Source organism: Fusarium subglutinans (assembly GCF_013396075.1).
Source record: "Fusarium subglutinans strain NRRL 66333 chromosome Unknown NRRL66333_c0000054, whole genome shotgun sequence".
Lineage (NCBI taxonomy): Eukaryota > Fungi > Ascomycota > Sordariomycetes > Hypocreales > Nectriaceae > Fusarium > Fusarium subglutinans.
The window spans coordinates 2,476-134,774 of record NW_023502117.1 but is presented as its reverse complement, the minus strand read 5'-3'; the positions used below and the strand labels follow the sequence as shown (position 1 = coordinate 134,774).

Below are 132,299 nucleotides of genomic sequence, written 5' to 3'. Positions count from 1 at the left end.
GCCTGGATCCGACGTTGCCGGGGGCTGTTTGGCTGACACGATTTATGAATGATGAAAATGGCATTAACTTATAAGCTTATCAGGATCCTTGTAATCTCATATCTACATATAATTCATGCTGACCAATTCTGAGCATCTGAATTGAGACTTGTTGGACTTCCTTTCTGCCAAGGCTATTGGCTGCTGAAGATACCTCTGTAGTCAAAAGTCGGGCTTGGGCCTAGAGCTAGCACAATCGAAGCAAAAAGCCTCAATCTTTCCCGTCTTCGACACTTCCGCCAACCCCGCGATTGGTTCTTTTACTCATTACTCCGTAGTTATTCTCCGATTCGTTTACTCTCACAATCAAACAATTTCGATCACCATGAAGATTCATTTGTTCTTACTCATTTACACATGCTGATGACAGCCCAAAACTGTTGCTACTCTCGGTTATATCCCTGCCTTATCCACGCCAACGTCTGTCGATATCTTCGGTTTGACGAATCTGAAGATGTGAAATAATGGGACACCTGATCCTACGCCGCTTCATGGCATCCACGCGGGCCGGAGTTTAGACTAATTTAGTCTAAAGTCAATTCCCTTGCTCTTGGTCTTAGTCGATCTAGGCAGATCGAGACTGCTAAGTCACAGGTCACATATCATCTACTCGACTTGCTCGCACTTGTCAGTATTCACACCTACAACACACCTTACAACGGTCAATTGATCTGTAACCATGGGATTTCTGACAGATCAATCGCTAACCCATATCTGTCTGCAGGTGACCCTTGTATTACTTATCGCTCGACTCGTTCGTCTTGTTCGTCGCTGGTCTCGTCTACGCCATATTCCTGGCCCAGCCAGCGCAGGATGGACTTCTTGGTATCAGAGTCGAGGGGTTTTTAGCGGTCGCTATCATGAGCATTTAAAGAACGCAGCAGATCAATTTGGTACGGCATGCTCATCAAGACACTACCCAAAATCACTAACAATCAATAGGCCCTCTTGTTCGTATTGGTCCCAATGAGGTGCTCTCAACAGACCCCCTTGTGCTGCGCAACATGTCCGCTGTGCGAAGCACTTATACGAAAGGGGACTTTTATAGCAGCGGCAGGATAGTTCCTGGTGTTGACAATGTCGTTTCTGAGAGAGATGAGGCTAAGCATAAGTTTATGAGAGCAAAGATGGCACCTGGTGTAAGTCAGTCCTACCATCGCAACGCTCTTATGATACTAATAGCTTCTCAAGTATTCTTACAAGGAGAATGAAGGTTTCGGCTTCGAAGCAGGTATAGATCGTCAACTCCTCAACTTCATCTCGCTCATAGACCAAAAGTACCTCTCAACCACAAGCGAATCACGACCTCTTGACCTTGCCGAAAAGACACAGTTCTTTGCCCTGGATGTCATCGGCGATGTATCCTTTGGCGAGCCATTCGGCTACTTGGCCAAGGACGAACATCTCTTCCAGTACAATGAAATAAACGCTAGTTCGCTGCCGGTCATGAATATGGTATCCGTCTACCCCTGGCTAGGAAGGGTTGTTCATCAGTGGCCACTAAGTCTGTTGCTGCCGCGGGAAGAAGACCAGGTTGGCTTCGGGCGACTGATGGGGTGAGTTACATACCACTTAACGGTAACCCTAGCTGACTTTTGTAGCTTCGCGAGGCACTTTGTTCGCAAAAGGCTGGCAGAGGGGGTCACGATGAGGAAGGATATGATGCAGATGCATATCAGCAACGGAATGAATGAGGAGGAACTTATCCAACAAGCCTTCATCTCCATGTGTGTGCCCTCTAACCACTCCAGCGACCTCCAGTTGACCAATCTCAGTATCGCTGGTTCTAACACAACCGCACATGCACTTCGAATGACCATACTCTCCTTAATCACAAACCCAAATGCCTACCGCTCCCTCACCGCCGAGATTCGAAAGGTCGCCTCGTCAGTAAGCAGTCCCATCTCCTGGGCCCAGACGCAAACACTACCATATCTTCAAGCCGTCATTCGCGAAGGTCTGCGCATGTGGCCGCCAGTAGCTGGTCTCGGTTTCAAGCAAGTCCCTCCAGAGGGCGATACCATCAACGGCTTCTTCGTCCCCGGCGGAACGCAAGTCGGTCAGGGGTTCTACGCTGTTGGCCGATCACATCTTGTTTGGGGCCATGATGTTGATGTTTTTCGGCCTGAGCGATGGCTGCTCGCTGATGAAGACAGGCTAAGGGACATGATAGCGGCGTTGGACACACATTTTGGACATGGGAAATATTCGTGCTTAGGAAAGCCGATTGCTCTCATGGAGATTCACAAGGCTGTTTTTGAGGTCGGTGAGCCTATGCAATGCACCGCACACAGTTATGCTAACAGATGCTAGTTGTTTAAACGCTACGACTTTGCTATATTGAACGCTGAAAGACCTATCAAAACTCAGACTTCAGTCTTTCTCTTTGCTTCGGACTTTTGGGTCACGATCACCAGGCGCGATGACGAAGAGGACTGACTTTGAAAGTCGAGTATTTAGTTGTGATGTGTATATATTTCATATTCTAGATGTACCATTTAAGTTATATGAATTTGACATATTCATAGATCTAAAAGCCGGCATCGAATCATATAATGTGTCACACAAAGATCACATTTGCAACACCTCATAAGGCCAACTGGGTATTCATGTATTCAACACATACGACAAGCAACTCCGCTTGTCCTCTATCAAAGGAGTTGAATTAGAAAGGCTTCTGTACTCTATGCTCAAATCTCCTCTTCCTCGGGTTTCCTCGATGGCGTACCAAGTGTCTCAAGCCCTCTGGCTCCCACCATTTCCACAGGCGCGTTTGCTGGAATTTCCACGCCCTTCCCTTCAACGACCTTTCCTTGTCCCATAGCCTCTTGGTATTTCTTGCCCGTCTCATCCAACAAAGCTTGTACCTCCCCTTCTCTCTTCACAATATCCTCGCGTTCCTTCTTAAGCTTCTCAACACGGTTCTGCTTCCCCTTCATTTCCTCCTCCATACCCTTTAGTGTGGTCTGTAGACGAGCCAGACATTCTGTCAAGCTTGGTAGAGGTGATATCTTGGGCGGCGCTTGTAATTGGTCCTGGCTGGGATCTTTCCGAGGCTTCTTCAGGCCGTCCATACCTGCACGTGTCTGTGCAGCTTCGTAGGCGATTCGTCTCTCTGCATCGCTGTCGGACGAGGAATCTGAAGTGTGCCCTTCGGCAGCTGTGATGAGCTCTTCCATCATCTTGCGATCTTGTTTCCGCCTCTCCTTTTCGGCACGTCTGCCCAAGGAAAGTCCACCGTCCTCAACGTAATTATCGAACCCTTCACCGAGATCCTCGTCCTCGGCTATTAATCTTGTATCGTCCTTCTTTTTGCGACCAAATGGATCTTCATCATCTTCAACCGATAGAAAGTCCTTCTCCAAAGCTAATCGTTTACGCCGTTCCTTCTTTTCTAGAATTTCCGCTTCTGTTAAAATAGTCGTTGGTTGTGGTTGGTTGAGCTCTGACGAATCAACAACAACCGCGCCTTCAAGTTCAGAAGCATCCAAGTCCATAAGATCGGTGTCATCGGGCGGCAGTGTTGACGGCCTTTGTGGAGTATTTGGTGTTGATGATTGTAGCTCTTCCAGGTATTCTTTGCTGTATTTGGGTCGGTCGTCATCATCCCCAGCAGTCCTCATGGGAAGGCCTTTCGTACCCAGTCCTCTTTTGATAGCGCTGTTTTCCAATGCTCGCCCCAATGGCAACTTCTTTGGAGTGAATACCTCGGTGGGCTCATCATCTCCTGCAGCGCTATCGTCTCCGCCAAAGGACAACCGTGATGATTTGTTCGTTTTTTTCTTTCCTTTCAGGGATCCTGATCGACTAATCGCTGGTCGAACCACCACTGGTCCATCATCGTCGTCGTCGTTTGTGGCTGGTGCGTCTCCCAGGCCCTCACCATCAGCAGGATTGAAGCTCTTCCTAAGGCCCGACTGTCGGAATGGTTTACGGCCAGCTTTTGCGCCAAATACTGGTTTAACAGGTTCTGTATTCGCAAGGGTCAGCCTTGATCCCATCAGCAAGAGTCGCATTTTGAAGTTGTGGAAATACTCACCATCGCTACTAGCACTGTCGCCACCAGCTACTGAAGGGACATTTTCGCTGGAGTCCTCATCGGCGATCTTGATGACCTTGGCCTTTCGTTTGGCAGAAAAACTCATGATGCGATTGTCTTTAATGCCGGCGCATTAACTGAGAGGCAGAAAGTTCGCGACGTGGATGCAAGTGACGTGCATTTTGGCTCAGTATCTTATCAGCACGTGATGTTGGATTTCCGCCCAGAGAAATGGAGATAGCTCTAGGCCGCGATCGCGTCGCATGAAACAGCATCCAACTATTCAACCATTTATTGCTCAAGATGGCGCCCGCACAACCTGAGCTGAAGAAGGCAAGTCTTGGTCTTTTCCGTGTCGCATGCTCTTCAGCTTCGCCTTTAGCACTTCTCCCGGGCCGAAGCATTGCGATCTATTACTGCTGACCCATAGCTAACTTTTCTACACAGTACCTCGACAAGAGACTGTTTGTCCAGTTGAACGGCAGCCGAAAGGTCATCGGTATCCTCCGAGGCTACGATGTGAGCAATATTCGTGCGATTACATAAACAGAACTAATGGAACCAGGTCTTCCTAAACATTGTCCTCGACGAAGCGGTGGAGGAAAAGGATGGCGGAGAGAAGGAGAGAATTGGCATGGTTGTACGTTTTCCTGACGCACTCTCGGAGCATAAAAGACAAGATACTAACATTCTGACAGGTCATCCGTGGTAACTCGGTAGTAATGCTCGAGGCTCTCGAAAGAATTGGCGGCGATGACCGACGTGGAGACCGATAATCCTGAAGAATGGTGGAAACACTGAAAGAGACGACGGAAATTATGTGATCTTTATTGGCGTTGAGGTCGAAAATGATACAAGTCCTTGAGGGCAGTTTGTTTGGGTCACATCTTACTAGATATCAAGAGAGGAAGGATATCCTTGAATTGTTACACCATGTCCAGCCAAACACTGCACTGCACTGCACTACACTACCTTACTCCTTCTTCTCCCAGGCCTTCTCGTCATAGGAGTCCATCAACTGGCCAGCATAGGCCTTCTGCCAACCCTTGATACCTCCAATCAGAATTTCAGCCTTGATCTCTGTCTCTTCAACTTCATCGAGGTAGTCCTGCATCCAACCAGCACATCGTGGGCCTCGACCATTGCTGCTTCCTGGGTAATGATGAGTACTAGACCGATTCAGCTAATTAGGCGATGACTTACCGCAATAAAAGATGATTCTCTTGATGCCTGCCTGTTTGACAAGTTGGTAGATCTGAGGACGGGTCTGGTATAACGTATGAGCAGGGAGATTAATGGATGTAGCGACAGTGCCGCCCTCCCAGTCTGTCCTTCGAACATCAACTAGCAAGAAGTCCCTGTGGGCATTCTTTCCAGAAGCTGCGTTCACCTCGATAAGCTTTGCCACAATTGAAGGGTCTGTTCGAGGGCATTCGGCCTTAGGCTCAGGGAACTCCTCCCACCATTGCTTCTGCGGGGTGTCCTGCGGGGCGTCTTCTCCCATGATGTGACTTTTTGAAGAGAAGAGAGTAAAGTTTCGTAAATAAGTTTTGAGATGTCTATAGCAATTATATTGAACCAGGACTCGGGAATGATTGTGTACCTAGTGGAGGTTGGGGGTCAGGAGGACTTGAACTTTATATCGTGGCAAGGCGATGATGACGGGATGCAAGCAAACCCGGAACTTTTACCCCGGATTAAGGTTGTACGACAACATCACGGGTCAGATTACAAACCCTTTCCACACACTCAACAGTAATTCTGAAGAAATGGTTATTGATTCCGTAGATAGACTATAAAACTTTGGTCTTGATACGATGACATATACTTTCGAAAAGGGCGATTCTTTCGTTTAAGGCTATGCAGAAGCAATACCTTTGGCAAAGCGGATACCTACTCATCAAATATCCACAGCATGATTCATACATCTTTGACATGAAGAGATGATGGATGATAGAAATTTACAAATGGGCGCTCCTTGTATACATAGAAATGTGTATTTAATTTTCCAGAACATTGGTATCTAATTGTGTACATTTGTCAATTATATTATTCTTTAGGGTAAGCCCTGTAGCTCACCAAACTTCACACCAGTGCTGCCTTGGGGTGAAAGGGGAGGCAGCATTCAGTGATTGATGTTAAATGAATTCAATTTAATAACGCTATGCATGCTTTTAAATATCTGTAATCATGGGTCGAATGACTTCTCCTCCACAGCAATCTTTGACTCTAGAGCAATATCACCAGCAGATCTTCCAATCATAAACTTGTAATCACCGCCCTTAACCACCCACTTCTTTGCCGACTCATCAAAGAAAGCAAAGTCACGAGCACGAACTGGTATCTCAACCTTTGTGCTCTCGCCAGGCTTCAGTGTCACCTTCTCAAAGGCAGCCAGTTGCTTCAGAGGATCACCCTTAACAGTCTCAGCGGCTCCTACGTAGACTTGCACGGCGATGGCGCCGACGACCTTGCCCGTGTTGGAAACCTTCACGCTGACAGCGTAGTCACCGCTAGACTCCCAAACCTCCAGATCGGAGTAGTCGAATGAAGTGTACGAGAGACCGAAACCGAATGGGAAGTTGACCTTGTCGGCGGAAAGGCAATCGAAGTAGCGGTAGCCGATGAAGACACCCTCGCCGTATGTCACCCTCAGTCTGCCGTCAACGTGCTTTCCGGGGAAGTTGCCATATGCAGGGCAGTCCTCGAGCTTCTTGGGGAATGTGCAGGTAAGGTGGCCTTCAGGGGTTTGGGCACCTGTCAGCACATCTGCGATGGAATTACCAGCTTCCTGACCAGGGAACCACGTCTGAACAAGACCCTGGATCTTTTCCAACCAGGGCATAGCAATGGCGACACCAGTCGAGTTGACGACGATGGTGTTTGAGTTAGCCTCAGCGACCTTGGCGATCAAGCGGTCCTGGCTACCATCCTTGGGCAGGTTAAAGCTGACTTGGTCCTGGCCCTCAGTCTCCCAGAACGGCTCGTGACCAGTGAAGATAATGGCATAGTCGGCGTCCTTGGCAACGTCGACAGCTTCCGAGAGGAGATCACGGTCATGCTCCGCCTCAGACATGTATCCTACTCGCAGACCACATCGTCCCTCCAAGATACCAAGGTCAAGATCCTCTCCATCCTTAGCAGCAGGGGGTGAAGTGTGCATGGCGAGTTTGTATTTGCGTCCCGCCTCCAAGGAGACCTTAAACTCGGGAGGGTTATCACCACCGAATAGGAAACCCATCGCATCCTTGGAGTTCTCCTTCTGCTCGAAGACGACCTTGCCATCGATGATAAACTTGCTGGGTCCTAGACCAGAGGCGGTAAAGTAGTACTTGGCGGTTTCCTGGGCTGTGAAGGTACCCTCGAGGGTGACATCCTTGTTGCTGAAACCAAAGCTGCTCAGAACGGACACTTCAGAGTCGGGGTGAGCAGGTCGGACTTCGACAGGCTCAGGGTTGCCAGGCTCGAAGATCTTGAAAGTAAAACCGGGGTTGCCGTCCAGGTCGACAACGTTCTTGGCGATAGGGGGAAGCATACGGAATGTGTGAGCTCCTATTGCACTGTCAGTTATCGTTCCCTAAAATATCGCTTCTGGATAAGCTTACCCTTAGCATAGGAGAACTCTGCACTGTCACCGAGAGCTTCGTGAAGAGCATCCCAAGGGGTGACCTTGTAGTGAGTGTTGACAGACGCACTGCCGCCACCATGAGCAAGGCCGATTTTGGCGTGGCCTAGTAAGGCAATCTTTTTGCCCTTGACCTTGTCCTTCGACAAAGGAAGGACATTGTCTTGGTTCTTCAGCAGAACGATACCCTTGGAACCAGCTTCTCGAATAAGAGCTTGGTGCTTGGGGTTATTGATGGCCTTCTCGTCAGGAATGCTGGGGTCTTTGAAGCAGTTGAGACGCTCGAGGAACTTGAGCACACGCTTTGCACGCTCGTTTATGGTCTCCTCAGAAGTCTTGCCAGCCTTGATAGCCGCGATGACATCCTCGGTCTTCCTCCAACGGGTAGGACCAGGCATTTCGAGATCCAGACCAGCTTCGAGAGACTCGGCGGTAGAGTTGACACCACCCCAGTCGCTCATAACGAGACCATCCCACCCCCAGTCGCCTCGGAGGACTTTCTTGAGCAAGAACTCGTTGGAGTCAGCATGGTGTCCGTTGACCTGGTTGTAAGAAGTCATGACGGCCCAGGGGTTGGCCTCCTTGATTGTGATCTCAAATGGTCGGAGGTAAAGTTCTCGCAAGGCCCTCTCGCTGATGGTTTCATCGACAGTCAAGCGCTCAGTCTCCTGCTCGTTAGCAGCAAAGTGCTTAATGGTAGCTGAGACACCCTTGTCCTGGAGACCCTCCACAACTCTGGCGGCCATCTTGCCAGTCAGGAAAGGATCCTCTGAGAACGACTCAAAGTTGCGACCGCCGAGGGGATGACGGTGAAGGCACATGGTAGGTGCAAGGAGACACCGGGCACCTTTGGAGTGTGTTTCCTCGGCGAGGGCGGTGCCGATCCTCTTGGCAAGGTTGACATCGAAGGTTGATGCCATCAAACAAGCGGCAGGGAAGCAAGCAGCTGATGTACCACCAGCAAAGGCAGCTCCTCGAGCGCCATTGGGACCATCTGAGACCTTGACATTAGGAACGCCCTTGGAGGAAATGGGGACTGTCTCCCAAAGGTCCTTTCCAGCGAGGAGTGAGATCTGTGAGTGAAGTGATTAGTTGGTTGAATGAGGATATGTGAATGATGGGATGTAAGTAAAACATACCTTCTCCTCAAGAGTGAGGGAAGAGAGGATGGACTGGATATCAACAGAGGCCATGCTGATAATGAGAAGTCAATTGACTGAAGAGGAGTGAAGGAGAGTCACATCTTGTGAAACGAGGACAAGGCAGCTCTTTAATAGCACAACAGCCAACCCCTCAACGCCATGACGACTTCCCCAGGATAGTGAACTCGCAAGTACTTGACCCGAGTGATCCGTTATTCAACCGAAGGATGGCACTCATGTGGCCATTGAGTACCCGCTTTACGTGCATCTACGTAGGACGCGGTGTTGTGCCATTGGATCTCGGACAAGGTGGTTCCTTGGTTTAGTGGTGAGTCTATCGATGCTAGTGGCACCGATCCGAGGCTCTTCCGATGTTCAGACGGGGCTTTCCCAGTGAATAGCCTTGAAAGTCTCGGGATGGTTTAGTGGAGGATGTCCTTTTCTCGTAGTTATGTAAATTGAGTTCTGGAGCCGGTTGATTAGCCGTTAGCTGTTTGTCTAAGCTGGAAATGACTTTGGGCTGCACTCTAAAGTTGTGTCTTGCGCACAGAAGTACAATACAAGGTGAGGCCAGTGAGTGTCACGCATCGGCTAAATAGAAGTGTCCCGTCCTTCCAGAGCTTCAGTGGAGAACGTCGGCTCCTCGCTCCTAAGTTCCGGGGAGGGTCACTTATGATTAATAAGAACAGAAGAACACTTGCATGTAACGTTATCATATGGTTAGGTATGGAAACAAACATCTCAGAGTCTGTCAAAACTTAGTATAAACCTCGGAAAATTACCGTAGTTAAGTTTAGTTACGTATTTCAGTCTGTGGTCGTGTTACAAGGCCTCAACCTGGCCTGTGTCTTGTTGGACTCCCCCCAACTGGAGTATCACCTGGGGCCCCTGAACGATCGCCATTGACAGCTGCAAAGTTTGAGCACTAAAGGAATAGCGCCATTAGATGTACATCGCAGCACTATGAAGCAACAAGAGACTCAAATTGTCCGGTATGTAAAGACACCAACAAGTCCCTTATTCATACCTGAAGAGGAAACAAAGGAGGCTATTGACGTTTCTTATTCACAACCCTTGCTTCATCCCTTGGTAAAACAAACAAATATGCCCCTTGAAACCTTGAGCCGAGGATTATGCGCCTCAGAGAAAAGAACAGGTCAAACAAACTCAAAACATGTGAGTCTGCGTCTAGTTACTCCAACTCAACTTAACTTACCTAACTAGAACAGTGACGCAAACAAAAATAGCACACGCCAAAGACACAACCACACACACATTGACCTCCATGTAATCGTGTCCTCTCCCGCGATGCCATTGTCGACAAAACAGCAATTATAGGGAAACCAGGTAGTTACGGTCTGAACATGAGCGCCCATTCAGAGGTGCTCCGAGGTATTACACATCATGATTTTCAGTTGAGCCCCCTTTACTGACAATTTTAGGGGAGTCGTGGGCTTCAATTCCAACAGATCTGATTCTCGCCGAGTTGGAGCGTCGCAAAGATGATGGCGAGAAACCAGAATGCGGTTCGAGAACAAAGGGCTCTTATGATACTTCGGCGCATGTATTTGCACTGATACTTATCTTGACACTCAGCACGTTAGGTTGGTCTGGCCAATTGGGAGCTTTGACACGGTATTGATATCTTTCCAGCATGCGCATTTCCTCTTTTCTCGCGACGAACGATGCGCGGCCGAGGCCAAAAAACCGTGATATTCTACTGCCAGCACATTGGAACCGGTGTCCTTCTGGCAACGGCCTTCGTCCACCTCCTTCCGACCGCTTTCGAGTCCATGACCGACCCATGCCTCCCCGATTTCTTTAGCAAAGGATATACGCCGTTTCCAGGTTTTGTGGCTATGATTTCTGCTATCATTGTTGTCGGCATCGAATCGTACCTTACGGCCCGAGGAGCTGGTCACTCTCACTCTCATAATCATGGATACTTTGACTCGGACGACGAACATGAGAGTGAGCTGCCCATGATGGACGCAGCTGGACTGTCTGAAAGGAGGCACGGACCGCGACCCCCGGATATTCATCTTGAGAACATGGAGACTCAGGGGCTAGTTGCTGGCGTATCGCCTCTCCCTGGATCTTCACCTCTGGTGGGACAGGAGGGTAAGAAGCTTAACGATGATTTCAACGATGACGACTCGGATCTTGATTTGGACATGGAGGAGCTCGAACCAGCTGGATCAAGTAGTACGAGACACCGACATGGACCTTATGCGTCGCTCAAGCCTGAGGGAGTTGGGGCTGAGGAGGAGCCTATGACACCCATGACCCCGATGTCTCCCGGACCACAGAACCCCGAGGAGCAACAAAGGAAGCTACTGCAGTGCCTTTTGCTTGAGGCCGGAATTCTCTTTCACAGTGTCTTCATCGGTATGGCCATCTCCGTCGCTACTGGCCCTGCCTTTGTGGTCTTCCTTGTCGCTATCAGCTTCCACCAAACCTTCGAAGGCCTCGCCCTTGGCAGTCGTATCGCCGCAATCCAGTTCCCCCGCAAATCTCTCCGTCCATGGCTCATGGTTCTCGCCTACGGAACCACAACACCAATCGGCCAAGCAATTGGTCTTATCGTGCATCGCATGTACGACCCCAAGAGCGCAGGAGGTCTGCTCGTGGTTGGCTTCATGAACGCCGTGTCATCAGGGCTACTGCTGTATGCTGGTCTTGTGCAACTGTTGGCGGAGGACTTTTTGACGGAGAAGAGTTACAAGATTTTGAAGGGTAAGAGGAGGTTACAGGCCTATATGGCTGTTTGTGCCGGTGCGCTCTTGATGGCCGCCGTTGGAGCATTTGCCTAAGGGGGAGTTACGGGACAATCTAAAAGAACTGATGTACATAGAATGTAAAATTGGCGGCATCTTGTCAATGGCGTCTTTCAGGGTCGGCAATGGAGTTTTGAATGTAACGCGAAGCGATACAGTTATTGATAATGTTAGTCGTATTTCGTATGCCGACTTGTACTATTCAGAGTGATACTACTTCGTACAAATACTACACGGTAAGGTATGTATAGCTACACACTCACGTTCATTGACGCCATGATATCTTCTTTCCGAGGACTTGCATCATGAACAACCCCAGCCGGCCCCACATCAAAAGTCCGAACTCCCGGGGTCCGGCCTTCGAAATGGTCCGTCTGCTACCCCCTTGTCCCCTTTGCTCCAGGGTCTTGCGTGTTTCACCCAGTTATAAATCTCCTTTTAATCAGCTCCTACCCACACCCGCATGAGCTCCCATGACATGACGAGCTATCGAACCATCAAGAAGTGAGCCCAGAAGCTGAATCTTGAGTGGCTGTCTCACTCTCAAGTCGGACAAACGTGTCCCTCGTTGTACCTGTTCTGACGCATTTATCTCCCCTCCCTCTCCTCTCTTCTTGTGTCCATCATGCCTGGCCAACGTTTCGTCCTCTTTATTGTAGCTCAGGCTTTTTTTGCTGGACTTGCTGTGTTTCTCGCTTATTCGCCGTATCTTAATATGTCCGTCTCACCGACTGGTAGCCAGCCATGGGCTGATGGACCTATGAAGCTGGTGACAACACCACAGTATGAGACTAAGAAGGTTAGTCAATTGAACTCGGGTGTTTTGAGGTGTAATTGGCAATACTGACTTGTTCAATCTGGTAGACCGATCTCTTCACAACTGGCGCAACCCACATGGCGCTTTTGCACAATGCCATCATTCGTGGCTTCAATTCCATCTACCTCCAAGCTCCTCATGTGAAGGACGCCGACAAGGCCGACTTCATTGGATATTCTCAGACTTGGTTCAAGTTCGTCAAATCGCACCACGATGATGAAGAGGACAACCTCTTTCCCAAGGTCCAAGAGCTTCTCGGCGACGAGCCAGTTTGGGACGAGACCCATCATGAGCACGGTAAGAACTGTAATCTTCAATTTGTACTTTGTCACTAACACCGAGACCTCAGAGTCATTTCTTGCACCCCTCGCCGAGTTCAACACATACCTCTCTAACCTCGCTTCAGCCAATGATCTCGACGGCGCTCAAGTCATCAAGCTCATGGATGCCTTCAAGGAGCCCTTCGAGCATCACTTCCACAGCGAAATCTCCACCATCGCCGCTCTCTCGAACCACCCCAAGGCTCCCAAGGAAGACACCCCTGAAGGTGCTGCCGCCGGCCTGACCTTCAAGACATGGGGCAAGAAGACAGTCACAAAGGCCGGCGTGCTCGATGTCGTGCCTTTCTTCCTCCTGAACTTGGATCGAACCGCCGAGGAGGGTATGTGGGCTAACTGGCCCCCAATGCCTGCGCCTATCTCTTGGGGTCTGACAAATATCGCGGGTTCGTGGTACGGAAAGTGGTGGAAGTTTTCGAGCTGTGATTCGCAGGGCAAGCCGCAGGAGCTCTATGCTCTTCGGGGTCTGAAGCAGTGATTGGGAAGTCGGGTTCTTTCAGTCGGACTTGGATGAAAGGTTGCGTGCGTTCTTCTTTGGCGTTGTTTGGTAAGTGAAAGGATGAAAACTGTAGCTTTGTTAGTCGAAGAAATTCAACGGATCAGTGTGCCAATAGTCTTCACTGTTACCCTTGTCCCGACGGTGAATTCCTTCCGCATTTCAGATTTGTTTTTTTTGGTATAGGTCCGTAGAAAGGGGCAAACGGCGTTTTCTTTGAAGTTGTGAATTCATATTGTAACGTCGTGGTCACACTACATCGGGTAGCAGAATGAGTAAAGACTTGACTCGCAAACATGTCAGTGTCTCATAAGTCATATTGCAGAAACGACTTTTGAAAGAAACTATACATGACTCCGAGCCTTCTGATGAGTTGTAGAATGGCGATAAAGTCTCGGTTTCAACATAGCGACAATTCTTGTTCCTCGTCTCATCACTCTTGTAGACATCAACCAGAATCTTGAGGACGATATCAGCGAAGAATCAGACTCATAGACCACATCAAATCAGCGAACCTCGTCACCACCATCACATCACCAACATGGCTTGTTCCATTTCTTCGCTTCGAAGCCAGAAGGACAGCGGCAGTAAAGGTCCAAGCACGAGCTCGGATTCAAAAGTCTCCTCGACCTGTGGCAGGGACTCAGGCACGAGGTCCGCGAACTCTGACACCGTCGAGCTTCAAGACAACAAGTTCGACGTATGCTGGCAGTAGTACCGATAGTACCACGGTCCAAGTCGACTTTGACCATGCGGTGAGGCCTCACCTCCCCAATCGCCCTTTTCTCCACGAATGGTCGAAGAGCATCAACGCCGACCCGAGGACGATGAGTTGTCGAGCTGCACTCATGGACTCCGCAATCCACGTGCTCTCTACATGGAGTAAGTCGCGGAGACTGGCCCTGGTTTGTTTCTTGTTGCTGACTCCTTTAAGCTCACTCCATAGAATCCCTTCGATGGATGTGAAACAAAGAGGTGTAAGTGAAACTATTCAGCGGTTGAAACTCTTCCATTGGCAGAGCTTGTTGGACTTACATGAAGTACTGACAATCTCCAGTCTAGTGTAGACTCCATCCGCGCTGTCTGGGGTAGTCCAAAACGCCATTCGGAGCGTTTCCTAGAATTCCAGTCCAGCCGCGAAAGCGAAGAAGCCCCCGAGACTCGTTCTTCCAACTGTCCCAACGCCTTTAAGCGGTACACAGCCCAGAGTAGCACCCGTTCACCGAATTCGGATCGTGACTGAAGATCGTAGTGACGCTACCTCAAGTCCTCGACCGGCGGTACCAGACCTACTACAGCCTAATTCTGATTCAGGCGCGCTGCTCCGAGAGACGAGAGAGGGCTCAGGGACTGGCCCCTGGCTGGAAGCGCAGAACTTGACATGGGGTCGGCGTTCTGTATGGGACGAGCTTTGATTTCTTTGGACGATTATTCGACGCATACGGTTCGGGAGAAGGGCTTTTGGATTCCGTTAAGCTTAGGGATATATCGCGGGTATTGTGTCGACTGTTTAATTCTTGCTTAGGTAGGAGTTTTTGATTTCTGCGATAGATGGAGTTAGCAAGATTTCCAATTTCAGTATTGTGGGAGTCAACACAAGGTCCACGATCAAGACTATGTCTTCCTACATAGCTCTTGGGTCATAAATAGGTCGTGTGGATGTATCTGAGCCCGCGAGTAATAAGGTAATTCTGTCTTGTTATTGTAGGCCTGAACCTCAGTTGTCATGATTACCCCTGCGGTAGTATTCAGAATCCAAAATACTTGAAGGCCCACTGTGCACAGTGAGAGGTCTGGGTCTTCAGTGCTTTCAGGTTTCGAAGCCCCTGAAGGGGTTTGCAACTTAAAATAGCCGCTAGGCCGTGGCAGATCATAACCTTGGTCTAATAGTAACGCTTCTCATGACAGTGTATCTGAATATTCGATTGTTAACATTCAATCTTGGCGGTTATGCAACACTGAGTCAAAGAACAAGCGTCTATTTATAAGAATAGTGATCCGGTGGTTGTATTTGAACAGCTGTTGGCTGTTTATATGAGCTACCGCGGAAGAGAGTATAAAGTCCTTAGCCAAGGGACGCAAAACTTGATTCTTTCCAAGTCCAGATTCCTTATCGACTCTACACTTGCGTTCCAGCCGACGAAACAGATACCAACGTCTCTCTCAACTAGACCCCCCCCTCGGTCAGCCATCATGGGATGTTGCTTTAGCCACCCGGAACCGCCACTGCGAAGGCGGTCGAAATCGAAATCGAAATCGAAACCGAAGGGATATGTTGTACTTCCCAATGGGGCTCGTGTAAGACCCCGTCCTGACGGCTGCGAGCATAGTGATGGACATCGGCATCGGCATCGACACAGACATTGTCATGGACACAGGCATGGTCATCGTCATGGCCATAAACGTAGTCATCGTCGCCATCATCACAGGGAAGCAAGTCCATCTGGGACAACTCTTGTGCCGGACCAACGAGAGCCGGAAGCTAGCAATGAGCAATGATCAACGAACAACGAAAATGGTGTTTTATTATAGTTCCTAGCCGCTAATTGAAGCTATTGGCTCTCCCATGCTCATATCTCGTGATGTGGTATTTTCTCGTGCAGGTTCGACGGTTGGACCTTCCTTGTAAGCGATGTCCCGTTAAGACAAATAGTGGAGCTGCTCGCGTCATGGACAAGTCCGAAGTCCGTAGTCTGTGTCGTGGTTGGTCAGTAGAGGGGGGAGAAGTGCCAGGGTCTTGAACTTAGCTGATAGATACATGTTGTGTTGTCCCTTTGCGTGTTTTATACAAACTTCCAACTTCCAAACACAATCGTGATACTCGCAACCAACACAATGGCTTCCAACCGTCACGTCCTTGTGCTCGGAGGCAACGGAAAGATCAGCAGGCTTCTCACGGTCATCCTGCTGAAGAAGTCCTGGACTGTGACGAGTCTGATCCGTAACCCTGACCAGATCGATGACCTGAAGAAGATCTCGGAGGGCTTGCCAGGAGACCACAAGATCCTGGTTCATGATCTCATCAAAGTTGATAGTCAGGAGAAGGCCGCCGCCATTCTTGACGATGTGAAGCCGGACTCTGTTGTCTTCAGCGCCGGTGGGTTGGATCTTCACCCGGTAGCTGTGGGAAGTGTACGCTGATCACTAAACAGGCCCTGGAAGGGGAACTGATCAAGACACGGTAGAAGCGCTCTTACTGATCTTGAGTTGCTGTGTGTAACTGATGTGTTTCTAGATCATCCGCATCGATCGTGATGCTGCAATCTTCTTCATCAAGGCCTCGGTCGCCAACAAGTCCGTCAGTCATCATGTCCAGGTCTCGTACTTGGGCGCTCGACGCGAGCAAGCTCCCTGGTGGACTGCTGAGGACTGGGAAGGCTGGAAGAAGGTCAACTCAACTTTCCTGGGTCCCTACTATGAGCCCAAGACCGCCGCCGATGAAGCTCTCGTTACTGAAGCCAGGAAGAGAGACGGCTTGACCGCTGTATCTGTCCGCCCCGGTGGTCTCACCGACAAAGACGAAGGAGGAGTGCTCTTGGGCCAGACGAAGCAGGCCAGAGGCATGACCACTCGAGCGTCAACAGCCAGAGTCATGGCCTTGGTGTTGGAGAAGGAGGGTGTGAAGGGGCATTGGTTGGATGTTCTCGACGGCGAGGAAGATGCAGCGACTGCAGTCGATCGTTACGTCCAAGATGAGACGGAGTGTGCTGAAGGAGAGCCAGTCCTGAAGAACTAATCCTGTAATCGAGGATTATCGGTTATCACGACCTCCCAAGGCCAAGACGGCACTTGGTGGCATTCCTGTGCCCACCCCTACCCACCATGGCACGCGAGTCCCCCGTCCCTAAGGGGCCTAGTCAGGTACCCGGCCTCCCACGCTCCAGAGTCCCACTGTTTGTGCGGGCGGGTAGGGAATCACCTAGCAGTACGTGCGCTAGAATTCCCAAAAAGGGGAAAATAGCTTCATGGAACTACAGCATGGTTTTTTGATATTCACAACTCTGATATAAAAGATAGAACCATGAAACTCGATGCGAAGTTTGGCATTATAGGGATGCAACCTATCCAATTTTTTCAAAACGTGCATCGCAAAGTTGGGCTCAGGATCAGTGAGTGCGTAGTCGAGCTTCCCATACTCTCCCCTTTGATATCAGAAATAGAACTGCGGAACTGCTGCACCAGAAACTGATGGCCCTGAAGCTCGAAAGAGCCCGCTGAACTTGCAATCACTCGCTAAATCTTTTGGCTATAAAAACCCACCCTTTCTCCCCCGTAGACCTCTTTTCTCTTCTCCAGGTCAACATCGCATTCCGATTCGCGACACAAAAACGAAAACCTTCCGTTCCCAAACGTGAACCAAATTTGCTATTACAACTATACTTGCTACTCCCTAAGGTATGTCGCACTTCTCTTTGTGTTGTTACCCTTCGGGTCACTTCACTTCACGCTCCTTTGTCTCCCCTTCCAGCATCTCACATTTGCCCTCAGCATACCCTGTGTATCCCACCACTATCTTCACTATGGGAAAATTCGAGAAGCTCAAGTTCAAGCTTCGCAAGTTTAAAGCGAAGTTTAAGGTCCGCCGCCTCTTGGCGAAGAATGCCAAGGAGGACAAGAAGCACGAGAACCGATTGGCTCAGGTTCACCGTGTGTAAGTCCATCTCCAACTCTCTTCGACGTCTATCTACGACGAAACTAATCCATGTTTGCATAGTGAAGGGACTGAGCACCGGATCGAACGAGCTGTCGATGTCATGGTCGCCGCCAGACGTAGTGTCTACGGAGCTGAGATGCTCCCTCGCACCATGGACTTTGGTGTCACTCCCGAGGAGGCTAAGGCTCTCCACCAGAAGCAGAAAGCTTCTCAGAGCGCTGGTGGCATTTGGGATGGCAATGTTTCGAAGGACGACCCAACTGGCAAGGACGACGCCAACGTTGTCTAACTTAGCCTAACCCTACGACGACGACCACGATCTTACGAACTTTACGATAGTCACGACGATGAGCGGGTTTGAGGGTTATGATGGATCTCTATGGCTTTGAACAGGCACCGGTATTACAGTTGAAGCAGGTTTAACGAGGCTGTCTTTTCGAGACACACACAATATATCAACTGTATCCAATCTTGATCTTCTCTGACGTGAATGTCTTCATTTCTATATCTCTACACTCCCTAAAATCCTTTGAATCTGGCTCCTACTCTTGGGTCATAGTCTAGCGCGCTCGAAATCCAAAAGTGAGCAGTGTTGCCAGTCCTTTTCCCGTGGACACCCCAGTGCAGGAAGCCCACTCTAGGCGCGTTTTACTGGGAAAATCCATTCCTGTGCACTCTCCCTCCCATACTCTCGCCAAGTTCACTCCAAGGCACTCAAGAACAAACGCGTTGATCCCATAGTCACTGTTTATTTCACTAGTGGGCTCGTTTGGTGGAAGCTTAGGGCAGGGCAAACACTCGAGCATTGTGCAACCACGAATCGATATTTCACAAACCCGTCATGCACAGTAGACAGATAATATTCTATTGTTTACCACTAGTCCGTCTCCCAGGGTTACGAGCACTATGTAGAATCTGGTGGAAGAGTGTTGATGCCTCAGGGGGCGGGGCAATGGGATGGGAGTTGAATCGGCCGGCACGGAGTGTCAGGCTGCAGTGTCAAATGACGCCATCATTTACCACATGGTATACCTGACTACCTTACCGCGGCCACTAATGACGAGACATTGGTTGACGTTGTTGCGCGAAGCTCCAAGACGGTCTTGTGAGCCTGTGGTTACGAAATTATGTGGTGTTGAGGATGTTTGATCATATTCCTGCCCATCCTTCACAAGAGGAGCATGGACGGTCTTTACTGCATATATATCACACCATCTTAATACTGATTTATGTCTCTCGTTATGGATCTCAAGTTAATGGTGCAAATATCTAATCGTGCAACGACGACCATTCACAATTTCACCTGTCTCTCCACATCCACGAAAACGACAACGGACGTTGGAACAAAGTTACCTAACTGGCCTGCCCTTGTAACCATCTTTGACCCTAGCCTGATTTCATAAGAGTGTTATGTGAGTTGATAGACCCCGCAGCTGATGCTCAGATCACGCGCCTCACACGACCCTAGAGCAAGAAAGCATCAGACTTCAATATAGGTTATCAAAATAAACTCATCAAAATGCATCCTAAGCTTATCCTAAGCTTCCTGAGTTCATCCTAAGCTTTCATAAAGTTACCTAAGTCTTTTTATCACTTAGGATCGAGGTATCGTGTTTTCAATCCGCACTACTCACAAGCACAAATACAATCAAAATCTGAACCTCTTATTATATATACTATCAGCCCTTGAGCTAACCCGCAACACACATCCAAATAACCCCGTCTCCGACTCTCCTCTACCAGCTTGAAGCCAAGCAATTAGTGAGCCTCCTCCACCACCTTGTTGCCCAAATATTCACCTTATCATACGTTTCCCAGACATTACAGCAAGCGATACGACGCTGGAAAGCGCGCTGATAAGCATTTGGCTTGTCAGACCTGGTGTCTGGATTCCGCCCAAAGAGGAAAAAACCCAAGTAATGCCCGATGAAGATACAAATGATGATGTAGCCGTTGAAGGATACAGCCATTAGTATTATCAAGTAGTTAATGGCAAGCATGAGCGTGCGCAATAAAGTCGTGATCAAGGCATGTTCAACGCGGCGGGGAAAAAGGGGGAGAACGCGGTTGGCGGCGTTGATGCCGTTATTGACGCTGCCGTTATTGACACCGCCGTTGTTGACGCCGTCGTTGTTGCCAGCGTTGATACCAGCGCCTGCATCTTGTACATTGCTGGGGCCACTAGCGGAAGCAGGCCGAGAGGCCATGGGTTGAGCATGGGCAGATTGAGCACCAACGGATTGAGCACCAACGGATTGAGCATGGGCAGATTGAGCACCAACGGATTGACCATCAGCAGATTGAGCGGGACCGGGTTCAGCGGGACCGGGTTCAGCGGCAACAGGTTGAGCAGGATCGGGTTGAGCAGGATCGGGTTGAGCGGCAGCGGGTTGAAGGAGCGCAAGTTCAATACCAGCAAGGGGAACAAAGGATTCTTGAGGATTGCCGGCGTCTCTAGCCTGTTTGTGATGCTCCCATTCTGCGAAGACACGAGTTAGGAATTCAAATAGTATGGTCACCAAAACGACGCCGACGCAGGTGATGATGAATTTGACCGTGGAACCTATATACCACGCCTCGAAAATAAGGCAGGTACCAATATCGTTCCAGTTCCAAAGCATCTGGGAGGGGTGTCAGCTGTGTAATAATGAGAAGGGGACGGAATAACTTACGGTGTTGATCGAGCAGGATCTAAACTCCATATCGCTGGAGCTAGCGAGGGTGGTTGCGAAAGTTGGATCGTGATTCATGATTGTAATCATGTTACAAAGCTATAGCAAAGTGATGAAGTTTGTTTGATGATGTCTTTGTTGATCTTTTGATGAAAGTTTGATTGCTGAAGCAAGTGGGTGATGATGATGAAAGAAGAAGAAGAAGAAGAAGAAGAAGAAGAAGAAGAAGAAGAAGAAGAAGAAGAAGAAGAAGAAGAAGAAGAAGAAGAAGAAGAAGAAGAAGAAGAAGAAGAAGAAGAAGAAGAAGAAGAAGAAGAAGAAGAAGAAGAAGAAGAAGAAGAAGAAGAAGAAGAAGAAGAAGAAGAAGAAGAAGAAGAAGAAGAAGAAGAAGAAGAAGAAGAAGAAGAAGAAGAAGAAGAAGAAGAAGAAGAAGAAGAAGAAGAAGAAGAAGAAGAAGAAGAAGAAGAAGAAGAAGAAGAAGAAGAAGAAGAAGAAGAAGAAGAAGAAGAAGAAGAAGAAGAAGAAGAAGAAGAAGAAGAAGAAGAAGAAGAAGAAGAAGAAGAAGAAGAAGAAGAAGAAGAAGAAGAAGAAGAAGAAGAAGAAGAAGAAGAAGAAGAAGAAGAAGAAGAAGAAGAAGAAGAAGAAGAAGAAGAAGAAGAAGAAGAAGAAGAAGAAGAAGAAGAAGAAGAAGAAGAAGAAGAAGAAGAAGAAGAAGAAGAAGAAGAAGAAGAAGAAGAAGAAGAAGAAGAAGAAGAAGAAGAAGAAGAAGAAAGTCAAGGTCAAGATTCAAAAGGACGGTAACCGAGCTTCTTCAGGCCACTGCCTGGTAGGTACCTACCACAGTCATCGCTTCGCGCCTTCTACAAAACATGAACGAAGTGTTTTGGGGAGATGACGACGGGAGTCAGGAGAGAGGCAGCTTGGCATACCTACCTTAGTACCTTCCATGTAGAACTAAGGTAGGGTCAAGGATGGCCTCAGGAAGCAAGAAAATATAGGATCTTGATACAGGATGAACTTGCTAAAAGCCTAAAAGGTATCCTAAACTTACCTACCTACCTACTAAGGTATATGAAGTTACCTAAACTTATATAAAGTTACCTTACCTAAGCTTATATGAAGTTACCTAAAGTATTCTATCATTAGACTAGCCCCGGGTCTCTGTACTTTGGCTAGAGCTTTAGCCTTTGACTGTATGTCGACAATTGTGGCCGGCCAAGAGGCTGTCCTGGCTTCGACCACCGGTTTCTTTTTGATGGTATCTTCCAAATCTAAGACCAAGCGGGACTTCACGTCTCCTGTTTCTTCTAGCGGAGGCAAGAAAACTCAGGACCTTGCCCTTTAACAAAAATATCTAGGTAATTTAGTTAACTTAGCATGAGTCTAAGGGACTCTTTGCTAAGTTCATTTTGACGCATTGCATCTTGAGTCTTGAGTTTGCTTGCTCCCTGAGGTTCTTGTCCGTTCTTGTCTATCAGTTACTATCAAAGATGCAAGTAAGTCAAGATTGGAAATAGAATTGGCTGACAAATTATCTTGGCAAGGAAGTGGATGTCCCCCAATTTCGATTGGCGTTAACCCGTCGATCCTCAACATGGGGTTATCATACTAACCCAATTGAGACGCCCCCGTTCGAGTCTCGACCCAACTCGCAACTTTGATCAAATGCAACAGCTTTATTAATCACACTCCCATCTCCATCTCCATCCCCATCTCAATCTCCAGCAGCATCACGACTCACTGATACTGGACTGACTGCTCTTTCATCAAATCTCTACTACAGAGGCTCAGGGGTTCATCTCCACTCGCCATCATGTTTCGCCATCTCATGTCCTCAAAGGTGCGCTCCAACGCAGGCTGCTGGACCTGTCGTCTCCGTCGCAAGAAATGCGATGAGAAGCGTCCTGTCTGTGATGCGTGTGGCGCTCTCGAGATCAGTTGTTTCTTTGATGAGGAAAAGCCAGAATGGATGGACGGTGGACCAAAGCAGAAGGCCATGGCTGAGAAGATCAAGGCTCAGGTCAAGAAGCAGGCCAGCCAGCGTCGTGATCGCAAGTATATGGAGATGCTTGAAGCCGGTACTCGCAATGTCACACTACAGAATAAGGGCCAAAGCCAACAGCAGCCTCATGACGCTGCCATGTCCGCTGCATCCGACACGGATCCTCCTTCGGGCCATGAGTTTGGATCGACGCCTGCTTCTAGCAACACCAGCGGTGCCTCGCCCCCTGATATGCCATGGCACAGTCACTTCTCTGTCCCGACTGAAGATTCCAGCAGCTCAACTGGCGCCAGTACCGAGATTCACTTCATCATGATCTACCTCGACTACGTCTTCCCCTATCTCTTCCCCTTCTACCGTCCTCCCATCTTGGCAGGCGGTCGTGGCTGGGTACTCGACGTGCTACAAAGCAACAAGTCCGTTTGGCATACAGCTGTGTCCCTTACTTCGTACTTCTTCAGCATAGTCATGGCCAACGGCGCAGTCGAGCATCAGGAGTGCACAAACCGCATGGTTCATCAACTACAGTCTCAACTTGAGATGGGTTTGAGGGAACTGCAGCGTGAGATGACCGCCGTAAACCACAAGGTCTCCTGCGCTGGCGTCAGAGATCGCCTCCTTGTTCTACAAGCTATCCTACAAATGCTCATCTTTGAGGTTTCGACGAGTAACAAGGACCACTGGAAGATGCACCTCGATGCCGCTATTACCATGTTTCAACAGATCCTCCCGCAATCAGAGAAATGGGGCGAGACATTGGAGGCTCTCTACAGCTTCCGCTGGCCACCGCCAGAGATGGGTCTTCGAAGGCCCTTCAGCACTAATCAAGCTGCCCTTCGCTTCTTTACAGCTAATGTCCTCTACATCGATGTCATATCCAGCATTACACTCGAGCAGGCACCACGCCTTCAGAAGTACCAAGATAATATTATGCCCAGTTGCAAAACTTACACCAACCCCCGCGAAGTTCGGATCTCGGGCTCACTCTTCATGGAAGATTATGTTGGTCTCAACAACTGGGTCGTGCAGATCATTGGTGACATTGCGGCACTGGATGCTTGGAAGAAGGACCAGAAGAAAAAGAACTCGTTATCAATAAACGAATTGGTCCAGCGAGGCAAAATCATGGAAGACGCCATCAAGGGGGGGCTCAGTGTCATCGAAGCGCAGATTCAAGCATCGGGCCCCTTCTTCGATCCTGTGATAAGCGTTGTGGCAAACCCTACTCAAAATTACGGCTACGGTGTTGATACTAAACAAGCGCCTGGCCTCGCGGTCAATAACATGATCTGGCTCCAAGCAGCGCTCACATACCTTCACGTCGTTATATCCGGCTGGCAACCGTCTTGCCCAGAGATCCAAGCCTCCGTTTCCCGCATGACAGAACTCCTTACGACCCTTCCAACCGAGGTCTGCCTCCGAACTCTGGTGTGGCCCTTTTGTATTGCAGGTTGCCTTTCACCCCCTGAAGACGAGGATAAATACCGCGCAATGGTGGCGCGTCTGGGCCCGGTCAGTGTGTTCGGCACAATCAGAGAGGCACTTGAAATTATGGAGAAGGTGTGGTCGAGGCGAGATCAGATTGATGAGACTTGGGATGTGGCCAAGTGCCTTCGGATTCTGGGACATGAAGTTTTGCTGATTTGATACCCTTGGGAGGGAGTTTGTTGATTGTTTCAAGATATGAATATTGCTTTACCTCACTTTCTACTGTGAAAAGGATTTCTGTTGTTTCTGGAGGAACACATATGAATTGGCATTTCGTGTCTTCTTCCCAAGTGCAACCCCCTTACTACAATTCAAGAATACTTCATCTGAAGCGGCACCTAGCTTTTATACACAGTCTTGTCTTCAAACATTTTAGGTCTATCTGTCTCTTGTTCTTTCAGCAACAGTTATTCTGGCCAGGCCCCATAAACACAAGGTACGTTGGCACAGTGGTTCATGGAAACAATCCATGTGAACCCAAATCCCGATTTTATTCATTTTCTGATGATGAAGCCGATCTAACCAGTAGACATTACCCAGGTGTTCCAAACACTCATTTCCAATAATCGACAAGCAAAGCAAAGCGTCCAATCTATTATATTCCAAAAGCACGATTATCCCTGAACTCTTTTACCGCCGAAGAGTGTCTGTCTCTTCTCGAGCAGATCAAGATCCCACCAACCTTCTACTCGCTCTAGTAGAGTCTTGCGCTTCGACCAGACCCTCTCGAGAGGACTCTTCGGTCCACTATCGTTCATACGTCCCGGTGATACCGGAACTGGAGGCAAAGGAGGAAGATGTTGCAGAGGCTGTGGCACTTCCTTTCTCTTTACTCGGACAGGCGCCGTGGGGGGCGGGGGACACCACGGCTGGCGTGCGCTCTCAGCATCAGAAGAGTCGCTGTCGAACCGCTTCGCCATGGCCATGGTCCCCAGACTTCGCTCATGAGCCATCACATGCGGTCCTAGACTGATGCCCAGGGCGTTTACCTGCCCCTCACGGCCGCACCCTCAACCCTCGATATCCTTGGGAGCAGGGCGAGATGCGCCCTTTGTTCGCTTCCAGAGGCATCCGGAGGTGATGGCGGAGAAGGCGAACAGCACGCAGAGGGCAATGCTGAGGCCCCAGATGGACTTGATCTGGTAGCACGAAGCCTTATCAGGGTCGACCCAGGCGAAAGTGTTGCCACGGGAGTGGTATACGTTGTGGAAGAGGGAGTTGACAAAGTTGGCCGTGTTGCCGTCCGAGGGAAATTTGGGGCATGAGAGGTAGCTGACGGGCTTGCCAACAGTGCAGGCGACCACGATGCATGCAACGAGAAGCATGATATCGGCACCAGTCGAGAGGAGGAGAGGAAGCATGCCATCCCAGTAGAGGATGTAAGAGATGGCGATGTAAAGGGTCGAGATGCAGGCCTGTATCATATCGGTCAGTCACTCTTCGATCACAGACATATCCAAGCCAACTTACAACAACCAGTGTTCCAATCAAGGCAGAAGGCGCCGCATAATCAGCGTTGACCATCTCACCAATGAAATTGGCAGTCAATCCGATGATCGTGATCAGAGAGATAAACTCCATGGCTCGCATGGCAGTCCAGGTGTGCCCGAGGGCTCCGAGAGCAGGCTGCATCTTGGGCTTGAGGGTTCCAACAGATTCTGTGTCTAGAGAGAGACGAGGGCGCGACGAGCCAGCTGTGCGCAAAGGGAAGTTTTTGGCGTAGAAAGGGATGGAGGGGGGTGAGGAAGTTATTTTGTCTAAGTGAAGGGCCCGCCCAAAGATGAGGCGAGAGATGGACTCGTAAAAGAAAGGAATTCGTTATGAGATTCGTCTGGTCGTGAGTAAGAAGAAAAACCCAAGAGAGGACAAAGGAAACTAAGGAAATGAGACAAAAGGAAATGAGAGAGAGAAATTGGTGTTTGCTGTCTAAGTTGTTTGATGAAGAGGAAAGGATATCTCAACCAGCCCGATACTCCGTGTCTTTATACACAAATCCAAAGTCAACAAACCTCTCCAAGATACAAGAATAACACACTCAGTTCATGGGTAGGACCTTGTCTAGCCTCGTTTCCAATTACAGCAACCGCCTACTACCAGCCGCCATCGCGCTTCACGCTCTCCCACAGACGATCATCTCAACCCTGCCAGTTCAACAACATGATACAGCAATTCTCTTGCTGTTCCTGGGCGTTAGGTTCTGTCGGCCAATGAGGCTTCAGAGGCTTAACGTTGTGGCGGCGCTTAGACGAGCAGGGATGTTGGATGAATAGCAATAGCCGCGCAGGGAAGAGAGCGGCTGGTGTTTCAGAAAACATCGACATGACCATGATTGGGTGAGAGTCGTTCTTGGGCAAATACGGTTCGTTGGCCCGGATGAGGCTCCTTTGTTTAGAATGAGGTCGCATACACGGCGAGATTGCGTGGGTGAAGATTATGAGTCCACTGTTGCAAGTTATTCCGGGATAGTCGTCCTACTGCAACGGCAACTGATCCGGTCCAGGATCGATCTCGGCTGTTGATCTGATCTTGTGTGGTTCATAATGATCGTCGTGAATCCATTGCTGGTTAGTTTTCACCTGACACGGCATAATCGATCTAATGGTGGTGGCCTACCACAGGGGTCAGGCCAGGCCAGGCCAAATTGGCTGAAAATAGAGCGACATGACATGTCAGTTCATTTTGTTGCGCCAGACGCCTATCTAGGATCCTATCATGAATACAAACATGCTGTCCCACTGCTTATTATTCTGTACATTCTCAAGCCCACTCAATCAACAGAGGCATTAGTGCCCCAACCTTCGTCTCAGTTCCAGGTCATGATCCACCATTCTCAAGATAGATTTAGCACATAAGCTTAACCAAGGAGATCGTCCATAGCAGATCCGCCGGTCTTGGGAGGAGCACTGCCGCTGGAGGATGGAGCTGCTGGGGCTCCCCAGATTCCAGCACTGCTCTTCTCCTTAGCAAGTTGGCCCATTGCGGGTCCAGTCTTGGGTGTCTCTGGCTTCTTGACACCTCCACTCGCCTTGCCCCAGAGAGCTCCAAAGGCATCTCCACCGGCAGCGGATGCTGGCTTGGCTGATGAGCTCGTAACGGGCTTCATGTTAGCCATAGTAGTAGGGCCGCTGGGCGCGGCGCTGGAGACGCTTCCCATGCCTGAGAAGGCAGATGTTGTTGGGGTCTTTGCTGTCTGTGCTTGGACAGAGCTAAAGTAGTTGGGTCCAGTCTGTTGGAAGGCAGCAGGCTTGGGAGCCTGTGCCGCAGGGGCAGCAGGGATGCTGAAGGCAGAATAGTTGGGCCCAGGAGTTCCTGAGGCACTTGGTGCAGGTGAGATGGACGCCATGCTAACCATGTGGCTAATGTCAGCTTGCTGAGGAGCCGATTGAGGTTGGGGAGCAACAAACTGGGCGGTTGAGGAGGCCGTCGATGTCACAGCAGGGCTTTGCATATAGTTGTTGGAGGGTGCTGCCTGAGCAGGGGTAGCTGACTGGAAGTCGTCGAACTCGTCATCGTCGTCTTGCGCAGGAGCGGCGGCAGTGTTGCTTGGAGCCAGCGCTGGTGCAGCAGAAGATGCTGGCGTAGGGTCATCGAAGGAGAAGAGATCAACCTCGGGCTCCTTCTTCTTGGGAGGCTCAGCGGCCTTCTTAACAGGAGTGCGCTCGGGTCGCTTGGCGGCAGCTCTTGATGAGCTGGCAACTGGTCTCTCGCCCTCATCGAACTCGTCGTATTCCTCAAATCGCTCGGATCGGCTGGCAGCACCATCGCCTCGCCAGTCATCAGACTGACCTCCGAAACCACCACCATCACCATAAACACCACCAGAGTATCCGCCATAGTTGCCAGGGCCACCGCTGCTACCACCGCCTCCGTAGCCAGCGCTCTCACTGCCAAAACCGCCATAACGACCAGAGCTGCCACTTGAGAAGCCACCTCCAAAGGTCGCACCACCCTCAACTCCGGTATACTTGTTCTTGGTCGCACGCGCCTTCTTGCGCTCGGTCCGGATGCGATCCACGTCACTAAGAAGATCGGCCAACTCCTTGGCTCGGTTGCGCACGTTGATGCCCTGGTCCTTTCCGTTCTGATCAATAAAGTGAAATTGGCGCAGCATCTTGAGAAGCGAGATGTGCCCTCTAGCATCGTCGATAACGCGCTCGGAACCGTGCTTGATAAGAAACTCGAGTAATTGGAGGGCCTTGTAGATCTGACGCCACTCCTCGGCAGCCTTCTCGGTGAAGCGACGGTAGATCATGGGCATAATCTCGTTAAGGGTTTGGCTTGCTCACGGTCAGCAGTTGGTCTTGGATATGGTTCGGAAATGACGAGCGTACTAGTTGAATGTTCCATTGGCAATCTCTTGCATAAGGGTCGTTGAAGCACCCCATGGCTCGTTATTCGTTGCTTCTCGCACCTGAAGATGGGTAAGTCGACAATGTCCCGGTCTGTTGTCGTGCAGAGCTCAACCAACCTTGGCCTCCATCTCGGTAAAGTTCATAACAGCTGGACATTCGTCAGTGACTTATGACGCGCATTAGGTGGTCGCTTAAGGGGGTACCATTCTGGGCCTTCCGAAAGCCTGCCTTGAGGTCATACAAGGTCAGGTTGGAGACCGTGTTCTTCAGATCGTTAATATCCATGATGAATTAGTCCAAGAAGAAAAAAGCCAGCAGAAACGTCGAAGGATGGGCGCAGAAGACACGGAGCCGTTGATGATGCTCCTGAAGGGATTCGTAATGGAGTATCTGGAGTTCAAGATGCCCCTTGCTACGCTATTGCCATGGTGGACACTTGGACATTTCCCAGAGCCCAACGTCAGCATGGATCATGGCTAATCACGTGATACCATCAACATTCCTGTATGAGGATATAGAGATTATGGAGTTGATGAACACTCAGGACTTATAGCACTGATCTGAGAAGTACAATTGAATTATCAGTCCATCGCCTGCCCTCTAATTGGCATGTGTTACAGTTGTAGAGCCAGAAACCGAGCTTCTAGCAGGCACTTTAACTCAATGGAAACATCGAGTCCCCGCCGTACAACCTTAGACTTCAGGCCTGAACAGGGCCCTAGAGGGCCAGTCACGGCGCTAGAATTGGATACCAGACGTCAAGCTGGTCCAAACTTTTATCTTCCCTTTCTCGAGATCAGTCCAAAAGACCAACCTCAGCACGTACATCACCAGTTTTGTGTAATTCTATCTATCTAAATCTGCATCTTCTGTACTATCGATTCAATTCCCCAAGTGTATTAGTCTTCAAGGTACGTGCAAGTTCAATTGTTTTCCCTGCCGCATTTGCCTTTGTTCTACCTACACAGGAAGCTCTGGGGAAGCTCAAGCTGTAGTGCACGCTACAAAGAGAAGAGAAGCGAGACGCCTTTGAGGCAAACATTGGCCATCTGAGCACCTTTCTCGGGTCAATGGTATTATTCTGACCCGGATTGGGATCTTGGAAAAGCCAGCTGATCGGCCCAATACCGGTATTGTCGGCTTCTTCTCGCCTTTGTTCCTCGCTCACTACCAGCTTGAGCTTACCTGGTGCTGGTCTGGTTGCCCCTGTCCTACCCGATCCTGCGGAGGGAGGGGAGCTTCTTTTCCCAGCGTCTGACTGTTCAAACTGCATTGGAATGGTCACTTCTACCCACGGGTTGATTTATGGACTGGATACTGGTACATTACATGAGACTCGAGGTGGAGGGCCCATGCAATCCACCGGGGTGGCCGCATCCCATGTCCCCTCCAATGGGGGTGATGCTTTGGCAAAAGTCTGCTGCACTTCGGGCATATCGGGCCACTGACTCGACGCGTCTCTCTGGACTGGTGGTTTGAGGGGCCATGTATGTACTATGTACATACAGTACAAGACTTGCTGCAGCCAGACAGAGACCAGAGAGGAGTGTGTGAGTCCAGCACGATACGATACGTTGCCTGCTTGACGTGGCCCGGACAACCTCCATCAGCTCCAAGGATAGCCCCGTTGAAGCTTTGACGGATAGAGCGAGCGAGCGAGCGAGAGCCAGCCATTGAGTCCACAGCATTTCTCAATGCGCGTGCTTGCGCTATTTGCAATGTCTGGCATGGCATGGCAGTAGGTAATGGCGGTCAGAGCCATGCCATTGAGGGCCAGGGGCAATGCAAAATGCTCGTCAGCTATCGCTTGCTTGCCATAACAAGCAGACCTTGATTGATGGATTCATCATCGATCAACAGAGCCAGAACCTTAGCTGTTGCAAAGCTCCCCCTCCCCCTACCCCGCCCCACTGTGGCCATAGGCCCATAGCCACCACGGTGACCTCATGGCCTAGCGGGCTCTCAGCAACAGCAACCGCCAAAACAACGAGAAGAAGCTCTCAGGATCACTTCACGTGATCTCCTCTCGATCAATCACTCCACTCTTTCACACTTTCTACACGCTTCGATTGGCTTCAAAGGCCCACGCTAACGCTTTGCCCCTCCAGCTTCCTCAAAATGAGACCCTCCCTCTTCAAGCCCCTCCTACCCCGCCATAACTGCTTCTCTGCAGCGAGAACTTCTTCTTCTCTTCCTCAACTCTCCAACACAATCAAATCCGTTAGATTCTTCTCAGCTTCATCCGCAGTCATGGGTAACAAGGTGTAAGTCATCTCTTTCTTTGTCAATCATCGCATTGATGTAGACGTCAGCTGACTCTGATCAGTTTCTTCGATATTGAGTGGGAGGGCCCCGTCTTCCAGAACGGCAAGCCTACCTCTACCGTTCAGAGTAAGTGTTGATTCCTCCCCGATGCCATCATCCTCAACGATTCGAGACGGCAAGCTGCATCTCCAGCTACCCTATCCTTCGGCTCGATACCTCGAGAGATGCACGATGGTCTGATGTTTGCGGCATTTGGATCTGCATCCACAGCATTCGTCATCATCTCGCATCATCGGTTCACAGCTTGAGCTCCGCGTGTTGTTGCATCAATGTTAACGTTCCTTCTCTCCAGGCCAGCGTGGTCGCATCAACTTCAACCTCTACGACAAGGAGGTCCCCAAGACCGCTGAGAACTTCCGTGCTCTCTGCACTGGCGAGAAGGGCTTCGGCTACAAGGGCTCTTCTTTCCACCGAATCATCCCCGACTTCATGCTCCAGGGTGGTGACTTCACCCGTGGTAATGTACGTTCTGTCAACCTAAACCTCTCTCTCATGTGCATACTAACACGATCAAGGGCACTGGTGGAAAATCCATCTATGGTGAGAAGTTCGCCGATGAGAACTTCAAGCTCACCCACGACCGCCCCGGTCTGCTGTCCATGGCCAACGCTGGTCCCAACACGTAAGCACTTGCACAACTGACTACAAATTCAATTAGACTAACAATGTTTCCAGCAACGGTTCTCAGTTCTTCATCACCACCGTTGTCACTTCTTGGCTCAACGGTCGCCACGTCGTTTTCGGCGAGGTCGCTGACGAGGAGTCCATGAACGTTGTCAAGGCTCTTGAGGCTACCGGCTCCGGCAGTGGTGCTGTCAAGTACCAGAAGCGTGCCACCATTGTCGACTCTGGTGAGCTGTAAAAAGCTCCTAAGGACAAGACAAACGGATGGGATTTGGGAGCACATTACAAAACTGAATGAGGACTAGCGATAAGAAGCTGGATTTTCGCAAGCTGGCATAAAAGACTAGCTTAGCTGATAAGCAATGTCAACCATTAACCCCATACGCATTGTCACTTGATACTATCGTGCTGTAAATGATTGATTCTTGAAATACCGCTTGACAGCTTATTCCTCTGCTTGGTAAAATTGATTGTTCATCGCTGCGACTAATGCGCTTGGCTGCATTCTAAATGGCCTTCGCTTGTCCTTCTACGCCTTTGCTGTTATCCCTAGAAACAAAAAGCCTTCTTCCAGACCATAACTCCATTCTCCGTCAGAAAAATGCAGGTATCAATAACCCATACTTATCGTATCGACATGCAAAATCTGCACTCGTGCTCTATTCAACGCCCAACCACCTTTTGAAATATTCACAGTTATTGGGGCCTACAGGACCGCCCTCTTCGCAGATCTCAAACACGGGACAGCGTCCGCAGGGAGCTTCGGTGAAAGCGCTGATGATAGGTTCTGGACCGCCTTCACGACCTGTAGGGTCCTCTCGACCAGCCCAGCTTTCTAAAGACTGTTTGGCGATGCGAGACACGCGGTAGCCAACCTTTCCAGCGACTTTGACCGACTCGATGAGGTTGTCCCAGACAAGTACGTCGACAAGCTTCTGTACGTCGTGCTCGGACAGGATCGTGTTATGGGTGATACCGCTTGAGGAGAGGAGACGAGCAATGTCGCGTACGGTCGGATAGCCTGTGTATCCAGCAGGAAGAGGAAGAAGGGCGTCCTTTTTAACGGCCGCTGTGGGAGAAATCTTGGTGGCTTTCGCTGGGGGCTCATCTATGTGACTAGCATCTCGCTTCTTGCCCCTTTCCACGCCACCTTTCACGACACCTTTCTTGGGAACTTGCGTCCGCGCAGCACCTCCCCCGTGGGTGCTGTGATAACTGCTCTGGCGCTTAATAAAATCATATACAACTCGCTGTAGGTCTTCAATAAAGGCCTCATCAAAGTTCTGATCGGTATACCACGGGCCGCCGGTAGCTCTGTCGCTGGGTCGTATGGAGGCCTTGATGAACATCTTTTTGTTTGGGTGCTCGACATTCTTGAAGGGCGCAATCAGGCCCTTTGTCTGGAGTTGCTTGAGTGCGTTCTTGAGGACCGAGTCGTGCATGTTCAGTCGCTTCTGCAGCGTCTGCGACCAGATACCGTCGCCGCCCGAGTCGTCGATGAGAGAGTAAACCATGACCTGTTCATCGGTCGAGCACTGCTTGTACCTAGCCAATTGTCAGCCACGAGCTTGATGTAGTGTCCCAGAGGTGTGTCTACGCACTTGTGGGCTTCTTCAGAGTCGCGCCATTTCCATAGCACTTGACCCGAGGCCTCGCGCATGGTGATGAAAAGCTTGTCATCTGTGAGGGATTGCACGACACGGGCGAGCAGCATGAGGTCTCGGTTTGGAATGACATCGAGGCGCAAAAGATCATCCTGGGAGAACATGTCCGTTCCAGACTCGCGACATCGATCGTAGAGGGCCTGCTTCCAGACGCCGAGCTTGGCCGTCGCGGCGTCGCCCTCGGCGGGCGCGGGGGTGGGCATTGTGAGTCAAGCGAGGATGCGACAAAGAGGGATAGAGTTGTCGTAGGAGGGAGGATTTGGTAAGAAGAGTCAAAGATCTGATTATATTTGATGCTACATTGACATAAGATAGCGAGTGGCGGGTAAGAGAATGGAAGAGAGAAGACAGATGACGATGGACTTCTCTTGGAGTAGAAGCGGCTGGGTTAGGTTGGAAATAATTATTTTTCGAGTCCCCCGCAGTCGACGCTAAAGTGTAGCTCGTCCCCTACCCTGCTACCTTATTACTGAACAATAGGTTAAGGTAGGTTCCACCTCACCTTCCCGGCCTGTGAGTCGACCCGGCGGATTGTCGGCAGTGCCTACGGAATGTGGGGTATCTTATCATTGTCTCGGTCCCCCACCATCTGCGTGTGAATGACTTCAGCCACCCTAGACCCTTATCATCATGAGACTTTGAATATCTTTGGAGTTATGAGTTGACCTTTGTGCGACGGTTTTAGTAGTCAAAGATCTCTCACTTAAGTCTATATGAATCATATGGAATGCTATCTATACCTGTGTTATGTCGTCTAGAGTCCGGGACTTCAAAGTATGATTCAAGGCAGAACCCACTATACATTACGTGTATTTACAATTTGTTTCCTACCGGATGAACCATGACACAGACAAACATCACCGAGATACTTTTACCAGTCGCTTTATGATTATATCTATCTTTACAAACATATTCTGCTTCTATCTTATAATGGCCTATTCTCTGGTCTAACTAATGATACTGACCTGATAGAGACCTGTCTGACTACCTAGCAAACCAACACAATACCAAGGAATAGATACTACACCAACAAGTTCGACATTGACTGTATTTTAACTCTCGAGAAAACTCGCCACGGCCGCGAAACTGCCGCTGGATGCGAAGGTTCAGGCTTACATGATCTCAAAAATAAGCTCTAGGATCGTGAAAGGGCGTACCAACCCATCAAAAGAACCTCCATAGAAAGTTTAGCACTCCAACTATATACCAAGGGCTGTTCTCCTTTCTCTTTCACTCTCAATATATCTCATCTCTTTCCTCAAAAACATTAAGTCGCTGACACTTTCCAATCATAGTATCACTGTCGAACCTCACAAAACGCAACATCAAGCCAACCCAAGTTTAATATTACATGGACGAATCCTTTAAGCATAACCTACGAGGTATCCTCAAAATGCTTTCAGCCGCCGAAAGAGAAGAAATCGATCAAGAGGTCACAGCCTTCATGGCCGAGTTTGGCCACATGTTTGGAGGCCACCTCAACGAAGGTAGCTCGAATGATGACACTTCAAACAATGGGAGTACAACCGCCGACACCTCAGCAAACGAAACAAGTACACAAGGCACAAGAGAAGACATACAGGAGGACACTTCTTCTGCAAAGTCATCAGTCAGACCCGACAGATTCGCGCACTTGAGCGCGGAGCTCGCCTCACACGCCAGAGCAATCGAACGCTACAACTTCCTCAAGCGACACTGTCCCTGGGGCCAGGAGGAAGCATTCCTGAACATGATGTGTTCGCTGCACAATCACCCACAAACTATGGGTCTTCCACCGAGCTCAACTGAGCCTCTGGCCGATGAGTCACCCGAGAAAGATGAAGGGAGTAGTCCGCGTGAGAGTCAGACCGATGTCCATACTGAGACCAAGTAGACTTTAGGACATATCCGTGGAGGGATGCTTGCAGGAGGAGAGAAATGAGGAGGAATAATGAGAGCAGTACTCGAGTTACGGGAGGATCTGAGTTGTGTGTGCTCAGTCCAAGGTTACTTGGTTGGACTATGGATAAGACGTCACTCCCCAACAAAAAGATATTATCATTGCTAAAGACTCATGCTTCAATAAATTGATATTCACCCATGTCACTCATGCTCAAGACATCGTGATTTGTAGTGTTTAAAGAAATTCTTTCGCTTAAGTGACTAGCTACTCCGCACAAACATCAAACATCATAATAAAGACAGCATCTCAATTATGTGTAATCGAGCCTTGAAATTCCTCCCTCATGTACAATTCGATGCTGTCCCTTCGTATCGTCTTTATCCCTGCGCCCGGAACGCCTGACTGCAGACCACATGTTTCCTTTGCACGCAAAGCTTTCGTCTCTTTACTTATTGAGTGTTGTAGGACGGTTGCTTCCATGCAAAGATGCACGTGGCATGAGCTTTTGCTTGTAACGTGAAATCATCTCCTAAGAAATCAAGAGGGCTTTGCCCATAAGCCCCTAGTTTACAGGGCTCTTGCTCTTCTCGACAGGTGGCTCTGGCTTATCCTTCTCCGTATCGACGTCCATAGCATCGTCGGGTTGTTCGCTCTGAGCTTTCTCAGGTGCTACTGCAGGCTTATCTGAGGTCTCTTCGGTACTTTTGGTTTCTGTGGTGGGCTCCTTCGTAGTGGAATCGGCGGCCTCTTGGGCAACAGGCTCGTCCTTTGAAGCCTTCTCGGTAGGCGCTGAAGACTCCGCGGGTGCCTCAGGCTCGACCTCTTCCTTCTTGATTGTTGTCTCCTCTGGAACCGCTGAGTCCTCCATGCCAACATCGCCGTCTCCATCCACTTTACTAGCTTCAGGTTCCTTGGCGGTCTCGTCAGGCTTCTCGCTCTCTTTGGGTGGAACCTCCTTCTCGGCTGGGGCTGGGGCTGAGATGTCGTCGATAGTATCGTCATTCACATCGTGAGCATCCTCGCCAGCTTGTTCCTCAGCAGGTCCGTCAGCGGAAGCACCGTTGGTTACCTTAGTAGGGGGAGCATCGGCATTATCGATTTCCATTTCTCCCTTGCGATAGTCGGTAAATGTGCGCTTGTTGCCATTCTGGCGCGTGGCTCCATGCGCCTGAGCCATCTCATCGTCGTCGCTGGCTTCGAACTCGTTGTCGTGTTCAACATGCTTGTCCCAACGATGCTCGGTCATGCGAACATCCTTGTTCTCATCCTCATCAAGGTCATCCAACTCGGCCTCCTCCTCATCAGTCATACCGCCGAAGGGCTTTCGGGGTACGTCTTGCAACTGTACTGAAGGAGCAGGTCCAGTTTGTCGAAGGTTGTCGATGACTGAAGATGTGATCTTCTCGAGGTACTCTCGGCTGTTAGAGTTCTCCATGTTGGAGGATCGCACATTCAGCTCAAAATCGGGAGCATAGTACTGTACCATGTTAGTGGGGGTTTGTTCAACACAGGATCAGATAACTTACTTCGTAGTATTCATTGTAGGGCAGGGTTCGGTCCATCTCCTTGCCCACAAGAACGCCAGTCTCAAAAGCCCAAGTTCGAGCGACGTTGCGCATTGTGTAGCCACCTCCACCAAGAACAAGAGTCGGGAGATTAAAGCTCTTGACATAGTTGACACAGTTGGCGTGGCCGTCCATACTCAGATTGAAGCAACCAAGTCGATCACCAGACAGACTGTCACCACCGCATTGGAGAACAACAGCCTCGGGCTGGTAGTACTTCATGACATTCTCAATGACAGGCTGGAAGATGGACCGGTAGGACACATCGGTGATACCATCTCGAAGAGGAAAGTTGACAGCATAGTTTTTTCCTTGTCCAATGCCAGTGTCTCGAAGTTCACCAGTGCCGGGGAAGTACTCTCCGTACTTGTGGAAGGAAACCGTCATGACACGGTCGGTGGTGTAGAAAGCCTCCTCAACACCATCGCCATGATGCACGTCAATATCGATGTAAAGGACCCGCTTTTTGAATCGAAGGAGTTCGAGAATACCGAGGACAATGTCTAGATATCGTGTTAGATCGCGATACCTGAGATATTTGGGAGAGACATACCGTTGACGTAGCAGAAACCACTGGCCTCGCACTTCTTGGCGTGGTGAAGACCACCAGCCCAGTTGATGGCGATATCGCACTTTTGGCGGTTCAGTCGCGCAGCACCCTCCATGCTACCACCTGCACTGATACCACAGAACTCAAATAGGCCATCGAAAACGGGACAATCATCACCGACGTTGTATTTTCCTTGCTCTCTCATGAAGCTGTCCATGTTGTCTGGTGTGACCTTTTGTAGGAAATCGATGTAGTCGTCGGTATGGAATTGGGTCATCTCGCCTCGAGTCGCAGGTTTTGCGCGCTGCAAATTGTCAGTCAGCATGATATTGCAAACTCAGTGACATCTAGGGTTGAGTGAGGGATCAAGAATGGACTCACGTATATCTCCATCTTCTGGTAGAGGTTGTACTGCATAATCAAGCTATGCGCCAGTCGAATGCGATGAGGCTTCATGGGATGACCAGTAACATAGGCATAGTTACCAATGTCGGAATCGTAAAAGTAAGCCACCTTCTTGGGGGATGAGCCATTGAGCGCAACCGAGCCGAGCTCGACACGTATATCGTCGCCCATGACTGTGGCTACTCGTGGAGTCGCGAATCTCGGGAAGCGGGTGTAAAAGAAAGGTTAAGATCAAATTTGCGCTCGAAATAAAAAGATCTTGTATATGTATTTCGATAGGGAATTGCTCAGGGAGAGCTCAGCATGACCGAAGGAAGAGTTTAGGGAAGAGTTTGGTAGAATGTGACAAGCTTTCGAGAAGACTCTTTGAGTGTAAGTATGTAAAGTTACATGGGCAGAACCACTTCCCACTGGCTGATGCGAAGCAGATCCCCGGAGCTTGAAAGTCTCCCGTTTACACCGGAATAAATCTTAAAGCGCCTCCGTTTAGTTTGACACAAGCCACATTCTGAGTCCCTCGCATGAGATACGCCACAGAGAGCGGATCGAGCTCATGCACGTGACGTGACTAAGCTCCTCAGCTGTGGCTCCCAGGCTGCCGGGCTGGCGTCAACGTCAATTACATTTACCAAGCTCCGATCATAGCAACGCCAACCCTCCATCACCGCCCACATCAACACCAACACCTGCACGCTATTTTTGTCGACGATCTACTCTATCCGTACATTAAGCATCCACTATTCAGCACCGTCGATATCATGGAACGCTTCAGGAGTTTACTTGGTGGCGGTGGAATGGGCCTCGGAGGAGCTGCACATGGCACTGTAAGCTATCACCTCCTTCATATGAGCTCCCTAATGGAGTGTGCTTTGCAGTTCTGAGCCTAGCTAACCTTGACGACTGTAGGACAACACAAACCTGATTGATAACTCCGAGACGGTCTATATCTCCTCCCTTGCCCTACTCAAAATGCTCCGACACGGTCGCGCAGGTGTGCCCATGGAAGTCATGGGTCTGATGCTTGGCGAGTTTGTGGATGACTTCACTGTAAAGGTTATGGACGTGTTTGCCATGCCTCAGAGCGGTACCGGTGTTAGTGTCGAGGCTGTCGACCCCGTTTTCCAGACCAAGATGATGGACATGCTTAGGCAAACAGGAAGGTTGGTTGATTAGAGTCTCTCATTTGTTGTCACTATCTAACGGATTGAACAGACCCGAGTCGGTCGTCGGATGGTACCACTCGCATCCTGGTTTCGGTTGCTGGCTTTCTTCCGTTGATATCAACACACAGCAGTCATTCGAGCAACTGAACCCCCGCGCCGTTGCCGTTGTCATTGATCCTATCCAGTCCGTGAAGGGCAAAGTCGTCATTGACGCTTTCCGACTCATCAACCCCCAGCTGTTGATGCTTGGGCAAGAGCCTCGACAGAGCACTAGCAACTTGGGTCACCTCAACAAGCCCTCGATCCAGGCTCTCATCCACGGCCTGAACCGACACTACTACTCGATCGGAATCAACTACCGCAAGACCGCGCTCGAAGAGAACATGCTCATGAACCTGCACAAGCACGTTTGGACTGAAGCTCTGGAGATGGACGATTTCCGACATGAGGGTTGCAAGAACAAGGACAGACTGCAACAGCTGGTCTCATTGGCGGATGGCTACGAGAAGCGCGTAAAGGAGGAAACTGAGCTGACTAAGGATCAGCTCAAGACTCGATACGTTGGCAAGTTGGATCCCAAGAAGCATCTCGAGGATGTTGGTCAGGAGCTCATTGAGGACAACATTGTCTCCGTGTCGAGACAAATGATCGACAAGGAGGCCACCATGCCCAGGAAGGAGGGCCAAGCAGGGTCCAAGGGGCAAGTGAACGGTGAACAAATGGACGTGGAAGAGGAGTTATAAGCGAGAGGAAACGAATACCTTTAACAAGAAATAACGAGGCCACGGGATGGACTTGTAAGATTAATGGGCGTTGGCGGTCGGGACGGAAGATTTAGAGACCTAGCCATGTCACGAATTATTGCACAAGGTTAGCATGATAGCATGCATGAATTAATTCCGCGTGTACCTTTTTGTTCAGTGAGTTGATGTGCGGGTTGGTCGTAGATGGTGTTCATAGGTTGTAAGTGTTGTGAGTGCTAGTTATCATGCTTGTTGAAGATTGCTGCACGCTGAACAAAGCTACTCATTTGTAGAACAAAGGTCTCGACGTCTCTATAAAGGCAAAAGTTGCGTATAAATAATTTTCTTCTTCTTTTTAATTCACTTTTCGAAAGCTGCGCTCATATTGACAAACTGCATATTTCGACTTTCAGCTGTTGCTTGTTTAATCCAGAGCTACACTTGAAACAAAGACAACAACAGGCACCAGAAGCAGCTCACCACGACCGAATATATTCAAAGCAGCTCAGTCGTTTCTTACAAGAGCGCATACTCAGAGTGATATCTATAAAGGCAGGTAAGTTTTTACCCTTCTCTTGCGCTTGAGAGAGCTGTAGATTTGTTCAAGCGACCATGAGTTCTCGAACAAGTCTGCGCTCAATCCTGCGCGGATGGTTTGCGTCGGATAAGTATTCTGACTCTGACTCAGAACCCGATGTCCGCATAGAATCAGTTAGAGGAGAATGTCCTCTACCAGACCGAAAGCGACAGCGACACAAAAGGGAGAAGAATAATCCATTTGGGTTGCCCAAGAAGCGAACTTATTGCAGCCATTGCCACGGTACTAATGGTTACGGAGACAATGATTTTTCTAAGCGTGAGCGCAAGGCAAAAAGGAAGAGAAGTCACAAGGATCAATACGCGTCAGGCGGGCAGAAGCACCACCAGCACCAGCACCAGCATCGTCTTAGTGAGCGACTGAAGCCTCTGCCTGTGGTTCCACGTCAACGTCCCCCACAGGCAAGAGGCCAACGGACTCCATCAGAGGATACATCCCTGCAAAGGGAGGGCCACAATCAAAAACAGAAACATAAACGCAGCAGCAGCAGCAGCAATGTTGTTGATACCCGATTAAACGCGCCAAAGCAGCTGAAGAAGCATGGTACACATACTCTCTACCAACAGGAACAGGAACTGGACCAGGGGAGCAACGAAGCCATCTTCTTCTCCGACGACCGCTCAATGAACCGCGAGGCCGTGTCAGAGGTAGTCGACATGATAGCCCAGCGCTTCAGCCACATCCCCTACGCCGTTAGCGGTCTCGCGGCCATGGTCTACTACGGCTACGAGGCGAGGCCGTACAGAGTGAGCATCGTGTGTCCCGAGCACACGCGCGAGAACCAAAAGTGCTGGGCCAAGGCGCAGGGCATGATCCCGATCCCGCGCCAGCGACACGTCTGGGGCGTCGCGACCTCTGACGGCATCGTCCAGCAGATCCGCGTGAGGTTTCCCTACGATTTCAACGAGATGCATGCCCTAAAAATAGGCACCGCCGGCAGCAACCCCGTCTCCATGTTGTCGCTAGCGGGGCTGGCTGATGAGCTTGCGAGGACCTATGTTAATGAGCTCAAGCACTCGGACCACGACAGGCAGGAGAATCTGGCCCACGAGATGATCTGGATCCTCAAGAGAATCATCCAGTGCAGATTGCCTGAGCATGCCCTGCGCCCTGAGAGGATACCGCACCTTATCAGGGAGACGTTCTGGCTGCCCTTTACACTCTCATATCCAGAATCGGTGCCTCTATTTGCAAAGGCGGGCTGGAGCATTCCCAACGAGGGATGGTATTGAGATGAGATGCGATGAATGAGATTGGGCGACATGGGAATGAATGATTTGGAGTTTGGGGAATTACGGCGGCACAGTACGACACGACACAGCATGGATATGGATATGGACACGGATCATGGTTACGCCTATGGGGGTTAAAGTTTGGTTACAGCTACGCATCGCATGATACCCTAGATGGATGTTTTTTTTTTAATTTCCTTCGCGCTTCTAATGATAAGACGACAAAGAATGTAGACCGAGAGATTATTGATTTTTCATCGCAAGTTTAGAGATTAGGCAATTTATTCACATCGCAAGAGAGTAATAGTTTCGCAAAAGTGTCTTTATTCGTGTGAGCAATCCAGTATCTTTACGTAGCCAAACTCAGCATCTCTAGCCGGTGGTTTCCAAAGCACTCTCTGCTCATTAATCCGAAAACGATCTGTTTTACTCCCAAACTCCAATCTCAAGCAATGATACCAAGTCATCGAGACTAGTTGCGAGACTTCCACGCCTTGACGACGTGGCCGACGGTGAACTCTCCGTAGTTCTTGATGTAGCTCAAGTGAACGGAGAGATCCTTGCCGCCGGCCTCACAGTACGGGTCGCCCTTGTCGCAGATGGACACAGTCTTGCCTGCGATGCTGTCACAGCCGATGGGGAGGTTGCGAGGGAAGATCTAATATATGTCAGCTGTGTTCATAAGATGTTTATCAGCCAAGACTTACACCACTACCCTCGCTGGTTCCGACATGGAACGGCTGCCCTTCAGTCAGACTGGGGTCGCCCATGACAATGATGGCCACAACTGTCAAAGGTTAGCAACCTCTCAAGTATGTACTGAGTGAGTGTATCTTACCATTGCCGGTGATGTATGCAGGCTGGGAGAGAGTACCAGGGAAGCCGTCTGAGCTGGCGCCGCACATGGTGTCCATAGTGACATGGGCTCCCTGAATATCATTAGCATGGTAGTTACTGAGGTGAGGATGAGTACTTACCTGCGAGTAACCCATCAGGATCAAGTCAGTGTCCGGACAGTTCTTCACGTAGTTGTTGATCACGGAGTTCATAGTGCGGACGCCCTCGGTCTGAGACTCAACGTACTCATTGTAGAGGGCGGGATATACGAGAGCCTCCATGTCCGAACCGGGGATCAACTTGATGATCTCCTCCGCGAGGATACCCATTGCACCAGGACCCTCTGGCTCTAGGCTGCCACGAGCAACGATGAGGTGGGCGCCCTTGGCGCAAGTGATGGCATCAGTGGTTGAGTTGGCCGAGACCAGAGCCATCAAGAAGCTCACAACGAGCATGAAGGAAATCATGATGCAGATTTGTTAGGAAAAACTATTTGCAGAAGGTGAGAATATGTCTCCCGAAGAGATAGTAAAGATATAATCTCTTACTGCGATGTGTTGATGTAGCAATGTATGGTTCGAGGTGAAGAGTTGGGATGAAAGTGAAGAGAAGTGGAAAAGAAGAAGAGCAGATGAAAGAGCAGACGAAAGAGTAGAAGAGAATATATAGCCTCACCTTGGCGACTACCAGTGCCAGTGCCAATTCACAGTGGCAGCTGCAACATCAGAACGCGGTCACTGCCAGTGGCAGACAATGATAGCTCACTCACGATCTAATATCCATCTTCAAGATAGTTGAACAGCGGCGTAGCAGTGGCAGACCCACAACATCACTCTAGAAGCTCTAGTGAACGTTGGAAAAAGCAAAACCGTGGACCTCGACTGTCAAATCGCATCTTTGCAACTTTTGCGGTTCGGCTGCAGGGACTGGGGTAGATCGATGGTATCGGACTTGTTTCTTGATTCGGTCACTATAGTCTGCGTAACTCGACAACAGACGAACACGTATATGGGAAATACTAATTTATAGAGCATGGATGAGCTGTGTAAGAAAAGAAATTATATATGAAATGCCCAACGACCGCACTAGAACAGCTGACTCTGCCTTTATAGAATTATATTGCCTGTTTGTGTAAGTGGAGAGAATCACCACTAGTTTGTATCAGCGTGCTGGGGGTAGGATTGTATCTCCATGCTTTGCTAGAACTACCATACGATTAATGCCAAGATTGTGTGCTTGTCGAAGACTAGGTAGTTGGCTTGATTGGTTTACTAGCCGCCGTGGTCCATGGGAACTCACCCCTATTCTCAAGAGCACTCTTATACATAACAAGCGACTTGACGATAATTTAGTTTCAGACTCTTCCTAGCGACGACAGAGTCTTATATGTGCCTACACATCTTCCAAACTCTGAACCAAAACATTCCATTAACTCATTTGACAAACTTGGGCTAAGTAAGGATGCTAAGTTCTATGGAACATGCCCACAACATAGTCGGCAGCAACATGCCCATACGCAGTCACGTAGTTCATATGAGTTCTCAAATCGTGGCCACCAGCCTCGCAGAAAGGGTCCCCGGCATCGCAGAACGAGACTGTCTTGTCTGAAACACAGTTGCATCCTTCGGGTTTCTGACGGGGAAATATCTAACAATTGTAGTCAGCCACCACTAGTGTTCTGTATGTTTAGGAGGACTTACACCATTGCCAGCACTACTTCCAACATGGAAGGGCTGGCCTTTGGTAGTGCTCGGATCACCCATGAGAACAACAGCTGCAACTTGAAGAGGGTTAGAATGTATGAGTGATGGAGATTTATGGCTCTTTTGACTGACTGTTGGTGGTGATGGCGGCAGGTGAAGGCTTGGTAGGGAGAAATCCAATGGAACTCGCGCCACACATCACGTCTGCAATGACATGGGCGCCCTGCTTAAGAGAGTCAGCAAAGGATAAGTGCAAGCCTCATAATGGGGCTGAGGTGATATATATATGGACTGACCTGCGAGAAACCGAGTAGAATAATCTTCGTCTTAGGACAGACGGTCACATACTGTGCCAGCACAACAGAAAGAGCCGCCACACCCTCCATTTGCGAAGGTTGATAGGGATTATAGATAGCTGGATATTCTAGAGGTACAATATCGGAGTGAGGGATTCTTTGCAAGACCTGCTGAGCGACTGCTCCGATGATGCCTGGCCCCCGAGGTTCCAGACTGCCTCTGGCCACAATGATGTGGGCTCCGGAGACACAGCTGGCGTTTCCAGGCTGACCATATTCTTGACAAGCAACCAAGGTTGCAAACAGAATGAGGTATCTAAGTATGAAGAGCATCGTGAGAGACTTCCGGAGACTGACAACATCAGTGACGATTCAGAGGTCTGCAGGCAAACATAGGACTGGGAAACTCACAGCAATCCCAACCATACAAGACGACACAATAATAAGATTTGGTAATTTTGAAGCGATAGAGCTTGATGAGAACGAATGAAGCACAAGTTGCAGTCCAATTACCAGGGATTTTGGCCCACGGAACTGGCGGAAACAGGAAAGGAGGAAGAGGATAAAAAACAAGACAAAGACAAAGAAAGAAGAAAAGAAAAACGAATGGATAGACTCAAAATATGAACTGAGCCCACGTTCCGTTTGGTTGTGCATTGCAAACATATACATATATATCAATGTTTGACTACCAGTGAGTTAACTTACCTCATCAAGCCTGTCTCACAGCCAAGCGATCTAAGTCAAGAATGGCGTCAATACCAAACGCCTTCCGAGCAGGCTTCACGGGAATAAAACGAAAAGGCTTGAATTGATCTACCGTAGAAGCTTCTAGTATTGGACATGTATGTAAGTGCCCGAACAGGCATGTCTCAATATTTGGCGTTTCAACCCAAGAAAAAAGCAACCATGTCAACCCGTGGCACTAAAAAGACAAGGACGCGGAAGATCAAACTCAACTCCTTACTCTCACAAACCAAACACTTCAATCAGTCAGACAAACGCAAATACCTTACACAATGCCATCGTCTACGGTGGAGGATCTTCTTTCAGCACCTGAGCAACAAATCCGTGCTGTTCTTGGTGTCTTGTGCCAGGATGAAGATACCCGTTCCCGTGCTCTGGACCACTACCACAGTCTGCAAGCCACGCCCGAAGTCTCCGATGGGCGCAAACGCAAGGCGGAAGATGAGATGAGTGTCTGTGTTCGGTGCAAGAAGGCGTTTGACAAACACGAAAACACGGATGAAAGAGCATGTCGTTACCACCCTGGTAAGTAACCTGTGCTGTCGCTCTGGTGAGATAGGTAGGTGGCTCACATTAGTTGCTTCATAGGATTCATGAATGCTGACGACCAGGCTGAGGCATGGGCTGACTATGACGGTTTACTTGAGGACGTAGAGACAGAAGAGTATTGGGAAGAACATCCCGAGGCTTTTATTTGGGATTGTTGTGATAACAGAGGCACTGAGGAGGGGTGTACCTATGGCAAGCATGAGGTTGACGTGAAGAAGTCTAAGAAGGGCGATGGCAACAGTCTTGGTGTTGAGTAGAAGGATGTCGGTCAGATAGTAAATACCACAATAACTCGCAGATTACAATTCCTCAAAACACTCTTTTAGTTCACTCATTATTGTGATGGTCGACTTGGAAGAATCTGGAAAGTTGAGCATATCTCTACCCCTGCATATCACCCCGACACTAATAAAACAAGCTCCCAACTACCCCAACTTCAAGACGTCACTTCACTTACACCAATACTCACTCACTCACTCACTCACTCACTCAATCAATTCATCTCACTTCACCTCATACTAAAAGCATCTCAATCACCAAAATGTCCCTCACACTAGAACAAGAAATGGTCCATCTCGCACCGGAGCAACACGTCCGCGCAATCCTCCTCGCCCTCCTCGACGACCGCTCCGTCAAAGCCCGCGCCCTCAACCACTACCGTGCCCTCAAAGCCGCCGACAACCCAGTGACCGGTCTCAAGCGCAAAGCTATGAACGACCTGTTTGTCTGTGTTCAGTGTGACCAGGCGTTTACACACCAAGATAACACTGAGACGTCGTGTCGTTACCATCCAGGTACGTTAACCAGCCCCGACTTTTCTGTGTGCGTGTTTGTTGCGATGAGGCTGATGACGTTAGGCGAACTTATTGTTGATGACACAGAGGATTTCTGGGCGGATCATGATGAGGATTGCCATGGGGAGATTGACACGCCTGAGATGAGAGAGGAGATGCCTGATGGGTTCCGCTGGATGTGCTGTGATAAATTGGGTGGACGAAAAGGCTGTACCAAGGGAAAGCATCAAGCTGATCCGGCGAAGTCACGGAGAGGTGGAAATGTCCCGTCTGGTGGTGACATGAGGAAGAACAATGGCGAACATTTACCTGTTTCAGACGGCGATAGTGAAGATGAGGAAGATGGCGACGAGGAATATTGATTCAGTCCAACTGTATAATTCGACAATAAACATACATCTCTTATCCAAGCAAGCATATATATCTTCAGTCTTAGAACTGTATCATTCAATACGTAAACGAGACCCCCAAACTCCCAACCTATGGATGATTGATATTATACAACGCCATGTTGCCACAATCTCTCCTCACGACATCAACAAAGATACACACAGAGAGAGATTATAAATACCAAGACACAAGAGCCCTGCTGAATCATACATAGCCCCTGGCCTTTGACAAATATTACATGACATAAAACGTTGCAAATAGTCTTGAGTCCTAAAATGACCCGGGCTGTATCGTTAGCCGTGCCAATCACCCGGTACTCCTTGCGCCTGAATGCACTTCAAATGATCTGTTTCCTCCTCTGCCATGCCGAATAAATGTACCCCCCGTGACAATCTGGTGTCACTTATCATCCTCCGTCTTTCCAAAAACAAAAGTCAATGTGTAACAGTCACACCCCAGGCCCATGGTCTTTAAGTCATCTATGTTGTTCAAACATAAAAGGAAGCTCTGAAGAGTGCCGCCGCAGAGGTGTTGGCCTTGGCGACACTGTGCCATCGAGGCTAAAACGCTTGGGTGTTGTTGTTCCTGAACCATCGGCTGAGTCTACATCATTGGGCTCCTATACCCCCATGACAGGAACCTTCTTGTTTCGCTTGCCCAGAAGCGTAGCGTTGTCCAGGTTGAGCTCGAATGCTCCTCGCTGGCGATTGCGCTCACGGACTTGCTGTCGAGCAGCCGCGGCGACTGTTGCCGAATGTTGGCCGTAGCCTCTCTCGGTACGCTCCCGCTCACGACCCCGAGATTGTTGCTGCTGCTCTTGATCTCGGATGTTGGCCTTGCGCATACTTTGCTCGAGGGCCTGAGTCGCTGCGTTGGGCTTGGCAGCGGTGTTATCTTGACCATCAATCTGCATGACATCATCGTCTTCTTCTTCCTCGTTGAGGCCGCCGAGGAAGCGTGCTGGTGTGCCCTTGGGGCCGATCTGCGCTCTTCGCTTGCCCTCTTCCTCCTGGCGATGAACAGCATAACCGACATCGAAGACCTCACGCAGGTTGACAGCGCCAGGAGATCGGAAGTCGTATCGCTTGCCAGACTCTTCGAATTTCGTGGCATCAAAGGCCCGGAGCATACCATCAGACTTCTTCATCTCATCCCGAGGAGTAGGTCCGTTTCCAACGATCCATGGGTGAGCGAGGAACTCGGTAATCGTAAATCGCTTCTCAGGATCCACAGTCAAGAGATGGCTGATAAGATCCTGGGCAGACTTTGAGATCTCGTCCCACCATGGGGACAAGAAAGTGTACTGACCCTTGGCAACTTTCTCAGTGAGCACCTCGATACTCTCATCATAGAATGGTGGGAAACCGCAAAGCAGAGTGTATAGTACACAGCCTAGCGCCCACATATCAACTGACTTGGAGTATCGCTCGTCCTTTACGATCTCGGGTGCTGTGTAGCCAACAGTTCCACAAGGAGTCATGGTTTGGTCGTCCCAAACAATCTTGGAGAGACCGAAATCGGCGATCTTGATACGACCAATACCACCGGCACCTTGGCCGGGAATGAACTCGCCCTCGTCAACCTTGTCCTCATCGCCGGGCTGCTTAGGCTTCGGGTGCTTAGAGGGTACCATAGGAATGGGCTCGAACAGAATGTTCTCGGGCTTGATGTCACTGGTAGGGTTGTTAGTGATGCTTCCAAGGCCGTGCAGAGGCGAATGACGTCAGGAGGGGCATCACCACTTCTGACATCAAGCGGCCCAAAAAGAGTCATGACATACCGATGAACAACACCCTTCTCCTCGTGGAGATATTCAAGAGCCTTGGCCACCTGAACAATCACGTGTCGGGAAAGCTCCTCACTGAAATATGTCAAGCGAACGATCTGGTGGAAAAGTTCACCACCAGGGGCAAGCTCCAGAATGATGTAATAATACTGCCTCGATTCAGAGAATTCGACGAGCTTAATAATATTGGGGTGGTCGAGTTGGCGCATAATCTGGACCTCCTTCAAGATATTTGATCGCTGTGGAAGTGTTAGTATTCTGCCTCGCATGTCCTCGAGTCTAAAGGCTGGTTATCCCCGCCATCAAGACAGCAGGAACTGACTTCAGACGGGGACAGCGTCGGCCTGGACATAGGAAAGAAATAGTAACGTAAAGGAGAATCTTCTCGCACCTCTGCTGCCTTTGGGACTTTCTTGAAGTCTGGATGTAAATGCTTATTGCCCTATGAGAGGGGACAACCCCGTGTTGGTAAATGGGGACCAAAGAAAGAGAAAGCAGACGAATAAAAGCACAAGAAACATCAAAACTAAAGGAGATAGGGCGACAGATAGAGACAACCCCAATGTTTGCTTACCTGCATACTGTTCATCTCGTACTTGCGTACTACTTTGATAGCGACCTCGCCTTGCTGACCTGTCGTGTCGCGGGCACGGTAAACATTGCTGAAGGCACCATCACCCATCTTGTCGACGAGCTCCCAGCGCTCGAGGCCGGGGTAGCGAGGGAATTTGCTCTTGCTGGCATTTTCCTCGGCAATAAGCTTGGCGAGCTTCTCATCGTCGACGCGCTTCTTGCTCTTGCTGCGTGCGTAATCGTCATCGCCATATTCGTTTCCGGGCTCTTGTGCCCTTGCGTAGTGGGTGTTACTGGGATCTGATGCTGTCTTGTGCTGGACTGCGGGCGCCTGTTGCTGTTCAGTCTTGCGTGGAGACTCTTCAGGAGCAGCGGCACGAGCTTGCTTGCCTAAGCAACCATTGTCAGCAACTGGTAAAAACGGGCCAAACTTGGCAGAATAGAGGGCTGGAACATACCGTGCCGGATAAAGTTCTTGAGTTGCTGAATGGTAGACATGGCTGTAGAAAGTGTCGCTTAGGCGCGACAGTCGCCTTGGAGAAGAAAAGTCGTGAGGCCTTGGGCGAATTTTGGTGGCAAATTAAGTAATGGGCGATTGGACGTCTTTGAGAGCAGTAGTTGCTTCTAGTGTGCAGTGCAACTAAAAACGGGTTCGCCGGTTCAGCCTAGAGATATTCCGTCTTGGAGTCGTAGCGAGTCGTGATCGTAAACGTGAGCCTTGTTGGTGTGTCGCAAAGCGCGGGCAATATTATTGTAAAGGACGAAGTGGAATAGATTTCTTGACGGAAGCAGGAAAGCAGGGTTGGACTGCTCTGTGGACGATGCGGGGTTTAGCAGGTCTACTCTAGCGGACGGGAGCGTTTCTTGTTTGACGTTTGATGTGAGGGTGTCGTAGAAAGTCGAGTAGTCAGTGACAAGATGAGTAATGGTCAACGGTGTTATGAGTCGAAAAGTGAAGAAGAAGGAGAAAAGAGAAGTCGTCCCAAGGGAAGAAACCAGGAAAAGGAATTCGATTGGGATAAAAGTGACTTGCGCTGGTTGCTTGTTTTTGTTCGAGGCAATGCAATGCAAGGTCAGGTAAGGTTAGGTAGAGCCTGGTTTCTTTTTGACGGGGGGAAGACCGAGATTTGAGAGGTGAGCCTGGTGAGGTGACGAAAGGGAAAGGGTGGGCAGCCCACTTGGAGTGGCAGCCCAGATTTTAGCAGGATTCTAGGCCAACGCCAGGCGGATCGAGTGGGGATGAGGGGCGTTTCCCAGCGGGAAACCTTGGAAAACACAGGGGTTTGTAGGTCGAATCCAGCGAGGAAATTGCTAGGAGCCCAGTCGAGTGAGTACCTAGGTGAGGTAGTTGTGGTCTGGGGAGTGAGGTCACTGAGTGAACAAGAGAGGTCAATCTCGGAGACTATTGCCCTGAATGTGCTGAATGTATGATTACAGCTGAAACATAGGATTTGTAAGATGCTGTTGGTGAGTGAAGGTGAATGACGATGGCTGTCAAAGCTAAATAGACGACGAGGTAAATACAGTCCAGCCCAGTCAGTCAGTAGTGGTGATAGCGGGGTATCCAATGAAGAGACTCGCTGTGACGTTGACAAAGTTCAGCTCGTAAACAGAAGTCTCACTACGAATAAAAAGAAAAAGAAAATAATAAACAGTCAAGATGTTGAGTTAAGGATAGAGCCTCATGTTGACATAAAACGTGTCGACTAGACTCTGTTCGAAGTCGTGGGCGTGCGTGTAATTGTAGATGATAGACACACAATGAAGTCACCCAAAGCGTCAATCAGTACCAAAGTCCCCACGATATCGTCACAGCCGCCGGAGTACTAATGCATCCCGTCCGTCAGTGACTTAGTACGCAACAAAATACAAAGATACAAAACTGCCAGTCTCCTCTCCCCTTAACGGAATGACACAAATCACCGCAGGCAGTGAAGAGAGAAGGTGAGAGAAGGGGTCCTGGTGCACACCCACGCAGCGATGATGATGATGATGATGATGGCATCACCTCTCTCACCCATGCTCCGCGCTAGGGTGCCATGCTATGCCATGCATAGGTGTGCTTCGTCGCTTGTTAGTGGCATCATCGGTTTGCCTTATCATTTGCGCATATCTCGAGGCTGATACCTCATACCTACATCCGTCGTTACTTTTTTAGAAGAAATCCCATCATGACTACGGCAACGATTCGATAAACAATGTAGGTAATCCATGCACTGGAGATAATTTATTGCTCGTGCGGAAATGGTGCTCCTGGCGAGATCTCCGCCCTATGACGCTGGTGACGACATCACGCTCTCTGATAGTGGATATCTGAAGATGCCAGCACCCAATTAGAGGGCCTTGAGCCCTGCGATGTCTTGGCTTAGTGGCGGCTGTTCCAGTGGGTTGGCTGCTGAGAATGAAATCACAGCAACAAGCTTGGAGCGTCACTCACTCACTCACTGCAAGGTTCCCCAGGCCGGAACCATCCATCATCAAAGGACTTTAATCTCTTGCAAGAGATGAGTTAGTTTCTCGTGATGGTCTATCTGTCTGGCTGAATTCAAAACCGACTACCTATTTATGGAGTGTGATTGATAACTCGAGCCCCCATCTCCAGAGTCACTCGCTCCACAAACTGATATTCATGTCCATCGTACTGTAACACTATTTCACATCACTCCTTTTTCCTTTTCATATCCGTCGTATCACCCCAAAGGCAGATCCGTTCCTCAACGAGTCAGGGAAAGCCACCTGTATCACAGCACTTATTCTCCTTCAGCTGGATTGCTTCACTTTTGACAAGAATGGAAAATGTTGACCCGAGATGCTGATCATGACGATACTGCACCTGATACTGTACAACCACTCAGTTTCATCCACCGTCTATCTATTATTATCTCTTGTCTTCCATCTAGCATATGTAACTACCGGTACCTAGAGACAAATGCAGCCAGTCTCAAAACAGGCTTTTAAATTCGACCTGGGCTGGCTGCTGACAGTACAACACCACCCGGACGTTACTTGGCTTTATGCCATGTTACCTAGGCCCGGTCTGGATCTCTATTTCAGACCCTGGCTGCATATTACCAACATGCCAAGATTGCTCATATTCCCTCTTGATTGGATTTCCTCGGAACCCAACGTCTTGCCAGGGCTTATAGCTCACCTGTTAATGGGAACATATGCTCCGTATTGAAAAGCAAAAAAGCTCATCGCAAAATTGGATGGAACAACATGGACAATGCTGGTTATCCCTCATCCGTCCTTGGTTTCTATGTACAGTACAGACTGTACAGTACGGCTTAGCTTACCCGGGCTATGAGGCACTGAGAAGCTCTGTGCGAGGGTCTAGACCACGATAGCCAGGGTTCATGGTGTTGTCAGTAGGCACACCGATGGGACGCCCGAAACATCTCTTAGGCCATGTGCTCTACGGTCTATCCTTTCTCATAAGCGCCGTGACGCGGCAGTGAATTCTGATATTTCCGCTGCCTAAATGAAGCTCGTGAGGTCATTACGCGGCTAGCAGCATGACTGATATCATCCAGCTTAAACTTTCATGATGGAGGTGTCTCAGCTATACTGACCAGGGGTCTCGAAACTGCTACAGAAACCCTGTTTTGATGCTTGTTGGTTGGATGCCGTTCCTGGAACTTTGTCTCCAATGCTCCATCAGGATCTCGGCACTTGGAGACAAGCGATTTTGACTCCAGACCCCTGGTAGTTACCAATGGATGGTCACTGGTTCCTGAATCTTCTTTCTTTCACCAACATTGACTCATTGAGATATGATTCAGCTGGGTAGCAACCGTAGCATTGGAGTTCATCGCGCGAGAACCACTCATTATGCCCAGGTGCAAGAACCAAAACATCGTCATCACACATTATGAACAGACTCGACTGTCGAAACTCATTGGATAATTCATAACATAACATATCATGAAAAGCATGTCTTCCTACAACTTATAGCATCGATAAGGCACTGCACGACTTTCGGCATATTCTCTCAACTTCCGATTCTTCCAACCATAGAACATCCTCAGGCCCAGGGCCACAACTGCGACAAACAGCAGCAGAGCCGCATTGACCCAGTGCCCTGTTGTGAATCCTCCTTCTCGCTCTGACGTCTGGTAGATCCAAACACCAGGGATCTGTCCAATGCCCCCGAGACTAACGTTGAGGGCAATGGCGAGACCAGTAGAGGCCGTCGTAAACACATTGGAGCTGAGCCATCCCAGCATGGGCGGCATGCAGGCAAAAGAGCCGGCCGTTGCCATTATTAAACCACCGTAGCGGGCTGCATAGGCGTCGGCCGGGAGCGCAGCCGATATAGTGAAGCCAATGGCGCCCACGGCTGCAGCCATGGCCGTGTGAACGCCTCGGGCGTTGAAGTGGTCCGCCGACCAAGCCACCAGAACCTGGCAGACTGTTGTGCACGGTCAGTTTTGCTAACTTCTTAAAGCCAGGAAAGCAGGTTAAACTTACCATAAGCAATGGCCCACGGAGGTACCGTCATCAACTGTGCTTTCAAGTCGTAATATCCCAATCCAACGGTAATTGACGGTGCAAACAAGCTCAAACTCGCAAACGCCGGCCCAGACGCAAAATAAATCGCATAATGCGCATACAGTCGCCAGTCCATCAAGGTTTCCTTGGCCTCTGCCCAGGTCATCGTCGGATGCGATTCCTTAGAACCCTCATAATACAGTCGATGAATGGCCATGTCCTTCTCTGCTTCAGATAACCATTTAGCCCGCTCCGGATAATCGGGTAGGAAGAAGAGAACCAGGAAGGCGGCTAGGCAAGACGGGATGCCCTCGATGATGAAGAGCCAGCGCCAACCAGAGAGACCAGCTGTGCCGTTCATGTGGCCGATGCCATAGGCAATTGCGCCGCCAAATGCGCCGGCTAGAGTGGCAGACGCGAGGATGAATGCGACGCTGAAGGCTCGAAGTCAGCATCTCGACCGTTACGCCACGACAGTTGGTGAAGCATGGATACAGAAAGACTTACCGAACACTACGCTCATCGTGCTTGTACCAAAATGTCAAGTAGTATACCAACCCAGGAAACAAGCCAGCCTCGAAAACACCTAATAGGAATCGCACAGCAGTGACACTGCCGAAGCTATTGGTGGCAGCCGTCAATATCGTCATTGCACCCCAGCAAAACATGAGAAAAGCGAGCCAACGGCTGGGTCGCAATTTCTTAAGAAGCATGTTACTTGGAACTTCGAACACCGCATATGAGACGAGGAAGAGCATGAGGGAGATGACAAATTGGTGGTCCGTCATCTTGGTCTCACGCTGCATATCGTTGTCGGTCGACGAATTGAGGATCATGGCGTTTCCGATGTTCGTTCGGTCGAGGAAGGACAAGAAGTAGATGGCGCCTGATAGTGGGATGATGCGTAGGTCTTGTTTCAAGAGAAGATTCTTCTCGAGGTCGCTTATAGCTTCGACATAGTGAACGGGGGCGTCCTGGGAGACGTAATGTTAGTATTCGCGGCGTCGGTGGCGTGCGCACAAGTTGCACAGAAGGTGAGGAGGGTATTTACAACGTCTTTTCCGAGAGTCGAATCGACATCGTCAACGGCGGCCGGAGGAGGGAACGGCACAGGAATGGGGACCTTTTCCATTGCCACGTCGCTCGACATCCGGCCTGTGGCTACTCAGTGGCCGTGATGCGACGAGATGGAAGAGGATGGTGTTTGTTCTTTTGGATGTCGTCGTCGATGGAACGGGTCGAGAAGAGTTGAGATCGTCAGGAGGGGGCGAATAGATGATCGGTTCGATTTCCGCCTTGTGACACCGTCAAGAGCCGAGGGTGGCTTGTTTGTGGTTGTTGCTATTGAGATAAGATGTGGACGAAACAGAATAAAAGAGATGAAAGATGAGAGATGGATGCCAAGAATGATCAAGACCGGGATACGGACGGATATATATGGATGTATGTATATATCTCAGAACTAGACCTAGGCAGGTAGACCCAGACCCAGACAGACCCTGGAGGAAGGAGATGAGCTGGATGTAGGTAGGTAATAAAAGGGAATTGAAGCGGAGTGATGCGCCTTCCCAGTGAGTGAGTGATTGGAGTCAATCGGATCGGAAGTAATGTAGAAGTGGGTGGGTAAGTTGGTTTAAGGTAGAGGAAGTGTACCAATGGACTGAGTTTATTTTTTCTGGGCGTTTTGCACTCTTGACTCTTTTTGGGTTGGCAATTGTACACGAGCTGGGAATAAGAGGCGAGGAGTACAAGTACAAGCACAAGCACAAGCACAAGCACAAGCAATTGAGCACGAGACACTCTTGTCTTGGTATCGGTCTTGGTCTTGGTCTTGGGAGACAAGCAACAGAATACGGGGGGAGACTTTGACTTTTAGATGCAGATGCAGATGCAGATGTAGCTTCTCTCACATTCTGACACTCACTCACTGAGATACCTACTCAATGCATCCATTTCCGCTAACTCACCCTCGCTCGGCAAAACGAGACAGGATCCACCGCCCGCCGATCAGATCACCACTCGGATTGCTCCAATGACTCGCAGTGGCGCCATGAATGGGGTACTCTTTGACTCTTGTTTGAAGATGTTATCTCGAGCACCTAACGAGAATGCACCTTTCCTTCACTAGTTACCCTCGTGCGCACGCATCCATTCCCGTATTAATGCGCTGTCTTATCCTGTAAGCTCACCTCTTCCGGCCTGAACAACTCATCACTCTCACTAAGCAGCACGGCATAACACGACACTCTCAATCTTCAAACGGTTACACCCGCAACTGTAACTGTAACAGTCAATTCAATGCAGAGACCCCAAAGGTAACTCTACCCGCGCTCATCGCGGGAATACAAATGATTCTCTATCTTTTTCGCTTTTGTCTCCCCACTCTTTGTGATCTTCACTCGTATATCCGAGCTCATGGTCCAGTCCAACAAGGTAAAATTCTGACTCCCAAGGCAAACGAACGAAAAACTTGAAGCATATGAAAGAAAAGTCTTATCAAAACAGGCGGAAGCTCCGCTTCGGCAATCCTACTCTAACCCTTCGGTACGTAAACTGTGACTGTGACACAAAAGAACACCCCAAACCAAGCGGGGGCATAAGGCAGGGAATAATAGAACAAGAGGTGCCCAATGCGTGATCAAGTTCTCAATTTTCAACTGTAGCCGCCGTAATGGCCCGATTATATAAAACTTTTCTTTCACAATTTCCGTCTCTCTTATTACCAGTCACTCAATTTCTGTTTCTCATCGTCTCGAATTTTCGCTTGACGGCCCTTTTGTCTGTGTTCCACAACTCCGAGATGCTCTCCTAAAGAGGCAGATTCTTCGGCTCCGGGCCGGCCGGTGGAGTCCCGATTCCGGAGTGCCTCTGTCTGGGGGAACATCCTAGACGTGAAGATCATTTGCTTGTTCGCAAATCACAGTAAGCCGTGTTGTCCTATTAGAGCCTGTAATTCCTAGATAGGTATCCCGAACGAGAAACTGGTCACGAATTGAGTCTGCGCCATGCAACCCAACGCACGGCACATCCTCTCCAACATCGCGAATCTTGGTAAAGGGTGTCCGACCTCGGGTCTGTGTTGTATCCAGCTGATCGATTGATATTGAAGTGTCTTCTTGCAGTCTGACTAAACCATCGGCAAGATGTTTACAAAGCCCGAGGTCCCTGTCCATGATCAACCAGTCAGTCTGTCACCAATGTTGCATCAGCCAATTCGACTTCAGGTCACTTGACTGTTGAAGCTGCATGATGACGCCCACTAGAAATAACTGATAAAAAGTATGCCTCTAATTCCGTACATCCGGAACTAATTCTCCTCCGTTTCTTCCTCTGAGCGCCACAGGAACCATGCGATAACCATGCACAGCTTTAACCCTGCGGCGATCCATAAGGCTCCCGCAATGCCGACAGAGCTTTGCGCAAACAACCCGCCGGCTATCACACCGACAAGTAGTAGCGTCGGCGCAGCTGCTCGCTGGTTCCTCGACACGTTGTCCAACGCGAATAGTTCTTTGTCGGAGAATAAGTCACAGTACACACTTGTCAGGACCAGGCTGATAAGAGCGTTCTGCTTCAGAGCTCGACTTGCTACAGCTTGTCCACAGCTCTGGAAGGCCATGAGAGTGATCGGCACCAATACGTTCCATGCCAGGCTATCCGTGTTCGGGCCTGGCGGTCGGAGAGTGACGATCAACGCAGCAGCGCTTGTGAGAAGGGCCTGGATTGTGAAGGAAGCACAGAGAACCCAGCGACGTCTGGGAGAGACAAGCCGATGGAAGCGGGCAAATAGGAACGAGCCGAGACAGAAAGATGCGATAGACAGAGCGGATTTGTATAGACGAGGGCCAGGAGTCGATGTCGCGAAGCTCGCCAGCCCGAGACCGACATATACAGTGTTTCCTGATTCTTATTAGCCTCCGATCTTCTAAGTTGTTGCTATAAGTTACTGACCTGTCTGCATAGACACGAATGTTCCCCAGACCTGGATAGAGGAGCTGTCGAGAAGTCCAGTTACGACATAACAGGCTAATAACACGGCATCGGTCCACGAACAAGAGACATCATGTTGTAAATGCTGCTTCCAAGACTTCTTCTGGGGTCTCGAGAGTGACGATCCCAATAGCGGTGTTTCCTCGTCTCTCACAGCGGTGTTGCGAACACTGCGATCAACCGCCCTTACCATGACGTCGATGATGGCGTACTTGTCGCCGGTCTCTTGAATTAAGAAAGCGTCTCCAACTTCCCATTAGAGTCAAGTTATCAGAGTGATAGACTTATTATAACTGAAAAAGGAATAACTATGGCTGAGGAAGAAGTTTGAGAGGAAGCGAAGTTGAAAGAAAGATTTGGTGCTCAAGACCCCTAGACTATGACGCCAGCCGCGCCAAACGATATCCACTTACGGTTCCAAGAAAACCGCCGAGATGATCCCAACTGTCGGCTACAAACAGTGGATTTAACGGTCGATGGGACGTTAAATATTCATATTAGCCAACTACCGATATTATCTACGCGAGACGTGAGTTTTAGTCGCGGTCTTTTTCCTACATACAAGTCGAATTTACAGCGTCGTTGGTAATCCCCGTCTAAGACAATGACGGCATCACCGAGAGTAGTTAGTTAATTAAAGTTAAACCATTTCCTCTGATTCCTGAGCGTAATGTGGAAGATTCCGAAAATAGAGAACAATTCCATCCAGTGGTATTCACAAATTCTTAAACCTCAAGTTGGGGAGATATCGTCATTCACATCCGTAGTTAAAGAGTAGCTTTTTAGGCAACTCTTGTCTACCTTACTATTCACAGTCTTGATTTCGAGCATCATTTCTTGCAGCTCCAAGTATTCATGTCAAGTATAAACAAAGCCTCCATATCGTATCTTATACATAAAACGGGGACTGCTAAAGGTAAAGTACTATATACAAGAACGAATAATTGTCAGGCACACAAGTCATTCCATGTACTGTCGATGATAATCGAACCAGCCACTAGTATCCTGGGGTAGCAGTAGCAGTAACATAGACAGTCTGAGTGATTGTCTTAGCTACGCACTCCTTCTTGGAAAAGGGGGAGTTGGGACGGCGGGTATGAGTGCGGGTTCGAGTGCGAGTGCGGCGGCCAGAAGGCTTGTTGACCTTGGTGGGGGCCTGAGTAGTAACAGGAGAGTTACCAGAGGCTTCCTCGTTGCAGTCATCTTCACCATCACCGTAGGTGGGAATAGACTCAACGGGGGCTGCGCTCTCGGTGGGGGCCTGGGTAACAACAGGGGCGTTACCGGACTCTTGCTCATCACCGTCGTCCTTATTATCGGTGGGCTTGGACGCGGTAGGAGCAGCCTTAGTAGGAGCCTCGGTGGTAGCAGGCTCGTTGTCACCATCCACAGGGGCAGCGGGGGCAGAGAGTTTGATGACAACCGAGGAAGGCTTCTCAGCAGCAGCAGACGAAGTGACCTCAGTGGGTGCGGAGAGAGCATCAGTCACAGAGTCAGGGACTGTAGCGAAAGAGGGACGAGGCGCACCCTCAGGGACGTCAGACTCAGCAGAGGACACCTCAGCACCCGCAGCAGCCTCGGCAGTAGAAGGCTTAGCAGCGCCAGCATTAGGAGTCTTGGTAGCAGCAGGTTGAGCGGCAGCAGTCGAAGCCTTGGTGGTAGATCCAGAGCCGGATCCAGAGCCGCTACCGTTGGAGATACAAGCAAAAGAGATCTTCTTGACATCGGCAGCCTGGGTAGGACCACTGAGAGACCAAGCCATGTTGACATAGGGCCAACAGATACGGCCATCAGACATAGTGACCATGTCACCAGCAACGTAGGTACCCTCAGAGGTGATGGCAGAGCCAAGCTTCTTGCCCTTGCTGTCGACAGCCTGGAACTTGGTACCAGCAAACTTGCCCTTGCAGCCCATGGCCTCGAACTCGCAGATAGGGCTTGAGATCTCCTCCCAGGTAACAAGAGCAGTGGAAGCATCAAAGGTAGCAACGTGAGCGTTGGAGCAGTCGTTAGCACCATCAGTCACCCAGTTAACTTGGCTATCACCATCCTTGGCACCGACCGTGGACGAAGCCTGTTCACCAATAAGGGTCTTCTTGTCAGAAAACAGAGCAATGGCAACGTTGCGGTTGTTGGTACGGTTCTCAGCGTGAGTATAACCCTCACCCATCCAGCCGTTCAGAGTAAGGTCGGTAGCGCCACGAGAAACCCAGGAGAAGATGTACGAGTCAGCACCAATGAAGCGAGCGAGAGAGCTGTAAGAGCCACTCATCCCACCCATGGGCTCGTTGCTGGCACCGTTGATGACGTGCTCGTTGGAGACCTTGACACCGTTGTTGCTCATACCCTGAGTCTCGGTGTTCAACCAGATAGCACCCTGGTCTTCGGAGCAGAGGGAAGCAAAAGGAGGTTCATCGGCGGCTTCGAAGGCAATACCGGTGTTGTGAGAGCAGCCCCACGAAGAAGAAGCTCCCTGGATCTCCTCAACCTTACCCTCTGGGGTGATGTAGCGAATGGCATCACCAAAGTGACCGGAAGCATCGCCACTGTAGGATGTGACAACGATGTAGGCGGCGTAGTAGCCAGCCTTCTCGGAGAAGACAAGATCGCCGTTGATATCGGGAGAAGCAAGGGCATTTCCTGAGAAGCCAGAGCCACCGAGGAGAGTTCGGAAGGCCTGCTTGCCATTGGTATACTTGTAGATCACAGGAAGAGGATCCTTAGCCTCTCCAGAGACAACCTCGTTGGTCAGGAGAGCGAAACCATCGTTGTGGGCAACGAGACCACCAGCCTCCTTACCATTCGCGACAGTAACGGGAGTTCCAACAGCAGCAAAGGTCTTGGGGTCAACGCCCTGGATGTGGACACCGGTACCGCTAGCATCGAGGTAAGCCAGGAAAGCAGTCTTTCCATCAGGAGATACGGCAAAGGGAGTTCGGCGATGGTGAGGAAGACCAGTCCAGTAAGCTTCCTTGACGGGGTTGAAAGAGGCACTCAAGGTGAGGGTATCGACGTGGCTCTCGAGCGAGGAGGAGGTGAGTTGGGCAGCAGCCAGCGCCAGGCCGGCGGCGAAAGTAAGAAGACGAGACATTGTGATGTTGGCTTAGACGTTAAGGAACGAATGTATTCGGTTGGAACAGTGTATGGAAAAGAACGTATGTAGTCAGAACGGTAATGAATGAATAGAGCAAAAGAATGTAAAGAGGACTAGACCCCAGGTCAGTTATCCAAGCCAGCAGTGAGTGAAGCTCTCGTCTCTCTATTTCCTATTCAAGCTGGAGAGCAGCATCTCTTATATGTGTGTAAGCCAAACCCATGGCGTTCTACCCCAGTGTAATGAGCCAAGCTAAACATGTTTGAAAACGAGCTGAGAGCGGTGGAAAAACTCTAGAACCATTAACCCGTATGATGGCCACTCGTATATGGTGGTCAAACAGACACTGATTGAGGGGTGATCAAGCAAGCACAGCACAGACTTTGTGTTTCAAACCCCCGGTGAAGAGACTAGTGTCGAGGGAAAGTTTCCTAAAGTTGCTGACTTTCGGAATAAAGCTCCTAATGGATCCTTGTCAGGTCTTGTGTCCCAGTGGGTTGGTGAAACTTCAGCTATAAAGTGAAAGGGCTGTGGTCCTTTGTCTTATCTGATGGCCAAGATGATCATCGGCAGTTGTCAGCCTTATGAGAGACAGCTTAATCGGCAATGGCAAGAAGTGTTATGAGAACATGACAATACCAAGTCATATCAAGATCCATTGGCCATTGGTCATTGGTGTATTGTTAAGCATCAGGAGAGTTGTATTGCAGGACACAATGCCTGATGTCAAGAGCTGACATGCTGGAAGTCAGTGTTTGAAGACCCGAGGGAAGTTGAAGCTATACGCGGATTCAAGTGTCATCCTTGCTTCTTGGTCCGTTTCCCGGAATTTGCCATGGACGTTGTATCCTTTCCTCGCCTAGCCTTATATAATTAGCGGCCCAGTTCCAGTGTTTTTCCATCACCATGGTTTCAGAATCCAAGAATTGGGAGAGCAGCTAGAGCAGCCAATAATTAGTGGGCAGATCTGATAAAAACTCCCCGAGAGAGCAGCAAAAGGATCGTCACGAATGAACAGCAAAATAGATGAAAGACAAAATACAGGGGTAATTTACTAGTTAGTTAGTTGGTGGTTTATTCCCGGGCGCCTATCTCTGACTTGCATTGCATTACATTGCATTCTGTACAATATAACCCCTGAATAAATGTCAGTGGACCAGCTAGTTGGGGTGGTGAGGGTCATTTGCAGCCATTCGGAAGACCTACTATATTAGACTTTAAAAGATATAATTGGCTAGCTGGCTTATCGATAAGATTAAACCAGTAGCCAATTAGATGCAGGGATATCAGGGATTAGGGATTCACTGATATTTATTCAGGGGTTATATTGTACGGTAAGACAAGACAAGACAAGACAAGACAGTTGTCAGAACTACCTTTTAGCGCCCGATGTGACATTTTGTTAGTTCAACCGACTCAAAGAGTGTGTGCAACGGATGCTTCGGCCTCGGAGTAGTATGCGTTACGCACGGGGTTAGACGGGTAATATTAAACGTCCGATGCGAGATGGTCTATGAAGGAATGGAAATTGGCAGATGGATCATGGATCCATTTGATATTTACCATGGGTCGAGAACTGAGGCCGCCAAATATTAATACTCGTCGATACCACTATTTCATGGCTAGCGAGGGATCTATTTTGGGATTGCCGAGGTTGAGGATTTCATTCTAGAACATCATCATCAATCTCTAATGATAGATCCATACACCACAGGCCTCTGCTCTCTGTCGTGAATCAGTGGGTTGATTGTAGGAATATAGGTATCAAATCAGATATCTAGGCCTCACGTGCTGTAGTCTCCCCTAGCACCCCTGAACATCGGGCGCCTGCAGAGGAAAAGACTAGACCTAGTTCGGCGACTCGCCTCATGCCCCCCGCGTTGTTATTGATTCTGTTCTCGTATCATGCGTCTTGAGCCCATCCATTCCAATCCCATCATTCAATAGGGGCTCTTTCACTACCTATAGAGGCATCAACTAAGTTGCCTTTACTTACACATTCTCATTCTCATTCTCGCACTCATTTATCTCTATCATTTGTTCCTCATAGTCTAAACACGGCATCTTTCTTATCTATCTCTTCTCTAACGTCATCGTCAGCATCAGTATCAGTATCAACATCAGTTTCTGCCTTGAGCTGGGGCATCGGCTCACTTGCATCATCAACATGATGCTCAAATATCTCACCAAGCCTACGAGGAAGAACATTTCTGATGCTCTTCTCATCTTGGGTGTAATCGGCAGTGTCATTTCAGTCATTTTGGCGTCTATTGTGTTTATTGCAGGCACCACCATTATTCGTGGTGATCCTGATCATCTTCTATGGAAGCCATTAGCCTTGGTCTCGGTATGTTCACGCATAATCACTCACCTCTAAATTCTTGACATTTCAGGAAATTCAAATACAAACTTATTTTTTTCGGCTCTTCCGACTGACAAATCATCAGTTTGAAGGCATCATTCCCAACAATGATACCTCTCATTTCTTGGTGCACCTAAACTGGTTCGCCAGTTCCTTCGGATGGGAACATCCCACAGCCCCCAAGGGTCTCCCAAAAGTTGGAATCACATCCTCGGGACTACGATATCACTCAAATATCGTCAATGATCTTAATCAAATTGCCACTGAACTTCGACTACCAGAAGACACCTTCAACTGCCCCAAGCCGGGCCCGTATGAAGATCCATGTGGCAACATCTTCTTTGAAGCTTGGCGAAGCTACATGGCCAGCGGCGGACTCCCAATCAGTAGCTGGATCGTCTGGATCAATATCTATGTCGCCCTGGTGTTCAGCATCATGGACGTTCTCCGAGAGTGGGTTATTCCCAACCGACCTCACTGGATGAAGTGTCGTTGCATCATCGGCAAGCGATGGTGTCCTCTTCCCAAGGGCAGCAAGGAGGAAATCGAGCAATTCGACGACTACGTATGGGACAAGGTCCGTCTCACCTACTGGGCCATTTCGGCTGCTTACTTCGGCATCGCTGCCGGTCACACATGTCTAAACTCAGTTTTCTTTGTTCGTTACCTGGGATATTTCGAGGAGCGTTTGCCAGATGGAATCAGCATGCACGGACGACGACGTCTGGCTTCCGAGATCTTGCTCTTGGTGGCTTTTGGCATCAAGACCTTTGGCGCATTGTGCATGGCTGTGAGGTGGAAGCTGAGCAGAAGGCCGAAGGGTTGGATGGACGGACAGTGTCTCGGTCGCCTTGAGAGGACCAAGCCAAATGGTGCAGATGGAGGAAAATACACAGATTAGAGCGTCAGTGATATAAAGCGGGAATGTGCTAAGCTTGGTAATTGGCGATAATAGACTGCTCCGGCAAAAGCGTTTACTTTGAAGAATCTCATCTTGGCTCAAACAAATGACAAGGCCCGGATTTGCCATATAAAATGCACCCCCGCAGATAGCGAGGTCCACCAAAATACCCCAGCAGTGGTTGGATGGTTCGCATAGAGATACAACTACCGCCGTTAGGTGCTGCTTTAGCTTGGACTCTATCTTGAGGCGGGGAAGTTGATTGATTATTGGATTCACTGACTTGCGGGACCGGGACACAGCCGGTTCTCTCTGGCCGGCCGGCTCATATAAATGAAGACCCATTGAATAACTGACAACAGTTCTGCCACTTCATACATCTCTATATATCATAATAAAGGCATCAACTCCATTGCATTCCACCCACCAAGTGCAAATAAGCATGATGCTCTCATCAAAATCCTTCCGTGCAGCGCCTCTAACGCGAATTATCTCCAGGCAGGCCTCACTTTCATTCAGCAGCTCAGCCTCGAGATCCCGTATTATCCTCCCCTCACAGAAACTCACAACAAAACCTTATTCAAAAGCCCGATCTTCTCTTCGGCTCGCATCCTTCGCAACAAGCTCCGAGGCTTCGGCTCCAACTCCCGAAGAGCCAGTCAACCAGAACTTTGCCGCTGTTGCAACAGGCGGAATCCCATATCCTGGAATCCCCAAGATCGAGGACCCTTATCAAAAGCGACAATGGCAACTGGAGCACATGGCTGGTGCCTTTCGCGTGTTTGCCCGTATGGGATTCACTGAGGGTGCTGCGGGACATATCAGTGTGAGAGATCCTGTTGATCCTAGTACCTTTTGGATTAACCCGTAAGTCTCATTTTCCTCTTTGATGGCATTTACGTTGACGAGATCAGTATGGGTGTTCACTTTGGAATGCTTGAGGCAGGCCATATGGTTCACATTAACGAAGACGGTCAAGTCATTGGCGGTAACCGAGTCGCCGTCAATGCAGCTGGTTTTACAATTCATGCTGCTATCCATAAAGCCAGGCCAGATGTAGACGCTGCATGCCACGCTCACTCCAAGTACGGAAAGGCTTGGTCGACCTTCGGGAAGCCCCTTGAGATGATCAGTCAAGATGCTTGTATCTTCTACAACGACCACAGCGTATACTCCGATTTTGGAGGTGTTGTCTTTGAAGACGATGAGGGTGCGCGTATTGCCAAAGCCCTTGGTCCGAAGAATCGATCCGTCATTCTACAGAACCATGGCCTGTTGACGGCGGGTAAAACAGTTGATGAAGCGGCGTATTTGTTCTCCCTTATGGAACGGACGTGTGAGATACAGCTCTTGGTGGAGAGTGCTGGGCTGCCTAGGCAGATTATTGGTGATGAAGAGGCTGAGTACACTTATCGATACAATGCTGACCCCGTGAGTTGTCGTTCTATGGACGGAATTACAAGCAGTTGACTGACATGGTGAATAGGAGGCGTTGTATACTGAGTTCCAGCCTGATTTCGAATACGAGGTTTGGAAGTCTAATGGTAAGCTAAAATCGGGTGTTAACTGAAGTGGTATACCCAGAAGATGGTGCTTTAAAATGAGAAGCCTGAGCATAAAATGGTCGTTTCAGAATCCTTTGTCTTCAAGCTCTCAAGATGCGGCTATCGTGCAATTCTCGTTGACTTACTAGGCTCTATAGCTAGCCTTATTTACCACAAAATGTCTCTTCCAGGCCCTCCCAATCATCTCCTACAGCAACGTCTTTCTCCACCACTTCTCTTCCTCCTCAAGCCACAGCCTCACGTTCTTCGGCTGTCCAAATCCATGACCCTCTTCGGGTATAACGATAAGCTCAACCTCGCCCCCTGCCTTCTCAATAGCATTAGCCATCTCTTGTGCCTGATCCAGCGGCGTGACCTTGTCACTACCTCCGTGCAAGAGCAGCAATGGGGCTGTGATCTTATGAGCCTCGAACAAGGGGCTTCTCTCACGGCAGATTCTGTCCTTCTCGCTCTTGTCTACTCCTTTTTGTAACACTAGGTGATCTGTGTAGTCAGATTCCAACTTGTGGGTTGAGTCGTCCAGACGTTTAATATCGCTTACACCGGAGAGACACACACCACCAGCGAAGATGCTCGGGTGACGGGTCAAGCTTCGAAGGGTGTTGTAACCTCCTGCACTTACACCAGTGATTCCTACTCCGCCAGACTTAACCACTCCCTCAGACGACAAATTATCTGCGAATTCCGCAGCATCGTCGGAGTCGACTAAGCCCCAGTTCCCCCAGAGAGCCTCCCGATATTTACGCCCATGAGCGCTTGATCCTTTGTAGTTGAAAGCAAGAACTGCATATCCTCTCGAGGTGAAATATTGTGTTCTCGGATTAAGACCAGGACCGGTGTAGGATGTTGGACCTCCATGACTTATCATAATCAGAGGAGGTAGATCCCCTTCTGGTGCCTGGAAGTCCGGGTTGTGTGGGAGCCACAGGAATCCATACAATTCTCTTTCGGGTTTGCCCTTCGAGTGGATTTTCTTCAAGATAGGCTTGGAGCAGAATTCGCTGGGAAGCCCATCATCTATAGAACCACGTACTTGGGTAATCTGACCTGAGCCTTCGGCATCAATTCGATAGAGCGCTTTAGCATTGGTCTCTCCGGACCCAACAACGAGAACTGAAGTATTGCTCAGGCGTGCAACTGCGTCCAGCTGGACTTCCGCCAGCCTCTGAGAATCGCCGATGTCTTTCCAATTTCCCGACTCCAGATCGATGAGAATCACCCTGGATGTTCCCAGAATGTAGGGAGAAGCGACAAGGTGTCGATCAGACAGGGGGACATAGGTATGACTATACTTATTCAGCGGCTTTCTAGTGATGAATTCGGAGTTCTTACCTTCCCTGAAACCATCTCAGCTCTCCAAACTCGGCATTGCCGATGCCATTGACTTCGATCTCGACATGCTCGTCACTTCCGGGAAGAATGCGGTACAAGCGGCGATACTCTCCGACCTCCTTATTAAAGAATAGAGACCCATCGGGGCCCCATCTGGGCTCTGCAACTCCCTCACGGTCCTTTCCTGCAATAAGGCTGATATCTGAGATGGAGCCATCGTTCCATGTCGCAGTATACAGCCTCGCAGAGTCAAAAGGCAGTTCAGGGTGATTCCACTCCAGCCACGCAAGCTTTGAACCATCCGGACTGAAAGACGGTTCGTAGTAGAAGTCAGCAGTGTCAAGGATCCGCTTCACCTCGGCTGTTTCTGTGTTGATTGCCACGATGTAGTTGCGAACTCCATCAGGAGTGTCATGCTCGTGGTCTTCCTGGTTGGCCAGAACCCATGACGACGACAAGTTTGCTTCGAAGTTTGAGTATCTCAGGTTTGGGTGGCCAGTCAGTTCTGAAACCTCCTTGCTGTCCGGGTTTAGTATATGAACAGTATCGCCCTTGTTGGAGAAGATGATACGATCGTCTGGGAGAACGGCGTATGTTGAACCGCCATACTCATACACGCTGTTCTTGGCACTATATTCAGATGGAAGAATATCTTGGATGCTGTCTTTCAAGACCTCAACAATAGTTGTGCTTCCGTCTTCGCGGCTTTCTGTGTAGAAAGCTCTACCAGATTTGGGCTGTACACGTTAACAAATGCTCAGATATTTAGTGTCAGAATGCTTACATACATTGGCTCTGGGTGATGAGAGTCTTCTAGTCTTAGAGACAATGTAATCTACTGAGATGGGTGATTCCCAATCTCCATATGGAGCAGTCTTTTTGGTGGTGGTGGTGGTGGACATGGTGGTTGTTGATGTTCAAGTTTGGTTACAAAGTGCGGGGTGAGAGAGAACACAAGTGTAAGACGGGCCCATCGGCAGTTAATGAACAGCAGCAGATCAACCGAATCAGGTAGGTATCTATCTATCTGTCTTTACAAATAAGTTCTCTTCTCAATAAAGCAATCTTGTCTATTCATTTGTTGAGACATATACTGTGGTAATAGGGAAGTCTCTGAGAGGCGCCTCGATTATGCACTATAATCACCTTGATGAACAGCGCCGATCCCAGTATGCTACATCTATTACCAGCAGCGCCTTAAGATTTTCGACTCATTTCTTTTATGAGTTGACCTAGAGTGCCTTTGTTGTGTTTTTGTTTACTCTCGTCGCCGTTCTTGTTGGCCCTCAAGCTCGTGTCAGCCTTCTCATTCTCACCAATATGGAGGGACCTGATGAGGTGGTCAATAATCTTGTTGTGTCTTCGTGAGAAGATCAACGATTCACATGCATGTCCGGAGAGATATTGAGCAGGTATTATTATTCTATATTCTTCAAGGCGCTCGTGTTGAGCTGATGAATAAGTCAAACTTCCATCACGTCGCTTCTAATACGTATCATTATTCATAAGTGATGCTCGAGGAATAAGATCAGAAAGCATAAAATAAAGACCCCAAACTCCTCGATGCAACAGTAAATCAACAATCAAGAGATAGCCCGCCGTCTATGGTAACATACCTCCCTATCGTACACCCTCACAACTTACCATGTCGTTACAGCAAACTTCCCGTGGCGTCCCTGACAGTCCGCCGCCAGGAACAGCATGCAGGTACGCTTCGATCCCGATCAACAATCATGGACAATCCCATCAAAATCAAGCTTCGTGTACGTCATTAGCCCACGTGGTAGTATTCATCACTCTGCAAAAGGTCTGTGCCTCGTGATGGTTGCGCCGTCGCATGTCAACACCAAAGCCACATGACCCACGTGTCGTGATACGGGTAGAACGGTCACGTCAAATGCTGCAGGTACATCAGGCGCGGGAACGTACTCACTTGGGTGTTCTAAAAGTAGGGCATTTTCACTTGAAAATGACCACCAAAGCCTCTCTTCCAAGGCATTGTTATAAGAGTGACCATGTCGCGAGCGACTATGGAGAGAAGTGATTAAGAAAGGATTAAAAGTCATCAGATACAGGTATCTATCGCTTGCGTCAAATATGTACAAAGCACCCTGCCTCCCCAAACGCTAATCAAGCCGTTTCCTAAACGTCGGCCTTTTCCTTTGCTCATGCATCGGTTTCTGAATTTTGCTCATCGACTCCTCGGGACTCCGGCGGATATCCTTCACAGTTGAGCCTTCGCGGCGGTAGGGGTGGTGGCTTCGTGGAGAGGGGGAGGTTGAACGACGAGGAGAAGGTATTCTCCATGCCGCAACGGACTTGTACTCAATATAGCAGGGCGCGATAGACTCCTGTCGGGGAGTCGGTGTGTCATCGAAATTTGGGGTATCGTCATAGAAATCGCAACCGTCGCTAGCATCTTCAGGAAATTGAGTAGTAGGAAAATCATCCTCCTCCTCTAGATCATCCTCATACTTGTCATTAGATTGTTCCCCGTCATCCATTACGTCCAGTGACGACTGGCTCTCTGCGCAATCCGAATCCGAGGCGACCGCAAAGTCGCCGTCATCGAACTGCGAGGTCTCATCTTCGTCGTGAACGAGTGATCTGATGTCAGAGATAGCTTCAGCTGTCTCGGAACCAGAAAACGACATGGAACGTGAAGGGGGGGTGGAGTATTCGTGCGACTCCATGGAAGTAGGAGAGGAAACAGAAGACTCATCGCCGTGCGCTGCCTCGGAATGGGGGGGCGAGGGGGGCGCTTGAACAACAGACGATGATCGAATGTCCATATGAATCGAGAGGGGACCCTTTGTCAAGATGGGCTCATCATCAAAGAAACTAGAGGCATCATCGACGCTGCTGGCCGTGGTGCTCTCAGTCTTGACGCTGTTGGTCTCAGAGAAGGAGGACAAGGAAGCAATAGAAATAGCATCATGATCACGGTCGTTGTGATCAAGATATTGTTCGGGTAGGTAGCTTGCAAAATAACGGACGATCGAGTCGAAAGACTTGGTCCGGAAGAGTTGAAGGGCGTACTGCCAATGTTCAGAATCCATCAACTTAGGGTTGGCGATGATCTCAACAGCGAGAGATTCGAGAGACTCGTGGAGTTCGTGAATCCGCTGTTGCTTTCGCTCATCCAGCAAGCGGTGGAAGTCGTCGATGGTGTCGGCATCGCGGGAAATTTCGTAAACGTCGTGGTGAAAAGCTTCGGGGTCTTGGAGGTTAAAGGTAAAGGTGTTGTATTTTTCGTGGAGGGTATGAAAGAGGTCATCCCTCTTCATGCCGAATTTCCAGGCCGGCCATGACCAGCCCGGATCGTCCATGTCGAGGTCACAGTCGATAGAAGTAGGTAAATTATAGTGGTAGAATGGTTATGGTATAGAAGAGAGTGTCCAGTAAGAGTGTCCAGGTATCCGTGGGGGTCGAGAGCTCGTGGGAGCTGCGGAATCTATTTCATGTCCATGGCGTCAAAATCCTCAAAGGTGTTCAGAAGTCAAAAAAAAAAATGAAGACTACTCTGAACTGATGTGCAAGAAGCGTGTGTGTTGGGCTCTTCTGGGACTCTTTCGGCGGGTTTGGATTTTGGTTATAGGTGATGATCGTGGGTGTTTTGGAGGCGGGCGTGACAAGAAACAGAATTCGGCAGGTTCTGGGGGGCAAGAGCCATACCCATATCTCAGGGTGCGCTTGGCCCCCAGCAACCCAAAGACCACGAGTGCGGCCTGAGCTGCCTGAGGCAGAAGTGATCAGAGGCTACAATTGGCTGTCATCCCTTCGAAGACGGAGACACGAGACGCGCCTGCATAATTAGCGTCCAATGACGATCTTTTCTCGGCGGTAAGTGGAGCCACCTCATGCAAACTCTTGAACTAGGCAACGCTAGTGATATGGTGGCGTCCATTGGGGGCCATTTGCAGCCCACCCTTTGATGCTTCTTTCGTGCAATTGCGGCAGATTTTGTTTGGGCAGTTCCGACGCCGGCCGCTTCCAATCGATTCCATCGTTAATGAAGGATTCACACAAACACAAAACACCAAGCACGACGATATTCAATATCACAATCCTTTCTATAAACTCATAAACCCTTTTACAATCTTACAGTGTAGTCTTCTCAGCAATGACTAGAATTAATGATTGTTAAGGTATTAGCCACGTAAACACTCTTTGAACAAGCCTGCCCTGTCACGAGGACTATCATCACGGGCAACTTCCATTTTAGTCTCAAGTCATGATCACTCACCGAAACTCATTATGAGACAACAACTGACCTTTGCAAAAATGTCTTTGGTGCCTAATATCGTGACAAACTCACGTTATCTCGTAAACTCTATCGTCTGCTTTATATAGCCTGCTTTTCCCCAAATCTCGATGGCTATTCAGTCATGCTGAAATCGGTCTGCTTAATATCAGCTTCAGTGTCGTCATAGTAAGATCCGCTGAGCCATGTAAGATGCCAGATGCTTCTACGCTCGCCTTTTGGTTGACAACGTGCAGCCCAAGGGCTCATCAGCAACTAATTCGAGTGAATTATACATCATCCTTCTTGTCATTTGTGCGAGCTATTGGATCTCATAATGACCAGAGATCTATGAGGACATCCCCTAGTTATGGATAATATCATCTGGCCGTCGGGGTAATTATCTTGACTTCCTAGGAAGTCAGTCTTAGGTGAGACGACTTGCACAGCCACACAGCGTTTGGTTGTGGCAGAGAGTTAGAGAGTGTGGCAGTGTGGCAATGTGTCAAGCAAATCTGCCTACCTAGGTTGTCAATGGAAGCCAGCCCTACCCGTTTTGAATCCAGTCCTACACTCCACACACGCCAAAAGCTCCCTCCCAAGCCAACAAGCGTAAGCGCAGAATAGGACAGTCAGGACAGTCCCAGCGCCATTACCATTGCTCAGTGGGATTTCGCTTCGTACCGTCTCGTCCCGCCCGCTCCCGCTTCTTTCTATCCTTTCTTGAATAGAATGAATCGCCTTCATTACCCGTTTTTGGATCATCCCCTCAGCCTTCAGGCAGCGAATAACTAAACCGCTGTATGACTCGACCCCGAATCAGTCTTGTTCCTCGTGGAGTCTGAGACGAGACTATACGCTATCAGCAGGCCTGTCCTGAACCTGTCCTGACCTAGGCTGAAAGCTGTCTTTTCAGCCATCCCAGAAGAACACACCCATCGTGTCCTGTCCTTCTGATGTGCCCGTTGAGTGTCAAGTCTGCTACTGATTTTGGCTCTTGTTTCTGTTTCTGTTCCTGCATCTCCTACATTACATTCCCATCCTATCCGTACAAGCTAAGGTGTTATTGCTGCATCTAATAATACCTAGCCACAGCCCACTCTTCCCCAGCTCCTATTAAACCCTTCCGCTCCCACTCTCTCCCCGCCTCGGTTCGCCTTGTGTCGTACTGTACCTACATACATTCTTGGAGTGCATCGCCTCACAAGCGCAGCCCAGAGTAGCCTGCCTGGATTTCAATCGCAGTCAGCCCCTCATATTACTCATACATACATTCATATTCATTCACAACTACATTACACTTTTCAGCCTGGCGCAACATCAATCGCATCTCGCTACGCAACGCAACACCGCACGGATTGCTTTTCTACGTAGCAATCACACAAACTCTATCAATTACTATAGACATTCTGTTCAGCCTGCCTTCCATCCATTCGTCTGCGTTTGGTTGGTTAGCTAGCATCTGAGGTAAACTCTTGCCTGGTTCTTCTGCCTGGTCCACCCACCGCTTTACGCCTTGGTTGCTTACCAACTTCACCTATGAAGCAGAGATAGCCAAACTTATGGCAGAACCTAGGCTCGGGCTCTCTGAGGTTGTCTCAGAAGAGCGCACCGAGCCATTTTCTCAATCCGAAATTGACGCACGCTTCAAGGGGATTGGTGTTGAGGAACCAGTCCCTACTACTAGCTCTTCGCTTGTCTCGTTAGACGAGCTCCACGTCGAGGATCACCACCACAGGCAAGGCATCCGCATTCTATTTCGTCCCCTAGCCAACTTCCCCAAGTCGCGGTCTGTGAGCCCTGGTAGTGAAAGTTTACAGTGGCTCGCTCTCCGCGCCGAGGTGGCTTCACCAGAGCAGCCTGAGCACAAAGTTCTCGCTGTGACTCAGACCTCCAAAGATATCAAATTCACCGTCCGTATCCCCGGCGAGACTCAAGATGACTACCCAAGGCCCCCTTTGTGGTGCGAGCTATACTACGATCCCGCTAGTGACAAAGTCATCTTCTTGAACCGGTCAGACCTACCAATTTCTCTATCAGGAGTGTCACCGACGCCGCCGTCGAGCCCTTACAGTCCTTCGCATGTCGTCAACCCCGGGTCAGCTAAGGCTCTGAAGCCTGGAACATGGCGCATTACGCTTCGAGACATGGAAGTCCTCGACTTCCGAGTACTTGAAAAGCGCCCGGTGATACTGTATCAACCACAGCAACAGACTATTGTCGAGGATGTTCCCTCAGAGTCTAGCACCCCCACCGTGAACTCGAGCGGGAAGCGGGCCCTTTCTCCGAAGTACGACGAGAAGAGAGTGAAACGTCGTGTCTCAGACCCGAATACACCCGGTGACGACGGGGTTGTTATGTTCCTCAGGCCTTCCGCGGATCCCTTGGTTTTCTCTCTTCCAAATGGTCGCGAGAGCAAGGAGCTCTCCTCGGTGAATGGCCATCCTCTGCTGGATGCTGAAAAGGGTGAAACTGCTGCAATCTCAGGTGTCTGCGAAGTCGATGAGTACGAACTCACCAAGCGAGAGCCAATTGCTTCGACTTCCTTGTCTGCCGTGTACACAGCAACACACTCCCACGTACCGAACAACATCGTTACTGTCAAGGTACTCAAGACGCGCGTTGCCAACCCCAGTGACAAGGCGCTCGTCCACGAGCGGACTGTCATCCGTCAGGCCGACATGTGGCTTCGTGAGTGTAGGGGTCAGGAGGACCTGCAGCACAAGTCGATTGTTCGCTACTATGGTGGCGATGCTCGATTCCTTTCCCTATACATGGAGCACATCGACGCAAAGGACCTGACTTCCATGCCTCGATGGAGGAATAACACCAACGATGAGTTCATTGGCGACAGAAACGACGCTGCCAGGATCTTGGGAGACATCGCCGGCGCCCTCAACTACATCCACGGTCGCAAGCTGGTGCACAACGATATCAAGCCCGCCAACATCCTCTACTCGCCAGAGAGAGGTGCGGTCCTTTGTGACTTTGGTCTCTCTACACCGGCCACTGCTACTAATTCGCCGACCGTTGGCGGAACACCGTACTACGTTCCTCCGGAATTCATTGGTCGAAAACAACGCGGTCCTGCTTCTGACGTCTGGGCACTCGGTGTCACTATGCTCTACGTGTTGCGTAAAATAACGTACCCTGACTCTCGTGCTCATCGACGACACCCGCGACCCCTTTATTGGTTGATCGCTGGGGTGAACAGTCCCAACATGCCACACAAGCAATATGGAAATGGTCAACCCGCTATGAAGCAGATGCGAGATTGGCTTGCCGAGATCTTCGATGCGAGAAAGAGTCTGAATCCCAAGGACCGACTCGAGCGGATTGTCATGGAGATGCTATACCCTAACCCCAACCAGCGTATCACTATGGCCAAAGTGGTACAAGAGTTGACTGTCGAACAGGCTGCTGCTCCTGCGGGATGAAGGCCGTACAAGGAGCTGCAACTGTTATCAACCATAAGTGAGAGGATCTCACAAGAATAATCAACTGGTCATTTTCTGTCTTCTGATTTCTGATTTCGGGACTGGAGTTTGGTGTTTTAGCGTTACAAGCTGAATTTATATGAGTACGATGGTGAGTAAACTAGCAACGCCCCTGGGTTGACCAAGCTGACCAAACCAGATTGGATATACCCTGTTGTTATTCTTTACGTTTTAATGCAACTCTTGTTTCTATATATTATACCAACTGCATGTTCATTTTCCTTTTCTTCAATCATGCAAGTCATCATATACGGGGTCTGGAAGCATCTCTAGGGTTCCAATGGATCACAATAAAAGGCTCCCAGTAGCCAGCCTGTAACTGCAGGTTGGAAATGCCAATGAAATATTTGTTCCACGCATACATAATCATAAGTTTTGGAGGCCGTGAATGTTCTATCATGACTACTGATTACACATTGAAGTACCCAGGTCTCATAAGGTCATCCATCTAGAGGCCCAAGCCCATCACAAAAGCGGCAGCAAGACCCACGACAGAAGTCATAACCACCGTATTCACACCCGTTGTGCCAGCGGCGTTATCCTTGCTGTCTCCAGAAGATGTAGAGTTGGAAGAGCTATCTTCCTCAGTTCCGTTACCCTTCTGCTGCTTGATCTTGACGTAGTCCACATCGCCGGTTTTGTTGCTGGGACCCTGGGCATTCTCCTTGAAGCGGATATCCGCACAGTTGTACAGGGCATTGCCAGTGTCACCAACCGTAACAACCTGGATACTAGCGATGTCTCCGTCCTTGGGCTTGACGTCTGAGGGAAGCTCAAGCTTGTCAATGAAGAGAGTGCCTGGGTTTGTGGCATTGAGGAACTCTGGAGTGAGGGAGATGTTGAAGTTGGTAGAGTTCTCGCCGAGGCCGAGGTTGACGAAGATGTAGGACCATTCGTGGTGAAGATCAAGGGTGAGAGCACCACCGTCGAGGGGCCAGTCAGTGAGGTTCTTCTTGTTGAAGTCAACACGAGCACCTATTGTTTGTTAGTAGAGTATGCGATCGCAGGATATGGAATGTCTCACAGGGTTGCTCCCACTGGTTGTAGCGCTCCTCGCCCTCCTCGCTGAGGGTGTCCGCTCGCCAGGGAGGGAAGACGAGACCGAAGTGGGCAGAGACAGCCTGGACAGTAGCCAGGCCGAGAAGAGTCTTGAAGGCCAGCATCTTGATTGTTGTGGTGACAAGTGTGTTGCGGTGGAGGAGAGGGTGAGTAACAACAAATGGAAGCACAGCAGGCGCTTCAGCTGTCTTTATATGCACAAAGCAGCACCTCAGTCATCCCAGGGTCCAGCTAATGTAACCGAGCTCTAGCTCTCTGCATCTGGAAGCTGCTCTTGGCCAAGCAATTATTGACTTAGCGTGAGTCAGTTTCGCAGGGTTGTGGCTGACTTCGCGTGATAGCCACTGCTGTGTCACTGGCAGCTTTACTGTTAAAGAAGCCGGTGTCTCCCCCCGGACACTCGGGGGTTGGTGCGGATTTTGGGACTACAGGTGGCCGGTTGGTAACGGTCTTTGGCCGGAGCATGCTATACAGATGCATCTGCTGTGTGAACGTTGATCAATTCAGTCTACTCATGATGATACTACTCTGCATCCTCGTGAACTCTCTTCTTCTCCCGCAATAAGCTTAGAAACAAGGTTTCTTTAAGCATAAGATCCGGAGTCTGTCTAGGGAGGAAAGAAAACTCAGGACCTTAACCCTAAGCAATAAAAATGTTTAGGTAAATCCGGCCTAACCTTAGGGGGCCCTTTGTTAAGTTTATTTTGACACCCTATATTAAGGTCCGGTGTTTTCTTGCTCCCCGAGGTCTATACATGATTCTCACTCGCCTGTCGTCAAAGATTACCCCAATCAGGTCAGGCCATGCTGGGGATGGCTGAGAGAGAGCGAGTTTGAGATAATAATAAACTTGCTCAAATGGCCGCACCAACCCCTGTTAGGTAAGGCTGTTGATTTTCTTTTTCAAGCTTGAACAAGGATAATTAACTCAATTGATGTATTTGATGGCTCTCATTGGTGTGAATATTAGCGTTATGAATGATGTTATGTTGGTCTGGACTTTCATGAACTTGTGCGGTGATGGGTTGTGTTGGTGATTGAGGTTGAGGTTGTCGAGGTGACACAGGGTAAGTTGTTCCATGAGGATGAAGTTTGTAGGTATCGCGACAGCAGCGCATGTCGACGAACATGATGTTGTTCAGTTTTGAGTGGACAAAACGTATAATGAAGAGACTATTCCCATAAAGCTATAATAGCCTAGTAGTTGTTAACAGATGTCAAGCCGCTGGTATTACTGACTCCAGTTTCAAATATCCTATGATGTCAAGGAACCCTCAAAGACGAAGCGATAATGTCATATGATCGAAGATAACAGATAGGCTCATAAACAGCTATATCCGTAAACAGAGTCCCATGACATTCATAAGACCAAAAGTTGTTGTTTTACTTCGATTGTTGCCCAATGACTGATTACTACTCGCACTATATCTCGACTGTAGGTCACGTTTGATGGCTGGAATGATGGCGTCAAAAACCGTTCGACCCCTACTTAGAGAATAGAAGCCAAAAATTCAACATGAGACCGCCGTAACAAGAGCGATCAAGAAACAAGTAAACGAAACCCCCATCTTTAAAGATCCACGTTGTACGATAACATGGCCCATTCACTTCAGTTCATGTAAGTGAGATGTTGTATTGCGTCACGTGCTCGCGCGACTCAAGGCGTTCCTGCCGATAAGGATTTTCCAATGAAGGTATCCACTTTTCACTGATAAGATCGATGTTTCCCTGATGCTTCAACACTTGACTTGTCTCCCTTCCAGATCATACTCATCAGCATCTATAATCTTCAACCATGGATCCTGGACGGAAAGCCATGATCGCCGGACGACGGTCCCCTACCCGACGGGATGTGACATCCCCCAGACACGATCCAACTAACCGAATCACCAAATCCACCAAACCAAGTGGTTCCAAGATCAACCCCAAGTACTTGACTCAAGATGAGCAATCACGACAATTTGTTGCCGATGAGGACAAGTTCGTATTGAAGCAGTCTAAGAAGAAGGCGGATATTCGGATTCGAGAAGGCCGTGCGAAGCCCATCGATTACCTGGCATTCAACCTAAGATATATCGACCCAGATCGCGACATCTTCGACGACGACGATGCTGATATCGAAATCGATGTTCCTGCACCCGGAGATGTTGTTGCATCGCTTGATTCAGAGCAGATTGCCGAGCTGGAATCCGATATCGCCTCATACCACGTGCTTGAAACCAATGCGACCAACCGGGAATATTGGAGAGCGCTTCAGACCATCTGCAAAGATAGGAAGGCGAAATTAGATCCGCACGGCCATGAGAGAAGGGTTGTAAGCAGTGTTTCAGACGACATCGATAAGATCCTGGCCCCCAAGACGCATGACCAACTGGAGGCCTTAGAAAAGCAGATCAAGGCCAAGCTACAGTCCAACGAGGATATCGACACGGATTACTGGGAACAGTTGCTGCGAAGCCTCCGAGTGTGGAAAGCCCGTGCCAAGCTGAGCCAAGTATACGAGGCAATCAAGGAGACTCGTCTGAGCCAACTCAAGGAGCGTGATCCGACCAAGGTCAAGGCATCGGGCCAGCCGACTTCTGCCCCCAAGGTGACTTTTGGTTCTCAGGCAGTTGCATCAGCTTCAGAAGAAATAGCGTCTCCTGCACCCGTTTCATCCTCAAAGCATGTGGGCACAACAGCCCCTCCAGGGACTGAACGATTTTCTCAGGTTGACAACGTGGACTTCTCACAGGCAACTAAAGCACTGTATGATCGAGAGGTTGCTAGGGGCGTCGACGAGAACGAGGAGATCTTCACCAGCGAAGAGGTTGTTACCACTACTAAGCCACAATGGGCAGACAAATATAGACCCAGGAAGCCACGCTATTTCAATCGTGTCCAAATGGGTTACGACTGGAATAAGTATAATCAGACTCATTACGACCACGATAATCCGCCACCCAAGGTTGTTCAAGGTTACAAGTTCAACATATTCTATCCTGAGCTCATCGACAAGACAAAGGCACCAACCTTCAAGATCATTCGAGAACATGGCCGCAGACGCGGAGAATCATTTGCTGCTGCTGGCGAGGAGGACACGTGCCTGATACGGTTCATGGCAGGCCCTCCATACGAGGATATTGCGTTCCGCATTGTTGATCGAGAGTGGGATTATAGCGCCAAGAAGGATCGAGGCTTCAAAAGCTCATTCGACAAGGTATGTTCATGTAACCCCCCCCGCTTCACTTCACGTGGCAGAGCCGAGTATCTGTCTCTGCATTAGCCGCCCTGAGTTCGTATTGCGACGATAGCTTGGCTGTTGGATGAACTGCACTTTATGCAGCCCAGACCAGTCTGCGTTGGCGACAGCCTACTTTACCCATGCTATCAGACGCCATCGCCCCTCCATTACATGCTCATGAACCCACATAGCTAACCGTGCATACTCAACAGGGTATCTTGCAGCTGCATTTTCAGTTCAAAAAGGTATGATTTCGAAACGCTAGTTGTTGGTCCGCCCTGTTCCATTAGACTAACACGCTTCTCCAGATCTACTACCGGAAGTAGTTCCGGCATCGATCATCCACTATCTCTTGATTGAAGTTGTGTTGGTCCTCGCCTAGTAAGAGCCAAACTGGGCCATCACCTAATGAAAAGGGGAGGAAAGCCCGTTTCTGCGTCGCCCGTCCCGTTGAGTTTTAGTATCGGAGAGGACAAAACGCACGTTTTCAAGCGGGAGGGCGGACCAATCCGCCCTGCCTGATAAGGCTTGCATCATGATTGTTAATAGCTTTCGACATACGCTACCCGGGTCATGTCTATTGATGCATCTGTACTACCTATTTGAGGGTTTCTAATTCGGGATCAGAGCGGGGATTGGTAGAGAGCTAGAGTGGGCAAAGGTTGAGTCGATGCTGGAGTAGTGTCATGCTACCTAAGATCTATTCGACCATCGACCCGACCTGACCGCCCAGTTCAAGAGCCTGCGCAGACCAGGCATGAAATTACATCTTATGTCCCTATTCCACAGTTTCCCAACATGCAGAACTAAAAGTCGGCAAAGATTGCTGCAGCCTTGGTTCAATTGATTGTCACAAGAATTGCGATGAGTCTGGCACGCAAACTCGGGTCATCAGGCCTACTGCATCAGAAGGCTTCTAGAAAGCTGTCACTTGCGAGCGTTCACGGACCGGGGCGAACAGACAGCACCAAGCCGCTCGGGCATCTTTACGTTTTTGTTTTGAGTGAAATCCACGCGGAGCTTGGGCAATCGAGATGTGACAAGAGGGTTGGATACAGCAAATACCAGTCAGAACAGCTGCGTCAAGCCTGATGATGCCTTGAGTCCTGATTTCTGGTCGGATACCCGTCGATGAAGCTTCGAAAGATTGTTCTTTGCATATTCTTTGACGCAGCGGACCGCAGAGCAGTGGTGATTTTATGCTTCAGAAAGCTTCTCACGGCTTCTCCGGCAGCTTCCATACTGATTCACAACAGCAACAGATGGATAACGGGGATCCAAACGGGACGGGCACCCACCGATGCTTTGATTGGCGGTCTGATTGGTATACAGATTGGTGTCCCGATTCGTATCGTCTGAAATGCAAGGTGCCGTCTGAGACGCAGACTACCCGCGATAGCCCCGTTGATGAGAGTACAAGCCGGTTGAGTTACCGTCAAGTGACTTGAAGCCCATTGGTAGCGTGTCCCTTACAGGGTGCGATGCTTCTTGGTCCCGATACATACTAGGTCTGCCTGATGAGACCAGGAGGGATGTTTCGACAGCAGAGAAGGAAGATTTGACGATACGCAAAGGGGCATGCAACACAAGGCTTCCCAGGCTGATCCAACGAATATCGGCACATTTCTTGCTAGGTGCACTCGTTCTAAGGTTGCACGTCTTGTTCGGGACCTTGGATCAGGGCCCTTGGACCATCTAATTCTTGATGCAATCACCCATTGCATGCAGCTCACTCATCCTTGCCAGGTTGCTCTCTCATGAAAGTACTGAGCCTGCATAGTACAATATCTGAAAGAAGTTGCAAGGACCAGGGCATCTGAGTGCATGCACCTGTGGTGTATGAGGTGACAGATATTGCCTGTTGGACATGGTAATCTTCTTACAGGCAGGCTCACTGGAGTCGAAATCAGAGAAGACAAAGGTGGCAGAGGCAGAAAGCCCAGTGGGAACTCATTTGCGCGTCCAACATCTTCTAGACTTTGGTGATACCACACACAAAACACAGCCAGCAAAACACAAGCACAGGCGTACATTTACAACACAAATGCATGTTAGGAGGGAGGCTTGCCGTCGGTGATCAGCTACGCCCGTGGGGTGGCTTACAGATGGCGTCGCTGTCCGTTTTCCTTGTCTGCCACGGACCACTATGGCTTGCTAACCGCTTGTTGGTCGGCCCTCGCCCTTTCACTTGGCACACGCCCCCGAGCGACCTTGACTACGATCTTGAGGTCCTTGCCCATAAGCTTCGACAGATGAAGGTGGATGGGAGATCTAAGAGCTAAGATTGCTGAATCTGTCAACGGGCATTTGTTTATCAACGGATCGACGTCTAAACGAAGCCGTTGTATGAAAGCTAGCCCTACAACTCCACGCCCTACCCCAAACGAGCGGGAGGAGCACAAGCATCCTTCGCTTCGGCATCAAATATCGCCATATTTCCTCGCCCCCGTTCTTGTCCTTGTTCCATTGTGTCTATTGTAACGTTCTGCTATCTTCCGTTCTCTCCCTCCATCCTTCAACTTGCTCATCAACATCTCTCTTTCACCTCGCTTCCCATTGCTTGGTACCTGAGTAAAGAAATCTCCTTGTTCCGAGAACACCATCAAACCACCCACGAGACTCATTGTACTTCCTTCAAACAAGTGTGTCCTTGACTTCAACAGAGGCCGCAATGGATACACCGTTTTCTGGTGACGAGCAAGCTGCTAGCTACACGAATATTATCACGGGTCATGGTCAACAATCACCTTGCGTGTCAGAGCTCACCGGTATGGAGCCATACTATGCCCTCTCCTCGGGTCCTCAGGATCAACCATCTCATCTATCATCAACTGGTCCGCTGTCTCTAGACCCAACCCTGTCACAGCACCAGGAGAACCAACAGCAGACGTCACATCCGACTCATGATGCGACTGTGTATGCTTCCATGACCTCAGGTTTTCCATATGCGCCTCGAAGTCATCACCCAGTCTGGCCTTCACCTCCCCCAGGACCTGACGATTATGACAACTACTCTTACCAAAGTTCCCCAAGCAGTGGCAGTGCCCCAATGAGCTGCTACAACCCATCACCCATTTCACCAAGGACGTGGTCCTCTCCAGACTTCCCTCTGCCTCAACCTTCAGACCCTCTCCAACAGAACTCTTTCAACAACCTCCGCATTTGCACACCGACATCAAACGAAGGGTATCCTGTCAGAGGCCCTCGGGGCCTGACGCCTTTCTCAGGTGGCGGTATGAATCAGATTTTCGATAATGAGATTGACGGCCTGCCCCAAAACTACTCCCCAGTGACAATTCCCAGTTCATCAGCTGGAGCACTATCATGCAGCGGCTCCCCGCAAGAACCTCTTCTCGGGACCCCCGTGCTCATGCAGGCTAGACACGAATCACCCGCCGGTGTACCGGAGTACCGCGCGAGCTCGGAAGTGGTTCAAGAAGGCAAGGACCTTCAGGTCGCAGCAGCTGGTGGCGCTAGGACAGACGAACCATACGCCCAGCTACTCTACAGAGCTCTGATGAGCGTCCCAGATCATGCTATGACTCTTCAAGAGATTTACCAGTGGTTTCGTGAGAACACTGATAAGGACATCAAGAAGGACAAGTCAGAGAAGAGACCGGGCAAAAATGCCGAAGGCTGGCAGAATAGCATCCGTCATAACCTCAGTATGAATGATGTAAGTTAAGACAGCCCCCCAAGCCATACACTCTCCAGAGTTTCCTGTCTCAGATCTCGTTCCCATAACCCCTCTCCCTCCCCCTGCTATTACCGGGTATAGCTTGCGGCATAAGCTGCATATGTACATGGACCAACGCTTGTTGAGTTTTTGGACGAATCATTCATGCTACAAGAGTTCGATGAATGCTAACAGTGGATCTTGATGGTAGGCTTTTGTCAAACGAGAACACAAGCTGGGATCAGACTCGACGTCGAGAGCGACGGAGCAGGGTTCAGGCTCGACTAAAACTGGTGAAGCTAAAAAAGCGACCGAGTGGGTGTTGGTAGATTGGGCTGTCCGGGATGGAGTTAAGAGCACAACAAAATACCGCGGCAAAAATGCAGCACGTCGAGGAATGGGGCGCAAGTACCATCACCACCCATATGATGACAGATTTGCACAGCGACACAACCCAATTGCCGCCAAGGGAAGCCCAATCGTCAAGAGCGAGTTCCTGACGAACGACATGAGGATGCGCGAGCGTCAATACACTCATGAAGTGAAAATGGCACCGAGGTCCCACCATATGAACCTCATCGCACCCCCTCATCCTCATCCCCATCCCCATCCCCATCCCATGCACCGGGCGACTACGATGCCGAGCATGTATCAGTCACCACAGCCGCAGCACCGAGGCTACGAGGAGTTGATGATGCCACGGGTTGACAGAATGCCCCAACCAGTCATGAAGCAGGAGTATTCTCCAATGACACCCGACTCGAGTGGGTTTGGCTTCGTGCTTCCAGAGCCGAGCCTAATACACGCGCATGCAGTCAACTCTAGCGCCAGTAACAGCAACGGCACTACCGCGTATACGCTGCCTAGTGGCACCCAAAGCATGTACGTTGGTTCATCTCCGTGCGAATATCCGTATGGGATGGTAGACGTCACAGGTGTCTATCCAGGCAGCGGTCACAATAGCCCTGCTGGCGCTGGCGTCAGTGCTAGTGTTGGTGCTAGCGACGGAGTCAACGAACGCCTCATAGGGATCGGCCCTAACGACGTCTACAGCTGGAACGGCCAGGCACTCTGAATATGGAAATCTTCCGTCCTAAACACCCCGAGGCAACAAGTGTGAGCCACCAATGTCACTTATTGTCACTTCTGTTGGCAGCCGCAGGGCCGTCGTGGTTGATATTACCAACAACGGGTTTACTGGCAGGGGAATGAAAAGGATGAGGACATACAGAAGAGAGGCCCGAAGAAGAAGAAGAAGAAAAGGAAGAGAAAAAAGAAAGATCAACAAAAAAGACAACAAAAACAAGAAAGAATGAAAATTGGTGTTCCTCCAGAGATATCGACCAACTTGGCTTGCTTATCTGCACCTTTGCGCCACCGCGGGAACCGCGAAAAAGAGGGGTGAAGTTTAGTGAATGAGTGTGCGTGGTTCTGGAAAAAAGCAAATCAGCTTCTATTCTTTTCATCGACTCGACGCCCTAAGATGGAAGAGAGATGGTGGCAGTTTCAAGCAACAGGGGACGACGTTGTGAGCTAGACAGAGTAACCACCACCAACACCACCAACACAACTTTACCTCAGTTTACCTCGACTCACCTTACCCCATTCATCCTTCTACTCAACTCTACTCTCCAACTCACTAACTAGGCTGGACTGGACTGGACTGGACTGGACTGGACCCCACACAGACCCTGGCGGTCACGGGCGGATCACCTCCCATCCGAACACATAGACTCGCGGTCATGGGCTGAGCGCGAGACGCCGAGACTTTTGGGGCTGACTGCTATGGCATTGTCTGTCACTCTTGTCTACCATCATACACTACCTACCTACCTACCTACCTACCTACCTACCTGTCTTGACTGATCAAGAACAAGGTCAGGGCATGTTTACATCGAAACAAGTCATCGCCATGGTAGCTCGTTGGTCGCCTTGGGCTTGGCATTATCATCTCGAAGCGGGGGTTACAGCAGAACAGAAACGCCCGCATGATGGCATTCGATTGACAATGTCGCATTGCATTGTGCTTTTGTTTGGCGTCTCTACTACTACTACTACTACTACTACTACTACAAGGAGTATTCTTACTGCGACTTTTAGGTCGCAGCGGCGCATAAAAAAGGGTACTCAAAAATAGAAGGAGACTTGGACTTGGTTCTGATTTCGTTTAGGCATTGTTTTCTTTCTTTTCCTTTTCCTTTTCTTTTTTTCTCTCCTAGTTCTTTTTGTGATGGCTTATCCGTTTTGATTAGACGATGCGTTCCATCTTTTGCTCCCCGGGGACTGACAAAGAGGCATCAATTTTGCCTTGTTATTTTGGCTGCTTGGCTGGGCGGGCGATCACTGGGGTCGACGAGCGAAACGTCTTCTCCCAAAGCGTGTTAATGTCTTTATTGCTTATTCATTATCATAGTTAGCTTACTACCTTGTTATCCCCCATCTTGTATGTATGTATCAACCATGCTATTGTACTCACAAGCGCCTATTTTTCATGCCGCTTCCGGCACCAAGACCAAGAGCACCCTTGCAACCGCCTTTGTTAGTACGTGCCAACCTGAATACCAGGCAAGTCTTTGACTTGTATTGTCATCGAATTCTTTATTCATTCAGTCTTCTCCTTGTCATAAAACATGGTTGGCATGAATGAATGCCTTTCAATAAAGGCAAAAGGATGGAATTTGGAAGAGCATTGCATTACGTATAGCTCGTACATTGGCAACTGTGGATCTGCGAAAATAACAATACAACTCTAAACTCTGAGGTTTTGGTGTCATCTCCACTGTAAATGTTGTCACGTTTATCATCTTGGACGATGAAGCTGGCAGGGCAGTAGTGTTGGCATCTGCCTGGGCAGCAGTAAATCGAATTCACCTTTGGTAACAGCAGAAGTAGAAGAAGTACTTGTGCGTACGTACGTATGTAGTCCCCATGCTGGTTGCTGTGTTCGTCTCCGTCTCCCCGCTCGACCCTGTTTTTCGTTGCCCTGGCCTGGCTTGGCTTCAGCTTTTTCGTAGTGGAGTGGGGAATAAGCAAGGTTCATGAGACCCCCCCATTGTCGAGCACGATATTAGAAATATCATTGGTTACCGACAGTCTGGTAACGAAGCTGAGCCAACAGGAAATGATCCGGGGGGCACTCCCCTCTTCTTTTCTATTCATCCTAGCCCCCCTGTCAAATCGTGTCGTCTTATTCGTGCTGAGTTGCACTATTCTCATCATGGAGGAAGGGCCGGGGGCTGTCGGCTACGTTGTAAGGGTTGTCATGATCGCCAGGAGCTCAGACGCCAGCGTTGCCTAGTTTAACGAGTGTATGAGCAGCTGCATGCGGGGTGTGCATATCTCTAGAGAGGGAATAATTAGAGAGTCACGGAGATTGAGAGGGAATAATCTGAATACTAGTAGCCTCATCGCACAGACGCCCGCCTCAGATCTGAGAGCGAGCGGGATAACGAGATATCGGATCTCCACTTCACTTCTGGTCTGGGATAAGGATGCATCATGCATCGATCCCAAGATCCAGTCCAGTTCAGTTCAGTTCAGTTCACACCGGAGAGGCCAACTGAACTCAACACAAAACCAAATGCTTATGGGTGTCCGGGCCGGTAAGCATCCTACGCGGGCCGTTGCTCTGCGCTCCTCGCTGCCACTGCCTCCGCCATTCACACTCCCTCTACAATGCTTCAGACACGGCTAAGAACCATTGTTAAAAACAAGTGCAACGTCTGCCGAGTATTATTAGATCTGGGCTGGGTTGGACTGCGCTTACAGCACATCAACGCCAGCCACGCTCTCAATAGCTAAGCGTTTAGCACGAGGATGTCGATTCGGGGTCCGCAACAAGAGACGAGAGAGCGACTCCGAATCTTTCTGTGTCTTGCCAAGTCTCATCTGATGTCTCACATGATCGCCCATCTCTTGCTTCGGGCTTTTATTTTTCTCCTCAACATTCCTGTAGTCGCCTCTGAGAGTTAGGGTCCCCTTGCCGGACCCTATCCTTTGCCAGTAGAACCAATTTAATAGCCAGGTCTTCAGCTGAATTTTGCCATTGATGAATGGATGGGTGGCTGGTGGATGAATAGCTGACTGGTGGTGTGGGGCCTCAGATATCTTAAGCGCAAGCAACATGTTGTTAAGATCTTTTGTCGATTGCGGGCTCATATCTCAGGCGCCGAGAACCAACACGCTCCAAAGCCTGGACAGTAACTAACTCAAGGATCGGAGGCAACTTGCCATTGCACAGTACTGAATGCTGTGCTGTGCTGTGCTGTGCTGTGCTGTGCTGTGCTGTACCGTACTGTACATGGTATAGTAGGAATGAATGGGAAAGTCTCGGTGGCATAGGAAAAAGAAACTTGGTCGCGAGGCGAGGCTCAAAAATTGCCCATCGCTGCAATGGACATCAAGAGCCCACGGCCTCTCGTCTTTTCTCGGCCTTTGCATTAAGCTTGATGACAGCGGCCGCTGGCATTGCATCACTCATCTCTGACAGCTCAGCTGCCTCAACCACCAACCAGGAACGGGCCGGGCATGGTCGTCATCGATGAGAGAGAGCTAGTCTTTCTGGCCAAGCCCGTGCTGTCGTCGTCCTCATCAACTAGACCCTTTGGAAGCTCTTACTTGCTTCCACGAGTGGCCTCGTATCAAAACTCGAATAGGCAAGAAAAAGCAAAACGCCCCTGCGTTTGTTACGTATGCCGATATGCTGCAACGTTTAAAGAGAGGACTCTAATGGTAAGTTAGCTTTGGAGCCAGCAATGACAATAGGAACATGGCGTTCTGCACCAACTATGGCTGGCGATGAAAGGACTAGCGGGGCTGGGCATACACGCTCCAGTGTCATGGCGTCTTCTGCATCTTCACTAGAAGAATGGAAAGCAGAAAGCCATGGCATTTCCCTGGCCTTCCTCGCAGACCCCAGCCGATGCCATGCAGGTTGAGACAAGGAGATCCCGAGTGGGGGAGAATTAACCTCTAAACTTAGTATAGGCGTGTGTGTGCTTTTGTTGGTCTTGAATCCTCGTTCATTCATATTTAAGCTTGTTATTGTCAAGCCATGGCATGGTTCATCCTTATAGCCAAAAGCGGAATAAGGCCTGTACTGTACTGTACTGTACGTAGTCGTATAATTGAATTGACTGCCCGAGCCCGCTCACACTGTGCCCCCAACAGCTCACAGCGGACTTGAGAGTTCAAACAGGACCCTGTCAGAATTCGCGATCTGCTGGCGAATAACACCACATCTCTGTGGTGCAGTCGGTGAGGAGCAGTTGCGCCCACCCCTACTCAGACGCCTGGGGATATTTTGTAAGCTCTCAGGTAGCCCTAAGCATGAGGTAGATATTCAATCCTCATAATCAACGGCGACGCACCTTGATCCTCCGAGACGATCTTGTTCCAAAAGAGAGCAAAGCGTGGTCGTTTGCGCCCTGAAAAGCCACCAACGATGCATACCGGCAGTATCTCTTGTTAAAGATGGTGGTCCCATAACTCTGCAGTCCTAATTAATTAGTCCAGAAAGCTGATGTCACCAACGTCGTATATGCCAACTGCTCAAAGCTGAAGTTGTTTGACCTGCACTTCTTCAGTGTTGGACTTGAATACTCCGTCCACAAACTACTCTCAAGTCATCAACAAGAGAAGAACATCGAATCCAGGGCCACGAATGACACTGAGCTGACCACTGTGTGAAGGCATTAAAGACCAAGAATACAAGGGTCGCAGTGGAACGATAGGTAAAATCGCTGCAAACGAACAAGATAGCAAGAGTGCGCTGTGACTTGTGAGACTTGCCTCACACCAATGTGACTGGGGCACCTGGTTCGTCAAGGACATGATCCTCGCCGGCTAATCGTCGATCTTGGTTCCGCTGTGCCAGGCTGCAGATACATACCATCCAGTTTGATCGAGTCACATCAATTGGCGGACGCAGTTTCCGCAACCCGGTACCTGGTACGATCCATCAAGCATTGGCAGCCACCTGATCCACTATCGAGATAATTTCGATCTGGGGAGATTTACTATCCAGATCGCGACAACGATTCGAGCTGAGCCAATACCTCCAACTCATGTGCCCTGTCAAGCCCTCGGACAATGGTTTCATCGCTGGAATGAGTCGTTGAGCCACTTTCGAAGCCAAAGGGAACAATTGGAGAGTCAAGACATTGTTGGAGAATCATCCATTCTGATTCAAGACTCTCCGTTTGTTATCGCTATCTCTGAGCCGGAAGTATTCCGAGTAAGCCTGCCCTTAGTGTAGCTATCGCGATTGCAACGGCAGCTAGGGTGGTAGTGGCTTATCCTGAAGACACGGTCGCTCTCAGAAGTGTCAGTGACCTGTCATTCTATCAGCCCTGCTGATATTATAGCTAGCTTGCCATAGCTTATCCATCATTGAGATCATCGTAGCTTTCCTCCCTCTCTCCTTCACCTTCTTCACAATATCAAGAAACACTTGTCGCAAGGACCAGCATCTGATCTGTTGGCTTCAATGAATTGGGGTGTGCATTGCTGATCCCTGTAAAAAGACCCTTGCTATAATGAATTTCGTAATGCCACACTGATGGTCTACGGAGCTCTCCACGTTCACTATGTGTTCTCGTTGGTTGCACCTAGACACACTCCTCGAGGCGTTTCTTGGCTGCTGCGCTAGTCCATGAGCCTGAGCAGGGATCCACTGCTCACGTCCACGAGCACCTCAAAGTGAGTGCCACAATCTCGTCTGTTTGATGCATTACCGTTATGTGCGACTACCGCGTGACAGATGGCGTATGAGCTCCATATTACATCCAATGGTTTAGCAGAAGGATGCTGGAAGTGACCCTTCAGTCGCAACACAATGTGTTGATACTCTCCAATGAGCTCGAGTCAACTCGACACTCACACCATGACTGAACGTGGTAGTTTTTCAAGTGTGGTGTCCTGGAAGTTGAAGGAGTGTCTTCAGCGCCTTCCAGCCGTACACCATAGAGCGCCTCTTCAAGCCTCAATCATACGATTCTTGTGATGTTGCATATTAAGAATCGCTGCCTTGCAAGTGACCACGTCCTCGTGCTTTCATATCAAAAATAGCTTCTGAATTTTGAGAGACTGTGCCAACATATGCTGGGATCTTGGCTGATCAACGATCTGGAAACAACCAGACTCAGTCAATCTTTCGCTGGATAGACATCAATAGTATCATTGGGATAACCGTCGTTGAATGGGCAGACATGGATAAAGATCCCTCAATATCGGAGTTTGCGCTTGCTAATTTCGTTGACGCCCATTGAGTCGTGAATAGGTATACCGGATAGAAGGTCTTAAAATAGTTCAGATTCGACACAAACGGCCAAACGATGATATGCCATGTTCCAACTGATGCAAAAGGACATCATTTAGCTGTATGCAGGAGCAATATTCCGCTTCAGCATGAAAGTCCAGACATTTGTGATGTTAATGAATACCAGATGAATAGTCATAGCATGCGGGTAGACGGTGAATCAACCAGGATAGTCGATATAGTGACGATAGATAGGGGTGTTTATCATGGCTTCTCTCAGTTCCACTAAATCGATCTCCCCCAGTGTACACAGCATGAACTTGTGAGGTTGCATTGATGGCTTGCTGTGCGGCCGGATAGGCGCAGTGCATGCTTGTGTTATACGTAATTGGTAACTGAAATTTTACAACACCCATCCACTGATTCCTGATCAATATTGAATTGCCACAAGATGTAGAACCTCGAATCAGACGCGTGAAAGATCTCCAGCGTCTGATGAGGACACCTTATCTGAATGAACCAGTATATGAAGGCACATGTTTTTCTAGATAGTGTTGATCGCCCATTCATTTTGAGAAGATCGTATTGCCAATGCATCGGTATTCGTTTATTCTTCGAGGACGTATTACGAATTGCCAGAATCGACTGCGTTGTCCATATGTATCGTACCGGAAGATGTTAACAGTAAATCGCCCAACGCTTAAACCTGCAACGTTGAGTAGAAAACATGCAATCAAAATCTTCGTTTCTTCTTAGCAGGGCCAGCAGCAGCTTTCTTTTCAAGCTCCTTTTTCAGTTCCTCTCGCCTTCGGTCCGCCCGTTCCTGCGAAGTCTCCCTAGGCCTAGACTCTGCTGTGACTTCCTTGGTAGTAGTTCGACTCCTTCGATTGTCTTCGTTCGACTCCTTTGTTACTTCATTTGTGTTGTCTTTGTGCTTCCCAATGGCACCTAACTTCTTGGACTGGCGATGAGAAACTGCTGTCGTGCTAGGCTCGCCCACTTCCCGATTACGGGTCACTGGTTGTTCTTCAACCAGAAGCTTCGTCTTGTTGCCTCCTATACGTCCAAGGCCACTTCTACTTGCGGCTGGCCGTGACGGTGATTGAGTTGAAGGACCTGATTTCCCGACTTCAGCAGTAGCTGGTTTATCATCATCCTCTGGCTCGGACGCTGTCTCCGAATCATCATGTTGTTGGCTCAATGACTTTTTCTGAGCCTGAGGCTGTACAGGATTGGGGGACAGAGGTAGAGTGGACTGCTTCTTTCCACCGAGTGCTCCGATTTTACGAACCGTTTTGTTCGGTTTGCGTGTGCAAGGACCTGGTGATACCTCGCCTGTCGAAGGTATGGATTCCCCCTCTGTGGACGCATCATCAGCGAAGGGTGTTTCCCTAGCATGCGTTGATTTTCCCTTGGGCAGTAGGTGTGGGGGGGTAGACTGAACTTGGAAGTCATCATCGTCTTGCTCGGTATGTGCTTTTTCGGAGTCTTGAGGAGTCGGAGATTTGTCCTTCGCAACAGCCGCTTTGTACTGAGGTGGATGTGCGACGGAGGATGCGCCCTTGAAATCTTGCCACCACTGGTCCAACCGAGGGGACTCAACGCTATCAGTTATAGGCTCGAACTGTAGCCCTCCCTTCTCGAATACGCGTTGTACTAAGGACTCGGTGTCGCTCGGGCAGTCCTCTTCATACGCAAGACCAGACTTCCAGCGCCGACGGTCGAAAGGAGCAAGACCAGGCACTTTCTCCGCAGCCGCAGCTCTAGAGATCTTCTTCTTCCCAGACAAAGCATTAAAAACATGCTCCATACCTGTACCCACGGCTTCTAATTTGTCCAGGAGCTTGTTGAGAACTGCGTCTTTGTTCCCCAAAGATCGAGTCAGAAATTCGATTTCAACATCCTTTGCGTGATGTGCCTGAATTAAAGGCAGCACAAGATGCGTTGCGATACTGGAGGGCGGCAGCTTCTTCAGATACATAGGCCACTTGAGCGGCTGTAATCCAGGTATTTCATAGGTGATGTTCAAGACAAGGTCACCATCAACCGCATCAGACTGGGGATCGCGATCTAGACGAATGCTCGCCTCATTTTGTCCTGGTTGAGAAGCATCCAGAGCGGTATTGAGGCAGCCCAAGAGTTTGGCCATGTTATCAGGCGTATCGCTAGGGTCGATACTGGTGTTCTCGTTCCAACCTCTCATAAAGATCGCCTTACGATCAAGTGTTTCAGACCACATATTGGCCATATCAGTTACGTGAACAGAATACGCTGATGTGTCTATGTGGAATGACACCAGTAATATCGGGAAGTCGGGAGACGAACCAAGCGGAAGGGTCCGCCATGACTTGTTCTGCGACATATTTGATGAATAATCGACGTCGAGGCACCAGAAGACACAGTCGACAGGGATACCGGAAAGCGCCTCGAGTAATTGCAAAGTCGTGGCCTTCCCGTAAGAGGTGACAAACAAAACCGAGTTTGTCAGGGGCTTCTGACAAGGTAATAGATATTGATGCTTCTAGGACAGTCTAAGTAAGACAAAGCGGTCTCACACGGCTTCGATCCACGGGGACTGAGGCGAATGTTCGAAGACAAGGTGCCCTTACCACGCAGGAATCAAGTCCGATGTGAAGTCAAAACTTCTTTCGACCAACCGTATTCGATAACAGGGACTTGAGTAAAGTGGTACAAGCTCATATGAGCGGGTAGATAGTCAGGGTAGGGGTCAGCCAGTACAATTGTATTACGATCCACTGCCTTATGCGAAAGAAGAGATCGTTTTCCTATACTTGGTTGAATGGTAAATCATGAGAGAGCTTTTAACGGATTTTCGAGCACCGTGATATTGATGTTGTGGTGTTGATGAAGTTAAGGTAAAGCGCGGTGATGAGCAAACGCGTGAGGTTTACGCGCACAGGCATCCATCGCCTGCCGCTCCTGCCTGTAAGTGTAGGTAATCAGCCAATCACACACCCCAAGAGTGCAGAGAACGAAGGCAGGTGCAACATCACAGTCCGGACAGGGGCTCGTTGCTGACTTCCTCCTGTCAATCAATAGGTATTGGCGGTAAAGGTAAGAGCTACTGACGAGTATTTGGGTCTGAAATAGGTGAGTTCGAAACCAAACGTCAAGCACCATTTACCGGATTGAAGTCCGGGGTTTAACCAATCACAATGCATAACAACCTAACTCACTTCACAGAGCGGTACTCTCACTGGATATCAAGACCCAAAACGATTAAATTAAAGTACAGCCAGTAAGACAATAAAACTATACTCTATGCATTATCAACCCCGTCAGCTTCTCCCGACACTCAAATTAACAGAACCACGATCATAAGAATGCTTCAGTGACCACCAACCAATCAGGGATCCGGAACAGTCACTAAACATCCGAGATCTATGAATCTCAGATCTGCTTGGTGTAAGCTTCGATCGCCAGGGACCATATGACGTACTTCAAATCGAGGCTCCATGCTTTTTGACAGCCACAATATCACTACCGCGGCAGCAAAACAATAGCGAGTTTTAATTAAATTAAATTAAGGGAGGCCTGAAGTTTCCTCTTTCTTAATCAGTAGACATACGGGACCGGGATCTATCAATTTTTGTGTGCCTTACATATGTCACTTTTAAGACTTTGCATTCATGCATCACCAGTAAAAGCCTGGCGATCTTCTTTCATTCCAAACCGCGTTCAACTCGCAAGAAACACGACGATATTTCACCCCGAAAGATTCACTACAATGCCTCCCAAGAGAACCAAACGCGAGTCTTCATCGCCTCCAGCCAAAAAGGCAAAGACGTCCAAAACAAACGGTTCCAGCTCATCAGATGCTTTGCGCCAACCACATCACAAGGCTGGAGAAGCCGAAGAGAATGGAATCGCGATCCGGAAATTTTACCCTCCTGAAATGAGCAATGCAAGAGCTCGCGCCTACAACGACAATGAGCTTCCGCGGCCAATCGAGGTGCTCATCAGTGCCCTCGAAGATACAGCGCAGGAGCGCAAGAGCACCAACGTAAAGCAGGCCGTCGTACATTGGTTCAAGATGGACTTGCGGCTATCCGACAACAGAGCCTTGGCTCTGGCCAGTGATAAGGCGAAAGAAGCAGGAGTTCCTTTGATTGCGATGTATATCATCAGCCCCCAAGACTATGAGGCTCACTTGAGATCGCCAGTACGTATCGATTTCATGCTGCGAACTCTGGAAGTCATGAAACACGATCTTGCAAAGCTCGATATCCCTTTGTACGTGGAGACAGTTGAAAAGAGGAAGCGTGTTCCCGACCGGATCTTGGAGCTCATGGATGAATGGGGCGCCAGCCATTTGTACGCTAATATGGAATACGAAGTTGACGAATTGAGGCGCGAGGCCTCCATGATCAGGGATTTTGCAGAGAATGGCAAGGCATTCGAAGTTGTCCATGATACCTGCGTCGTCCCTCCAGGAGAACTCCACACTGGCGCTGGGAAGCAGTATGCAGTGTACACTCCATGGTATCGGTCATGGGTTGCTCACATTCATGAGAATCTTGATCTTCTAGAGTTGTACGAACCACCTGGGAAGAACCCTAGCAGTGCGCGAAAAGATTTTGCGAAGTTCTTCGATATTGAAGTTCCGGACGCCCCCAAAAGTAAACGGCTTGAGGGCGAAGAAAAGGAGCGGCTGCGCTCACTTTGGCCATGTGGGGAGCACGAGGCGAAGAAGCGTCTGGATAAATTCTGTGAAGAGATGATCGGCAACTACCAGAAGAAGAGAAATATCCCAGCTGAGGCTGGCACTTCTTCTTTATCAGTACATCTGGCGTCGGGCACGATCAGCGCGAGAACATGTGTACGGACCGCACGTGATAGAAACAAGACGAAGAAGTTGAACGGTGGCAATGAAGGTATCCAAACCTGGATCAGTGAGGTTGCCTGGCGAGACTTTTATAAGCACGTTTTGGTCCATTGGCCCTATGTTTGGTAAGTGAAGTATATGCAAGCATCTCGTAATTTGACTAACAGCAGCAGCATGAACAAGCCCTTCAAGCCCGAATACTCAAACATCTCGTGGTCATACGACAACGAACATTTTGCCGCTTGGTGTGAAGGAAGAACAGGCTTTCCCATCGTCGATGCGGCGATGCGACAGCTGAACCATCTGGGATACATGCACAACCGCTGTCGCATGATTGTCGCATGTTTTCTGGCAAAGGATCTCTTGCTAGACTGGTAAGCTACCCCGGGTGAAGCATCAATGTCTGTTTTGTCTCTCTAATTTCTTCGCAGGCGCAAGGGCGAAAGGTATTTCATGGAACATCTTGTCGATGGTGACTTTGCGTCAAATAATGGTGGATGGGGTTTCAGCGCCAGTGTTGGTGTTGACCCTCAACCTTACTTCCGCATCTTCAACCCCTTGCTGCAGAGCGAGAAGTTCGACCCTGATGGCGATTACATCCGCAAATGGGTTCCCGAGCTAAAGGATCTTGATATCAAGGCTATTCATGATCCATACAATCGAGGCGCTGGGCCCAAAGCCAAAAAGAACGGCTATCCAGCACCGATTGTCACGCATAAGGAATGTCGGGATCGAGCGTTGGCAGCATACAAGGAGGGCCTTGCGAGTGGCGAGTGATGCAGTGTGATGCATTCACACACTTGACTGATTAGCAGGAGTCGCCAGATCATTTGGAAATGTATGAATATTCAGTTGTATAACATACACGTACTAATACCCCAGGGGTTCGGTTTGTTTTCGAGAACTTCTATGGCCTACAGTTGGCATGGATCTAATGCTGAATGGATCGGAAAAATCATCGAGCCTTTTTGCAATCAAATTCTGGTGACGTCGAGTCCATGTGCCCACTCCACTTCCATGTTTCCCTCAACCTGAACCACCCACCAGGAGATGAGAGCATGAAAGAGAAGAGCTTGTATAAGTTCGTTCTCTCGCACCCAGGCTTGGAAATACCACCTTAACATATGAGCGTCTTGACAGTACACTTTGGCTGGGGCACTGATGTGCGATCTACGTATCGAGCCCGACCTCTGTGATATCGGGGATAGAGGTTGGGGAACAGCACTCGGTTTACGATCGCACGTGAGGCTAGGGTAGTCACAAGTTGAAAAGTTCATGTTAGACCCGTATCTGTACCATAGCAAACGACTTGAGCGCTACGGCTTTTTCAAGGCCTAGTCAATCAATCTGCGGCACGGAGACTATCAAAATAGCCCCAGAATCCTCGGAGTGGTTTGACTTTGAGAAGTCTGTCCGAGGAGACTTCGCTAGCCGTATGTCGGAGCATAACCAGTTCATCACATCTTCAAACACATATTCGGGATATCGTAATGTTGTCTCAAAATCGAGCCGAACGCCTCGAAGTGGATTTGCTAGATGCAGCCAACCCTAGTTTCTTTCACCCATTGCCTTCGTGCCCGGACCCAAAACCCTGTAGTCCATTCGTGTCAGACCCCTATGTCGAGGAATCTCAGGACCAGTTGTCGAGTAACTTTTTTCCCACAGATTGAAATCCTTTATCGCTGTCCGCTCCAGACGCTCTTGAGGAGACCGTCGCGCTGGGCCAGTCGGTTGAGGGAGTCGTCGCTCTCGCCCATGGCTCGGACGAAACCGCAAAGGGCGTAGACGTGGTTCTCGCCCTGGATGGCACGGCCGTTCTCGTCAACCTTGGCGATGGAGATCTGGACAGAGCCGTGATCCTTGGCCTTGATGATGCGGTTGGTGGCGCTGCACTTGCGGGGGACGTAACTGGTGATGCCGTATCAGTATCATGAATTGTTCCTTCGTGCGGCCATATCGAAATGTCCTAATGGAAGTCTTACAGGTCCACAATCTCGCCGCGGTCGTTCTCCATTTTGGCTGGTTTGAAGAAGGTGGTTTTGGGTGATCTTGAGAGGTTGTGTCGACGAGAGGTTAGAAGGAAGATGAGTAGAGTAATTTCTCAATAATCTTTGATTGTGGGTGTGGAGCAAATCCCGGCCCTACCTTCCTCGGGCCTCTGCCTGTGGGGTGGGTCCAGATCGCTCACGTGGACTATCATGTGATAGCGCGTAACAGATCGCGAGGCAGGGATTAGCGTCGACTCGGATTTTGGCGAACCCCTTGCGCCTGAAGGCGAACCACTTCTATGACTCGGATACCAAGATTAGGCGTTCTCAGATCATGACCCCGCCGTTGCTTATTTTCAACGTCTTTCAACCTCGACATCATTCTGCTACAAATATCGGGCCTGAGATGCGCTCTGCGCTCTCGGTCCATAAACTTTGGTTTGAGTGTCATGGTATCCTCTGATGTATTTGGGACTTCGCCACTAGGAGACACAAGACGTCAACCGTTGCACGTTGATTCTTCATCCCCTGACCTCCCATCGCTTCGCGACGTTTTAACGACGAAAGCCACATCCCAACCTTCGGTACACAATGGAAGCGGAGCAGAAACACTTTCGAGGGATGGACCATCTGGCTTCATCTCTGCTCGCCAACTCTATCCAGCAACAGAATCCGCGCCAAATGTTGTTTCGACATCATCGACGGGATCGCCTTGGGCATTGTCCCATCACGGTGAACCCACTGGACTCACAGAAGATGCACCTGGAAACGGTGGATTTATCGCTGGGGACAATGAGCCACCAAAAGAACGAGAGGAACATATAGAGGTGATCAAAATCACAGGCAAGTCGACCAGAAAGCCTCGCCAACAGAAGGTGTCAAAACAAGTTGCACCTAAACGGGCTGCCAAGCCTAAACCAGCGACAAAGAAGCAGTCGAGCAAAGCAGCTAGCAAAGACCATAGCCCTGCAGAGGATAATGATGATGACAAACAAAAGAAAGTCAAGGCTGCGAAGCCAAGGAAGAAAACCGGTACTATGAGTAGCCACTTTCCACCACCAGGGGAGTCCAAGGATTTGGAAAAGGCGAAACAGATTGATGTGAATGAACCCCTTCATCTGGAACAAGCACCTGCACGGAGATTGGACTGGACCCCTCCAGCTCAAAAGACTATTGTCGATATTGAGTCAGATTCATCTGTTTTCAAAAAGTCAGGGTCTTCTGAGGCGGATCAGCAGCCTGTCTTCAAGAACCTTGTCGAGGGTTACTCTTGCATGGAAGAGCCTAACGAATCGACATCTCACAGCATAACGAATGCTTCAGACGAAGACTCCAGTTTCCTCAAGAAACGAAAGCGCATCGAACTTTTAGCGACAAAGGCCACCGATCCACCAGCTATGGCACCTGACAAGTCTCCAACGAAGAAGGCCCCCAAAAAGAAGAGGCCCAGGACTATTACGGAACTTGCAACGGCTGCGTACCGAGTGCCTAGTCAGCCAGATACTGAGCCTCCAAACGCTTCTATTCTTGACCATTTCCCCACTACTGACAAGGAGACTGGGTCTCTGACTGATGAGCATCGAAAGAATGTTAAGGGCAAAAGCACATCACGACGGAAACCATCGAAAGCCCCTAAAAAGAAAGTGCCCCCAAAGCCCGTGTTGTTGTCACCCAGTGCGGCTTTGGCCCAGGTTGCTAACCAGGATTTTGTTTTCGGAACCTCAAGCCAGCTTGCCAGAGAAGAATCCCCGACTGTCCTCAGGGATCTTCAGGCAGCCTTGAGACAGTCCAATCAGCACCACGACATAGATCTCAACATACCTTGGAATAGTGATGCGATAGAATCGCCGCAACCACGAAGTAACCTTTGGGATGCAGCTGCTCGTGATGCAGAAGGGGATCTCTTCGATGTCGAAGTAATCAATCTTGCAGACGACACAGGACTCTCGGAGGTTGGTCACATTTCAAACCCATTTGGATATCAACTGGGTGCAGACGATTCCGTCATTTGTGTCGAGAGCCGTGTGCTCAATGATCATATTCCACCTGCCCACCCTTGCGACGATAGGCCATCGCCTGATGAGAAGGACCTGGTCGACTCAGGAGCTGGCTCCCCATACTTTTCCGACAGTGAACTGTCAACAAGGACTGATATTCATCGCCCGCCGCTAGCACAAACAGAATTTGGGCAGGCAAATCAAATGATGACGGCAGAAGAACCTGAGAGCTTACCCGAGCTCCCACCACAACCACCTCGGCCCAATTATGAAGCGTTCACAGACATTCGCTTGGCAAGAGAAATAAAAGGGTTTGGTTTCAAACCCATCAAGCGGAGAAGTGCGATGATTGCACTACTCGACCAATGTTGGCAGAGTAAGTCTCGCATAGGCCAGGCCAGCCTCCATACCAACACCAAGTTATCTTCACCCACCAAAACTACCAGGGCGACATCGTCGGCTACTACTAGTAGTCCAAAGAAACCCAGAGGCAGGCCGCGGAAAAACAGTATTAATGCTCCTGAGCCCCAGGAACCGCCTCCATCTGCTCAACCGCCTGAAACCCCCAAGAAGACTCGTGGCAGACCAAGGAAAGACAGTTTGAGTTCGGCACCAGGCGTTGCCTCTCCAAGCAAGCCTAAATCAGCGGCGAAACCAAAGCGGGCGGCGGCATCACCTCGCCGCAAGAAGGCTACTGCTAAATCTGTCATTGAGATACCTGATTCCGAAGATAACGAGAGCGACTTTGGTTCTTCGCCCGATACCAACGTCGAACAAATGTTTTCTTCCCCACCACCATTGGACATGTCTCTTACAACTAATGATGGCACACCGCTCACAACCACCCAGAGCGATCAAGAGGCACTTTTGTTTGGTCACATCACCAATGCTGTTACATCTGCCCCGCGTACTACTGACCCGCAAGAGCCATCCTGGCATGAAAAGATGTTGATATACGATCCAATCGTTTTAGAAGATCTTGCAGCATGGCTCAATACGGGTGAGCTTAGTCGCGTGGGCTATGATGGGGAGGTTAATCCAAATGATGTCAAGAAATGGTGCGAATCGAAAAGTATATGCTGCCTGTGGCGGATCAGCCTGCGCGGCAGAGAACGGAAGCGATTTTGATACCATCGGACAGCGAGCATGGCGTTATTCTTCGACTTTTCTGAATTGCCGGCGTTGTTATCAGGATAGATTTGCATTCACCGGCACAGGTGTTTTCCATACTTCACGGAGCGTTTGATACCGTTGTCTTGAGTTGTTGTCAAGAGGTGGGGTAGAAACGTGGATGAGACAGTGCTCACATTTGACTAGACAAGAACGAGCTCAATGTTTATACGGCAACAATGATAAATACAATTTACCATAACGACGGGGCTGCTCTTCCAGGGCGCCAGTTCACATATATACACTCTGATCCATTCGTCGCCAAGTGCGCCTGCGCGGGTATCAATTTCAATTCCTTCGAGATTCCCTTTGTTCATTTCTTCTTGTTCTGTGCCCCTTGCGTTCCCTGCCCTGCCCAGACGTCAGGCAACTCCTTCGGGCCGTTGAGGTAGATTTCCATGGCCCTGTTCGTGTTAGCCTTCGAATGTCAAGCACGAATGTCAAGCACATCGGCTCCTCTTACACTGATTCAGACATGATGTCACTTGGTAATGAGGAAGGGCTTCTTAAGGTTTGTAAAGCTTATTGGGTACTGTTAGGCCTTTTGTATCGAGTTGCTAGCCCATGGAGATGACTTTGTTATTGAGAGAATGATTCTAGGATGTTGGGTTCGGTGGTGGCTAATTTATATTTCGAACTAGTGGCTTTCACCACGGCGGATTATCTTCTTTCGCTGCAACACAACATCTCCAGGATCCAGCCTCGATAGTTCGATCATCAGCTCTGCTACGGGACACCAATGATATCACACCACATCAGTTTTGCGGCTCTGCTGTACCCAGTAGCTGTTGCGAGAGCACACCATCACGGAAGAAACTGTTGGATCCTATGTATGCTACCGCGATAGCGTGCAGCTTCTCCCTTCATCGGTCTATCCACAAGGCATTGGATGGTGTAGATGGCGCGCCAATGACGGACCTCGGTTCTCCCTTGCGGCGTTGGATAGCCCAATCTGGGGCAGATGAGTCGGTTACGTGGTTGGCGCATCTCGGCCAGGATCCTTATCGGGGAGAAGGACGCGGTGTGTCTCTCGTGACCTCGGGTTGGTAGTGGTTGCCGATATTCTGGCAATATTGGCCTTTTCTAGCAGATCATGACAGCTCATCCAACATCTCGAATACTGCAGCTAGAGCTCCGGTATCTGTGTCCTGTCGTGGAGCACAATGGAACCAGTGAAACCTGAGCAACAGATCTATCCTTGTGGCTTCATTCGCCAGATTGGGGCTCCCATTGCATGGTCTGGGGAAGTTGTGCTCACAATCGAAAGACTCGCTTGCATTTCGCCATCTGCATCCAAAGTCATGCCTCAAAGTTACTCCAGGCTTTTGGCGCTCAAACCCCGCCCACGGCCCGGCTTGCCATATTGGAACCCTGAAACTTACATGCATCGAGCCATCCCACACAACCATCCCTCTTTAAGCCAGCGAATCAACCATCAAGAATCCTTGGCATCACCTCGACCTGGCGGCACGGATTGGCCTTTCCTGCGGGCATCTTTGATCACATTTCCATAGCTGTGGCAAGTTGAGGCTCTGCGTCGATTATCTTTCGAGATTGGTGCCGCGATTTCACCGAATTCAGCATCTCGAACCGTCATTCACCATGCGCGTTGTACAGCTGTTACATGTTCGACCCTCACTGGTGGAATGTAGAGTGAAGTGGGATGCTTGGACTACGATCCTATACGGAATCGGACCTCCGTGCTGCACCGCTGAGCGAGAATCGCGCCTGCGCCAGGGAGAGTGGTATTATGCTGGAACTCATAGTAGCTGAAGGTGTGAGGTCCCTGCGACTGAGCTCACACCAGAGGTTGCGTGTGTGCGTTAGCTTGGGGAGCTAAAGCGACCTGATGGCGACCATGATCTGAGCCAATATTATAGTGACAACACAGGGAGTATCAAACAAGGGAGCCACAATCCTATTATCGTAACGTCGCCGGCTCCGATGCGGCCCCTTTGGCCTTTGAAGATGCCCGACGATGATTCGCTTCCCGCGCCGGAGCTAGTGGGGCCGATCCGTAACGGTGCCTAGGTATTTCATGATTATAACGGGCTCCGATATCAGTTGGCAGAGAATTTCGTCAATTCATGAAAGAAATGTTGCACCAAAGCTGCAATTGATCGCACTGTGATGGTCATTACGGGACATCCAAGCGAGAACACGTCGATGGGTATCCCACCATCAAAGAGATCAGCTGCCCGTGAAGTCGCAGCCTACCTCAGCGAGATAAGGACCTCCGGATAGACAATACCGTTATCGCACGTTGAATAAGTTTTGATGTGTTTAATTCCGCTGTCAGGAATCAGTCGCATATTGACGGCCTACGAGATCTGCCAATCGCAGCTCTCAATTGGCGTCACATCACGTCTAATCGGATGCGTCAAGTGATACCAACTATCTGGGTTGCCTTAAACCTTCGATCCCACTATCATGACGTGCGGGAGACGATCCCACGTTGTGAAAGGCGATGAATGCAAGGCAGCCGAGTTGTGATGTATCAGAAAATGCCATCGTTTTTGCAAGCCCCTCGTGCAAAAGGGATTGAAGAGAGGACATGCCGGGTTCGTAGGGCTTGTGGTACACAGATGCCGAAGATCTCCTGATATTGATAAGCTTGATTTATGAGTGGGTGTTAACTAATATTCTTGGCCTGGTTTGGGGATTTGGGGAGCTTGGTTTGTGAGAGTTGCAATGAGACGTCATGCCCGTCAGACGCCTCTTGCATGTGAAGGCCAACGGTCCTCGGATATCCTTGGCTTTACGTACTGAGTTTACTCAAATTAAGTTGAGATTGATAATTAGTTCCAGCTCGCTAATCGTTCAAGTCGACAGCGGCTTTAGGATGTTACTCTCACCGAGTCTCACGGAGAGTCCGTCAGGTCAACACAGGCTCGGTGGTAGTCGGTCTCCGTCCTCCATAGTTGTTACCAATAGGGCGCACGCTTTGACTCATCACTCTTCTAGACTACCATTCACGATATGGCTACCCATTGCTCACTGCACAGTGGCCAACAAGCGAGCCCCTCTCCGGTCGGGTCAACGGACAACCGTCTTGATGACTGTTGAGGGCAAATGACCTCGTAGAACGGAAGTTTCGGAGTCGCGAAAATACGAAATGATTCCATAAGTTAGGGTTCATCTCGAATTATATCCACCAGCGGAATTAACCATAAGTTGACAGCTTATGGTTATTCAACTTTCTAGACAAAAGTGCGACGACTTATACCAAGTGAAAACGTACGTGATTCTTTGATGACGACACAGTCAACTCTGAGCTCTGGTGCTAATACCCAACGCGGAATTAGTGCTGACTTTCTGGAGGATGAATGAATAATCATGGAATGAAACTGTCAAATAAGAGTCTGGAATCTCCCCAAGCCCAGCCCTGCTCTGTCTCTGCTCTGTCCGCCACGGAGCCGAGTGAGGTGTTAACCCCGTCTGTCTCCGCCGCCCGCACGATCGCCCTAACTAAATCGAAGAATCACAAGGACGTGCATCCCCGGAAATTTAGGGGCGTTTAGGGCGTCTGGGCGCTGTCAGCTCGGATCGTTTTCTCGAGTAGTGCTGGGCGTTGGTGCCAAGGCAGGCACCACTTTAGTTGATTTTTAGGGATCATCAATACGACAAACAACCAGACCTCCACTAGGTACCTCTTCTACTGCCCTGCCCGCCCTGATCAGAAGTGCCCTGGAACTCTGAACCCCCCACCCTCCAATTACCTACCTACCTAGGTAGTCGAGTCCATCCATCCACCCATCCCGTCCTCCTCTCCAACTCAATCACAGACCAAACGTTCTGCGTCTTTTCTCACCTTATGTTTCACAAAAACAGCCTTCTCAGCCTTTTCTTGGCTTTTTGAGGGCTTCACGACAGGTTCTCTGTCTACAGCTGCATGATTTGACTTTACGCATTTCCTCAACGTGCATTGCAGTCGAGGTTTGGTTAGCCTGCGTTACCGCACCCGCATCCGTATCGCATCCAACGTTGATGGCCTCGTCCGCATTCCGTTCATCCCTTGCCCGAGCCCGAGTCCGCGGATTCTCCGTACATCCTTTGCCTGGCCGATTTCACGTTTTTCGAATATCGTAAACAATCTATACTTGTCGCCATCTTTGACTTGATCTTACACTCAAGACGATACAGCAATGTCGGGCTACCTCGAGGGCATGGCCCTCGGATTCGGCTTCAACGTATCTGAGGGGCTTGATTCTGCGCAACAGTCCACAGCATCGCCTTCATCCAATACCCAGCAAGATACTTCGTCTCACACCCAACCGAATTCTTTTCAAGGCAACGTTACTGTCTATCAGACAACAGGGCCTGACGCCCATACAAGCCCAATCCACCTGCCCGGAAGCAATACGCCCGCCCTGAATCCTCGATCATGTGTAACCTGCCGCCGTCGGAAAGTTCGATGCGACAAGCAGATGCCGTGTTCCAACTGTCGTCGAGCCCAGATTCCCTGTGTCTTCCCCGCCCCCGGAAGAGCGCCGCGGCAGCCGCGCCGAAAAGACCCAAATGCGCCCACCAAGAACTCAAGCCAGCGCGAGATAGAATTGATGAAGCGGCTTAGGAAGTTGGAGGGCATTGTGGAAGAGCTAAGCGGTCAGATTGAGGTTGAGTCTGGCGGTAAAGGCCCCTCATCAACCAATTCGCCTGAAGCGCATGCAGGTCAAAGCACATCGTTTGACGCCTCGGCGCATAATACTCAAAGACAATCGTCGAATGCAGGGTCTCACGCAGGCAACATTGGAAGGACTGATGACAGCCCAAGGGGTAGCGATGCTACAAGCGAACAGAGCGAGACTGCTCGCAAGAATATGCATAAAAAGTTTGGACGATTGGTTTTGAGCGACACTGGAGGAAGCCAAAGATACGTTAGTCATGGTTTTTGGTCGAAACTCAATGACGAGGTTGGTCGGTCCCTGCTATTTTTGCGAGTGTTTGACTAACTCTGTCTACCAGCTCGATTCGATACGTGAAGAGACTCAGAAGCTTACTGACGAAGACTTGGATGAGTCTGAGGATGATGAAACCCCAGATACCTCACCCGCATCCGCACTCTCGGGAAACCACAACGCCTGGATATTTGGTTACCGCTCTGCAGACGTGGATCTCGATAAATACTGGCCCCTGCCTTCCCATATACCGTTCCTGTGGTCTGTCTATCAGGAGAATGTGGAACCGTTGCTCAAGGTGCTGCACATTCCAACTATGGAGCCCATCTTTCGGGATGCGCGAAAAGATCACAAACAACTGTCTCCTGCAAATGAGGCGCTCGTCTGGTCAATATACTATGCTGCACTTACATCCCTGGAACCTGACGAGGTAGGAAGATATCCTTGACTATAAGCACGGAGAATGCTAACTTCTGAACTCAGGTGCGAGCTAATCTTGGTCTCAACAAGGAAGATGTTGTTGTGCAGTACCGTTTCGCAGTCGAACAAGCGCTCGCCAAAGCCAACTTCCTGAACTCATTGGAGACTCCAATCATGCAAGCGTTGATCATCTTTATTCTCGTGGTCAAAGGCCAAGATGGAAGTCGTTTCTGTTGGTCTTTAACCGGTTTGGTGGCGCACCTTGCTCAAGGCATGGGCCTCCATCGCGATGGGTCGCACTTCGACTTAAGTCCCTTTGAAACAGAGATGCGAAGGCGTCTCTGGTGGGCCTTACTTCTATTGGACCTTCGATCAGCAGATGAGCTGGGTACTGATCTTATCATTCAAGACTTTAATTATGACACACAGATGCCGAGTAACATCAATGATACGGATATCAAGCCCGACTCAACGGAGGCCCCGGAGCCCAGAGAGGGTCACTCTGACTGTTCCCTGGCACTTGTTCGTTTCGAAATTGCTGGCTTTGGAAGGCGTCTGGTTCGATTATCATCCGCCTCAATGTCATTCTGCCCCCAAGGAATGCCTTATAAGGACACCAGCCTCGCGGAGCGAGAGCGCATGCTCATCGAGGTTTACAATAGAGTTGAGGAAAAGTTTTTGAAACACCACACTGGCGATTCTGATCCGTTACATTGGATGGCTGCTTCAATTGCGCGCATCATTATGGCCAAGATGACGTTGGTAATCTACCAGCCGGTCCTCTTCCCAGGCTCCGAGGGCGAAGGTACACTTTCGGAAGAGGCAAAAGAGCGTGCCTACGTTGCAGCGATTGAGATTGCGGAATACAATCACATCTTGAACAACGACTCGAGGTCTAAACAGTTTAGGTGGCTGTTCAAAACATACACCAACTGGTCAGCTATGGCCTACTTCCTGATCGCTAGTTGCCGTCGTCGATGGACTCCTCTTGTGGAACGCGGGTGGGAAGCCGTCAGTGGATACGAGGGTGGACCAGGACAACTGGTGCGATCTGCCGAATACGCAACTGTTGTGATGCCTATCAGGAAACTTTACATGAGAGCCCAAAGGCACCGCGCAGCAGAAATCACTCGACTTCGCGGAAATCCCGAAGAAGCACGTCGGCTGGAATTCGAAGAAAGGACGAATCCCAGATACCAGGCCAGGTTCGGGCAAGATGCGGACGGTGCAGCCAACAAGATGGAGGAAATAAGGGAGAAATGGAAGGTTCTGGTGCGGTCTGACGGAAGTAATGTACCAATCTCGACGCCAGCTGAGCTGAGCCCTGTCATGCCACCGTCGATGCTCCAGCCAAAACAAGAGCAAACACCATCCCGCCCTCGGACACCATCAGCCTACGACGTCCCGGGAACGATCGACCTCTCTGATACAACCATGGGCTACATGAATGACCTAATGGCAGACACCACACCCTTCCCCATGGTAAATTTCTGGCCACTGCAGGACGTCGGCTCTGTTCAGATCAAGGCCATGGGTACAGGAATGACGCCAATGTCAAACACCTCCCAGTTACCGCAAGATACGACACAACCAGGAGATACTGGCCAACAGTTTTCGCCACAGACCATGCAATTCCCCAAGGACGACAACCCACCCCCTTACCTCTGGGGCGGGCAGTTCCCGTCGATAAACTCAAACTTCGACAATACGGGCTTGGACGATGTTGATATGCTTGGAGACGACTTCAACTGGCATACCTGGAGCCAGAATGTTCGCGGTTTGTAGATAGGATCGTACTGAGATACACGGTCACTGACAGACTGTGTTGCCAGATAGTCGATATTGATTGATCATCGGAGTGTATTGGGAGTAGCTAGCTACCTTGCCTATCTATTATGTATGATACCCGGCGGAATAAGCATGAGGTGGACATTAATAATTCTAGACCATCTTTGATGAGGTGAAATCACTCAGACCATCCTTACTAAGAATCCATCTCTGGCGCGGAAGGATCCCACTGTCCCCGACCCGTGACTTTTAGAAATGTCGTCCTGTGGTCGTCCCGGCTGTTCCACCCGCCATGCATATGTTCGAAAACAAATTTTGCCAGATGATGACTGACCCCCAAGTTATCAAGATCTATCCACCCCAGCAATTCCCGATTGTCCTGCCTGAAGCAAGTAGCTTCGGCTTGCGAATGGTTGAATCGATCAAAGGCATAAAGTCCATAAATCGCAGGGCATATGCTAGCTCTGAGGAGGAGAGTAGTCAGGAACAAGCGATACATCCGCCCGTTTCCGTCTAAAAAGGGGCGAATCAGGATGAAGCGATGGCAGAATTTGCTGGCATAACAGACCCTCTCGTAGACATCCTCATCTCTGGCTTCTTGCATATCCATGTTGGTCATTTCCACCATGAGTTGGTTGATCATCTGGGACATTGCAGTAGGGATCTGAGCTGGATCCAAGAAACGCATGTCACGAGGCGTATCCCAGACGCAATATTTCCCGGCATAGGCTGTCCAAGGCATTTGCTCATCGAGATCGATATTGTAGGTGAGAATACGGTGTGCCTCTTTGAAGGTGTCCTCATCAAAGACTTGTCTCTCAAGGACGATTTTTCGAATCAGGTACTTTGCAGCATGGGCGTGCTGCAGTGTTTCCCGGTAAGATCGCGAGATACTTTTATCTGTCGCGCGGATGCCCCTGAATTCCAGGTGTTGTCTGATTTCTTCGTACACCTCATCGTTCTTGGCAATCTCTTCTGGGACCTGAGCCTGTTCCGCAAAGACTGCACAGCAAAGTCTGTAGGTTGTTGAGAGACTTGCGCCTGCCCGCGCGATCATGTTTGATCCGTAGATCATGCGGCTGAGAACTTCCATTAACGCGTTTTGATGTACCCCCGAGCGTTGGTGGAGGGAGCTAATGAACGGCGTGTAAGGTACCATCCCTGGGATCGCCATGAGGGCGGGAGGGTCAGGCTCCATCTTGAAAGCTGCCATGATAAAGAAAGAGTTTAGTAAACGGGGTGGGCTCTGGGAAATGAAATACGTTGACGATATTTACCTAAGAGTTGAGAGAAAAAGTGTTGAGAGGGAGAGAGAAAGAAAAGACTGGGAGTGATGGGAAGCGAGTGCTTTATAGGCACCTTAGGCTTGGGGAAAGAGTTGCTGGACTGCAGAGAAGGAAGGAGGACTCCCAGGAAGTATATGTCCTGTACTGGAAGTTTGGGTAGGATGTCTTGACTTGCCTAAAGCTTCCTACCCATTTATGAGGGGTTGAGGATGGTTCTCGGGACGATGAGACGAAGTTTATGCCAAAGTTACCTCAGCTTCCTAAATTATAAGAGGCCAGGATAAGTCTCTTGGTTCTAGAAGGAAATCTTCCATCGATGATAGGTCATATCCCATATTTAGAGTCTCTTGATGATGTATGTTGTCTGTTCTACCTTGCGATCTACTGGCTCATTTAACTTGGTGCATATCTCATCCTCGATATCATTCGACGGTTTCCGTGTCTAGGAAAACTCAGAGCTTCTCGCTATCAGCTTTGACCTTTCTCTCCTCTTCCAGGGCATCTTCTCTTCGCCTCACTTCAACATTGGTCGGTCCTCCTTTACCAAAGTTAACAAGGACCACGTGCTCCCAATCGCCACCTCTCTCAGAGCCCCTGAGCTCTGGTCCTGGTTTGTCCAATCCGAGAACTATTCTCTTGTCCTGTTTTCTAATGAAAAGATTATGAGGACTTATGACTTTCTCGCCCCATGGAATCATGGCTGTCTTGTGTGCCTGGCCCTTTTCTGTCTCTGCTGTAGGCACCCGGCTCAGAAAGGACAGTAAGCTTTCTCTCTGCACTGTGATTTGAGAAGAACCCTGTCCATCTGATGATACTTTTGAGTTCTGGAAGACTTTGGCTACTATACTTAGGAGGAAGTACTGCGGTGGGAATAGGATGATGTTATTTGTGGCGGCACGGGCGAGGAATGATTCCGCGGGTGCGAAGAGGGCTGCCGTGTGTTCGATGCCATTGTCTGGTGTTGGAATTAGCATCTCTGAGGGCATACCACTTTGCGACTGTGGTAGCATGTAGAGATACATCTGCGTTGTGAAGCGTTTTGTGTTGGTGGCGGGTGTGATCCAGCGCGTGAAAGGGATGAGGCCATCTGTTCTCAGTCAACAATCACTTGACCATAATCTATGGCCGTTCATTCTTACCCAAGTCAGGCTCAGCGCCTACTGACTTTAGCCATTCTAGGAACCTAACTTGGTTTCCGTGTATCATTTTCCTTGCAGTGTCTCTGTCCTCTACTGTCAAGTTTACCAGCTCGTTGTCCTTCTTGGCCAGTAAGATACCAGTCTCTTCAAAGGTCTCTCTGATAGCACCAGTTCTATACGCGAGTCCGTCATGGTGTCTCTCTGGCGAGTCTTCAGCCGGTATAATACCATCATGATAAGGATCTAGATTTCCACCAGGAAAGACATGCGCTGAGGCGAATGATGTAGACGTGTGTACGCGGTGAAGTAGCAGGACCTCATTGACAGGCGAGACTAGGAGAACTGAGGAACTTGGCCGCGGCTCTGAAGGCGGATGCTTGTTCACTGAGGATGATTGGCTTCGTGAAGTCATAGCAGGCAGATATATCCGGGGTATGAAGTTGAAGTTTTGTCTATGAGCGATCAAGTTTGTGTCACGGAAGAGTTGACGCGACAGGGACCGTCGAGTGACACGAAATAACAAAGACATGAGGAGTAACTAGGTAGGTATAGAGATTGATATATGGCCAATAGATTTGCAGCATGACTATAAGTCAATACTTGTAGGGGCATGTGAGGTCTGAAGCGCGGTTCAAGTGACGTCGAGCCGAGGTCCCGCTTGGTGATGGCTTTGGATCGGCTCCGAATGACCGGCCGGCCAGAGACCCCGCTTCGCCGTAGACATATTCCCCTGACTCGAGAGTAAGTAGAGCATCTTGTTAAGTTGTTACTGAAGTTGTATTTAAATTCTAGAATCTGGACCCTGTTATCGTTCAGAATAAGAAGAGATGGCTGTAGTGCCAACGTTCTTAGTATTGCTGCTAAAACCACTGGCTTACACAAGAACAAGACCCAGCTTAGATATACACCAGCTAGTTTCAACTATCAAGCAATTGAATGTTTCTTCAAGGCCAATGTTAATCAGAAGTTGATATTATATAAAGCTTAAATAATTAGAGATCAAAACTATAGTAGTTATCTTAATTTAATTACTTAATAGAATACTTGTTCCAGGGCAGACTGGAGACATCAACCAGAGCTTTGCACATAAACACATACACAAGCTCTGATACTTTAAACTCTTGTAATGCTGTATATAAGCATACTACTAATATACTTGAGTTGAGAATTGAAAGACAACCACTGACTCGTTGAGTTCATGTCGACACACAAGCCTCAAAAAGTGAAAAAAAGAAAGCACATCTCAATCATGAATATGTATTTATAGGAACAGCCCGATGCGGGGGTCGAACCCGCAACCTTGAGATTGTGAACTCTTAAGAGTCTCACGCTCTACCGATTGAGCTAACCGGGCGTGCTTCGCCGGGGATCAAGCCGGATTGATGGCAGCTGGGAGAGAAAGCTTGAACTATATTGGCTGTTTAAGACAAAGTGTGTGTGTTTTGAAGTGCTTTGGTGGTGGGTGCTAAGTAAGTGGTGGTGGTGGTGTTTGATTGGCTGACTCATTTTGCAGGCGCACGTGAATTGATCGCACCTTCCTCGTCTAGGGTTTGTCCCCCACGAAAAATCAAAATTGCCCTGAAAACTGAAGCTACTGTCAGTTTGTTCATCTTGAGACCCGAACCCGACCACGACCTCTTTCACGAAGTAACGCCACACTAACCCTCCAGACAAAATGGCCAAGATCTCGTAAGTAGCTCTCGAATGCCCTCAAGAGTGTCACTATAGGTCTCTCGTCTCGCTTCTCGCTTCTCGTCATCTCGAATTTTGTCTGTCTGTCTCCTCCGTCATGCATGGGCTTTGCTCCGATGCGCAAAAAAGAGTTGGAAATATTTCGAGTGCTGGGTTTGGCGGGGAACATGGCGACCAATTTTGTGCAGCGCACACAACGAAAATCAACGACAATATCATGAGGAATACGGCATCACTGGGTTGACTTGTGACGACGACATTCATTGCTTCTGCCTTGAATTTTTCAACTCGATTTCGACGACAATGGCTTGACATACACACACTGTCGAAGTCCAGATTCCACCGACGGGCAGACTTTGGCAGAAAATTCGGCATGGCGAGAACGAGAACCAGAGACACAGACGCAATGTTGAAGAAAACAAGAACAAGATACTGACTCACCTTCACAGCCGTGGTGCCCCTGGTGGCAAGCTCAAGATGACCCTGGGTCTCCCTGTGTACGAAAACCTCCCACTACCTAAACCCCAACGAACCAACAAACTGACTCCCTCTCCAGCGGAGCCGTCATGAACTGCGCCGATAACTCGGGTGCCCGAAACCTCTACATCATCGCCGTCAAGGGTATCGGTGCCCGCCTGAACCGATTGCCCGCCGGTGGTGTCGGTGACATGGTCATGGCCACCGTCAAGAAGGGAAAGCCTGAGCTCCGAAAGAAGGTTCACCCCGCCGTCATCGTCCGACAGTCCAAGCCCTGGAAGCGATTCGACGGTGTCTTCCTGTACTTTGAGGACAACGCTGGTGTTGTACGTACAATTCACACAACAACAGACAATTGGATGCTAACGTGCATGTGTAGATCGTCAACCCCAAGGGTGAGATGAAGGGCTCTGCCATCACTGGCCCTGTCGGTAAGGAGGCTGCTGAGCTGTGGCCCGTAAGTTCTCCCCTCAAATTCGACTCTCATTATTCACTGTACTAACCCCCTCCCCAGCGTATTGCCAGCAACTCCGGTGTCGTCATGTAAAGTGCTTGCTTGCGAAAGAGAATCAAGGAAAGACAAAAGGGCGTGCGGTGCGTGGTGGTTGGGTTTCTGTCCCGAATGCGATCAGATAGAGCGCGGTAAAGAAACATCTGTTCCCCCCCTCCTCCAAAGAACCTCTTTTATTTATTTCCCCCCTCGTCCAACAAGAATTGGTAAAGGGTGGGAAACTGGGGTGAGGGTTGTTTTTTATCAAAATCGGGGCAATGTTCTTTTTATCTACTACTTTTAAAGTCGCTGGATTTGGCACAAGGCTCTTGCATTTCGGTTTGCGGCGTGTAAGGATGATTCACATACCAGGCATTCACATCAAGGACAAATCAAAAGTCACTTCAATCCATCTTCCCCTGGGCGTTGTGTTCTTTTTGGGTTAAAACTATGTGCAATTCTTCTCGCCGTGAACCTGTGAAGTCGTGAATAGTGACGCCTAGACTGTCAGGTTCTACCCTTCAACATGTCACCCCGTAATCTACCTATCCATGGATTCTGTTGCAAATCCTGCTTGTAAGTCTTGATTGGTTCAGAAGAGCTGGTTATGCAGGCTCTTGCGGCCGGTGTCGCATAGCATCTACCCTAGGGGAACAACTTGTTTACTACTTGCACTCTTTTCTTGCCACTGAGAGGTCATCTATCTAATCAAAGTGGTCAATAATATTACCCGAAGGCATAACACAGCTACTATCGTGGCTTTTTCATCTTGTCGTCAATTAGAAATTGCTGATTCCACATGTCGTTTGTTGTGTAGTTTTCAACATCTTATAGATGGCGCTACATATTGGATCCATCAACACAATCACAGTCACTCCAAAGCAGACATTCGCTGTTTATAACTTGACATTAAAATTCGTCTTTTAGGCGTTCGCTAATAAGCTCGCCACACCTTTTCTCACGCTATAAAACCTCCCAACTTGGACGAGTCGCCCACTTGGTGCATGCCGAAACGATTATGCAAAGACCTCCCCCCTCCCCATCGCATGCATATATCCATGTATGAATGAACATGAAGAAAGAATAAAACAAAACTAAAAACAAGACAAGAAACGAACGATGGGTCTTCGCATCTACCTAGTGTACAAGAGAAAAAACGTGCATCGGAATCTGCATCCAAAAAACCTCTCTTGTTTGTTCCGTAGTATACAGAGTGGTTGTATATATGTATATACCATATGAGACTGCATGTCTCGTGGGGGGTCGTGAGAGTTACATTGAGCTATTGGGCTTAATGCCTGAAGCTCGAGACGTTATTGCTTTTTTTTGATTCGTATTTTTGGTTCTGTGTGTTTGGAAGTGTCGTGCTCTCATATCCTCTAGTAGGGGTATCCCATACCAGGCATTCCGTGGTTATGGCCGTGGCTATGGTGCTGAGGGTGGCCATGCATGAAAGGAGGAGGAGGATTTCCAGCTTGATGAGGAGGTGGTGGAGGGGGAGGAGGAAGATGTTGAGGGTGGCCCGGATGCATTGGAGGTTGCTGCTGAAGATGCATCGGGTGAGGCGGGTGCTGATGTTGATGTTGATGCTGGTGCTGGTGAGGGTGATACTGGTGAGGAGGAAGCTCATGCTGATGAGGGTGCATGGGCGGCGGTTGGTGAAGCATGGGCGGTTGCTGTGGTGGCATCTGCGGTTGATCAGGCTGCATCTGCATCTTGAGAGAGGAAGAGTCTCTCTTGATGGTGGCTTTGCCTTTAGGCTTGTTGGGAGCGGCGACACCCGTTCTTTGCTCGGCTGCCGCTTGAGCAGCCTTTTTAGCCGCCAGGGTCGCCTTGCGTTTCTCAACGGCTCCAGCCATATTTCCATTGGCCCAACGATCTGTGATTGTGTTAGCTTGTGAATAGCAAAGAGAAACGTGCTGGGAAACTTACTCTTCATCGATGCAGACATCTTCTCCGACTTGGTCATGGACTTGTAATCTTTGGGTGTATCATCTCCATCGTCCCCTGCAACAGATGGGGGAGCGGAGGGAGGTCCTGTAGCAGGCACAGCAGCAGCAACAGGAGGCGCTTGAGGCGCGGGTGTCCCTCCGTTCTTGGCATCCTGGCCAGATCGGACCACTTTGATCTTCTGAATCTTGCGGCTGTTTGGCACTTGTGCTGGTTCGACAGAGGGAGCTGGTGTAGATGCACTTGACGGGACCTCAGTAGTGGTGGCACCTCCGCTGGTTCGCTTGCCCTTCTTCTTGGGCGGTGCCTGAGCCAACTCTTCAGCTTCATTGGGATCGTCACGGAAGCGCTTCTGTCGCTTAGGTCGGAACGAATAAGATGACTCAACAGTGTGGCCAGATGCTTCAGAGGAGGCAGTGGTAGGGCGAGAGTCGCCGTTATCGGTGATCTCGTTTTCAGGTGTGACATCGGTATAGTAAGCCCTGGGAAGCTTGAGAGTAACAATGGCACGGCGGACAGGCGCCTTCTCTTCCTTCTCCTGCACTTCTTCTTCCTCCTGGGGTTCGTCATCGACAAACTCATTGGGGTCAGCCTCTTCGTACTTGACGGCAGGTCTGGCCCGGCCACGACGAGTAGTCTTTGCGGGAGATTCTTGCACAGGTTCCTCGGCATCTGGTGTAGGGGCACGTTCTTCGGCAGCAACAGCATTCTTGCCACGACCACGCTTACGTCGAGTCTTGGGACCCGAAGCCTCATTGTCTGAGGCAGCCTCAGTGTTAAAGCTGACTGAAAGGTTGGTTTGGGGCTCATCCTCCGCGTTGGCGTTCTTGCGTCGACGACCACCACGAGTAGGGGGCACAGGTGTTGAGCTTCGACTAACATCCTGTGTTGCAGGATCGAAGAGCTGGACAGGCTTGCGCTGACGTTTGCCGACAACCTCGTCCGTCTCAGTGGCCTTAGCGGTTTGTCGGGGTTGGTTTCGCAGAGATCGCCCACGCGTCATGATTCCGACCTGTTGGGTTTCGGGGTTTTGCTTGCCAATCTTTGAAGGATGAGGATCGTACTCAAAGCCGTAGGCAGCAGCCATAATACGATCTTGTCCTTGAAGATAACGAGTCTCATTTAGACCTTCCTTGTCGCGAGACTTGTAGCCCTTGACAGCGAATTCAGGTTCTTCATAGTTAAGGCCATGCTGGTTGAGGTTGCGAGTACGGGCTTCGTACTTGGCATCGGCAGCTCGTCGACGGAGCGAGTTCTCGTAATCGTCAACAACAGCGCCAAGCTCATTCCACTCGTCCTGCCACTGAACCATGGAGACATTGACGGCTTCGAGGAGTTCGTATAGGTCTTCGGTTGGCATGTCCTCATAGTTCTCGAGGATGGAGATGTACTCCTCAGGGTCTCTGAGCTTTCTATATTTGTAATAACGTGCACGTTCTGGAACTTCCTGAGATTCAGAGACGTCGGCGTCATCACCATCATCTCCACCTGGAGCGGGTGAGTTGAAAGCTGTAGGATCTGCGGAGTCAGCCACTGGAGAGCCGCGCGTAGGAGTATTCAGTGCTGGGGTAGGTGCTTCGAGGCCCGCCCCATCCACGATATCATACTGATCGTCCACCATGGGCTCCATGTCAGTGTCTTTTCCCTCAGGTGTTGTGTCATCATTGACACCGTCTTCATCAGAGCGACGCTTCTTCTCTGGGTATAGTGTAAACTCTCCATCGACATAAGGCCTAAGATGTGACCAGCGGCCGATGGGGGTAGGCTGTGGCATTGACTCCAGGGCAATTCGGGGAGCAACAGGCTTCTGGGGACTTGCTTTCGTATCTGAGGGAGCAGAAGAAGCAGGAGTTTCGATGGTCTCAGTAGGAGGTGGAGTAGGGGCTTTCAATTCGGTAGGGCTCGAAATAGTGGTGGGTTCCTCTTGAGTGAGAGGAATCTCAGGTGAGTCTGGGATTGAAAGTTCGTCGGCAGTGGTCGGCTCTTGTGCCGAATCTTTGTCTTTATTGTTTTCAACAGTTTCATTGTTCACCTTCTCATCCTTTGTCGAGTCGCTGTTCACCTCCAAAGGCGTGGAAACATCGTTGGAGGTGACATTTTGGGGAGATGCGACGTTCTCAACAGACTGCCGAAGCTCTTCAGTCTCTCGAACAGGTGATGGTGATGGTGGGTTTGAGGGTGACTTTGGTGGTGATGCAGAGCGAGCTCTTGGTGCAGAAGGTGATGGCGCAGCTGGGGGTTGAGGTGCTGTCGTAGACTCTTCTACAGGTTCTTGTTCGGGCATTTGTGAAAGTTGTTCGGGCTCTTGTGCAGGCTTGCTTACAGGCTCTTGCACAGATTCTTGCACAGGCTCTTGTACAAGCTCTTGTGTATCAAGAGGCGCGGCATCAGTCATTTCGACATCTTGAGGATGATGCTCGTCTTGAACAGGATCAATCTCCATATTATCGATTACGTTCATCTTGTCGTCTTGATGAAGGTCGACTAGCTTGTCCGTTGATGTAGGAAATTGATAGATGTTTGTGATGTTGTGAGACGATTCTTGCTTGATGTTGGTATCGGTATCGGCGTTGTTGTTGGTGTTGGTGAGAGAGAGAGCAGGTTCAGAAGAATCTTGAGGAAGAGGTTCGGCAGTGGGGACTTCAGCAACTCCATTGACAGGCACAGGCACTGTCTCAGATGCAGGAACAATAGGTGAGTGAACAGGTTCACTCTTATTGTTCTCGTCGGCTGTAATTGGCAGACGTGCTATTGTCGGTGCTGGCACTGGTTCTGACACTGGCGCTGCCACTGCCTCCGTTTCTACCTCTGGTTCAAATTCAGCTGGATTAGCATCTGGCACTGCTGTGGCAGCTGGCTCAGATTGTGCATCTGCCACTGCCACTGCTGGCGGCTTTACTTCATTAACATCTTCTGCAGCTGGTGACTTATGCGTTGTACTCAGTGATTCCGGCTCGGGTTCCACTTTGGGAAGTTTTTCGGCCTGCGGCTCTGTAGGATGAGATACAGGTTCCTCGATAGAGGTTCGTGTAGGTTCCACAACAGAAGAAACTTTGTCTGAGGAGATCTGCTCAACCTGGGGAGCAGATAAGGGTTCTTTTGTTTCAAGCTGGCGTTGATTCTCACCAACTTGAGGAGCGGCAAATGCATCCTTGGTGGACACATTTTGGGGGGACTTTTTAGGTGAGTCCTTTGATGGCATCTTATTCTGGGGGGATGAGTTATTTGACGGAGCGTCTCTCAGCTCAGAGTCATCGACATCTGAGTAATAGGCACCGACTTCAATTGTGTCTTGGACGTCGTTATCATCATCTTGCAAGGCAGCTTGATGATATGCCTTGAGGTCACTGGATTTTCGAGTGGGATTCCTCCGGCGATTGGACGGGGTGTCAGCACCCATGGAGGCGCCTCGCCTCTTGGAGTCATTGCTGTAAAAGTCATCTGTGTCAAAGTTGACCTCAGATTTTCGCTTTTTGCCGCGTGCTGAAGACGTGGAATTGGGAACGACAACATCGTCGTCGATGTGCTCAAACGTGTAATCCACGCGAGCACGCTTACGAAGGCTGTGGCCGCCCTTTTTGGGCCCATGCTCACCCTCATCAGGAATTGGATAGTTATCCATAGTAGTAGAACGCCTCTTCGCATTCGAATTGCGGCTACTGCTAGGAGAAGAGAAAGTGAAGGCGTGTTGGAGAGGTTTGGCTGAGCGGCGGCCACCAAGACCTACACCTGCACCTGCACCTACACCTACACCTACACCTTGAGGCGTTGTGGTATTAGTGTGAGAAACAACAGGACTTGTGAGTGGGTTCAGGTCAAAGGAAGCCTCTGAAGTAGAAGTAGGAGAAGCAGAAGCTCCTAAGGGACGGCGACGTTGAGGCATCCGGCGCGAGCGGTCCATTGTACAGCCAGGACAGGCTTGTTAGTTGTGTCTGGCCCGAGAGAGATTTTGTATGGTTGGATGGGATGAGGCTGGGATCCAAGTTTACAGCAAGGACGTGTAGTGGCCAGCCGGGCCCGCGAGAGGCGTCATGCGAGTGAATCCACGGGACGGGTAACTTAGTAAGAGCGCAATGCCAAATATCAGGGAATACGTGTAAGCCTGAAAATTTATAATCAGACAGGCGCAGCCTCGAAAGAGGATGAGGCTCAAAGTGCGTGGATATGAATGAATGAATAAGACGAGCGTGTCGGATGGAGTAAGAGAAACAAGCCAGGGCAGAGAAAGAATTTTGAAGTACAGGACAGGGAATTGGCGGCAATGAATGAGCTTGCAAAAAAAGACAAGACAAGCAAGACACGACAGACGGCCCCCGAGTAAAAGTAAAAGTAAAACGCAAGACAAAGGCTAAAAAGACGCCCTTAACAATAGGAAGTGACCTGATACGTATCGTATCGTATCGCCTTGATCCAAGAGGCGACGGCTTAACCAAGAGGCGTGTGTGATGAAGACGAGACAGGACAGTCTCCTTTTGGCTCTGATGTTGGTCTCCCGTCGATTTTCTCAAGGTGTCGTGGTCTGGTCCGTCCGAATAAGCCAGGCCAGCCAGCCAAGGCTAGACCCGCCTGGGGCCTCTTCTGTTAGTGGTATCCCGGCCACTGAAAGGCCCAATCTCTCACAAGGCTCAGGGACCTGGCAAACCCGTCAGTACGTACCCGCCCCAGCGACCCCTTCTCCGGGGTTCCTCCAGACCAATCAGGCAATTCTATTTCCACGGAACTACACGGCGCTAGTACAAGTCAGGTATGAGCATGACCGTGTCGTCTGCTGCAAATCACTCGGTGTTAGTGGTTGCTTTGCTGTTGTAAGTCGCTGCTCAGCCAATTACAATACTTGACGAGTACTCCGGCTGAGCTGTTGGTGAGGCTTGATGCCCACACAATTAGGTGTCATTGGTGAGTAGCCGACAAGTAGATGATGTTTCGGCAACATTAGCAATTACTGCACATCGGAAAGAAGAGTATCAGGAACGCAATGATATCATTGACTATTGCATGAGATCTCACTTACACGAAACATTTATCTATATCTGTGTATGCTGTTGTCCTAACTCCTCACTATAGTGATGTAACCGTCGTGATCACCCATTCGGAAACAGCACGTGTTAGTTAGACGTGCCTGCCTTCCCGGTGCTCCTGGACCCTTGCAGATGTCGGCGTCGTACCTACCTCTCCGGAGCTCCAACCATCTCCCTTAGAAGTCCTCTCTTTTGCGCCAAACAACCTTCTTTCAACCCCCCGCCTTTACCAAACCATCAGCACAACTTTCGACACTTCACGCGAAATCAATTCTACATCACTACACTCTTTTGGGTCACAGCTGTAGCAGGTTTCTACAATCATGGCGTCGAAAAAGACAAAGCCCACCGCCGCTGGTGACGACGTCGACATCGACGAGCTGTTGTCTGGCCTTGACCGCGATAAGAAGCCCAAGAAGACAACAAAGTCTAAGCCGACCTCTGCCGCATCCAAGGCACTTGCCGATCAGGATATTCTCGCCGACCTTGAATCGGAACTGGCTGAGCAACCTTCACGACCTCATACTCCCCGCCTCAAGGATGCCACCCGCCGTTCCACAGCAACACCCCCCGCTGGCGACCCTCGCAAGTCTACCGATAGTGCACGCAGCCTGAAAGCAACATTCACACCAAGCGCCACGAGCTCAGAACTTTACGAGAACGAGAAGAAGCCAACATCCGAGCCTGTCCAGGAAGAGCCTGCCCCCCAAGCCTCTGGTGGAGGATGGTGGGGTGGCATTTTATCTACGGCCAGTGCTGCTATGAAGCAGGCCGAAGCCGCTGTCTCACAAATTCAACAAAATGAAGAGGCCAAGAAGTGGGCAGATCAGGTCAAGGGTATCAGGGGACTTGATGTCAACACTCTCCGAACCTATGGTATGTTTGAATTGTTACCGGATTATGAGTCTAGCTAATTAAGAGTTTAGGTGATGAACTCCGACACCGTGCTCTCCCTACCTTCACCAACATCCTTCACACGCTTGCACCACCTATCAGTTCCCATGAACGACTTCTCATTCATATCACCCACGATCTTGTCGGCTACCCATCACTCGACCCTCTGATTCATAACGTCTTTGGCCATGTGATGGCGCAGGTCGAAGGCGGTGACCTTCTGGTCATCCAGCGTGGCCAGGAGAGCCACTCTCGACGTAGTACCGATAGTATTACTGGATGGCACGACGGGCCTTGGTGGAGACAAACTGATACGCCCCGTGAGCTCGGATTGATCAAGGGTTTGCCTGAAGGAACCAAACTTTGCCGCGCCAATGCCGAATCGCATGCGAACGAATACTTTTCTGCCAATGGTGGTGTCGAAACAGCCAAGCACAAAGCCACCGAAGATGTGAGCGAGACCAACCCTGTCAGAACCTCGGATCTGTTCCTGGCTGTCCAGGCAATTTCAGTGGATGAGGACAAGAACCTGTTCGCTCGCACGGCTTCTGCAGAGAAAGAGAAGGACTCTTCTGGTGTCGAGGATCAGGATGAAAACGAGGAGCTCATTTGTTTCGCTGTTTTCATCCTGGATCCTGTTCATGACATTGAATTTTACACCGTCAGCCAGTCTGTTCCTGCTCGATGGGTTCAGTGGCTCGATACTCCCGCCCCTCTCACACCCCGATCTGGTGAGGACGGTAATGTGGCCGATGCCAATATTCCTGAAGAGATCAGGGATATCATTGAGAGCGGTGGCGTTGACCCTCGAGAATGGGTTGCTGAGTGGCTTGAGGAGCTTCTCAACCTTTCTATCGGAACAGTTGCTCAACGATATGTTGCTCGCCGCATGGGCGTCGGTGAGGGTGGCCTGGGCAGGGGCAAGAGAAGGATGGAAGATCTCGTGCAGGACAATGCAGGCGAGGCTGCGCGTGCTGGTGTCATCTAAACGGTGTGGAGGAAAAACGGTAAAGTATGTTGTATGACGAGGTAGGTTGGGCGTTGGAGTTTGCGACGGGTAAATGTAACCTTCGGAAGCTTAAATGGGCTTGGAAATATCTGAATACTGGGTTCTCCTTTTATCACACAGGGCTAGGATCGCTTTGGAATCTACACTGTCATTAATATCAAGCTGGACTTTGAACATCGACTAGCTCGACTATGCTATACCCACTCCTAAAGCCTGACCGCAGAATTCTATCCATGTTCCGAAGCAAAGTCTATGTATGGCCAACTCGATGAACTGTTCCAGCCTTCCTCAGCTCACCCCTAGCCTCTCTGGTGGCACCCTCCAGATCAACCTTCTTCAACGGCCGGTAGACGGGATTCCACATCTGCTCTCTGATCCACTCCTCCAAATCTTCTTCCTCTTCAGGGATGCCCTCCTGTGTAGCCTCGCCATCCTTGACAGCTGCTTGTATCACATTGCGGGCAATGCGGACACTGACATCCCGCACTGAATCCACGTCTGGGAGGAGAGGGGCCGTCGAGTCTTTAAGAACAGGGCTCAGTGAGGAGACCCCCTCCACAGCAGCTACCAGCATGCGATCTGTCAAGTGCTTGGCACGGGAGAGCACGCAGCCGAGACCGATGCCTGGGAAGACAACTGAGTTATTGCATTCGCCGACGTTGATGGTGATTTCAGAACCATCTTTGCCCCATGGGCCCTTGACGGGTGGGAAGGGTGAGCCTGTGGCTACAAGGGCCTTTCCATTTGTCCATTTGAGGATATCTTCGGGCTTGGCTTCATGAAGGCGTGTAGGGTTAGAGAGAGGAAGAACAATAGGGCGCTCGTGGTGCTCAGCCATGGCGCGGATGACATCTTCGGTGAAGGCACCAGGCTTGGTAGACGTGCCAACAAGCACGTTAGGTCGAACCTCTTTGATGACAGAGAGGAGATCAGCGTCCTTGTCTTTCCATTCTGAAGCGTCCTTGGTAAAGATCTTTTGGGAATCAGTAACACCTTCAGTTTCTGAGGTGAGCAGACCAGGCTTGTCAATCAGCCTAAAAGGTTAGTCGTGTTCTGTTTCATGGGTGATAGATCTTACCAGATCTGCTTTGCTGCCTCCTCATGGCTCATATTTCCTTCCGTGGCAATGGCATCTCGAACTTGGTCTGCGATACCTAGTCCAGCACTACCAGCTCCAAAGACGACCATTCGAAGGTCCTTGAGCTTTTGTTTGCTGACGTGGAGACCTGACAAGATAGCTGCGAGAGTTACACAGCCTGTTCCTTGGACATCATCGTTGAAGCAAGCAAAGTCTGGACGATACCGGTCAAGAATCTTCCTCGCTGTTAAAACATCAATGTCAGAAAATACCACCAGATTCGGACAACAGGTGCATACCGTTGGACAAACCAAAGTCTTCAAAGTGAATGTAGGCCTTGGGATAGAGCTTCCTGGCAGACTGCACAAATGTGTCGACAAACTTGGCGTACTCTTCACCGCGAACACGCTTCTCTTTCAGACCGAGATATAGCTCATCATCGAGAAGTTCCTGGTTATCTGTGCCGCAGTCAAGGACAACTGGAAGGGTCCTATTGGGATGGACGCCTGCACAGAGAGTGGTGAGGACTAACTTGGCAACGGAGATGAGAATACCGCCAACACCTTGGTCACCAATGCCGAGGATCTCTTCGCCATCTGGGCACGATATTAGTAGCCGTAGATGCGCTGTAGACTATAAACTGACCAGATACGACAATGTAGTCAATATCTTCGGGGTTTCCCCATTGAGCGAGGTTATGATGCACATGATCTGGGTCTCGAATGTTGAGATAGCAACCTTCTGGACGTCTAAAGAGCCGAGAATAGTTCTGAATAGCATCACCTTCAGTCGGTGTATAGACGATGCTCATCATCTCATCGAGATGAAGTTGCAGAAGCTTTACACAGGAATTAGCATTGTGGTGATATCGGAATAATGCACGAGTGATACCTTGTAGTACAGAACCTCATTTTGATCCTTTAGCGAAGTGAGGAAAGTATTCTTGGCTAGATCGTCAGACCTTGACGAATATTGCTCATAGGCACGTTTGCATTGCTGTTCAAGGGTCTGAACACCTTGAGGGAGCAAGCCTGTGAGATTAAACTCTCGACGCTCGTCAGGAGGAAAAGCAGAGCCCTTGTTGAGATATGGTGTGTTCAAGAGCGATGTTCCACTGAGTGCGCAGTTTATAGGACCGGTAGTGCTCAGTGGTAGACCACCAAACTTGGACTTTTTGGAGTCATCTGCCTTTGTGGCATAGTTGTTGGTGAGGTTCAGGTATCGCATAGTGGACGAATATAAGCGGAAGCGATGGACAGGGGATGATCTGGACAGTCTGGACAATCTGAACATGATTATTTACTTGGCAGTCTTGGCCTTTTGATATGTGGTATTAATAGTAGTAGAGTAGCATAGCATAGGTAGCATAGCATAGATAGGCAGATACGGCAGTTGAGATAAAACATCAAGTTCTGGATCCGATATCACAAAGATGACGTCGTTGAGCTCTCACTGGCCTAAATCCACTCTGACGAAAGAATACGAAACCTTGATTGCTTGCTTGCATCTGCACGTGCTAAAGGGCGAAAAACAATAGGGAGGGACTTTGATATCATGAACTTGGATAATATTCCAAGCAGGTAATTACATGATAGTGGCAAATGTACTATATATATATAAACAAGAGAAAAAGAATGTCGGTGCTCCTGGAGCCTCGCCCGTGTAGAAATTGAGACAATGTTATTCACCAAAAGGTGACCAACAAAGACGAGACGGACGCGGACTATGATGGCCCTTGTTGTTCTAGCAACTACGACAATTGAAAAGAAGCACACAACGAATTGTGAGTCCGTTTTATAGTCGTTAAATCATCCTTCAGACTACTTCGTACGGATAGTACAAAACGCACCGTCCGTAGAAGACCCTCCGTAAGGAAGACTCGTGGGAAGATTGAGTGACTGAAGGACAAACGCTGCGGATAGAAAATAGAAGTGCATAGGTACCTACCTACCTTGCAACGAGAGGCATGATTAGATCTTGAGATCGCGTCTTGTTGTGTTGCTTGCTCTGAGAGAGAAAGAATTGGAGTGATAGTGAGAGAAGGGGAAGATTATGGTGAAGGAAAATTTGACGCGGTTTTTGGTGGTGGAGTTGAGATGTACGTACCCCACTCACTCACTGTTCGGTTGGCGGGTCAGCCACCAAAAGATGCCGCATCTCAACTTGAATCCTCATTGGCTCATCAACTTACACCAGAACAATCACTACTCGATATCATGTCTCACAGCATAAAACTTAGTGGCTCGCCAAGACTTGTATTATCTGCATCTATATCCGTAAATACAGGAACAATGCACGCCAACTGACTCAGCTATATCTGCTTCGAAGCGTTCTCGTGGTGAGATGGCCTCGTCTCAATCTCTCCATCCTCCACCAACGCCTTCTCAGCCTTCAAAGCGTCAACTTCGAGCTCAATTCCGAGACCAACATCTCGGCGCGCCTCATCCAACATCTTTGCATCCTCTTCACCAGTGTGGCTTCCAAACACTCGATCCATATCCTCGAGAGTAGCACCCTTAGTCTCCGGAAGGCAAAAGTACAGCCAGACCATGCTGCATGCCAAGAAAACGGCAAAGAAGATGTAAGTGCCCCATTCGAGAGTTTCGAACATGGGAGGCACGTAAAAAGCAACAGCAAAATTGTTGAGCTAGAGTCACTGTCAGTTATACTCGGCTCATACCTAAGCGAGACGGGACTACTTACCCAGTTACTAGAAGCACCAATCGAAGAACCCTTGGATCGGATAGAAAGAGGGAAAATCTCAGCAACAAGGGTCCAAGAAACAGGACCCCATGTAGCTCCAAAAGCTCCGACGTAGAGCCAGATAAAAGCCACGGCAACCCAGCCAGCAGCACTATGCGTCTCCCAATCGTGCTGGAACTTGGCGACAATAATACCAGCGAGAACCATAGAGATAAGCATGACGATAGACCCCACATAGAGCATGGGCTTTCGTCCAACCTTGTCGATGATCGCCATGGCAGGTAAAGTGAAGACGAAGAACACAACACCCGTAACTCCTGTCGCCAATAGAGCCTGTGTTCCTCCGGTGAGACCTAGACTCTCAAAGACTTGGCTGGCATAGTAGATGATGGCATCAATGCCGGACCATTGCTGCCAAAACATCACGAGCCAAGCTGTAGCAACACGCTTGAAGTTATCCTTGGTGCGGAAGATCTGATAATACTGAGCAAACTGAGCCATCCAGACACTGCCCTGCTCTTTAGCTGCCAGGTTGGGGAAGTTCTTGGCAAAGGCGCGTTGTTCAAAGAGAGCCTCAGCCTTGATTTCCTTGTATTCTACCTGAATTAGATCGTGCTCGACGGGTAGATTGCGAAGGTAGGATAGTGTTTTAAGAGCCTCCTCATCACGACCCTGCTTGACGAGCCAACGCGGGGAAAATGGCAACCACCAGATTCCGAGAGCGAGGAGAACAGCAGGAATTCCTTGGATTATAGATGGGAGCATCCATGCGAGGTTGCTTTGGCCTTCCCCTGTACCACCGATGTAGTTGCTGCCGTATCCGATCCAGAATGAGAGCATGATACCGAGAATGGTGCAGAATTGGTAGAAGGAGACGAGGAAGCCACGGAGTTCGGGAGAGGATAATTCGGCGTTGTAGAGAGGACTAAAGAGACGTCAGTCAGAAAGTATTGTTAGTATTGGGGAATAATTAGGACTTGCCCAACACCACTGAACGTGCCAACTCCAATACCAGTGAAGAAACGCCCGGCATAGAGCATAGAAGCATTATCCTTTGTTCCACCGATATACAAATAACTACCAAGAATTACCCAACAGCAAGCCATGAACATAGTGTACTTTCGTGAGTAGACTTCACCAAAGACACCAGCGGACAAGGAGCCCAAAATGCCACCGAGCTGAAGGATCGATGTGAGCCAACCAGTGGCTGAGGACGAGTTTACGATAGAGGGGAAGTTTTCCTTGAAGCGATGCATCACTAGGGACTGGCCTAGGACACCTTGTTGGTAGCCATACTCAAAGCCACCGAAGCTGGGGTTGTTAGTGAGAGGGTGAAGATAGGGATGTAGGAGACGAACGAGGCGAAGAGAGCGATGACGATGAGCTTGGGATTCTTGGCGAGCGTCCTCCATCGGTTTTGGTAGGCGAGCTTCGTCCGCTCGTCAACTGTCGACTCCATGATGAAAGAAGCTTGAATTACTCTATTCACCACCGTTTGACAAGTGAAGTAGTTCTTCCAAGCCACGAGGCAAGTATAAGTGTGACAGAACCAAGAGCAGCATCGGGAGAGCGATGGCCCTTATATAACGAACCACACACAATATCTCCATTATCGACAATTCCATTGCCATTCCGAGCCATCAACTGCATGGATCTCAATATTAAAAGCTCCCCGCAACTAACACCTCATGCCAATCCGGGGACCCCAGATACGACATGAAAAAAGATACAAGTGACGATGTATCTTTATGGAGTAGGTAGCACTGCTAGGGTAGGGTCGGTGAGACTCCGGCGATGGGTGCGTGGGATGTCCATATTGGGAAAGACTTCTGTATATGGCAATATCAAGCACTTTACAATTATAGCCTCATCTTTCCTGATGAGAGAGTATATTAGGAGCACGATATTATTATAATTGATTCACTACTTACGCAAGCTACTAGACGGTTAGGTCGAGCATCAATACAGTCAGCAAGTCAGGCAGTCATGCAAGTCGAAGTATTACCATATAAGAATCCACAAAATAAGAACAATCGTATTGTAATCCATACAAGATCCGTTTTCTTACTTGAGATGTTACATTGCAAAAGGCAATACCACATCGACCTGTCGGAGTACCCCGACTTACACGGATGTTTTAGTGGGCAGGAGTTGGCCAAGCATTAAAGAAATCACGGGCTGTTGCCAAGTTTTCTACCAAGGAATCAATAGAAAACATGCACTCTTTTAAACGCTCGGGATCATGAAACACATTTCTTCCCCACATGTTGCCCCGGTGTCAGTTTTGGTCCCGGTTTCGGCCCTTACTATGGCGATCCGCTTGTCTTCTCCAACTTCAGCGTATGTTCCTCAACTGACAGTTTATCAAATTCAGGCAAGTCGATTTAAAACCGACAGTCCTTGGCATCGGCAGATGAGCCTTGTTGTATCTTATGAGGCTCAACTGGGAGTATTGTTCCGCAAGTACATGGGTCAGAGCTGGCGCTAGGCAGAAGGATTATCTGGATTAACACTGGGTAGAAACATGAGGTGGGCCAAGCAATTGGAAGTGCTTGTGACTTACATAACTTCCTCTACACGATGAAGAAGAAAAGGGCTTTATCAGTAAATTGAACGCAAACATGTCCATCGAGCATCCCTATACTCTCAAGGAAATTTAATACAAGAAGCCCCCAGCTACGTCCGTTCGATGGAAGTTGCTGTATGGCTCGGCTATGCTACCCTACGTATTTGATGGTGGCTTCGGCGAGTAAGAAAACCCAGAACTTCTATGGCAAGTAACAAGTTTTTTCCCCCATAGATTTGGGTTAGACTTACGGGGCTTCAAACCAGTTATTTTTATGACTTCGAATAAAGGTCCTGAAGTCTCTAAAGATGCGCTTATTTCTGACTGACTTTCGTCTTAATTACATCCCCAGATTTCGCTAAAAATGCCCGAAGCGTGCTCGTCAGGTCCGTGGCGGCAAGGGGCTGCAATAAAACCTAGGACTCTATCTTAGGTAGGTGACAAAAAGCCTTAGGTAAACTTAGATAAGCTTAGCATAATTTAGTATAGATTCAGAGGATCTTAACTAAATATTTTTATCAGCTCAATTTAACGACAGAAATCTTCTTTTACCCCAAGGGCGGTTAAAAATGCCTCTTTTGAGTTCGGGGTTACTGAGCTAAAATCCTCCGGAAATAAACTTCTGTTGGGTATCATACCTAGTAGAAGACAGAGCCTACCCACCTTAGACTACCTGGTAGGCGCAAGAAAAGCCTCCATCATATTAATAAGATTCTGGAAGCACCTAATCTGAGGTTGGTTTATTGAATCTAGGTATGTTAAGCTTGCTCGACTCTTCCCATCATTCAGATGCCTCCTTTAGCCTAAGCATACTATCATGGGCGTGTTGTAGTGTGAAATACGTGAGCTGCTTCATATTTTGTGCCACAGCAATACGCAAATACTCTCGCCGATCTTTGCTGTCCAGTCCAATGCTGACGATTGGACACCCGCCGCCGTACTTGATGAGGAGAGTGTTAAGAATAAGACGGCACATCCTGCCGTTGCCGTCTCCAAATGGATGGATGTTAACAAACTTGTGGCAGTACTTACTTGCAAGCGCTACCGGGTCGATTTGTCCTTTCTCCGTAGCCTTCTTGATGTCGGACTCTAGTTCCTCTATCATGTCGCGCATCGCGATCCGGACTTTGCTGTGGTCCATGAAGACGTGGGAACCACACTGGACATTCCATAATCGATACTGTCCACTGTATTCGTTCCAGGGGATATGCTTGCTGATTTCGATTTTGTATGTCAGGTCTCCATGAGCTTGCGTGATGATATGCTCAGATAAGTCCTTGTTGTTGATACAGACTTGCTCGATCATGAACCTGGCAGCCTTGGCATGTTGAACGATTTCTCGGTAACTTTGAAGGATGTCGGCATGTTTGCAAGGTAGGTCCTTATTGTAGAGATAGAGATCGAGTTCTTCGTAATCTGGGTCGTGTTCGCTAATCTCTTCGGGTGGTTCTTTGCCTCGAAAGACATCTTTGCAGAGCTTTAGTGTGATATCGAGACCTCCGCCCACATTCTCGATCATATTGGACCCATAGACCATGCGAGCGAGTTCAACTATGATATGTTCGTCAATATCAGCGTTGTCTTCATCTGTGATGTGCCTGCGTATTTCCTGGCGAAGCTCTTTAGGGCTCTTTTGCAAGACGTCAAACTCGTAAGCGTCGTCGTCCACGTTAATAGGAAGGCTTGCTTTGCTAAGTAACATCATGCGCCGGATAGATCGTCCAAGATGGTCCACATCCACAATTTCAACATTTGGGTCGTCATTGGGGGCCTCGAGCCTTTGCCGCTTAGGACCGGATGTCTTTGCGGTATGCTTTTTCTCGTTTTCGAGACCGCTTTGTTTCTGACAGGGCATCTTGGTAGAAGAAAGGTTGAAAGTTGGATCAGGGTTGGGGGAAGGGGCCCCCTTTATACCTAAAGTGACTCTAAAGTTATAAAAGTTTACCTAAACTTTACTTTATTAGATATCAACCAAGCTTACCTAAACTTATATAGACTTATTGAATGCTGGGTTTGTGTCCTACTAGCTACAAGCCGAAGGAGGGTACCTATCATTTATCAGGCTACTCGAAACCCAGGGAAGGATCAGGGAACCCTCTATAGAACTAGAAACCAAAGCGCCAAAAAAGACTGATTTAAAGACATTACAAATCTATAATTAATTTGGCTAAGGTTACATTAGCATTACCTAGGACCTTTCTCATTTGGAGTAAAAGCTTTCTTGCTTCCACTAGACCTACTAAAGGTAGACTCATATAATAATGACCAAGTAAGCGACCCCTACCGTAGATCTCGAGTAACTCATGACGTTTTAAAAGATTAATTTTTATAGCTTATAAAACTACCATATGAGTATTATATAAGTATTTGTGCATTGAGAGGAGAAGTCACATATTCAGTTTACTACTGTTGAGGCCTCAAGATCTCGCGATATGTACAGTTGTATTCTCAGATGGCCTATGAACAACGACTTTCGAATCAAAGAGTGTCCTAATATCCTCCAATATCCGCCTTGAAAATCTCATGTATACTCATTGTTCCCAACACTCATCCTCCTCTTGAACCAAGATCTCACAGACATCCGTCGTCTCTTTTGATGATGTCAAAGCGTTTACTGGGCGCTGTTGCCGTTGTTACCGATCCGGTTGGGAGAGCTGCGGAGGTTGCCAGTGATCTTGCCAGAAGTAGCAGTGCTGATGAGCCAGTTGGTGACACCAGAGACGCCAGAGACACCGTTGACAGAGATGCCGTAGAGGACAAGACCAGCAATGTGGGGAGTAGCCATGGAGGTACCGCTGATGGTGTTGGTGGCGCTGTTGCTAGTGTACCAGGCAGAGAGAACGCCGGTACCGGGAGCAAAGATGTCAAGAACGGTACCGTAGTTAGAGTAAGAGGCAATGGCCCAGCGGCTGTCGATAGCACCGACAGTGATAGCGCTGGAAGCGGAGGCTGGAGAGGTGTTGGCAGCATTGGCACCGTCGTTTCCAGCAGCAATCGCAGAGATGATACCAGATGAGGAAGCTGAGTTGACGGCGTTGTTGAAAGAAGCAGAGTAGCCACCACCAAGAGACATGTTCACGACAGAGCGAGCAGTTCGACCCTTGGAGATGATGTCGTTGGCGGCCCAGTTAAAGCCAGCGAGAATGATAGAGGTGCTAGAAGAACTGCCCTGGAAGACCTTGACAGCCTGGATGGTGGCCTTCTTAGAGACACCATAGGTCTTGCCGGCAATGGTGCCAGAGACGTGAGTACCGTGGCCAACAGAATCGGCGTTGTCGCCACTGAAGGCAGTGTAGACGGCCTGAGCACGGCCCTCAAATTCATTGTGGGTGGTTCGAACACCAGTGTCGACGACGTAGGCATAGGTGTTGGTACCAGCGTTAGTATCGTAGATGTAGCTGGTAGATCCACTGGAACGGTGAGAGACCGTGCCGAGTCCCCAGGGGGCGCCACTCTGTGTAGTCAGGGCACGCTTTGCGAGAGTCCCTACCTGTTCTTCCTCCTCCTCAACCCAGTTGATGACCCACTCGCGGTCCTCTTCGACGATGGCAACCTGGACTGGGTATCAGCATTGGATAACTCATTGACATTTAGTGTCACTTACATCAGGGTTCTTCTTGATCTCCTGGATGGTGCTCTTATCGAAAGAGCCAGCATAGCCCTGGAAGCCATACTTTCCCTTGTATGTGCGCTCAACACCATTCTCGGCGCGCTTGTTCAGTCCACGCTTGTGGACTTCCTCAACCCAGCTGAGATGGCTGTCGACATCGGCAGCAGCGATGTCAGACTTGAGGGTGATGATGTACTTGCCAGGAATGATCTTGCTGGAGTCAACCTTGGCAGTAGTAGGAGCGGCGTTGACGAGCCCAAAGAGGGCTGTTGCGGCGAAAGCGAGGTTCTTGAAGTTCACCATTGTGAAGATACAAAGGAGCAGAGGTAGAACAAGAGACGACTGGGGATGCTTGTGTGTGGATGAGACTGAGGGTGATGAGGATGAGAAAGTAAGTTGTTTGAAGGAGGAGGGCGATACGTCTTATATAGATGTCATCTATGTTGCTAGGCGACTGCTTCAATAACAATAACAATATGGATGGCCGATACGGGGTTCGTATGTTGAGTTCATGAAGTCACCTCTGCCAGCCATCCGCAGCCATGATACATGGTAACGTTAGCTATTGTTGTGGTGGCAGAAGTATATCGAACCGTTTGTGGAGAGAGACTTTGCTCTCTGGTGTCCCCTCTGAAGCCAAAGGCCCAACAGCAGGAGATTCCCAGCCCCTACTGACAGAATGCAGGGGTTGTAAGGTGCAAATCTGCAAGTTTCTTGCATCTATTCCCAGACATGATGTCCCATCAAGACACAATCGAAGGGATGATTTTCATCAGCTTCCTCTTGCGGCGACAACCAGAAGATTTACGTAGCGTCTCGCCATCGCCTTCACCAACGCCAGACAAAAAGAGGAAGGCGAGATGTGATGCATCGAGGCGAGAGAAGCGCTGAGAGGCGACTCGGGATAGCGAGAGTGCAAAAGTTCTCGAGAATGCAAGAAGCAGGTCGGTGGGCCTAGTATCAAGGCCAAGAAGGATACATGGGACTTTAATCACAACGGATACCTTGATGATAGAGCACCAGGATATCGTAATGAGTCCCAGTGGACGTCCAGAACACACCCAGCTCTTCTCATAAATTATCAACAACAAAACGTTTACAGAATTCGATTGCATGTGATGAGACAGGGCGTGAGGAATAAGTAGGTTGCCATCGATAACCTTGGCTATGGTTGGGTGTATTCAGGATCTATTCAGTGGAACTCCCTGCCGTCAATCATGATCGACAAGGCACTAATAAAACAACCCTCCAGCAGGTTACTCTTAAAGATCAACCATATAGTCTCGGTCTAGCCTCATATCTCGATGTTGGCAGAGACTGCCGGTATCCAGAATTACTGGAGTCGATACTGGGGAGCGGCCCGGGAGGCAAATACCTTCTAGTCTCTGATTGGAGGCAGGAAACAGGAACATGGCCAGTCGGAATCATGGATCGGCCCGTAGAAGATGCATAAATCCTAGTTTAAGGTGTTTATCGTCAGAGGCTTGGTGAATTGAGAGTCGAAAGAAGTCGAGCGGGAAGTTAGTGAACTGCCTGATAAAGCAACTATGTTTCTCCGCAACTCCAGCATAGCCAAAGCAGGCTAGACGTTGCCCCTTGATGACCTAGCCCTACCGATGACAACAGCCGTGCGGAAGGGTTTCGCACCAAGAGCTATGCTGCAACTCGAATAGAGGTTCTACCTAGTCATAGATGAGCATCAAATCAACTTCCTCTTTGGGA

At 49.5% G+C, this 132,299-nt stretch overlaps 51 protein-coding genes across 51 annotated transcripts; 25 read left to right on the top strand and 26 right to left on the bottom strand.

The window, feature by feature from the left end:
• Positions 1–718: 718 nt before the first annotated feature.
• FSUBG_5488 (pisatin demethylase (cytochrome P450)) lies at positions 719–2,478 on the top strand (the record flags this gene model as incomplete). The annotated part of the gene is made up of 5 exons (XM_036683589.1): positions 719–932; positions 982–1,178; positions 1,222–1,595; positions 1,641–2,301; positions 2,353–2,478. 5 exons carry the CDS (start codon positions 719–721, stop codon positions 2,476–2,478), a joined length of 1,572 nt encoding a protein of 523 aa, XP_036539000.1.
• A 251-nt stretch (positions 2,479–2,729) lies between these two features.
• Positions 2,730–4,184, bottom strand: FSUBG_5487 (uncharacterized protein; the record flags this gene model as incomplete). Its single annotated transcript, XM_036683588.1, has 1 exon — positions 2,730–4,184. One exon carries the CDS (start codon positions 4,182–4,184, stop codon positions 2,730–2,732), a length of 1,455 nt encoding a protein of 484 aa, XP_036538999.1.
• Positions 4,185–4,381: 197 nt separating this feature from the next.
• On the top strand, positions 4,382–4,854 carry FSUBG_5486 (small nuclear ribonucleoprotein; the record flags this gene model as incomplete). The annotated part of the gene is made up of 4 exons (XM_036683587.1): positions 4,382–4,415; positions 4,509–4,597; positions 4,644–4,718; positions 4,777–4,854. The coding sequence occupies 4 exons, from the start codon at positions 4,382–4,384 to the stop codon at positions 4,852–4,854; spliced, it is 276 nt and encodes a 91-aa protein (XP_036538998.1).
• Positions 4,855–5,051: 197 nt separating this feature from the next.
• FSUBG_5485 (arsenate reductase (Arc2)) lies at positions 5,052–5,582 on the bottom strand (the record flags this gene model as incomplete). Its single annotated transcript, XM_036683586.1, has 2 exons — positions 5,052–5,230; positions 5,282–5,582. The coding sequence occupies 2 exons, from the start codon at positions 5,580–5,582 to the stop codon at positions 5,052–5,054; spliced, it is 480 nt and encodes a 159-aa protein (XP_036538997.1).
• Positions 5,583–6,266: 684 nt separating this feature from the next.
• Positions 6,267–8,896, bottom strand: FSUBG_5484 (beta-glucosidase B; the record flags this gene model as incomplete). Its single annotated transcript, XM_036683585.1, has 3 exons — positions 6,267–7,630; positions 7,684–8,776; positions 8,843–8,896. 3 exons carry the CDS (start codon positions 8,894–8,896, stop codon positions 6,267–6,269), a joined length of 2,511 nt encoding a protein of 836 aa, XP_036538996.1.
• A 1,313-nt stretch (positions 8,897–10,209) lies between these two features.
• On the top strand, positions 10,210–11,658 carry FSUBG_5483 (zinc-regulated transporter 2; the record flags this gene model as incomplete). Its single annotated transcript, XM_036683584.1, has 3 exons — positions 10,210–10,237; positions 10,288–10,449; positions 10,499–11,658. The coding sequence occupies 3 exons, from the start codon at positions 10,210–10,212 to the stop codon at positions 11,656–11,658; spliced, it is 1,350 nt and encodes a 449-aa protein (XP_036538995.1).
• A 589-nt stretch (positions 11,659–12,247) lies between these two features.
• Positions 12,248–13,255, top strand: FSUBG_5482 (uncharacterized protein; the record flags this gene model as incomplete). Its single annotated transcript, XM_036683583.1, has 3 exons — positions 12,248–12,421; positions 12,487–12,736; positions 12,789–13,255. 3 exons carry the CDS (start codon positions 12,248–12,250, stop codon positions 13,253–13,255), a joined length of 891 nt encoding a protein of 296 aa, XP_036538994.1.
• A 559-nt stretch (positions 13,256–13,814) lies between these two features.
• Positions 13,815–14,688, top strand: FSUBG_5481 (uncharacterized protein; the record flags this gene model as incomplete). The annotated part of the gene is made up of 5 exons (XM_036683582.1): positions 13,815–13,973; positions 14,034–14,155; positions 14,220–14,250; positions 14,331–14,467; positions 14,526–14,688. 5 exons carry the CDS (start codon positions 13,815–13,817, stop codon positions 14,686–14,688), a joined length of 612 nt encoding a protein of 203 aa, XP_036538993.1.
• A 1,420-nt stretch (positions 14,689–16,108) lies between these two features.
• Positions 16,109–17,009, top strand: FSUBG_5480 (nad dependent epimerase dehydratase family; the record flags this gene model as incomplete). The annotated part of the gene is made up of 2 exons (XM_036683581.1): positions 16,109–16,405; positions 16,509–17,009. The coding sequence occupies 2 exons, from the start codon at positions 16,109–16,111 to the stop codon at positions 17,007–17,009; spliced, it is 798 nt and encodes a 265-aa protein (XP_036538992.1).
• Positions 17,010–17,793: 784 nt separating this feature from the next.
• FSUBG_5479 (mei2-like protein) lies at positions 17,794–18,216 on the top strand (the record flags this gene model as incomplete). The annotated part of the gene is made up of 2 exons (XM_036683579.1): positions 17,794–17,924; positions 17,988–18,216. 2 exons carry the CDS (start codon positions 17,794–17,796, stop codon positions 18,214–18,216), a joined length of 360 nt encoding a protein of 119 aa, XP_036538991.1.
• A 1,447-nt stretch (positions 18,217–19,663) lies between these two features.
• Positions 19,664–20,677, bottom strand: FSUBG_5478 (Ctr copper transporter; the record flags this gene model as incomplete). Its single annotated transcript, XM_036683578.1, has 2 exons — positions 19,664–20,548; positions 20,600–20,677. The coding sequence occupies 2 exons, from the start codon at positions 20,675–20,677 to the stop codon at positions 19,664–19,666; spliced, it is 963 nt and encodes a 320-aa protein (XP_036538990.1).
• A 34-nt stretch (positions 20,678–20,711) lies between these two features.
• FSUBG_5477 (histone H5) lies at positions 20,712–21,944 on the top strand (the record flags this gene model as incomplete). The annotated part of the gene is made up of 4 exons (XM_036683577.1): positions 20,712–20,720; positions 20,793–21,425; positions 21,479–21,558; positions 21,746–21,944. 4 exons carry the CDS (start codon positions 20,712–20,714, stop codon positions 21,942–21,944), a joined length of 921 nt encoding a protein of 306 aa, XP_036538989.1.
• Positions 21,945–22,412: 468 nt separating this feature from the next.
• On the top strand, positions 22,413–24,248 carry FSUBG_5476 (C6 transcription factor; the record flags this gene model as incomplete). Its single annotated transcript, XM_036683576.1, has 1 exon — positions 22,413–24,248. The coding sequence occupies one exon, from the start codon at positions 22,413–22,415 to the stop codon at positions 24,246–24,248; it is 1,836 nt and encodes a 611-aa protein (XP_036538988.1).
• Positions 24,249–24,703: 455 nt separating this feature from the next.
• Positions 24,704–25,721, bottom strand: FSUBG_5475 (membrane-associating domain protein; the record flags this gene model as incomplete). Its single annotated transcript, XM_036683575.1, has 3 exons — positions 24,704–25,053; positions 25,105–25,504; positions 25,560–25,721. The coding sequence occupies 3 exons, from the start codon at positions 25,719–25,721 to the stop codon at positions 24,704–24,706; spliced, it is 912 nt and encodes a 303-aa protein (XP_036538987.1).
• Positions 25,722–26,943: 1,222 nt separating this feature from the next.
• Positions 26,944–28,726, bottom strand: FSUBG_5474 (cytoskeletal adaptor; the record flags this gene model as incomplete). Its single annotated transcript, XM_036683574.1, has 4 exons — positions 26,944–28,366; positions 28,421–28,500; positions 28,558–28,589; positions 28,645–28,726. 4 exons carry the CDS (start codon positions 28,724–28,726, stop codon positions 26,944–26,946), a joined length of 1,617 nt encoding a protein of 538 aa, XP_036538986.1.
• Positions 28,727–30,559: 1,833 nt separating this feature from the next.
• Positions 30,560–31,628, top strand: FSUBG_5473 (peptidyl-prolyl cis-trans isomerase mitochondrial; the record flags this gene model as incomplete). The annotated part of the gene is made up of 5 exons (XM_036683573.1): positions 30,560–30,705; positions 30,768–30,832; positions 31,059–31,228; positions 31,282–31,388; positions 31,442–31,628. The coding sequence occupies 5 exons, from the start codon at positions 30,560–30,562 to the stop codon at positions 31,626–31,628; spliced, it is 675 nt and encodes a 224-aa protein (XP_036538985.1).
• Positions 31,629–32,049: 421 nt separating this feature from the next.
• On the bottom strand, positions 32,050–33,257 carry FSUBG_5472 (DNA-directed RNA polymerase III subunit RPC6; the record flags this gene model as incomplete). The annotated part of the gene is made up of 2 exons (XM_036683572.1): positions 32,050–32,935; positions 32,992–33,257. The coding sequence occupies 2 exons, from the start codon at positions 33,255–33,257 to the stop codon at positions 32,050–32,052; spliced, it is 1,152 nt and encodes a 383-aa protein (XP_036538984.1).
• Positions 33,258–34,447: 1,190 nt separating this feature from the next.
• FSUBG_5471 (uncharacterized protein) lies at positions 34,448–34,927 on the top strand (the record flags this gene model as incomplete). Its single annotated transcript, XM_036683571.1, has 1 exon — positions 34,448–34,927. The coding sequence occupies one exon, from the start codon at positions 34,448–34,450 to the stop codon at positions 34,925–34,927; it is 480 nt and encodes a 159-aa protein (XP_036538983.1).
• A 571-nt stretch (positions 34,928–35,498) lies between these two features.
• Positions 35,499–37,627, bottom strand: FSUBG_5470 (histone deacetylase 1 2; the record flags this gene model as incomplete). The annotated part of the gene is made up of 4 exons (XM_036683570.1): positions 35,499–36,413; positions 36,463–37,004; positions 37,055–37,355; positions 37,433–37,627. The coding sequence occupies 4 exons, from the start codon at positions 37,625–37,627 to the stop codon at positions 35,499–35,501; spliced, it is 1,953 nt and encodes a 650-aa protein (XP_036538982.1).
• A 587-nt stretch (positions 37,628–38,214) lies between these two features.
• Positions 38,215–39,362, top strand: FSUBG_5469 (26s proteasome regulatory subunit rpn11; the record flags this gene model as incomplete). The annotated part of the gene is made up of 3 exons (XM_036683568.1): positions 38,215–38,280; positions 38,363–38,616; positions 38,669–39,362. The coding sequence occupies 3 exons, from the start codon at positions 38,215–38,217 to the stop codon at positions 39,360–39,362; spliced, it is 1,014 nt and encodes a 337-aa protein (XP_036538981.1).
• Positions 39,363–39,974: 612 nt separating this feature from the next.
• On the top strand, positions 39,975–41,192 carry FSUBG_5468 (acetylxylan esterase precursor; the record flags this gene model as incomplete). The annotated part of the gene is made up of 1 exon (XM_036683567.1): positions 39,975–41,192. The coding sequence occupies one exon, from the start codon at positions 39,975–39,977 to the stop codon at positions 41,190–41,192; it is 1,218 nt and encodes a 405-aa protein (XP_036538980.1).
• Positions 41,193–41,664: 472 nt separating this feature from the next.
• On the bottom strand, positions 41,665–42,496 carry FSUBG_5467 (acetylxylan esterase 2; the record flags this gene model as incomplete). Its single annotated transcript, XM_036683566.1, has 4 exons — positions 41,665–41,850; positions 41,900–41,979; positions 42,031–42,121; positions 42,170–42,496. The coding sequence occupies 4 exons, from the start codon at positions 42,494–42,496 to the stop codon at positions 41,665–41,667; spliced, it is 684 nt and encodes a 227-aa protein (XP_036538979.1).
• A 997-nt stretch (positions 42,497–43,493) lies between these two features.
• FSUBG_5466 (acetylxylan esterase precursor) lies at positions 43,494–44,361 on the bottom strand (the record flags this gene model as incomplete). The annotated part of the gene is made up of 4 exons (XM_036683565.1): positions 43,494–43,676; positions 43,730–43,809; positions 43,865–43,955; positions 44,029–44,361. 4 exons carry the CDS (start codon positions 44,359–44,361, stop codon positions 43,494–43,496), a joined length of 687 nt encoding a protein of 228 aa, XP_036538978.1.
• Positions 44,362–45,047: 686 nt separating this feature from the next.
• Positions 45,048–45,581, top strand: FSUBG_5465 (uncharacterized protein; the record flags this gene model as incomplete). The annotated part of the gene is made up of 2 exons (XM_036683564.1): positions 45,048–45,300; positions 45,364–45,581. 2 exons carry the CDS (start codon positions 45,048–45,050, stop codon positions 45,579–45,581), a joined length of 471 nt encoding a protein of 156 aa, XP_036538977.1.
• A 284-nt stretch (positions 45,582–45,865) lies between these two features.
• On the top strand, positions 45,866–46,480 carry FSUBG_5464 (uncharacterized protein; the record flags this gene model as incomplete). Its single annotated transcript, XM_036683563.1, has 1 exon — positions 45,866–46,480. One exon carries the CDS (start codon positions 45,866–45,868, stop codon positions 46,478–46,480), a length of 615 nt encoding a protein of 204 aa, XP_036538976.1.
• A 647-nt stretch (positions 46,481–47,127) lies between these two features.
• On the bottom strand, positions 47,128–49,365 carry FSUBG_5463 (CAMK CAMK1 CAMK1-RCK kinase; the record flags this gene model as incomplete). Its single annotated transcript, XM_036683562.1, has 4 exons — positions 47,128–48,181; positions 48,289–48,533; positions 48,869–49,257; positions 49,326–49,365. The coding sequence occupies 4 exons, from the start codon at positions 49,363–49,365 to the stop codon at positions 47,128–47,130; spliced, it is 1,728 nt and encodes a 575-aa protein (XP_036538975.1).
• A 3,443-nt stretch (positions 49,366–52,808) lies between these two features.
• Positions 52,809–54,490, bottom strand: FSUBG_5462 (allantoate permease; the record flags this gene model as incomplete). The annotated part of the gene is made up of 4 exons (XM_036683561.1): positions 52,809–53,278; positions 53,338–53,792; positions 53,866–54,332; positions 54,410–54,490. 4 exons carry the CDS (start codon positions 54,488–54,490, stop codon positions 52,809–52,811), a joined length of 1,473 nt encoding a protein of 490 aa, XP_036538974.1.
• Positions 54,491–56,665: 2,175 nt separating this feature from the next.
• Positions 56,666–57,541, bottom strand: FSUBG_5461 (DUF1275 domain protein; the record flags this gene model as incomplete). Its single annotated transcript, XM_036683560.1, has 2 exons — positions 56,666–57,258; positions 57,310–57,541. 2 exons carry the CDS (start codon positions 57,539–57,541, stop codon positions 56,666–56,668), a joined length of 825 nt encoding a protein of 274 aa, XP_036538973.1.
• Positions 57,542–58,345: 804 nt separating this feature from the next.
• FSUBG_5460 (MUC1 extracellular alpha-1 4-glucan glucosidase) lies at positions 58,346–60,439 on the bottom strand (the record flags this gene model as incomplete). Its single annotated transcript, XM_036683559.1, has 1 exon — positions 58,346–60,439. One exon carries the CDS (start codon positions 60,437–60,439, stop codon positions 58,346–58,348), a length of 2,094 nt encoding a protein of 697 aa, XP_036538972.1.
• A 2,170-nt stretch (positions 60,440–62,609) lies between these two features.
• FSUBG_5459 (uncharacterized protein) lies at positions 62,610–63,705 on the top strand (the record flags this gene model as incomplete). The annotated part of the gene is made up of 2 exons (XM_036683557.1): positions 62,610–62,789; positions 62,890–63,705. 2 exons carry the CDS (start codon positions 62,610–62,612, stop codon positions 63,703–63,705), a joined length of 996 nt encoding a protein of 331 aa, XP_036538971.1.
• Positions 63,706–64,147: 442 nt separating this feature from the next.
• Positions 64,148–65,275, top strand: FSUBG_5458 (fuculose-phosphate aldolase; the record flags this gene model as incomplete). The annotated part of the gene is made up of 3 exons (XM_036683556.1): positions 64,148–64,572; positions 64,620–65,136; positions 65,192–65,275. The coding sequence occupies 3 exons, from the start codon at positions 64,148–64,150 to the stop codon at positions 65,273–65,275; spliced, it is 1,026 nt and encodes a 341-aa protein (XP_036538970.1).
• A 182-nt stretch (positions 65,276–65,457) lies between these two features.
• FSUBG_5457 (Dipeptidyl peptidase family member 6) lies at positions 65,458–67,504 on the bottom strand (the record flags this gene model as incomplete). The annotated part of the gene is made up of 3 exons (XM_036683555.1): positions 65,458–66,556; positions 66,603–67,339; positions 67,391–67,504. The coding sequence occupies 3 exons, from the start codon at positions 67,502–67,504 to the stop codon at positions 65,458–65,460; spliced, it is 1,950 nt and encodes a 649-aa protein (XP_036538969.1).
• Positions 67,505–68,728: 1,224 nt separating this feature from the next.
• On the bottom strand, positions 68,729–69,931 carry FSUBG_5456 (uncharacterized protein; the record flags this gene model as incomplete). The annotated part of the gene is made up of 1 exon (XM_036683554.1): positions 68,729–69,931. One exon carries the CDS (start codon positions 69,929–69,931, stop codon positions 68,729–68,731), a length of 1,203 nt encoding a protein of 400 aa, XP_036538968.1.
• Positions 69,932–72,407: 2,476 nt separating this feature from the next.
• Positions 72,408–74,282, top strand: FSUBG_5455 (STE kinase; the record flags this gene model as incomplete). The annotated part of the gene is made up of 1 exon (XM_036683553.1): positions 72,408–74,282. One exon carries the CDS (start codon positions 72,408–72,410, stop codon positions 74,280–74,282), a length of 1,875 nt encoding a protein of 624 aa, XP_036538967.1.
• Positions 74,283–74,790: 508 nt separating this feature from the next.
• Positions 74,791–75,505, bottom strand: FSUBG_5454 (uncharacterized protein; the record flags this gene model as incomplete). Its single annotated transcript, XM_036683552.1, has 2 exons — positions 74,791–75,317; positions 75,367–75,505. 2 exons carry the CDS (start codon positions 75,503–75,505, stop codon positions 74,791–74,793), a joined length of 666 nt encoding a protein of 221 aa, XP_036538966.1.
• Positions 75,506–77,196: 1,691 nt separating this feature from the next.
• FSUBG_5453 (cactin) lies at positions 77,197–78,950 on the top strand (the record flags this gene model as incomplete). The annotated part of the gene is made up of 3 exons (XM_036683551.1): positions 77,197–78,600; positions 78,816–78,869; positions 78,933–78,950. The coding sequence occupies 3 exons, from the start codon at positions 77,197–77,199 to the stop codon at positions 78,948–78,950; spliced, it is 1,476 nt and encodes a 491-aa protein (XP_036538965.1).
• A 2,345-nt stretch (positions 78,951–81,295) lies between these two features.
• Positions 81,296–83,375, top strand: FSUBG_5452 (forkhead box O4; the record flags this gene model as incomplete). Its single annotated transcript, XM_036683550.1, has 2 exons — positions 81,296–82,300; positions 82,512–83,375. 2 exons carry the CDS (start codon positions 81,296–81,298, stop codon positions 83,373–83,375), a joined length of 1,869 nt encoding a protein of 622 aa, XP_036538964.1.
• A 6,916-nt stretch (positions 83,376–90,291) lies between these two features.
• FSUBG_5451 (uncharacterized protein) lies at positions 90,292–91,797 on the bottom strand (the record flags this gene model as incomplete). Its single annotated transcript, XM_036683549.1, has 1 exon — positions 90,292–91,797. The coding sequence occupies one exon, from the start codon at positions 91,795–91,797 to the stop codon at positions 90,292–90,294; it is 1,506 nt and encodes a 501-aa protein (XP_036538963.1).
• Positions 91,798–93,306: 1,509 nt separating this feature from the next.
• On the top strand, positions 93,307–95,181 carry FSUBG_5450 (deoxyribodipyrimidine photo-lyase; the record flags this gene model as incomplete). Its single annotated transcript, XM_036683548.1, has 3 exons — positions 93,307–94,529; positions 94,572–94,778; positions 94,836–95,181. 3 exons carry the CDS (start codon positions 93,307–93,309, stop codon positions 95,179–95,181), a joined length of 1,776 nt encoding a protein of 591 aa, XP_036538962.1.
• An 899-nt stretch (positions 95,182–96,080) lies between these two features.
• Positions 96,081–96,418, bottom strand: FSUBG_5449 (40s ribosomal s21; the record flags this gene model as incomplete). Its single annotated transcript, XM_036683546.1, has 2 exons — positions 96,081–96,312; positions 96,387–96,418. 2 exons carry the CDS (start codon positions 96,416–96,418, stop codon positions 96,081–96,083), a joined length of 264 nt encoding a protein of 87 aa, XP_036538961.1.
• Positions 96,419–96,841: 423 nt separating this feature from the next.
• Positions 96,842–99,517, top strand: FSUBG_5448 (structure-specific endonuclease subunit SLX4; the record flags this gene model as incomplete). Its single annotated transcript, XM_036683545.1, has 1 exon — positions 96,842–99,517. One exon carries the CDS (start codon positions 96,842–96,844, stop codon positions 99,515–99,517), a length of 2,676 nt encoding a protein of 891 aa, XP_036538960.1.
• Positions 99,518–103,704: 4,187 nt separating this feature from the next.
• FSUBG_5447 (uncharacterized protein) lies at positions 103,705–106,662 on the top strand (the record flags this gene model as incomplete). The annotated part of the gene is made up of 3 exons (XM_036683544.1): positions 103,705–104,472; positions 104,525–104,887; positions 104,941–106,662. 3 exons carry the CDS (start codon positions 103,705–103,707, stop codon positions 106,660–106,662), a joined length of 2,853 nt encoding a protein of 950 aa, XP_036538959.1.
• Positions 106,663–106,861: 199 nt separating this feature from the next.
• On the bottom strand, positions 106,862–107,863 carry FSUBG_5446 (uncharacterized protein; the record flags this gene model as incomplete). Its single annotated transcript, XM_036683543.1, has 1 exon — positions 106,862–107,863. One exon carries the CDS (start codon positions 107,861–107,863, stop codon positions 106,862–106,864), a length of 1,002 nt encoding a protein of 333 aa, XP_036538958.1.
• A 540-nt stretch (positions 107,864–108,403) lies between these two features.
• Positions 108,404–109,502, bottom strand: FSUBG_5445 (NUDIX family hydrolase; the record flags this gene model as incomplete). The annotated part of the gene is made up of 2 exons (XM_036683542.1): positions 108,404–109,038; positions 109,091–109,502. The coding sequence occupies 2 exons, from the start codon at positions 109,500–109,502 to the stop codon at positions 108,404–108,406; spliced, it is 1,047 nt and encodes a 348-aa protein (XP_036538957.1).
• Positions 109,503–110,765: 1,263 nt separating this feature from the next.
• Positions 110,766–111,806, top strand: FSUBG_5444 (ribosomal cytosolic; the record flags this gene model as incomplete). The annotated part of the gene is made up of 5 exons (XM_036683541.1): positions 110,766–110,779; positions 111,232–111,279; positions 111,339–111,585; positions 111,639–111,716; positions 111,774–111,806. The coding sequence occupies 5 exons, from the start codon at positions 110,766–110,768 to the stop codon at positions 111,804–111,806; spliced, it is 420 nt and encodes a 139-aa protein (XP_036538956.1).
• A 1,322-nt stretch (positions 111,807–113,128) lies between these two features.
• Positions 113,129–117,600, bottom strand: FSUBG_5443 (uncharacterized protein; the record flags this gene model as incomplete). Its single annotated transcript, XM_036683540.1, has 2 exons — positions 113,129–113,628; positions 113,682–117,600. 2 exons carry the CDS (start codon positions 117,598–117,600, stop codon positions 113,129–113,131), a joined length of 4,419 nt encoding a protein of 1,472 aa, XP_036538955.1.
• Positions 117,601–119,040: 1,440 nt separating this feature from the next.
• On the top strand, positions 119,041–120,599 carry FSUBG_5442 (maintenance of telomere capping 1; the record flags this gene model as incomplete). The annotated part of the gene is made up of 2 exons (XM_036683539.1): positions 119,041–119,593; positions 119,644–120,599. The coding sequence occupies 2 exons, from the start codon at positions 119,041–119,043 to the stop codon at positions 120,597–120,599; spliced, it is 1,509 nt and encodes a 502-aa protein (XP_036538954.1).
• Positions 120,600–120,870: 271 nt separating this feature from the next.
• On the bottom strand, positions 120,871–122,925 carry FSUBG_5441 (malate dehydrogenase (oxaloacetate-decarboxylating); the record flags this gene model as incomplete). Its single annotated transcript, XM_036683538.1, has 5 exons — positions 120,871–121,654; positions 121,699–121,942; positions 121,998–122,294; positions 122,344–122,536; positions 122,590–122,925. The coding sequence occupies 5 exons, from the start codon at positions 122,923–122,925 to the stop codon at positions 120,871–120,873; spliced, it is 1,854 nt and encodes a 617-aa protein (XP_036538953.1).
• Positions 122,926–124,009: 1,084 nt separating this feature from the next.
• On the bottom strand, positions 124,010–125,860 carry FSUBG_5440 (quinate permease; the record flags this gene model as incomplete). Its single annotated transcript, XM_036683537.1, has 4 exons — positions 124,010–124,345; positions 124,402–125,326; positions 125,521–125,712; positions 125,760–125,860. 4 exons carry the CDS (start codon positions 125,858–125,860, stop codon positions 124,010–124,012), a joined length of 1,554 nt encoding a protein of 517 aa, XP_036538952.1.
• Positions 125,861–127,748: 1,888 nt separating this feature from the next.
• FSUBG_5439 (uncharacterized protein) lies at positions 127,749–128,822 on the bottom strand (the record flags this gene model as incomplete). The annotated part of the gene is made up of 1 exon (XM_036683535.1): positions 127,749–128,822. The coding sequence occupies one exon, from the start codon at positions 128,820–128,822 to the stop codon at positions 127,749–127,751; it is 1,074 nt and encodes a 357-aa protein (XP_036538951.1).
• Positions 128,823–129,578: 756 nt separating this feature from the next.
• FSUBG_5438 (subtilisin) lies at positions 129,579–130,880 on the bottom strand (the record flags this gene model as incomplete). The annotated part of the gene is made up of 2 exons (XM_036683534.1): positions 129,579–130,520; positions 130,572–130,880. The coding sequence occupies 2 exons, from the start codon at positions 130,878–130,880 to the stop codon at positions 129,579–129,581; spliced, it is 1,251 nt and encodes a 416-aa protein (XP_036538950.1).
• Positions 130,881–132,299: the final 1,419 nt, after the last annotated feature.